This window comes from Myxocyprinus asiaticus, chromosome 30 (genome assembly GCF_019703515.2).
Source record: "Myxocyprinus asiaticus isolate MX2 ecotype Aquarium Trade chromosome 30, UBuf_Myxa_2, whole genome shotgun sequence".
Classification (NCBI taxonomy): domain Eukaryota; kingdom Metazoa; phylum Chordata; class Actinopteri; order Cypriniformes; family Catostomidae; genus Myxocyprinus; species Myxocyprinus asiaticus.
The window spans coordinates 43,228,324-43,370,387 of NC_059373.1; the positions used below are offsets into that span (position 1 = coordinate 43,228,324).

The 142,064-nt window shown below is 38.7% G+C and overlaps 5 protein-coding genes across 6 annotated transcripts in view; 2 read left to right on the plus strand and 3 right to left on the minus strand.

Annotated features, from left to right (window-relative positions):
- Positions 1-37,556: 37,556 nt before the first annotated feature.
- LOC127420743 (E3 ubiquitin-protein ligase RING2-A-like) lies at positions 37,557-46,380 on the plus strand. 2 transcript variants are annotated; one of them, XM_051663262.1, is made up of 7 exons: positions 37,557-37,744; positions 38,155-38,249; positions 38,383-38,543; positions 39,997-40,212; positions 41,136-41,456; positions 43,953-44,154; positions 45,469-46,380. In XM_051663262.1, exons 2-7 carry the CDS (start codon positions 38,169-38,171, stop codon positions 45,595-45,597), a joined length of 1,110 nt encoding a protein of 369 aa, XP_051519222.1. In that variant the 5' UTR covers positions 37,557-37,744; positions 38,155-38,168; the 3' UTR covers positions 45,598-46,380. The 2 variants fall into 2 exon arrangements, with proteins under 2 accessions (XP_051519222.1, XP_051519223.1); XM_051663263.1 differs by having other exon boundaries at positions 38,383-38,434.
- A 22,136-nt stretch (positions 46,381-68,516) lies between these two features.
- rps18 (ribosomal protein S18) lies at positions 68,517-76,146 on the minus strand. Its single transcript, XM_051663320.1, has 6 exons — positions 76,082-76,146; positions 75,374-75,472; positions 75,203-75,289; positions 75,011-75,112; positions 68,958-69,049; positions 68,517-68,618 (listed from the first exon to the last, which is right to left on the minus strand). The coding sequence occupies exons 1-6, from the start codon at positions 76,082-76,084 to the stop codon at positions 68,543-68,545; spliced, it is 459 nt and encodes a 152-aa protein (XP_051519280.1). The 5' UTR covers positions 76,085-76,146; the 3' UTR covers positions 68,517-68,542.
- Positions 76,147-77,032: 886 nt separating this feature from the next.
- vps52 (VPS52 subunit of GARP complex) lies at positions 77,033-106,945 on the plus strand. The gene is made up of 20 exons (XM_051663179.1): positions 77,033-77,130; positions 79,675-79,756; positions 80,239-80,291; positions 80,391-80,466; positions 81,612-81,679; positions 81,836-82,011; positions 82,100-82,250; positions 82,371-82,471; positions 84,388-84,520; positions 93,256-93,311; positions 93,474-93,609; positions 95,076-95,231; positions 99,779-99,897; positions 100,610-100,733; positions 102,871-102,966; positions 103,041-103,148; positions 103,283-103,348; positions 105,763-105,874; positions 106,034-106,152; positions 106,263-106,945. The coding sequence occupies exons 1-20, from the start codon at positions 77,044-77,046 to the stop codon at positions 106,407-106,409; spliced, it is 2,166 nt and encodes a 721-aa protein (XP_051519139.1). The 5' UTR covers positions 77,033-77,043; the 3' UTR covers positions 106,410-106,945.
- Positions 106,946-107,076: 131 nt separating this feature from the next.
- LOC127420753 (CMP-N-acetylneuraminate-beta-galactosamide-alpha-2,3-sialyltransferase 1-like) lies at positions 107,077-116,269 on the minus strand. The gene is made up of 7 exons (XM_051663280.1): positions 116,191-116,269; positions 115,675-115,962; positions 114,521-114,714; positions 113,998-114,177; positions 113,726-113,771; positions 112,943-113,062; positions 107,077-107,617 (listed from the first exon to the last, which is right to left on the minus strand). Exons 2-7 carry the CDS (start codon positions 115,915-115,917, stop codon positions 107,453-107,455), a joined length of 948 nt encoding a protein of 315 aa, XP_051519240.1. The 5' UTR covers positions 115,918-115,962; positions 116,191-116,269; the 3' UTR covers positions 107,077-107,452.
- A 23,005-nt stretch (positions 116,270-139,274) lies between these two features.
- LOC127420754 (CMP-N-acetylneuraminate-beta-galactosamide-alpha-2,3-sialyltransferase 1-like) overlaps positions 139,275-142,064 on the minus strand; it is a 46,473-nt gene continuing 43,683 nt past the window's right edge. Inside the window, exon 7 of the mRNA XM_051663281.1 lies at positions 139,275-140,090. Within this exon, the coding sequence (XP_051519241.1) occupies positions 139,926-140,090 (165 nt within the window). The 3' untranslated portion in view covers positions 139,275-139,925. The remainder of the gene's footprint in view (positions 140,091-142,064) is intronic.

Sequence of the window (142,064 nt, forward strand, 5' to 3'; positions counted from 1 at the left end):
TTATATCTCTGAATTCACCTTATATGTTCACCTGCTTACTATAACAGATCTTCCTTCCTCTTTACAGTACTGTATGGCAGTTTCTGCTTTTACCTAATTCCTTTGCATAAAGCTGATATGCTCTACCCTCGGCTCCCGCAGGAGTATCTTGACTATTCGAATATGCATGCATTGAACCGTTATCTGTTATCATTGCTCATACACGTATAGGGGATTCTGTGGGTATGTTTGCCTTCAGTCTATCCCAAGAATTCCTGCAGATGTCTGGTTCCCCCATCTTCAAATATGTTTGCACATTGCACACATATGCCTTTCCTTGCTTTGTAAGGTGTCACTGGTCTTTCTACTGCTCTACAAAGCATATGTTCAGGGATTTTCCCCACTTTCTTGGAGGGATGCTTGTAGGCTTTCTTATACCTCCATTTACCTCTCCATTTGCAGATGTCCAAGTACATACTGTTTCCTGTACACGTGTGTCTTCAGATGTCCACACAGCTACCTTCACATGTGGCTCATAGCACTGTCTTCACTCCCTTTAGCATAAACAGGAATACAGACTCATTTATCTTTAAAGTATCCTTTAATCCTTCAGTTTTATCTCATCACTTTTGTTCAGGCAACTTTTACCAGCTTCTTATTCCATATAGGAACTTGGACAATGACTGCACAACTGCTTTCCCAAAATGGATATTCAATTATCAAGATTTTTTCAGATCAGAGAACGTTGACAGAAAAGGTCTATCAATTAATTTGACTAATTTCAGACTCTGTTCTGACCCTCATCCACCACAGGCTGAGTCTGGTATGGGAACCGATTTGCAGCAATCCGGAAATAACCATGATTGGGGACAACATGCAGACATGCAAGTTTTAACACTCTCCCATTCTAATGCAGTGTGGACCCCCTGATTTGGAGGCCCTCATTAGAATAGCAATATAAGCCCATGCGAACAAAGGCCATTTTGGCTATATTCAATTCACATACCTGAATTCAATTTACTTGTCTAAAGAATAATGAAGGTTACTCGCAGAACCATGGTTCTACGAACAAAGGGACTATGCTAGTCACAATACTCATAGGAATTCCTTACGCCTCGTGGCAGGATGAACTGAGATTGAATTATCAGAGTAATTATATACAGGTGTGAAGCATTAGCACACTTTTAAATACCTGCGTGCTGCACACCTCTTCCTCCAGTCTTGCTCAGGTGGTAAGGAAACAGAGCTGGACTAGCATAGTGCCTCTGTTCATCAAAATTTGGTTACGCTAGTAACCTTCGTTCTATTTTACTGTCAGCAATTCCCATGCTGCTTTAAGCTGGTTAACGCTGGTTAGTGCTGGTTTGGAGCTGGTCTAGCTGGTGGTCCAGTTGGTTTACCAGCATGGTCTTGTAAAAAAGAAGAAAAGTGGAATCTGGATAATAATTTTCATATCCGTTCCAGAGCGGAACTTCAATAAATTGCCCTTGAAGGTCTCTGCGTTGTTCTGTCTTTTCTGAGCGCTGAAGTAAATCAATTATTGTTAATTCACACATTTAATTCCGTTATTCATTTTATCTGACTCCAATTTTAAGTTGACCTCTAATTTATATTTAAGCTCAAATTAATTTCTGATCATTCTTTTAATTTAACATTTTTAGGTTATTGATTACTCTAAATCCTCTTCTATTCATTGTCCTTTTGATCTTTGGAGACTTACGCCGGCCGTTATTAAATTACGTAAACCTCCCAAAAATGGATAGCCAGTTCCGTTCTTAGTCAGTGGTTGTAGGGTTAACTAATATCGTCTGGTTTGGCTTTTCTCATAACCAGACGATATTGCCGCTTAGTCACGTACATACAACTTGCTAAGACGGGCGGTGAGCAGTGACAGAGTCTTTAAATGGCTTTCTCCTACCCGGTTGTCTTGAGTGGTTTCTCCTATATTAAAGCTCCAGTATGGTCTACCCTGGTCTATTGAAATTCAAATCCTACCCGGCTGTCCTAGGTGGTTGTCCTACCTGGTTGTCCTAGGTGGTTGTCCTACCTGGTTGTCCTGAGTGGTTTAAATTCAAACTGAGAGTCTTTAAATGGCTTCCTCCTATATTAAAGCTCCAGTAATGATTTCAGAGGAATTCAGAATAAATCAAATAATAACAATTTATTTGTCAGGTAGGATATAAAACATTGTTGCAGAAATTCAAATCAAAGCCAATTTCACATGATCAGAATAAACAAGCATTACTAAAAATAAAAGACAAGTCAAAGAAACATACCTGACAAAACTACATGCAGCGGTACAGCATGGGAGATCTGTATACAGATTCCAAGAGCTTCGTGCCAACTTTCCTTAAATATCTAGACAGAATAAACATTGTATACCAAATGGTGTTATCCTTTGAACAATGAGGATTTGGGGGTGAATGGGTTCTTGACTTCCTGGGGTTTAACCTTGTTAACATACAGGAGATAATTTCAATTGTAGGTCAAGGAGGGGGAGCCACCTCCAGAATTATGCAGTATTTGGCAAAGACCTTATAACTTTGTTACCATTAGTTTTATCAACATGGGAAAGAGACCACTATACCAGTCGCACAGAGACCTCTTAAATGATATCAAACACATACAGTTGCATTCTTTGTTGTCATGTTATTTGTTATATTTTTTACATATAAATCTTATGTCTATGTGTTGGTCCAGAGCTGTTGAAGGGGAGAAGGGGAGAGAGAAGGGGGGGCAGCAAGGTGATTTGCACTTAATCACACGTGGTGATATTCAGGTGTAGATTTCAGCTTTTGTGAGAGAGTTCTATGACATTGATTCTCGCAGAGTTCTTTGAATTTTAGATGGAAATGGCGCCTTTTGGTTGTAGACATTCTGGTGCCAGCCTTACAGTCTTTCAGGTGAAGTTGGTTTAGCTAATTAAAAAGCCTTGTAGGGTCACCAACACATCAGCATTTCATGTTGGGGGAACAGCACATAAAACACAACTTAAACTGGTGACCAACACTGCTGTGTTTTTTAGCAGGGATGCAAGTCACAATACTCATGGGACTATACCAGAGTATGTCAGTGCCCGAGACTCAGCAATGTGAGAATAACCACCTGTTATGCATCCAGAGCTAGGGAGAGGCCTGCCCTTTACTTTTACTCCAGATCACACAAAAAGCTGGTCAGTGGACTTAAAAGTTTGAGTCCTCTCTACATAAGTCCTTAAGGCCCTCACTAGGCATAAGGCAATAAAGTGCCCTTCCTCTGCTGAGGAATAGTAGGGAGAAAATGCTGAAATAATCATGTCCTTACAGTTGTGCTCAAAAGTTTTCATACCCTGGCAGAAATTGTGAAATTTTGGCATTGATTTTGAAAATATGATTGATCATGCAAAAAAACCTGTCTTTTATTTAAGGATAGTGATCATATGAAGCCATATATTATCACATAGTTTTTTGGCTCCTTTTTAAATCATAATGATAACAGAAATCACCCAAATGGCCCTGATCAAAAGTTTACATACCCTTGAATGTTTGGCCTTGTTACAGACACACAAGGTGACACACACAGGTTTAAATGGCAATTAAAGGTTAATTTCCCACACCTGTGGCTTTTTTAATTGCAATTAGTGTCTGTGTATAAATAGTCAATGAGTTTGTTAGCTCTCATGTGGATGCACTGAGCAGGCTAGATACTGAGCCATGGGGAGCAGAAAAGAACTGTCAAAAGACCTGCGTAACAAGTTAATGGAACTTTATAAAGATGGAAAAGGATATAAAAAGATATCAAAAGTCTTGAAAATGCCAGTCAGTACTGTTCAATCACTTATTAAGAAGTGGAAAATTCGGGGATCTCTTGATACCAAGCCAAGGTCAGGCAGCCACAACTGCCAGAAGAATTGTTTGGGATATAAAGAAAAACCTTCAGGTAACCTCAGGAGAAATACAGGCTGCTCTGGAAAAAGATGGTGTGGTTGTTTCAAGGAGCACAATACAACGATACTTGAACAAAAATAAGCTGCATGGTTGAGTTGCCAGAAAGAAGCCTTTAATGCGCCAATGCCACAAAAAAGCCCAGTTACAATATGCCCAACAACACCTTGACATGCTTCACAGCTTCTGGCACACTGTAATTTGGAGTGATGAGACCAAAATAGAGCTTTATGGTCACAACCATAAGCGCTATGTTTGGAGAGGGGTCAACAAGGCCTATAATGAAAAGAATACCATCCCCACTGTGAAGCATGGTGGTGGCTCACTGATGTTTTGGGGGTGTGTGAGCTCTAAAGGCACGGGGAATCTTGTGAAAATTGATGGCAAGATGAATGCAGCATGTTATCAGAAAATACTGGCAGACAATTTGCATTCTTCTGCATGAAAGCTGCACATGGGACGCTCTTGGACTTTCCAACACGACAATGACCCTAAGCACAAGGCCAAGTTGACCCTCCAGTGGTTACAGCAGAAAAAGTTGAAGATTCTGGAGTGGCCATCACAGTCTCCTGATCTTAATATCATCAAGCCACTTGCGGTTCATGCAAGACGACCAAAGACTTTGCATGACCTGGAGGCATGGGCAGCTATACCACCTGCAAGAATTTGTGGCCTCATAGACAACAATTACAAAAGACTGCACGCTGTCATTGATGCTAAAGGGGGCAATGCACAGTATTAAGAACTAAGGGTATGCAGACTTTTGAACAGGGGTCATTTCATTTTTTTCTTTTTTGCCATGTTTTGTTTTATGATTGCACCATTCTGTTATAACCTATAGTTGAATATGAATCCCATAAGAAATAAAAGAAATGTGTTTTGCCTGCTCACTCATGTTTTAAAAAAAAAAATGGTACATATACAGTATTACCAATTCTCCAAGGGTATGCAAACATTTGAGCACAACTGTATTGACAAAATCCGGGGGATTCAGCTAATTAAGCTAATTTCTGCAAAAATTATAGATTTGGTCTAAGTCTCACACTCTTTCCATCTGGGCTCAATTCTCCCACTCTCTTGGCAGACACAATTGTCAAGAAAAAGGCTGTTTTAAAGACAAAACCCAGAGGTCTGTTGCCTCTAAAGGCTCAAAGGGAGGCCTTGACAGTGCTGAAAGCACTACATTAAAATCAAATCACTTTTATTGTCACACAACCATATACACAAGTGCAATCGTGTGTGAAATTCTTGGGTGCAGTTCCGAGCAGCATAGCAGTCATGACAGTGATGAGACATATACCAATCTACAATAAACATAAAATTTACACGACACAATTTAAAATCTAATATACACATAATTACACACAACACAATATACAAATAATAACATACAATGTACAATATACAATACACACAATATAGAATACACATTATACAATTAAAAAAATAGTATATATAGTGTATATAAAATGTACAGTAGGTTGTATTGTAATGTATTGACATTCAGGCTGTCGGTTGATAGTCAGTTGCCAGTGTGTTGTTAAGAGAATATAATTTATGACAGTCCAGAGTGAGATAATAAGATTAATAAAGTGCAGTGCTGATGTATATTGATCGTGAGAGATCGAGTTCAAAAGTCTGATTGCTTGGGGGAAGAAGCTGTCATGAAGTCGGCTGGTGCGGGTCCTGATGCTGCGATACCGCCTGCCCGATGGTAGCTGTGAGAGCAGCCCATGGCTCGGGTGGCTGGAGTTTCTGATGATCTTCCAAGCTTTTTTCACACACTGCCTGGTGTATATGTCCTGGAGGGAGGGAAGCTCACCAATGATGTGTCTGGCAGTTCGCACCACCCTTTGCAGGGCTTTGTGGTTTTGTGCACCGTGTGAGGATGTGGCGGTTCATTCCAAACTTCCTCAGCCGTCTCAGGAAGAAGAGGCACTGATGAGCCTTCTTCACAACAGCCTCAGTGTGGATGGACCATGTGAGTTCCTCAGTGATGTGGACACCCAGGAACTTGAAGCTGCTGACTCTTTCCACTGGTGCTCCATTGATGGTGATGGGGCTGTGTTCTCTTTCTCTTCTCCTGAAGTCCACCACAAGCTCCTTTGTCTTACTGACGTTGAGGGAGAGGTTGTGCTCCTGACACCAGCTTGTCAGAGTGTGCACCTCCTCTCTGTAGGCTGTTTCATCATTGTCAGTGATCAGACCTACCACCGTCGTATCATCAGCAAACTTAATGATGGCATTGGAGCTATGTGATGCCACACAGTCATGTGTGTACAGGGAATACAGGAGTGGGCTGAGAACGCAGCCCTGCGGGGCTCCAGTGTTGAGGGTCAGTGATGAGGAGATGTTACTGCTCATGCTAACCACCTGGCGTCTGCTTGACAGGAAGTCCAGGATCCAGTTGCACAGTGAGCTGTTTAAGCCCAGAGCCCGGAGTTTCTCATCAAGCTTGGAGGGCATTATGGTGTTGAATGCTGAACTGTAGTCTACAAACAGCATTCTCACATAAGTGTTCCTTTTTCCCAAGTGGGAGAGAGCGGTGTGAATTGTAGATACAATTGCATCATCAGTGGAGCGGTTGTTGCGGTAAGCAAACTGCAAGGGTCCAGTGATGGAGGCAGCACAGAGCAGATGTAATCTCTGATTAGTCTCTCAAAGCATTTGCTGATGATGGGGGCCAGAGCAACAGGATGGTCATTTAAGTAATTTTGGATTGCTTTGGAACAGGCACAACGGTGGACATTTTAAAGCATGTAGAGACTACAGACAAAGAGAGGGAAAGGTTAAAAATGTCCATAAAAACACCAGCCAGTTGGTTCACGCACACTCTGATGACGCAGCCCAGAATACCGTCTGGACCCGCGGCTTTACGGATATTCGCCGTACGGATATTCACTTTACGGATAGATCGAGTTACATCCGCTACAGAGACGGAGAGTGAACTAACCTCTGTAGGTTCGGCTGCAGGAGCTCTCTCTGTGAGGGCTGTGTTATTTCCCTCGAAACGAGCATAAAAAGTATTTAGCTCATCCGAGAGAGAGGCAGCGGTGTTCACGGCAGAGTTTTTATTCCCTTTAAAGTCCGTGATGATATTAATTCCCTGCCACATGCTTCTAGAGTTGGTGGTGTTAAACTGTCCTTCAATCTTGTCCCTGTACTGGCATTTTTCGGAGGGCATAACTGGCTTGTTTATGCTCCTCCGTGTTTTCGGAATTAAAAGCAGAGGTCCGCACATTAAGTGCCATGCGAACATCGCTATCAATCCAAGGTTTCTGGTTCAGGTAGATCCGTATTGTTTTGGACGGAACAACATCCTCTACGCACTTTCTGAAGAAACACGTTACGCTATCAGCGTAAACCTCGATGTCGCCATCAGAGGCGGACCGGAACATCTCCCAGTCCGCGTGATAAAAACAGTCTTGTAGCATAGAGTCTGATTGGTCCGACCAACACTGGATCGTTCTGAGGGTGGGTGCTTCCTGTTTCAGTTTCTGCCTGTAAGCGGGCAGAAACAGAATGGAAGAGTGGTCCGATTTGCCAAATGGTGGGTGAGGGAGGGATTTGTAGCCATCCCAGAAGGGAGAGTAGCAATGGTCCAAAACCTAGTCCCCTCATGTGTTAAAACTGATGTGTTGGTGGTATTTTGGTGCAATTGATTAAAAATTGGCTTTGTTAAAGTCCTCAGTCACAATGAACGTGGCCTCAGGGTGCATGGTTTCCTGCTTGCTTATAATCCTGTACAGTTCCTTGAGTGCCCGGTCTGTGTCGGCTTGTGGGGGGATGTACACAGCAGTGATAATGACCGCTGTGAATTCCCTCGGTAGCCAGAATGGTCGACACAGAAGCATGAGAAATTCCATATCAGGAGAGCAGAAAGACTTGATAGAATGTACGTTCCTCTGATCACACCAGGATTTGTTGATCATAAAACACACAACACCACCTCTGCTTTTACCTGAGAGGTCTTTCACTCTGTCCGCTCAGTGCATGGAGAACCCCACGGGTTCGATGGCTGAGTCTGGAATCTCCGCAGACATCTAAGTTTCTGTAAGGCAGATAATACAGCAGTCCCTCGTTTCTCGTTGGAAAGAGATCCACGCTCTCAGCTCGCAGAGCTTGTTGTCCAGAGACTGAACATTTGCCAGTAGAATACTGGGTAGCGGGGGTCGATTTGCGCGACATCTTACTCTGATGAGAACACCAGCTCTGTTTCCCATTTTGCTTCTGCGTTTTTGCGGCCGGGCAGCCCAGACAAAGGGCTCCACTGGCATGTTTGTAAACAGCGGGTCGGCATTGAGGAATTTGAAGTCCGGTTTACGGTGTATAATTGCAGAACAAATGTCCAAAAGTCTGTCGTAGACAATAAGGCAGACAACATCCAAGACAAAAAACAGTTGAATTGTAAACAAAACAAACAAAAAACTGCAATGTTGTTTCGGAGCTCGCAACGCAACAGCTATGCTTGGTGCCATCTTCAGTCCCATTGGGGAACTGAAGGTAACATCCTTGGCCGCAACCTGCGGATCCCCTTCAGAAACCTTGTCAAACCCTCGCCGCTCAAGAACAACCATAATGTCAACAACAACAACAAACAATTGTGGTAAGTCATGGCATCCTCTCATGTTATTTCTTTCTGCACTGCATGCCACATGTTTACTATAGCTTATTCCATCAGTAGTGAGGGGTATGCATGTGATAAATGTAAAGAATTAGTCAGGCTGATGGAGAAGGTTAATGAGTTAGAGACACGCATCCGAGCGCTAGTGGAGGTCAGTGTAAAAGAGAAGCCAGTAGATACTGTTTCTTATGTGGGTAGAACAGTGAACAACACACACACTTTGGTTCCGGATGTGGAGCCTCTGCAGCAGGGCATTTGGGTGATGTCTCGGTGGTATACTCGCTCGGCAAAGCGACACCACTCTCCCATTCCTGTTAGGGTTTCAAATCGATTCTCCCCACTCAGTGATGTACCCACTGAGAATCGTGTTGAAAGAGCCTTAAAAATTGGTGATTCTATTGTAAGGATCGTGGAAATAGAGACTCCAGCCACCATTGTTAAATGCCAGAAATGCTCGAGAGTCTGACATCAGATCAAATTTACAAGTGCTGGCTAATGCAAAACTTAGATTTCTAAAATTGTCGGCCCTAACGATGTCCGCTTCGCCAGTCGGAGATCACTAAAGATAATGTTAAAGAGATGTGTGAACTTGCAAAAACGATGTCAGACACTGAAATATGCTCTGGCCCCCTACCTGCTCATCATGGTGATGAGGTTTATAGTAAATTAGTGTCACTGAATGGCTGGATGTCTGAGTGGTGTCAGGAGAATAGTACAGAATTCATAGACAATTGGAAGAGTTTTTGGGGTAGACCATAACTCCCAAATAGAGACGGACTCCATCTATCCAGGGAAGATGCCGCTCTCCTCTCTGGTTCATAGTCTAAATAATGATAGTATTTGACTAACTGGGGCCTAGATCAGGAAGCAGACAAACTTGTTAATCCTAACGTCTGCTATCTGCCTTGAGACGTCACACAGGTCACATAAACTACAACACATAGAGACTGTATCACCTAGATATCATATAGAGACTGTGTCTGTTCCCCAAACTTCCAAACACAAAACTCTCACTAAAACATTTAGAAAAAATTTGATTAAGGTCAAATAAAAACAAATAAAATAATGAAGATAAACATCATATTAAGGTAGGGCTACTAAACATTAGACATTAAACATCAACCAAAGCATTAATCGTAAATGAAATTATTACAGATCATAGTTTGGATGTGCTCCGTTTGACTGAAACCTGGCTTAAACCAGGTGAATATATTAGTTTAAATGAATCTACTCCCCCAGGATATTGTTATAAACATGTTGCTACAATTTACAGTGAAGTTTTTGGTGTTACTCAGAGGACAGAATATAAATTTAAGTCTTTTGAACTGATCATGCTTAAAGTGACACCATGAGACATAAATAAAAAATATCTGTCGTCTTTTGTCCTTGCTACAGTATACAGTATAGATCACCCAGGCCACACTCAGATTTCCTTGGTGAAAGTTGCACATTTTCTATCAGATCTTGTAATTACTGTACATAGAGGTTTAATTGTTGGTGTCTTCAACATTCACACAGATAATGAAAATGACACATTGGGATTAGCATTTATTGATGATCTCAACTCACTTGGAGTCAGACAAAATGTGACAGGACCAACTCATCACCATAATCATAGGTTAGATTCTGTCTGGCTAGATATGGAGTTGATGTTGATACTATAGAAGTTCTACCGCAGAGCGATGACATCTCAGATCATTACCTCATCTCTTGTTTGCTGCGATCAGCTAATGTCACTCAATCTACACCATGCTATCGTTTAGGTAGAACTATTTTTTCGACCAATAAAGATAGCGTCACTAAAAATCTTCGGGAAATTTCTCACATACTCAGTAAGCCAAAAAGTCTAGAGGAACTTGATGTAATAACAGAAAATATAAATAGAGTCTTCTCTAGCACTTTTGATTGTGTCACCCCTTAGATTAAAGAAAATTAAAGAAAATGGTACAATGATCATACTCGAGCTCTCAAGAGAGCAGCTCAAAAAAATGGAGCGCAAGTGGAAGAATACAAAATTAGAGGTATTTCACTGCGCATGGAAGGATAGTGTCTGTAGCTACAGACAGGCACTAAAAGCTGCCAGGTCAGCATATTATAGCTAACTCATAGAAAATAACCACAACAATCCTAGGTGTTTATTCCATACTGTGGCTAAATTGGCTAGGAATAAAGCATGGACTGAACCAGATATTCTGTCGCAGCACAATAGTAATGACTTCATGAATTTCTTTACTGATAAAATAGAAATCATCAGAAATAAAATTGGAATTATGCAATAACTGTCACAGCACCTCAGCAAACAGGGGGCAGTGGTGGCTCAGCAGTTAAGGCTCTGGGTTACTGATCAGAAGGTCAGGGGTTCAAGCCCCAGCACTACCAAGATGCCACTGTTGGGCCCTTGAGCAAGGCCCTTGACCCTATCTGCTCCAGGGGCACCATATCATGGCTGACCCTGCACTCTGACCAGCTTAGCTGGGATATGTGAAAAAAAAAGAATTTCACTGTATATGTGCAAATGTATAATGTGTGATAAATAAATAAAAAATGAAATAAATTAAATTAGTGTCTCATAATTTTCCTCATGAGAAACTTCAATCCTTCGCTATCATAGGTCATGAAGAGCTAACAAAACTTATCAAAAAATCAAAAGCCACAGCATGTATGTTAGATCCAATACCAACTAAGCTCTTAAAAGAGATATTACCTGTAATCTCAGATCCTCTTCTTAATATTATTAACGCCTCGCTATCCTTATGACATGTCCCAAGAAACTTTAAAATGGCAGTTATCAAACTGCTTATTAAGAAAACACAGTTTTATCCTGGAGAATTGGCTAATTACAGACTGATTTCAAATCTACCATTTATGTTGAAAATACTAGAAAAGGTAGTGTCCTCCCAACTATGTTCATTTCTACAGAGAAATGGTATATATGAAGAATTTCAGTCAGGATTTAGGCCCCATCACAGTACAGAGACTGCATTTATCAGAGTTACAAATGACTTGCTCTTAACATCTAATCATGGCTGCATTTCTCTTCTTGTGCTTTTAGATCTTAGTGCCTTCGACACAATAGATCACGACATTATCTTGAATAGGCTGGAGAATTATGTTGACATTATTGGACTTGCATTAGCATGGTTTAGGTCCTATTTATCAGACAACTACCATTTTGTATGTGTAAACGAGGAATTGTCAAATCAAACAAAAGTTAAGTATGGAGTGCCACAGGGATCAGTTCTAGGGCCTCTGCTTTTCTCCTTATATATGCTTCTCTTGGGAGATATTATCAGGAATCTTGGAATAAGTTTCCACTGTTATGCCGATGATACCCTACTTTATATTTCTTCTAAACCCAACGAAAATTCACAATTCTCCAAATTAGCAGTGTATCAATGAAATCAAAGATTGAATGGCCAGAAATATCTGACATAATAGATGTACTAATTATTGGACCAAAAATAAGCTGCTAAAATATAATTTGACTCTCTATGGATATGCTGTTACATGGTCGTTTACAGTGATGAACTTAGGTGTTATGTCTGATACCAATCTGTCCTTTGAAAATCAAATTTCCAATGTTTGTAGAACAGCATTCTTCCACCTCAGCAATATTGCTAAGTTACGACACATGCTCTCTGTTGCTGATGCTGAAAAACGAATTCATGTGCTCATGACCTCAAGACTAGATTATTGTAATGCATTACTGGGAGAATGTCCAGCAAGTTCAGTAAATAAACTTTAATTGGTTCAAAATGCAGCTGCCAGAGTGCTGACTAGAACCAAGAAATATGATCATATTAGCCCAATTTTATCGTCGTTACACTGGCTACCTGTTAAATTTCGTATAAATTTTCTGTTAACTACATACAAAGCTTTGAATGGTCTAGCTCCACAGTACTTAACCCTTGTGCGACCTTTGGGACATTTTTGCCTTTTTAATTTTTTTTCCAATCATTTTGGCTGTGTTAATGCCAATGGCATATATTTTGCCAAAGGTGTGTATTTCTTTGAGGAATTTTGATATTTCAACCTCAGTTCCTATAATATATCTATAATACACTGTGTACACTAAATAAACTCAGCAAAAAAAGAAACGTCCTCTCAATTTCAACTGCTTTTATTTTCAGCAAACTTAACATGTGTAAATATCTGTATGAACATAAAAAGTTTCAACAATTAAGACATAAAAAAATAAAGACATTTTATATTTTCCACCAGATAGCGCCATTTTTCTTATGTTTAGCCTATGGAGAAAAAAAAAAAACAAGCAAAAAAACAAAACAACAACAGTGGCATTATGTAAACAAACTGTCATTTAAAGGGTCAGAATCCTGAAAATCAATGAATATTTGATAGTTATGATCAAGACTGATGTTGGTCAGTGAAACTGGAAAATAATATTAATATATAATATTATTATGGCAGTTTTTTGATGCAGACATTTTTGTCCTCGAAGGACCTCTGAGTAACTTTTTTAAACTGATGCACATAAGTGACCTTCTGACACGCCATATTCCATCACGTTCATTACGATCACAAAATTCTGGCTTGTTAATAGTTCCTAGAATATCAAGTTCCACAAAAGGAGGTACGTCCTTTTCCTATTTGGCTCCTAAACTATGGAATAGTCTCCCTAACACTATATGAGATGCAGACACACTCACTCAGTTTAAGTCTAGACTAAAGACTCATTAATTTAGCCAGGCATACAGCTAATTTATCCATCAACTCACAATTAGTCTGCTTAAGTTAGGTCTGCCAGAACCAGAAACATATATCATGATCTATAACTCTGCATAAAATTGAATGGCATCTATGCTAATATTATTCTAATTGTTTCCTTGTCTCAACCTTGGGATTCAAACTGGCCAGATCCAGCTCTGTTCCTGCTTGGTGTCGGACTCCACTGCTACATGTCACTGAGTGATGACGACAAACTACAGACGGTGCTAGCTTTCATTTAGAGAAGAAAAGAGGAGGAGGTGTGCCGCATTCAGGTATTTAAAGGAGTGCTAATGCTTCACACCTGTATGTAATTACTCTGATAATTCAGATCTCGGTTCATCCTGCCATGAGGCGGAAGGAATTCCCATGAGTATTGTGACTAGCATAGTCCCGTCAGTGAAACAGAACCCAAATTTAATCTCTAAATGATTAAGGTGTGAAGCATTAGCACTCCTTTAAATACCTGAATGCTGCACACCTCCTTCTCTTTTCTTCTCTAAATGACTCCAGCAACTGACAACAGCCAGGCTGTTTAGGTCACCTGATCGTACTTCCATAAAACCTGCAACCTGTTTGGATGCACTGTGGTCTCTCCCGTTCGGATGCAGTGTGAACCTTTGCACATGGTCGCTGGCTCTCCCGTTCGAATCGCAGTGTGAGCGTCATGTTATTTTCATCATGGGCTCCCCCGTTTAAATCACAGTTTGGCCCTACCATCCGATTGCAGTGTGAGCCTTTGCGCATGGTCGCTGACTCTCCCGTCCGAATTGCAGTGTGAGCTGTCAGCGAAGCCACATAAGGGGATTAATCAGTATAACCATGGATAAATGTGTCAATATGTGGTAAAGATAATTACACTGTTTTATTCCTGTCATTTTCTGTTTGCCCTAATATAATGTTTTCTTCCTGTGTTACTTCCTGCGAGACTTCAGTCACGTGCAATCACGTGACGGACTAAGCCCGTATGCGGAAGTATACAAGGATATAAAAGAAGCAAGTGGTGTTTTACATTCACGAGTGTTACTGGATATACATACGTTCTAAAGATTTCTGTTTCGCGCATTCGAGTTGGAGGATAGAGGACTCTATTCATCTCTTTGTGGAGTTTTCTACCATATTGGATTACTTACCAGAGAGGAACATTCAACATCGTGCTGGTTGGATTTCACACTCCCGGGACATTAACTGTCATTACGGTGAGACCGAAACAATCTCACATTGTATATATTGTGCACTGGAACTTTGGAAAGCTTCACACTCACACACACGCACACACTCATACTTTGTGTACGGTATTGTTAATTGTTGTGATCACTGTTTGTTTATTGGTATTTACATGTTTAATACACCTTGGGTTTTTCGTACTGCTTGTGTCTGGTCTTCTTCATTGTACGTTTTAACATTCATTCACAGTAGGAAAGATAAGTCCCTTAATTCTTGTGTAGCTACATTAGTGAAGTGGAATGTTACAAGCTCTCCCGTCTGAATGCAACACAAGTTTTCACGTTTGAATCACATTGTGGGCTCTCCCGTTCCAATTGCAGTGAAAGCTCTCCCGTTCTAACACAACGCAGGCTATCCCTTTCGGATCACAGTGTGGGCTCTCCCGTTCGAATACAGTGTGAGCTCCATGTTCTTTCCACCATGGGCTCTCCTGTTCAAATTGCAGTGTGGGCTCTCCCATCCAATCGCAGTGTGAGCATCTGTTTGAATGCAGCGTGGGCTCTCCCTTTCGGATTTCAGTGTGGGCTCCCCCATTCGAATCGCACTGTGGCCCTCCCATCCGATTCCAGTGTGAGCCTCAGTTTGGATGCACTGTGGACTGTCCCATTTGGATGCAGTGTGAACCTTTGCACATGGTCGCTGGCTCTCCCGTCCAATCGCAGTGTGAGCTTCATGTTATTTTCATCATGGGCTCCCCCATTCAAATCGCAGTGTGGCCCTCCCATCCGATTGCAGTGTAAGCCTTTGCGCATGGTCGCTGACTCTCCCATCCGAACTGCAGTGGGAGCTTCATGTTATTCTCATCATGGGCTCTCCCATTCAAATTGCAGTGTGGCTTTCCCGCCTGATTGCAGTGAGAGCTTCCATTCCATCCCATTTGGATGCAGTGTGGGCTCTCCCATTTGGATGCAGTGTGAGCCTTTGCACATGGCCGCTGCCTCTCTCATCGGAATCGCAGTGTAAGCTTGCAGCGAAGCCACATAAGATGCTTCAGAGCTCTGAGCACCAGAACCATCAGGCACAGGAACAGCTTTTTTCCCACAGGCTATCCATCTCATGAACAGTTAAAACTGCCCCTTTGAGCAATAATTAATGTGCAATACACAGCTTAGTCTTTTTATATTATCCGACACATCCTACCTCTACTGCTATTACATTCCCTTGCACTGTACATAAACGATTTGTATTTAGATTTGCACTACGTATGTGTATGTGTGTGTGTGTGTGTGTATGTATGTATGTATGTATATGTATGTATATATATTCATATATGTGTATATGTGTATGTATATATATATATTAATATATATATATATATATATATATATATGTGTGTGTGTATATATATATGTATGTGTGTATGTATGTATGTGTATATATATATATATATATATATATATATATATATATATATATATATATTTGGATGTGTATATACATATGTATATTTGGATGTGTATGTATGTGTGTGTGTATATATACAGTTGTGCTCAAAAGTTTGCATACCCTGGCAGAAATTGTGAAATTTTGGCATTGATTTTGAAAATATGACTGATCATGCAAAAAAAACTGTCTTTTATTTAAGGATAGTGATCATATGAAGCCATTTATTATCACATAGTTGTTTGGCTCCTTTTTAAATCATAGTGGTAACAGAAATCACCCAAATGGCCCTGATCAAAAGTTTTCATACCCTTGAATGTTTGGCCTTGTTGTAGACATACAAGGTGACACACACAGGTTTAAATGGCAATTAAAGGTTAATTTCCCACACCTGTGGCTTTTTAAATTGCAGTTAGTGTCTGTGTATAAATAGTCAATGAGTTTGTTAGCTCTCACGTGGATGCACTGAGCAGGCTAGATACTGAGCCATGGAGAGCAGAAAAGAACTGTCAAAAGACCTGCGTAACAAGTTAATGGAACTTTATAAAGATGGAAAAGGATATAAAAAGATATCAAAAGTCTTGAAAATGCCAGTCAGTACTGTTCAATCACTTATTAAGAAGTGGAAAATTCGGGGATCTCTTGATACCAAGCCATGAGGAAATCCCATCCAATCAGTACAGGATGAGTTGCAGTGCGCACCACATGAAACACATGTGAGAATATGACATCACCAATATGGACAGGGGCAGTGACTGAGCCTAGTATGTCCAGTAGTTGACCAGTTATGGACGAAGCCAGTACAAAGGATTTGCAGAGGGACTGAGTGGATAGCACTGGTATTGATCTACGACACTCGCCTGTGATTAGTGAAAGGCCTGAACCTGTATCGACCAAAGCATGAAGCTCAACACCAGAAAGCACAATTTGAATAAAAGGAGTGGGTGGGGTAGGTTCAAAGCCTACCTTCTCAGCTTGGACCTTTAGTGGGGAAGAAGCTGGCATTTGGTCCCCAATGTCAGCTTCTAGTCGTTTCCCTGATCTAAAGGGGAGGACCTGGCTCTTTGGTCTGATGGGGAGAAATGCACATGTTGTGTTGGAGATGTGGTGGATCTATGTGAAGATTGTGCATGAGGTGGAGTAGGTGGGGGTGTATAATTAAACCGACTTGAGTGTCTGCCTCGTAATCTAGGTGAGGGTGAGCGGTTGTAGGGCCTGCTATCATGCCGAGAATAAGGTCGGCGTTCATAGGATGGTGAGCGTTCAGGGGTAGGAATATGGTTACGATATTTGTGATGTGAGTAATGGTGAGTGTGTGTAGTGTAAGGAGTGTGTGACTCACATTGTAAGGGAGAGGGAGAGTAGCTGCGACGTCTTTCATAATATGGGGTTTCAGCTCCGTTGCTGTGATCATATGCTGGATGGTTACCATGTGAATGTGGAGGTGAGTAGTCATCAGCAGAAGGTTGATATCACCCTCTAGGTATATGTTGTGATGAATATCAGTCCTTACAAACATGATGACAATCACTAAGCGATATCTCCCAATGACGTGGTTTGCTATCATAGTCAATACTTGCGCAGGTCTTATGTGGTGTGCATAAAAGTAAGGTCACATCATACTGAAGGGTTGAAAACTGCTGCGAAAGCTGGTCCAAATGATCGTCAGTGCATCGTAGGTGTGACTGTCGTAGAGCATGTAGGTCGGTTCGGATGTCGGCTATAGTAGCTGCTGGATCCGCTATGGGGTCTGTGGTTGCGCCAGGCAGTTGTTGGTGTGGACGTACGGATACAGGCATGACAGCGGAGGGAGTGGCAACAGTAATAGCTAACTGAGCACATTCACACTGAGCAGCTACCTTCAAAGCACTTTCCAAAGTCACCGCTCCATGCTCATGAATTATTAATTGAATTGATGGATCAAGTCCAGTGAGAAATCTACGAAAAATTTCACAATTTTGAGCAGATGCATCATATTGAGGGAAAGCTTCATTAACTAAATTGGTGAGCTCAGCAGCGTAGACTTCCAGAGGTTCATGTGGTTTACGAGGATGAGCATTCAGATATGTTTTAAATGTGGCCAAAAATGTTGTTCGACCGAAAACAGTACTCAAGCTGGCTTTCGTTAATGCATAATCTGCCTGCATAGTGGGAGAGAGGGACTGCCAGTATGCAAAAGCAGGGCCTGTGAGCCTCACAGGGAGAAGTTTAGCCTTTTCAAGTGGTGATGCTGCAACATTAAGTGCCACTTCAAATCTTTGTATCCATAAACTAAATGGTTCTGTCCCCTCACCAGAAAAAGGTGCAGGGAGTTCAATTTTAAACGGTAGATGTGAATTTGAAGCACTCACAATTTCTCTGGCTTGTGATGACTCTCCTGCAGCTGCGTTCTCATCGTCCACCATTTCATGCGAGGCAGGGAGAGTGAGTAAAAAAAAAAAAAGAAAGAAAAAAAATGCATGTAATCCAACTTGCACGTGGAGATGCACGTGAGAATTCTTCATGGTTATTTCTCAGCGCTTGCAAGATATGGTGATGGTATGCACAGCATTCAACTGCAAACGAGTGTCCCAGCAATAATATATATAGCTAACCACCGCTGCTACCAGTGTAAAACTGCTATCCTCATACTGCGGTAGTGCGTGAGCTTAGCGTTGATCCACTGACCGTTCTTACTGAGCATGATTTCATGGGTCCTAGGCTATCTGTCGGCTGTGAACCTCAGTCAATGCGGACACAATGCAGCTTCTGAGTGAACGCATGAGTCAGTTTATTTTTATTTATTTATTTTATTTATTTATTTATTTTTTTACAACAAAAAATAAACATTTAATAACATTTTTGAGGTACATCATTTTACAACAGCTGAACACATAAAACAGAAATACAGTCATAAAGCCTCATGGACAAGTATACATATCAGAAAGTCCTCAAGTCATGGTTACTGTATGGCAAATGTGTGAGCTTGCAAACTCTGGCTTTCAATCTAAAGGATAACATTGTTGATATTAACAATTTGTATTGATTCCATTCAACAAATTAAATAAACATTGCAGAAAATGCGGAATCAAATTATGTACAATTAAACCCTTCCCCCCGAACACCCCCACCTGACACAAACACACCCTAGTGGTCATAAATATTTTAAAAAAAAATAAAACACACAAAACATGCACACATAAAAAATAAATAAATAAAAAGCATATTTTCAAAAAACAATCAAATTGCACACACATATTTAAAACTAGAGATCCCTCTCCACTACCCCTCCCTGAAAGCCTTCCAAAAAGGCCAAATATCTGCCTCATTTCCTATCAAATATCCCCAGATTTCCCAGCCTTCTGTACATCCCTTCCTCAAAGATCGCCACCCTCCCCATCTCCGAGCACCACTCATGAAATGAGGGCGCTCCAACTGACCTCCAACCCCTTAAAATAACCTGTCTGGTGATCATGACGCTCATTAGGATCCAACTCTTTATGTGCCGATTCTCAACGTCGATGACCACCCCATCGCCCAAAATACAGAGTCTGAGGCAAAGTGAAAGCCGAATGCCCAATACATCACATATAAGACTCTGAACTTTCAACCAGAACTCCTGGATCTCAACACACCCACAAAAGACATGAGTTATTTCTCCAACCTCTGATTGACATCGCCAGTAGGTGGGTGTTTTCTTTAAGACCAAGCCTATACAATCTGGAGGGGATCCAGTAAAATCTTTAATTGAATAAGGCGAACCCTTGCATCTCTAGATGCAGACGTGACATTTTTTAGGATCCTAACCACACCCCCTCCTCCAATGTCAAGCTTAGATCTTTCTCCCATAATTTTTTAAGAGAATTCAAAGTTCCATCCCCCAGACTCTGAATTAGCAGGGAGTAATAAACTGATGCCTCATGACCCTTCCCAAAAGCAGCAATCACCACTCCCAGAGTATCTGCTGCACTGGGGGGGTGCGTACCACTCCCAAAAACAGTGCAGAATAGGTGGCACAGCTGTAACTACTTATAAAACTGAGATCTGGGAATGCCAAATTGATGAACCAAATTTTCAAAAGGTCTCAATACTCCACTCTCAAGTGTATTAACCCCCCTCACAATCCAATCTGACCAACAGAAAGGAGACTTATTAATACATAGTTTAGGGTTCAGCCATATGCTCGAGGCTACATTTAAATAAATATCAGAATTAAACACTCTGGATACTTTTGTCCATATCGAGTGCAAATGCAAAATAACAGGGTGCGACTTAACCTCTCCGGCTAGTTTAATCAAAAGGCTTTACAGTGGCGAGATAGGGGCAAGAACTTCCTTTTCAATACAAAACCAGGGAGGGGCTCTCTCAGGTGGAAGTGACCAATGAGTCAAATGTCTAAGACCGAATGCATAATAATAAAACAAAATCTTGGGTAGGCCTAACCCACCTTTGTCAATCGGCCTATGTAACTTATTGAAATTTAACCTGGGACGCTTACCATTCCAAATGAAGGACTTTGCTATGTTATCAAATTGCTTGAAATGAGAGAGGGGGACATCTACAGGGAGAGACTGCAGTAAGTAATTGAATTTTGGAATACAATTCATTTTAATAACATTAACCTTCCCAATCATAGATAAATGTAATGAAGCCCAACTGCCCACATCACTCTAAAACAGTTTTATTAAGGGGTCAAAATTAACTCTAACTAAATCACACAAATTTGTTGGAAATAAAATACCCAAATACTTAATGCCCTGTTTGGGCCACTGGAAAGCACCCAGCTGGAAAGCCGTTACTGGACAGTATGCTGTCAGAGCCAAAGCTTCGGATTTAGACCAATTGACTCTATATCCTGAAAACTTAGAAAAGGAGTTAATAATTCTGTGGAGGCAAGGCATAGATCTAATGGGGTCAGAGACAAATAATAAAATATCATCTGCGTAAAGCAGAAGCTTATGCGCCACACCTCCCGCCACCACCCCTGGAAAATCATCATCCTTTCTTATCGCGGCTGCTAATGATTCCAGGGCAAGACAGAACAATAATGGGGAAAGAGGGCAACCCTGCCAGGTGCCCTTATCCAGAGTAAAATAATCTGAAATTAATCCATTTGTTTGTACCGCCGCTACTGGGTGTCTATAAAGTAACTTAATCCATCCAATAAACGTACTCCCGAACCCATATATTTCCAAAAACTTGAATAGATAATCCCATTCCACCATATCAAATGCCTTTTCGGTGTCAAGTGAGATGGCAGCGACCGGAGATTGTTCATTCGCTACTGACCACATGATATTGATGAGACGCCTAATGTTATCAGAAGAGCTACGGCCTCGAATAAACCCCACCTGATCTATATGTATAGGAGATGTCATAATTGATTAGCCAGAAGTTTTGACAAAATATTTACATCTAACTGGATCAGGGAAATTGGACAGTAACTTTTACACTTGCTTGGATCTTTGTCCTTTTTAAGAATCAAACTGATCCAGGCTTGTGTCATGGTTGGCGGAAGCTTTCCATTCTTTAATGATTCAGTATAAACTTCTAGCAAAAGTGGAGCCAGTTCTGTAGCATAAGATTTGAAAAACTCAGCAGCAAAGCTGTCAGGCCCCGGAGTCTTGCCTGTAGGTAAGACCTTAATAACCTCGCTAAGCTCCTCCAAGGTTATCTCAGAATCAAGATAATTTTTTTGGGAGATCTAATGGTTCCACAAAGTTTCTAATATCTTCATCAGTAGACGAAGACGTGGAACTATAGAGATCAAAGTAAAATTCTTTATAAGCATTATTAATATCAATAGCCGAGGTAAATATTTCACCACCAGCAGATTTCACTGAGGGAATGGTAGAAAAAGACACTCTCTGCTTTATATATCTAGCCAAAATTGTCCTGCTTTGTCCCCCGACTCAAAGTATGACTGTCTTGCCCTGAATAACCAAAACTCCACTTTCTGTGACAAAATAGTATTATATCTGTATTTCAATCGAGTCAATTCTCTGAGGCCATCGGATGACAAACGGCGCTTCAGCTCTGCTTCGAAATTTTTTATATTTCCTTCCAACTCCACAAGTTCTCGTGCTTTGGATTTTTTGGTGAATGAGGCATACTGTATGATCCGGCCCCTAAGAACCACCTTAAGTGCCTCCCAAGCCACGCCCACAGTGGATATTGAGGACTAATTGGTCTCCATACAAGCGCTGATTTCAGTCTTTAACATTTGTTGGAATTCAGGATTTTGCAAAAGGGATACATTAAGCCGTATGTGGCACCACCTCTAAACTCACCAGGGCAGGATCTGAGACTAAGATATTTCCAATTGAGCAATCCACAACAGATGAAATGAGGGACTTGGATATAAAAAAAATCTATTCTAGAATAAATCTTATGGACTGATGAAAAAAATGTATAGTCCCTACCAGATGGGTTCAAAAGTCTCCAAATATCTGTAAGACCAAGATATTTACACATCCTCTGAAGCATCAGTATTGCTCTAGGGGGCTTACACACTTTTGCTTCACTATGATCAAGGACTGAATCCATCAATAGATTAAAGTCTTCTCCCAATAATATATCATGAGGGGTGCCAGTGGTTTGCAACATCCCTTCAAGATCTACAAAAAAGCCCTGATCATCAGCGTTAGGTGCATAAATATTAGTCAAAATCAAACTTTGCCCCTGATTTCTGCTAAAACAATAATGACTCTTCCTAATATATCTTTAATCTGTTTGAGACATTTGAATTGTAGATGCTTACTTATCAGTGTAATGACTCCCCTGCTCTTACTTGAGCCAGCACAAAAGAAAACATGTCCACCCCATGTCTTCACATATTTTTCAGCTTCCTGCGAGGAAAGATGCGTTTCTTGAAGAAACACTATATCATATTTCTTACGTTTAAGAAGAGAAATAACATTCCTTCTTTTTATAAGGTGCCTCAACCCATTCACATTCCACATGGAGAGAGACAATCCACTCATATTAACATTTGACATATTAGAAAAAATAGATTGTGTGTCAAAAATAAAATTATAAAGACCACATTCCAACATTGGTGCGACCATCAAAACCCGAACCTCCCTCAGAAAAAAACAAACAGAAAAAAGAAAAGTGACAACTTTGCCGTCGGATTGCTCAAGTCTGGTGTTTCTATAAAGATTTTGTGAGACAGAATTACACAACAGATGATAATCTATAAAACAAACTCCAGTCAATAGGCGGAATAAACACAAAGAACACGTAGATTCATCCACATGACTGTCCCGAAGGTGAGTCACTTCCACAAAACAAACTCCAGCCACTAGTGGAACCAGCACACAAATAAAATCCTGTTCAGTTTCCTCGGACAGTCAAACAAATGTTCAGTGAGCCGGCACATTCAACTGCTACATGAGTGCAATAAATGACCCAGTCACTCCAATGTCCTGCAAGAAATATTCCACAAACCAAACTCCAACCAATAGGAGGCATAAGCACAAAGAACGTGCAGATTCATCCACAACACTGTCCCGAAGGAGTGCTACTACACAAAACAAACTCCAGCCGCTAGGAGGCAACCAGCACAAAAAGAAACACAAAAGTACTCAGCTTCCTTGGACTGTCAAGTGAATGTTCAGTGAGTCTGTTCACTTGCCTGCAACGTGAGTACCACAAACTAACTTACTCAGTCCATTGGCTTTATGAAGGGCATCGCTTGCTGGGGACATGTAAATATCTTACAGCCATCCTTTGCATCTATTCTAAATTTGGCCAGGAACATCAGTGCAAAAGCGAACTTCCATTAATGTAAGAGTTTCTTGCATTCCTTGAATCGATCGCGTTTCTCTCTTGTCGAATTCGCAAAGTCTGGGAACAAGAAAATGCTGTGGTTCTTCCAAGAAAGCCTTCCTTTACTCCTCGTCTCGCATAACACAAGATCTTATTGGATGATCTCAGAAATTTGGCCAGAATTGATCTGGGCCTGTTTCCCTCAGCGGATCGCCGAGCCGGAACCCTGTGAGCTCGCTCGGTTTCCAGCTTATGGCCTGTTATGTTGAGCAGACTCGGAAAGAGCCTGTCCAGGAACTTCACCATATCCCGACCTTCTTCGTCCTCAGGTATTCCAACAATTCGGACGTTATTCCACCGGTTGCGGTTTTCCAAGTCCTCCAACTTCTCCCAGAGGTGCTCCAAATCCACCTTGGTCGCTAGTGGATTAGCAGCTAACTCCTCCGATGACTCCAGATAATCGATCCGTTTCTCGACATCCCCCACTCTTGTAACCACCTCAGTGAATTTCGTCTCCATGGCAGTGATCGATCGACGTATTACAGCAAGATCCTCCAAATCAGCAACGACCTTCATCAGCATTGCCGACAAGTTCAACAATTCTCGCCGAATTTCCCTCACTTCTCCAGCCAAATCAGTTCCCTGGCTTGCAGCCAGCTCGGGGGCATCAGCTTGAGCACGGAAGTGTCTTTTAATGTCTCCAGAGCCCAAGGATTTTGAATTCTTTTACATATTGTTTTCCTAGAACAGTTAAGGATCAGGGTGTATCAAATCTCACTGGTTTAAGACATAAAATGTATTAAAACTAGCAAAGTGCGCAGAGCTCGCTGTTCACACGTCTGAACCTAGCATGGCATCACCTGAACTCCTTAGGAATTATTTTTAACCATTTAAGGAAATACAGTACATATGGATACAACACCTGATTGCACCACCTAGTGGTGATGCCACTGAAAATTGTGCATCAGCACTTTTCCTGCAGTGCCAGGATGCAAGGCTGAAGTTGAATTTCAAACCGAATTTGAGCCATTGAAATTTTAGAAATGAATTTGAAAAGCAATATAAACTGCCTGGCCAAAAAAAAAAAAAAAAAAAATCACCATTGCAGTGTTATGCGGCAATAAAATGAAGTCAACTGACTACATGAATGTACTGAATGACCAGGTTATCCCATCAATGGATTTTTTCTTCCCTGATGGCATGGGCATATTCCAGGATGACAATTCCAAGATTCAACGGGCTCAAATTTTGAAAGAGTGGTTCAGGGAGCATGAGGAATCATTTTCACACATGAATTGTGAAGTCCTGACCTTAACCCCATTGAAAGTCTTCGGGACGTGTTGGAGAAAACCTTACGGAGTGGTTCAACTCTCCCGTCATGAATTCAAGATCTCAGCCAAAAATTAATGCAACTCTGGATGGAAATAAATGTGACGTTGCATAAGGTTGTCGAAACAATCCCACGACAAATGCGCGCCGTAATCAAAGCTAAAGGCGGTCCAACAAAATATTACAGTATGCAACTTTTTTTCTTTGGCCAGGCAATGTATAATGGACCATATTAAACCTGTAGAATAATAAAGATGAAATTAATAATAATAATAATAAAAGCATGCATAGTTTGGAAATTAACTTTGGAAGGTGAATATTTATTATTGAATTGATAATGATGAAATGTTGTGTGAAATGTTTTCAAATGAAATATTCACTGCTGAAATATATGACCATATGCAATTGCATCTCCAAAACATTCAAGCATTGTTAATGCAATGCATTTATTTTAGAATTGGTGCAATTCAGTGTGCTTTTTTGTTTCAAAGACATTGTCATTATAAACTTCCATACCACGTGTCATTGTTCATCAATGTAGTTTGTTTCCCCGGGCACAATATTGGAATCATATGTTTGCTTTACAGCGGCGGACTGGATGTTCGGAGAACCGGGACTTTTCCCAGTGGGCCGGCCGTGAAATGGGGCCGCATGGGCCGCCGCATTATGCAGAACGTGCCACAACACGGCGCCGTGATATGCGGAAGAGGACAGCCACTTGCCTCACCAAAATTAGCAAAAATAAGCAGTTAATTTTTTTCTGATGTGGTGAATTTATCAGCATAGAAATCATAACAAACATAAAGTTAATTAACATTTAAGTATAATTTTAATTACAGATCTGCTTCTGATTCAAAACCCGGCAGCATCGGGGGGCGCATTCGCACAGATCATGGAGTAGTCGCTTTTTTCTGAGCTCCTCTCCGCTGACGCTAGATTTTGAATGTCTTTGTAATTGAAGTACCGTCAATCCACTTTACAGTCGATAATGACTTTTTGAGAGTTACGTTTTGTCAGTTGTTTTGGGTACTTCGTGAAATTTAAGTGTGTTGAGCGCAATTTTCGTCATTTTGCTGACTCATTCTGTGTCTGCAAAATGGCGTATAAGAAATCTTCAAAAACCATTGCAACTATTAAGGAGGACGCCAACCCAAGTTATTCTGTCTCACAGGGAAATGTGAACGCGATATTTGCCGCATTCGGTGCCCAAGGAGATGATTTGAAAAAGCTGATAGAGGACAAAATGACAGCTTTAAGTGCTCGCTTGGTTGCGTTGGACGCCACGCTGGTTAACTTGCAGTCAGAACATGCCGGCGTTAAACAAAAAATGGTGGAGATAGAAGGTGCCATGAACGGTACGGATTTACACCTCGGAGAGGTTGAAAAGGTGTGTGAAGATTTGCATGCGAAAAATAAATCTCTCTGGGCTAAACTGAATGACTTGGAAAGATGTTCTCGTAGGCTGAATCTCAAATTTGTGGGAATAAGTGAAGGAGAGGAGCAGGGGAGGAGCAGGGGAGCCCCTTGGTGTTCATTTCGGACTTGATTACTGAGCTCTTCGGCTGAGACAACTTCCCCAAACCTGTGAAAATTGACCAAGCTAATAGGGCACTGTTACCCAAACCGTCTGAAGGGCAGAGACCTCGCACCATTATCGCATGGATCCACAATGATCGGGATAAAGATTTAATCCTTCATCTGAGCTGGGAAAAGTTTCCTCTGGAATACAAAGGAAAGCGGATTCACATCTTCCTTGACTATACATCGCAGGTGGCTGTACAGCAACATGCCTTTAGCTCAATCACGAAAGCTCTACGGGAGGCTGGGTTGAAATGGTCCCTGCATTTTCCAGCGAAACTGACGCTGCATTATAACGGTCGGGAGCTCTCTTTTGAATCACCAGAAGAGGCTAAGAAGTTTGTGGATAACTTGTCGAATGACTCAGCGTAGCTTCTATGTATGACTTTACTCAGCTTGGCCTGAGTATGGACCTCGACTAACAGAAGTGGACTATTTTCGGAACATTCTGTTAATTTTCATTGTGGTACGTGATTCAGATGACTGGTTATTTGCGCAGCGGAGAGTAGAATTATTATACTTTTTTTTTTTTTTTTTTGTCACTCCTTGTGTGTTTTTCGTTATTTCTGCTCTTCTTTTGGGGCTAAGGTAAGCTAAGTTAGCCTCAATTTGCACTCTTGTTGTCTCCGAGACAATGGGGAATATTTGCTGCTTCGGTTCCTGGGGCAGCTGTGGGGAGTTCATGAGTTCTTTTTATGGTTTTTGTTGCACCAGATAATGTTTATTCTTGCTATGTTTTTGAAGATGTTGTATGAGTGGCACTATTACTAGTAGTAATAACGATGCCGGAGTGAATATTACATTTGTTAGTTGGAATGTAAGAGGAATGGGGCACCTGATTAAGAGGGGGAAAGTGTTTGCACATATAAAGTCATTGTCGGCTGACATTATTTTTCTTCAGGAAACCCATATTAGACCCAGCGAACAGATGCGGCTTAGGGCAAATGGATCTCACTTTCTCCTCTAAAGCTAGAGGTGTGGCTATACATTTTAGGAAATCATTTCTTTTTCGAATGCACTCTGTGGTGTCTGACCCTGCAGGAAGAAATATTATTGTATCCGGATTCACTAATAATTTCCCGATTACATGTATTAACATGTATGGGCCAAAATATATACAAACATTTAGTTCATCTAAAGCTCAGAGTGACCTTAACACTATTCTTAAGTTGAAATACGAATATAACTCTATTTTGAGCGATCAGGTTTCTAATTTATTAATTAAACTTAAACAAAAACAGTTTGAGTTGGGAGATAAGGCAGATAAGCTTCTTGCCAGGCAACTAAGAGGTGCGCAGGCTAGTAGGGCCATTCATCAAATAAAATCTCAGAATGGTACTTTATTAACACATCCTAAAGATATCAATAATAATCGTTTTGCTGAATTTTATAAGCATCTTTATTCTTCCAGCTGTTCTGAGCTGAACGTTACAGGGTGCCAATTTCTTGATGCAGTGGACTTTCCAAAACTGCCAGAGAGGAATTAGAGGAACCGTTCACTCACTGTGAATTTTGGAGGCAATTAACTCCTTCTCTAATGGGAAAGCCACAGGCCCTGATGGGTTCGGTGTGGAATTCTATAAGGCTAATGCAAATGCAATCGTTCCTTTGTTGCTTAGAATGGTAAATCATTCGATTGAGAAGAAAATATTTCCTGACCCTTTGTATGAGGCACATGTATGCCTTTTGAAGAAAAAAGATAGAGATGTTACAGAGCCCTCTAGTTAGAGCCAATAAGTCTCCTCAATTGTGAAATCAAAAAGTGATTGCCAAGATTTTGCTAATTCACCCAGATCAAACTGGCTTTGTCCCAGGAAGATTTAAATTTTTTAATTCACGTCACCTGTTAAATATTTTGTATTGTAATCAGAGTAAGAGTTCTAAGGCAGCTGTTCTTTCTTTAGACAATGAAAAGGCTTTCGACTGAATTGAATGGAGTTATATGTTTTCTGTGCTGGATCGGTTTGGCTTTGGTGAGAATTTTAAACTATTCATAAAAATGCTTTATTCTTCCCCTAAATCTGCAATACTTACTAATTCAAATAGGTCTGTTTTCTTTCCTCTTCAGCGTGGTACACGACAGGGCTGTTGTCTAAGCCCACTGTTATTTGATCTAGCTTTAGAACCCCTGGCCATCCATCTTCGTAATCATTTGGAGATTAGGGGTATATCATGTGGTCATTCTAAGGTTAAGCTGTTTTTATATGCGGACGATCTGCTTTTATATTTGAGTGATCCTTCTTCTGCTTTGCCATTTTTAATGGAATCACTTGAGGTTTTTGGCTCTTTTTCTGGTTATTCTGTTAATCGGGAGAAGAGTGTATTCATGCCCTTGGGTGAAGGGCTGGATGCTCAGTTTCTGAGGTCATTACCTTTTAGAATCACAGAGGATCACTTCACTTATTTAGGGTTAGTCATTCCTAAAAATGTTATACATATTTTCAGTCTAAATTTCACAGAAGCCATAAATAAGTAAAAAATATCTATTGATAAATGGAGGGTTCTTCCGTTATCTTTAATTGGTCGGGTCAATGCTATTGAAATGGTCTCTCTGCCTTGCCTTGCTTTGTTTATCTTTTTCAGAACCTGCCTATATATTTGCCACATTCTTTTTTTAAACAATTAGATTCTGTCATTTTGCCATTTATTTGGGGCTATAAAGTGCATAGAATTTCTAAGGCCCATTTGCAGAAACCGAAAGAGTTGGGTGGTCTAGCACTACCTGTTTTCCATCATTATTATTGGTCTGCTAATGCCAGGGCTATGATATTCTGGCGGATTAGCGATCAAGCTGCCGATAACTTGACGGACACGCATTACCGATAACTTGACGGACACGCATCCCATACTTGGAGGCTTGGTCAGTTGTTGGTAGCTCCCTAGCTGCTATTCTTTTTTCCAACCCTGTATCTTTAAGGACGTCACAATGTAAAAATTTTGTTGTGCTCAATTCCATTAAAATTTGGAATCAATTGAAGACCGCGTTGAATATTACGCGTCCTTCAGTGCTCCTGCCCGGATAAGGTAGTTTCAATGTGGAGAGGCAAAGGACTGACCATGGTTTATGACTTTTATATAGATGGAAAATGTGCCACTTTCAAACACTTGTATAAAACCTTTTGATCTTTCCCAATCACAATTTTTCTGATATCTACAGGTGTGCCACTACATAAAACATTCTTTTACTGAGTTTCAGGATTTGCCTCAGGATGTTTTTGGAGGAGATATCAGTCCAGATCCAGGAAAGGGTGATCTTGATGGAGTGGAAGTCCACTTTACCACCCAGTTTTCATAAATGGCTGGCTGAAATGGTTGCTGCCCTCAAGCTCGAAAGGATTCGTTTTTCTAAGGTCGATGCTTCTAAAATAATTTATAAAATCTGGGGCCCCTTCCTTAGGTATCTTTTTAAGAGATGAAATTTGCTTTGGCATTTATGGATAACTTCACTCTTTTATTCCTTCACTTCATTTTTAACATTTTGTTTAAGTTTGATTAAGTATGGCTTTATTTAAGGTATATATTTTTCACTGTATCTGGTGCGTGTATTTTTCCTTTGTGTGTTTATATTATGTGTAGCATATTTTTTGTATATATTTTGTGAGACTTCTGTTTTATGTTTGTATAAAAACTGTTATAAATAAATATATATAAAAATAATAATAAATAAAACCTGGCAGCATCAAATATGTATTAATGCATCATAAAACAGTAACACAGTGAAGACTTGGAAACAACTGAGAAATGTGCTTTTTACTTCTAATAATGTTTTCCTTGTATCTGGATTAACAGTGCATGTACAGCATATGAAGTAATTATACATAGGTTTTAAAAAGTTTTTCATTCACAGAATGCAACATCCACAAGGTGCAATTAGGCAAAGAAATGTATGATTTATGTATTAAATTTTTTTCAGCAATATGAAGTGGTGTAGTTCCAAATATTTACTATGATAAACTCTTTGGCTTTGGTTTCATTATTAAATTATCGTAACAAAATAAACCGGTTACCAGCATTTAAAACTAACATTTTCACTCTGGCACATTTGTAAATTCCTTTGTTCACGTTTACGTTCTACCAAAAAAATAATAATAATAATAATAATAATTTTCTGTTTTCGTTCCTCGAACCGTTTTTAGTCCCTGCTTAATACAAGAAAACTATTTGCCAATGGGGTTAGAAAAATGAATTAATTTCATAGGGAGAACAAGTTTATTTTTCATAACCAGTTGACAGATTTTTTTTCTTGTTCAAGCATAAAGTTTACAAACTTTTATCAGATTACTCTCACAACAAGATTTAATATCATATGTCATTTTGCTTGTCAAGTAAAGATATCTTATTTTAAGAATTTTTAGATATTTTTTACTGGGAAATAAGATAAGACAAAAATACATTAGCTTATACTGTTTAGCTTCAAAGTGTTTCCGTAGGTGCTTTACTATGGCTAACTTCTGAGCATTTCCCTAGAAGCTTTACTAGGGCTTGCTTTTGAGCACATCCCTAGGTGCTTTTTATGGGTTAGCTGCGAGCTTTGCCCTAGGTGCTTTTCTAGGGCTAACTTCAGAGCGTTTCCCTATGCACTTTCTAGGGCTAACTTCCAACATTTTCCTGGGCATTTTACTAGTAATGTAAAGTACAAAAATTGTTCACCCAAAAATGAAAATTTGCTGATATGTTACTCACCCTCAGGCCATCCAAGATGTATCTGAGTTTCTTTCTTCATCAAAACAGAATTGAAGACTTTTAGGATTTCATTTCAGGCCTCCTCCTTTAAACAATGCAAGTGAATGTACTCCATTTTATGACGGTCCAAAATGCATATTTAAGGTGCATCAAAATAATCCACACGACTCCAGTTGACAAATAAAGTTCTTGTTTAGAAAGAAAGCAATACTTATATACTTTTTAACTACAAATGTTCGCTTCCGTACATCTCTGTGACGCGCGCTCATGAGAGGGATGACGAAAGCTTGTTGGTAATATCACACGTGGAGGAGGAGTCAGAAAGCGCGTCATTTGGGGCTACAGTCACCTCAGCACATTCACATTGTTTAAAGGAGGAGGCCTGAAATGAAATCCAAAAATCTTAAATTCTGTTTTGATGAAGAAAGAAACTCAGATACATCTTGGATGGCCTGAGGTTGAGTAAATTGTCAGCAAATTTTCATTTTTGGGTGAACTATCCCTTTAAATTTCAATAATTAGAACTTTGATTATTTTAATTTGTTGCAATTTATGATTTTACGTTGCTACATTATAATTATTTTTATTTATTTTTTTGCCAAATAAATACTTTTTACTCTGATACAGACCCTACATCTACACCTTACACTGATTAAAAAAAAAATGTTTGTTTCATTATTTGCTAAAAGAGGGTAGAGTAGCATGTAAACAGCACAGTGTTCTTGATTAACAGCAGCACAACCGCATGCGCTCATAGAGTCTACATCTGATATGACCATTTTTTTTTTTTTTTTAAGGACTATAGAGAAGGTCTGGACTCAAACAAGCCTAAACACACTTCCAAATGCACAAAAAAGATGCACTTTACCCTAGCTGTGTACAAACTTGATGGTTTAAATTCATCACTGTATATAAGCCACAGAATACGATCACAGAATCCATTGTGGACTCCTCTAAGATGCAGTGGAATTCATGACAGTATAGGTGTTTTTACAACATGATTTGGCTTCTTTCCTAATTCAGATTATCTATATATTTATGGGTGTCACTAGACCTGGGCTGAGGTGACTGTAGCCCCAAATGTTTTCAGGACAGCCTGAATCTTTTAGAGGCACAAAAGGGAAAGTAAATGAACTATATGTGGTGATACGGGTGTGGTCGTGTGTCTGTTTGCGGGAGAGAGGGAGTGTTGTGGGAGAGGCCTCAAAAGCAGCCAAAACATGCCAGAGAGCTGAGAGAGAGAGAGAGAGAGAGAGAGAGAGAGAGAGAGAGAGAGAGAGAGAGTGAGAGTGAGTGAGTGAGTGAGTGAGAGAGAGAGAGGGGGACATGAGTGTGCAGTGACTGCCGTGTCTTATTTTGAGTGTTCTAATGTTTCTATTATTCTGAAGCTGAGATTTCAAGTAGTTTATGCCTGGGTATTGTGAAGCTGAGGATTTCAAGAAGTTTATGCTGACTGAGAGTTTTGTTACACTGAACTATTTGAAATAAGAAACACACTGTGAAGAACGCACACAGAGAGTGTGGAAGGCAGAAAAATAAAAGCCTACCTGCAGTGTGTCACTGCTCCCTGTCTCCTCCTTTCCCATACCCGAGCTTGACTCGGAGGAGACTTCTTCAGTTTGCCAGACACTACTGGAACTTCAAATGGGGCAGGGTTCTATTGTCAGATGAAACAAAAATAGAGCTTTTTTTCAGCAAACACCAGAGGTGGGTTTGGCGCACCCAGAGAGGTAGCCGTATGGAAAAGTACCTCATGCCCACGGTTAAATATGGTGGTGGATCTTTAATGTTGTGGGACTGTTTTTATGCCAGAGAACTTGGACATCTTGTTCGGATGCATGGCATCATAGACTCTATCAAATACCAACAGATAAAAAATCAAAACCTGGCTGCCTCTACCAGAAAGCTTAAAATGGGCTGGGTTGGATCTTCCAGCAAGACAATGATCAAAAAACAAACACAAAAATGGTTCACTGACCATAAAAACAAGGTTCTGCCATGGCCATCCCAGTCACCTGACCTAAACCTCATAGAAAACCTGTGGGGTGAACTGAAGATGAGAGTCCACCAACATAAACCTCTGAATTTGAAGGATCTGGAGAGATTCTGTATGGAGGAATGGTCTCAGATCCCTTGACATGTGTTCTCCAACCTCATTAGGTATTATTGGAGAAGACTCAGAGCTGATATCTTGGCAAAGGGAGCCAAGTATAAAGGGTGCCACTCAAAGGGAGTATTGAATAAATGGGTGCCAATAATTGTGCCACACATATATTTGACAAAAATATTTGCTTTTTGCTAAAACTTGTTGAGACGAGGAGGAGGGTGTGGCTGGGCCATGATGGAGCGCATCTGGCGCTGAATCAGCTGATCAGTGGGAGAGCGAGATAAGGGGCAGCCAGAGTCACCAGTTCGAGAGAGATGCACGAGGCCACGCTGCATGTTTGTTTATGTTGGTTTTAAGTTCATTTAAATCATTAAACTTTAGCCGGTTCCCGTCTCCTCCTTACCCATCCTTTACCTGTTACAGCGGTGCCAAAACCCAGGAGGGAGGAGGGATGCACTGTCGTGGAGTCTTCGCCGCTGCTATCCGCCAGGGGAGCAGCTATGGCCATCTGCCTGGGGACGGAGGGTTTGCTGCCGGCTGCCAAGAGCCGGAGGAACTGCGGCCATCTTCTGAGAATGGAAGGAGCAGTTCCATCTGTGAGGGGCCGGAGGACTCGCTGCTGTCTGCCAGGGGAAGAGCGAGCTGGCGTCCACCAGAGGGTGGAGGAGCGGTTGAGGACTGGGCGACAGCATGTCCGGGAGCCGGCGAGCAATTTCTTCTCTCTCCTCTCTCTCTGTGTGTGTCTCCGCTCACCCTTTCCCTTTCCCCATGCCTCCCCTTGTCTCTTCCCTAGGTTTAGGAGGTGGGGTGGACCACCAGCTGACAGAACGGCCAGAAGGGCAGCATCTCCCCTCCAGAGATTAACGTCTACATTATATAAACATAACTTAAATTGCACAATTAAATTATACAGTCAATAAATAAGGAAAATGGTAGAATACTTCAAGTAGGTATAGCTGCAGGCTATAGGGGGCGTGATTACTCCAAAAGGGGGTTGCACCAACTCCAAAAGGGGACATCACTTCCACTCACGTTTAAGGTTAGGGAAAGGGTTAGGTAAGGGGCTCCCTATATCTTATATGGCGGTTTGGAGCGACCACCCCTTTTTGAAGCAATGCCTGCAGCTACACACTTCTCGAAGATTGCTGCTTGTGCTATTACACCTAATCCCTAATTTAAAATATAAACCTCCCCTCCTAGTTTTCATTGATGCAAAATCATCAATGACTTGCGGGGGTGGGGTGGCACGATTTGGGGCACATTTCTTCAATTGCGATCGAGCCAGATGTGAGGGCCGTTGTACAAAGGTGCCTCAGTTTGTTCCTGGGAGGAAGCAGATGTCCTAACCCCGCACCCACCCTAATCCTAACCATATGGAGCCTGTAAGGCTGAGTAGCCTGCCAGGAACAACGCATGGCACCTTTCACCCAGCACGGAGGCAGGGCAGCACAATGGACCCTTTTCACAAATACGGGTTTGCAGAACGGAAGTAGAATCATAGCTAGGTAAACTTGAATGGCGGTGAATGAGACCACAGCAAATGTGTTAGACGCCTCATCGCAGCTGTGGTAACTCGAAAGTAAAATGTTATAAATGTACACTAAATATGAAAAAAATTGGAAATATAAAAAAGTTTGCTACATCAACATTGTTAAATAAGGCGGAAACGTGTCAAAACACATCTGTCAAAAGTGTCCATTTGGGGCACCTTTCTCCCATCACGATCTTGTGAGCTCTGTGTGGGGGTGGCCGAGCAGGTACCCTGTCATGCTGCCCCAGAGAGCTTTCCTGCCCTAGGCGGGTGCCTATATCGCCTATGCCAGGATTCACTAATTATCTCTGTTATCTAAACTGTTGGCCTAATGACTTACAGTAAATTGCATGTTACAAATCCCAGGGTAGTGTTACAAGCTGTTATGTGGCATAACAGCTGTAAAAGCGCTCCTTGTCTTCACAGTTAGAATTAACTGTTTTTGACATTTATTTTGTTGGCAGACAAATGGGCATCTCATGTGAAAAAAAAATGCATATTTTTTTCTGGCCAGGTATTTGTGAAGTATAGCCAAAAATAAAGGGAAAACAAGTTTTTTTCTAACCATTTGGTAAATGTTATTGTTGTTGTTGTTGTTGTTGTTTATACATGTTTTAAGCATAAACTCTAACATTAAAATTACTCTAAATTTTGTTAGATTTCTCTGAAAACAAGACTTAATATCTTTTAATGTACCTGAAAACTTTAAACTATTCTGCGTCTGAAGTATTTTTTCTAGTTTTAAGGATGTTTATATATATATATATATATATATATATATATATATATATATATATATATATATATATATATATATATTACCTTAAATAAGACAAAAATAAAAAATGTAATTTAAAATTAAATCTATTTTTTTATTGCGGACAGACAATAATACTGTATACAGTAACAATTTTACACAATATGCACAGCACACATTACAATAAATACAAGACATTACACTGTAAGCATTATAAAGATGAGTAAACTATACAAAACAATTGACAAGTTATGCAGTCTTCTCAGTTTAGTATCTATGGCATACTTTAGCTATGTTTTTACAATGTTTACCTTGTAATATTACTGACTTGAAACACATTTATTAATTTGTGTTTATAAGTAATATGTATTTAAGCCAGTTAAGAGGTGAATACTTCAGTGTATGAGTTTTTTTAAAAAAATTTTTATTATTATTATTTATTTTTTTATTCTTGCATGAACATCAACAGAAAGGCATTCATAACTGAAAGATTTACAAACAAAGACTGAGATTACAGTTCAATTTACACATCACATTCTCCACAACATACCAAACAATAAATTACAGAAAATAAGTAAATAAGTAAACAAAACAAAAATAAAAATAAATTAGGGGAGTAGGAGAATTTTTACATTACAAAACCAAAATCCTTCAACAAAGAATACAAATATTTTGCTTTTGGACTTTTCATCCCACTCAATGTCTCTAAATACATTGAAAATTCCTCTTTAAAAACAAGTAATTGGGGAGGAATTTTGACAAATTTACATTTGTGTATGTAGAATTTCAACAAAAGCAATAAATTATTAATAACATAAGATACATTTTTATCCTTAATAAACCAAATGTAACAATTTCCCATGAAATTATCAGTCTCGCAGGTATTTTTGTTGCATCCAGCTAAATGCATCGTTCCAGAATGAATACACCAAATTACATTGAAAAAACAACTGTTCAGCTGTTTCTATCTCTGACTTGCATATTTGACACAGATTTGAATCCCCAACATTAAATCTTATTCTTAAAAATTCTTTAGTTGGATAAATATGATTCATAATTATAAAGTGCACCTCTTTACATTTAGGAGCAATGGGAAATGAAAAGAAATTGGTTCTAATTTCACTCACTTCTTTCTTCTCCAAATGACAAAAAATGTAAGATCTCCTAACAGGACCTGGAAAACTTTGTTGTAGTAAACAATCTCTCAAAAATATGTTAGAGCATTTTTTATCTGCAAAGTTTACATTTTCTATCATGAGATCATGCAATTTAGGTATTACCACTGAATATTTTAATTGTTCCTTAACTAATTTAATCATCGGCAATGGGATACTTTTAATAATTTTATCATACACTTTAGGGGAGCAACTTATATTGTATTTAACACAAAAATTATTGAGACTTATTATATTCCCAAAGTTATCCATAACATGTGTCACTGACCATATGCCTTTCTGCCACCACTCATCAATAAACAAAGATTTTCTGCTCACTGTTATACACCTGTTATTCCAGACTGACATGTTATGTGGGCTAAAATTATGTTTGAAAATCAATTTCCAATATGATAGTACTTGTTGGTGAAAAGCAGAAAGTTTTACAGGGAGTTTAGAAATTTCAAAGTCACACTGTAACAGAAAACTTATGCCACCACATTTTTTAAATACAGCTGTAGGAATCTCAAACCTGAATGAGGACTCATTATTAAAAAACGATTGTTACCATTTAAGTTTGATAACCCCATTCATAATGTCAAAGTCAATCATCTTAAGACCTCCGTCTTCATAATCTTTAATCATATCACTCTTACGTATATAATGACTTTTCATTTTCCATATAAAATCAAAATTCAATTTATTTATTGCTTTTATCTTTTTAGCAGAGGCTGCTAGTGAGAAACATTCAGTGTATGAGTAAATGCGCGCGGTACTGCCGTGAGCCGCCAGATGGCGCGTAATCGGACAGGAAGTGACGTATGATTCCAAGAGCAACAACATCCGATAACAGGATGCCTGTGGTGTCTACACAAACAACAGCTTTCATCATAGATGAGAACTTCATTTAGACGCATTTATTGTATCGTGTTCTTGGTGTGTAGAAGAGATCTGCGGCGGATATGAGTGTGTGAGCTCATACAGACATATTGAAGGTGAGTTTTAATCAATTTATCATCACTGACTGTACATTCGTAACGCACTGACATACATATTACATTAGAAGATCAAGTAGATTGTCGTTTATTGACCGTTGGGTTTGGAATATTAAAACAAAGTTGAAACTGTAAGCACCGCAATATTTTGTTTTGTGTGTGTGTGTGTGTGTGTGTGTGTGTGTGTGTGTGTGTGTGTGTGTGTGTGTGTGTCTGTGTGTGTTGCAGGAGTGAACGGATAATAGTTGTCAACAAGCTAACTGCGATCCATGAACTTTGGGCATGCATTGTCGTAATTTAATATGATTCTACATATTTTCCATTTAAAAGACTATGTTCAGATTTGCTGAACACCACATTTCGTTGTGCGTGATGCTTGTATTTTGAGTTTGTTTTGTTATTATTTTCAGGTTTAACTGCAGTCATGATGGCGACTCCAGTTAGTGTTCAGACACTGAGTAAAACATGGGAGCTGAGTCTGTACGAACTACACCGGACGCCACAGGTACCATGAGACATTATACACACCCACACACCAGTATTCGATTATTTAGCATGTGTTACTTCTAATGTTTGAATCGTTTATGTAAGTAGGCTTTGGTCATATACATTTATAAACCTGTGTGTAATGTGTTCAGGAGGCGATGATGGACAGCACAGAGATCGCTGTATCTCCCAGAAGTCTTCACAGTGAGCTCATGTGTCCTATCTGTCTGGACATGCTGAAAAACACCATGACAACCAAAGAGTGTCTGCACCGCTTCTGCTCTGAATGCATTGTTACTGCGCTCAGATCAGGGTCAGACAACTGCAAGCACAAAAACTTAGCATTTCACTGACAATCCTCACAATTCTTTTCCAAACTGATTAATAAAATAATTGATTAAAAGCTTCAAAGCTAAGATAAACTGCAGCTTTGCTGATATACGCACAACGGCAGGCCTGCTAGTCTGATATTGCTGTTATACAATAGTTCAACAAAGAAGTACATAAATAAAAATTGGCCTGTTGGTGCGTTTCTTCTCCACCAGCGAATATCGTTCCAACAACATTGTTCCAAGTCATTTTGATATTTTTTGGGGGGGCTTAAAGTCCAAAATGTCATGTGGTGTAACCGTTTGGAGACTCATGAAAAGCTGAAATTGTTATAAAAGGAAATGTTGGTATGAGGAGTGCAGAATAGTCTTTTATTTTTATTTATTTAAAAAAAGCAGCAAAATACGATTCATATTTGAAAACTTCTGTTCACCAAATCAAAGTCATATGGTGTAACTGTATGAAGACCCATTAAAAATATTATTAATATTTGAAAAACGTTTGTCCAACAAAGTCATTTGGTGTAACCAACATGCAGGTAGATATTTTGTTGTTATGTGACAAAAATCATAAAACATAGAGGACCCTTTTAGACCCTCATCACTGTGTGTGAAGTTTGTTTTGTCATATAAATGTCAATTTTATTTTTATTTTTTTGGGAAATTAATGATTTCATTGAGTTTACATGTATTCAAGATTCAAGAAAATAATTTAATATCTTCAACTTGATGGTTACACCACATAACACTTTTAAAGTCATTAAATCAATAATGTTTTTCATGGTCATTGGGCAAAGATTAAATCTGACACGTGATTTAAACTATATTTTTAAAAGATTTCTCATTTTTATCACCTCGGACAAACTTTTTTGTCATTTGTCAATTAACCTTTCAACAAATCAGTTGAGTTATAACATAATAAACCCTCATTTGTCGGCACCTGCCAGCGTAAATATGCAATCTCTAGAAATGGTCACTGAAGAAATCCGTGAATGATATCAAAATGAACAATAAATAAACTTTGGAAAGCCACGAGCATGGACAAGTGGATTGATCCAAATAGGAAAGTGTCCCAGTGATGTTGGACTGAATATCAGCACTCTTGGAACCCTGCTCATTCAATCAGATTTGAGGAACCTGAACTAACTGTTTTATTAAGTGTTTTACTGTATTTGCATATAGTGCAATAATAGTAGGTCTGCTCTATATCCATTTAGCAGAGACACATTTATGTGGCCAAGTGTAAATGAAATGTGCATACCCAATGAGATAGCAATCCAATCAATCAAGACACATGAAATGACTAAGTGTCTATAAGCCCAAAATATTTTGTACAACATTTACACCTGTATTTAGTGCTGTGCACATGTCTAGTCTACCTTGTAATTTGTCCAGGCGTGCGAAAACATATTAAGACGTAAACATTTTCCATTGCAGGAATAAAGAATGTCCGACCTGCAGGAAGAAGCTTGTGTCCAAGCGTTCTCTGCGTGCTGACCCGAATTTCGACGCTCTGATTTCTAAGATCTACCCGAGTCGTGACGAGTATGAAGCCCATCAGGACAGAGTTCTGGAGCAGCTCAGTCGATTGCACAATAAAGAGGCACTGAGCAGCAGCATTGAGCAGGGACTGCGCATGCAGGCCAAACACAGGTCACTACACACATTGACTTCATGTTCATGTATGTTGTCTATAAACACATTAGCATGGCCATTTGATTTTGACTCTCAATGTAAGTTCCTTTGTGAATTGGCAGAGGTATTCCGAATATTCTAACTGGGTGTTTGTCAATGCTAAGAATGTGTTCTCATTCAAATCAGTCTTGCCTAACTACCTTGAAAGAGCAAACTCGGGAGACATGAGGATGTAAAACTCATCTGTACAAGGTTTTTTTATTTTATTTTATCCTCCCAAATACATTCTCCCAATTTGGAATGCCCAGTTCTCACTACTTAGTAGGTCCTCGTGGTGGCGCGGTTATTCACCTCAATCCGGGTGGCGGAGGACAAGTCTCAGTTGCCTCTGCTTCTGAGACAGTCAATCCGCACATCTTATCACGTGGCTTGCTGTGCATGACACCACGGAGACTCACAGCACAGGAGGCTCATGCTACTTTCCACGATCCACACACAACTTACCACACGCCCCATTGAGAGCGAGAACCACTAATCGTGACCACGAGGAGGTTACCTCATGTGACTCTACCCTTCCTAGCAACCGGGCCAATTTGGTTGCTTAGGAGACCTGGCTGGAGTCACTCAGCACACCCTGGATTCGAACTCGCGACTCCAGGGGTGGTAGTCAGTGTCAATACTCGCTGAGCTACCCAGGTCCCCTATCTATACAAGTTTTGAGATGTGCTGCGATATGTCGATTCAACAATCACTTAAATGTTTTCTTTATTTGGAGGTGGGTGATGATGTCAAACAAGTCCACAAAGACACAAGAATGCAAAAGAACGGACACTGAGAAACAGCCCGTTTTCTCCTAAAGATGCAGTTTTGAGGGGAGCTGGTTCATTGTTTCTTGCATAGGGCTCCTGTGTAAAAACAATATCTCTGTTGTGTCTGTTCAGAGCTCAGCGTGTGCGTAAGCTGCATCAAGAGAGCGATAACATGACCTTCAGTGGCGGCGAGGACAACGGTGACACACGATCCCATGTGTCACATGACTCCGCCCCCTCACACCATACCTCCGCCCCTGCGAGCTACACCCCTGAGGCTGGTCCCAGTCGCAGTAAGAGGCCACGAGCGTCTGATGATTCTGGACCTGAGGCGGATGGAGAGAGCCGTACGCCTCCGCGAAGTCTGCCAGGTCATGTGCCGAGTTCTGAAATAGAGCTAATATTCCAGCCGCACCCCCTGCTGGTCAACACACAACACTACAACCAGACCAGGTATCAGTTTATTTCAGAGGAGCTCACTGAACATTAAGTAATGTGAATGTACACTTATAGGAATATTCCGGGTTCAATACTATGGAAATTGAGTTGGCATTTTGTCCTAACCCCCCACAAAAAAACTCATCTATCCTACAGGTGGCAACAAATGTACAAAAAAAACAACCAAAATTAAATAAGTATGCAAAATATGAACTAAGTGACTTAATATACATATAATCATAAGTTGTATTCATATTGAGGATTCCAGTCTTGTAGATTGATACTCAGTTTTACTAAAGGGGCGCTGTTTAAACTCACCAAGGGTGGCTTTCTTCAGTTTAAGTAATATTGCATCAGCTAATTCAACGTTAGTGCTTGAAAAATGGATTTAGGGACCTTGAAAGTGCTGGAAAAGTGCTTAAATTTCACTCTTAAAAATTTGTACGAACACTGAATACAAGTTAAGCTCGATTGACAGCATTTGTGGCATATTGTTGATTACCACTAAAATTCATTTTGACTTGTCCATCCTTTTCTTTAAAAAAGCAAAAATGCAGGTTACAGTGAGACACTTGCAATGAAATTGAATGGGGGTCAATTTTTGGAGGGTTTAAAGGCAGAAATGTGAAGCTTATAATTTTATAAAAGCACTTACATTAATTCTTCTGTTAAAACTCATATATTATTTGAGCTGTAAAGTTGTTTAAATTGTCATTTTTACAGTCGTTTTAGGGTTTGTTGACATTACATTGTCATGACAACAAAGTTGTAAAATTGGCTATAACTGTACACAGAAAAGGTAAGTGATTTTATAACACTAAAATCATGTTTACACGCATATTGATGTCTTGTGTCTATACTTTTGAAACAGTATTTTAATGTTAAAAATTCTCTTCCATTGTAAGTGCTTTACTGTAACCCATAGTTTTTTTTTTTTTTTTTTTTTTTTTTTAAGAAATGGAGGGACGAGTCAAAATTAATTTGTTAATTATTGAACCCAGAATATTCTTTTATGGGGTTTTTTTTTAAACCTCCTGCTGACCCTAATTTAAGTCATAAAATCAAACACAATTCTAGAGATTACAGTAGAGATTCTGCTGTACCATTTATAAAACTGATAGTTCCGATGTTCAAAGCCAACTTAGGCCATATCCACACTAATCAGTTTTCAGATGAAACTTTTTTTTTTTTTCAGTTTCCTAACGTCATCGTTTTCCAAACTATGCTATTATGGAGAGTGTTTTCAAATTCTCAGTTTTCAGTGGAGGAAACTACTTTTCTAGTGTTTTAATTATATTAAATTAGGGTGATATACCTTTACGAAAATTAATCATGGTTTTAATACAGTAACCATAGTTTAACCATGGTATTTTGTAGTAAAACCACAGTGACCACATTAACTATGGTTTCCACCAAAAAATGATAACTGTAGTAAAACAATGGTTAAATTTCATAAGGGTTACAACAAATAGAGTGACGGCATTAAATTAAATAGCAATTTATTAAATATTTTGCTCCCAATGCTTGATGAATAAACCTAGAAACCCACACCTGTGACAGCACATTCTGTGTTAATGTGCCAAGTTGCTATGTTGCTTGGCAACTGCAAACAGCTGACAGTTAAGCGGGTCGCTCACCAGATGAGATGTGTCATGCCGGGCAGGACAGGTATCACAGGTAGGACAAAGCATAGGTATCGCAAATTGACCCCTTTGCTGCGGTGCATAGAGTTGAATTTCATAACTGGACAGACAACGGTTACATACAAAGATGTTTGCAGGTTTGTGTATGAACAAAACAGTGCAACTGCACAAACTGGAAAGGTTAGAAAGGGTAACATTGATTACATAATTTCTGTATATGTAGCCTACACTTTATTCAAACTGTTAAAATGCAAAAAAATGTCTATAGACAATATATCTTCTGGCCTAGGCTAAAGTCAATAGTTTATGTCCCATGATAACGATTTAAGTCAAATTTAATGGAAATATATGAACCCCTAAAGTTGTAGCTGAATGCCGGACTGCAGCAGTGTTCTGAGGACATTCATAGAGAACAATGGTCTCACATTTAGGACAGTTTATGTCTTCCACCTGCCGCGTCTGATGTGCCACCCCTATTTAGACTTATGACCTATACTGCTTGTTGGAAAAATGGTTTATTGTGACAGTGATTCATATAGTAAATTGAACTGTTTATTGAACATTGGTTTATTTTGTCATAGTGCAGTTGCTGGCGATTTATAAAAGCAATAAGCTACTCGAATTCATGCGCACAATGATTCTCACCCGTGGTAAAATAATCGCAATGCATTGCCTCTCATGGCTTTTTGCTTTTTTACCACATGGTTGTGTATAGAATGTATAAACCATTTTTGGGTTGACTATATTAAACAATTTGGGTTGAATACTGTTACTGTGATACCCCTTTTATGAACTGCCACTCATAAAATCATGTGTAATCATGTGAATGGAAATCTTGGGTGTAATATTTTCACCTTTCTGTTGTCAGATTCGTGAAAACAACAGCTAACGCAACAGTGGACCACTTGTCCAAATACCTGGCTCTGCGCATAGCTTTAGAGGAGCGTCAGAGCGACAGGCCGACAGACAGACGGGTGGAAGGAGAGACAGCAGCTGACTGCGGCACTCTTCATGATGTCAGTGAGAAACAGTTCACCATCTACATCAGCACAGCAGCAGGACACTTCACCGTGAGTCTGATACACATTCAGCTTTTCAAGCTCAGATTAAACCTGTGAAGAGCCTTAATTCCCGACCAGGAGAACATTGATCAGTCTGTTACAATGATTAAAACCTGCCTGATCAGGGAAGAAGGATCTGGCTTTTCACATTTGAAATTGTTTGCACACTGTCATTTTTAGAACCTGGGTTAATATACTCTTGGGATATTATACCATGTTTATCACTATTCATACTTTACCAATGGCACTCAATGCATGAATATTTAATGAGGCCAGTACTGTTCACAACCCAGGGTTAAGGGGTAGCATAAGCCTTTACAACATTTAATCATGTAAATTACTATAGATATCTACAATTCAGTTTTAACTAGGTAAAAGGCTAATTCTTGATATCAGCAATGGAAGTTAACAATGGAAATAGTACAAAGAAAAATCAGCTATTGATATCTAAAACTAGTAGAATTTCACAATTATCTTAAATTCACTCCTGTTTAAAACACAATCATAGATATCTATAATTAATGTATTATTAGTTAACATTTAAATACAGATATCAGCTATGTTCTTCCTACTAGTAAAAACAATCATTTTTCTATCAATAATTACTTAAATTCTTATATCAAATAGTAAAAATGCTAATCTTTCAGATCTGTAATTAGGTTTTCACTTGTGACAATGTTAATTTCTGATATTTTATGTGATTGAAACTAGTAAGAAAGCCTTTTATGATATCCTTAAATATTCTTACATTTAGTGACATCAGAAATACCAAATCTAACATGTTGAAATACATTTTCAGATAACAAAAAATGAGCTTTTTCACTAGTAGTAATTCAATTGTTGATATCAGGAATGGGTATTTTTAGTAACAATGTAATTATTGATATGAAAAACTAATTTTTACTAGTAATAAGTACATAGCTGATGTGTGTATTTTGAATTTCAATAGTAAGACATTAATTATAGATATCTGTGAGATAATGACAGGTCATTGTGAAATTCTACTAGTGTAAATTCAGTTACTGATACCAAGAATGTTTTTTTACTAGTTGATTCCATTTTTGATATCACGAATGAGCATTTTATGTAGTGAACATTGAATAACAGAGATATCTATAATTCATATCCTGACCTGCACATGATTAAATGTGGAAAGGGCTTGCGATAAAATGTGCTATATTAAAAGTCACCATAACACAAGGTTAAAAAAGACAAGTGGTTAAGCTTAGTGTGAAAAGCTGTTTTGTAAGTCTAGATAAATCTTCTGCCTCTGCAGTTGAGCTGGTTGTTTCTCTCCCTGTACTAATGGTTTCTGTGTTTCAGACACTAAATGGATCTCTGACTCTGGAGCTGGTCAATGAGAAGTTCTGGAAGGTTCATAAACCTCTGGAGCTGTACTACGCTCCCACACACGAGCAGAAACAGCAGCAGAACCAGAGCCCTCAACCATGAAAACCTGGGGGGTCCCAGAGTGGGATGATGTAGACACAGACACCTTCCATCCCATCATGTTTATAATGACCTGACTGGGTCATCACATATAAGACTTCAATGCACCGGAACTGAAAAGAACTTGCAGATTTAGATGCTTGCAGTTTTAGTATGAAAGTTAAAGGGAAACTTGCCTCTATTTTATGTCACTAACATTTTAATGGTATTTTAATTTACAACCAGTTCATATATTCACCTTTACCTTGAACTGTTTTCTTGTATCTTTTTCATTCTTTAATATTGGTGGGCCCATATTTACAGTGGTTTCTGTGGTCTGTCACTTTGGAGTTGATGAATCTGGTGTGTGGTTATTTATATGCAATGATGATCAGGTTAATTGCTTGAAAGCCATGTTCGCATAAATTGCTTTATTAACATAAAAGATACACACTGAAGAGTTTCACCTGAAGGACTGCATTTCCTAACAGCCAATTAATTACATTGAATTACTGAAGTATAGCTGTTCACTGACATTTTCAAAACACAAGGACATCTATAGGCAGACATCTTACTGCAGAATTTAGCATTCGCTGTCATGACATATCACAATTGTTAGCATGACCATTATAGTAAAATAAACATTCATGTAGATGCAGCTTACAACCAGGGTTACTATCATTTTAAAGTTAGTTATTTTCAAAAGTTCGTTTCACTCTATGACTGTTGTAAAACTAGTTTTTTGTTTTTCAATATATTTAGTTTTATTATTTTAGGGCTGCCTTTTTTTTTTTTTTTTTTTTTTTGTGCACAATCCACAAGATTAAAGTTGAAGCAAATTGTTTGAACAGAACATGAATGCTGGGAAAGTACAAAAAGCACATAAGGGCCTATGCAAAGTACTTTGACACTAGGGTTGGGCAATACCACTTATTTTGTTTCAATCTGATACCAAGTCCTATTAAAGCCAATATTGCTTATACAGATGCGTCTATTAAAGTGATTTTTTTATTTTATTTCTGAAGATAAAATATGTACTTTTAGCCATTTAACATTTAATTTAAAAGCCATAATTTTTATTTATAGGCCTAAACTGCAAATTATCAAACTTCTATTTTTGTTTATCATTTATGAACAATAACAAACTTTTAACCGATTTAAATAAAAAATAAATGTATAGCAAATGACTGTTTGTATCTTTCAGCATTTCCGGGTTAAGAAGAGCAGAAGAAATAGTCACATGCAAAAACGTGCTTATATTGTTTATTTATTCACTTGGAAAAAATCTTCTAAAACACAATAGTTCTCATGGTAAATAAATGATTAAACCACTAATGTAGTAAAAACTTAGAATAATGGGAATAATAATGTTCTGTAAGGAGATTTTGTTTGAAGATAAACATAAACTGGCATACTTGCAGTGATTAACATACATTAAGAATTTTTATTTTTAGAAACAGTGGACAAGAACTTTCATGAAATTGAGAGGTGACAATTCTAACATGTTTCTTCTGAAGATGCAAAGAAGAGAGGTTACTTTTACATGTACTAGCCCAAGTAATATAACCCACATTCAAGGCCAAAAAGGCAAAACAATGAGAAGGAATGAGGGAGAATGAAACTAATCAACTGGCCAAGATCTAAAGATAATAAAGCAAGGAGCAGACAAGATCAAGATCTGTGCTCCACCTTGGAGCATACACTCAGTGGAAGGGTGGAGGCCAAGGTTAACATGTTTGGTGGAATTGTTTATCAAGAATGCATTGGTAGATTTGGTGAAGTGTTATTGAGCAAGAGTGATCCCAGAGAGATGGGTAGGAGAGAGAAGGAAATACTTAAGCTGGTGAAAATGCAGAGGCAGCTCTGCGATGTATGGAGGAGAGCAGAGGAGCATGAGGAGGAGAGCTTAAATGTATTGTGGGATGGCATATGGGCTAGGTTAACATTTTGGGGAGGGCAGAGAGAATTAGACAGCAGAGAAGGAAGGGAAGGAGCATGAGAGTGTGACGCTCATCAAGGATCCTTATAAGTTTGCTAGAAAGCTTTTAGAAGAGGAGAGGAAAGCTGTGATGGCAAAGCAAGAACTAGAAGACCACATGAAACAACAACTTGGTGATCCCCAGAAGTCCCTAGAAAACAGAGGAAAGCGATGGTTGTGACAGAATTATCTAGGAAGGAAGAGGATGGGTATATGATTAGAGCAGTCAGCCAACAGCAGCAAGGGTGCTGGACAGCATGGCAGGGTACATCTGACAGTTTTAGGATTGGCTGACCTGTGGAAGGTACCCCAGGTCAGGCTAAGTTTTCTAACAAGATCCACCTATTATACTCTTCCAAGCCCAGGAAATTTGTCTTTGTGGTATAGTAAAGGGAGATTTCTCCCCTCTGGAAGCCCCCAAAGGCAAATCTGCAGCACATTTTGGCTGTGTGCAAGACTACCCTGGCACAAGGACGGTACAGGCGGTGGCATGATCAGGCCCTGCGAAAGCTGGCAGAGATCCCAGAGGTGTGTAGAGTAAAGGCAAACAAAGGCCATCATGCTCCTCAGAAGAAGTTAATTGAGTTTGTTAAAAAAGGGACAGGCCGCACAAGGCACTGCACGGAGGAAAGTAAGATCAATTCAGGCACCTGGAAGTGATTGGTCAATGATGGTTGACCTTGGCCAGCAGCTGAAATTTCCTTCTGAGGCTGCCATTACCTACTTCAGGCCAAACATGGTGTTATGGTCAGTGTCAGCTAGAAATGTTCCATGGAAAAGGGACTGGAGGCAGCTTATGAGAGGAATTAGATAAAATATGATGATCTGGCCACCGAGTGCAGGGAAAATGGATGGAGGGTTGCAATTTACCCTGTGGAGGTCAGGTGTGGAGGATTTATGGGAAGATCAATGCAGCATCTATTGAAAGACATTGGTATCATTTGGATCAGCTTTGAAGAAGTCTCTGAAGGAAATGGCAGAGGAAGCAGAAAAAGTGAGCTTCTGGCTATAGTAAAGAAGGAAAGACAAAAAGTGGGGTGAACAGAAGTGAGAAAATAGGAATAGGAAACATTTGTGACATGTGGTGAGGTATTATGTGGGAGAGGGAAAGGGGTGGGGAGGAATTATTTCTGCTGACCCACTCGGACATGATCCAGGGGTTTCTTGAGAGGGATTGAGTGGGGGAGCGAAACCATGCAAAGCTAGGTGTTAATCTATTGTGGGATTGGTTTAAGGACAGGCGTTGGAGGGGTAGTAAGCGTAATTGCATAGCTTGTCTTTTCTAACAGAGAACAGACTGTGGAAGTAGAGTAGGCCTGCTCATGGGGGGGGGGGGGGGGGGGTATTGAACCCTGGCTGCATGGTATGACCTGTAAAGAAGGACTGTTTTGATGGGATTCTTGAATGAAAGAACGAGAAGCAGTGGAAAGATTCCAGTGTCCAGCTGCGGGTGGTGGCAGGAGACATCCCTGACCGCTGTCCCACTAACAGGAGATGTTCTGGGACTAATGGGTGAAACATCTGTTATGGTGGCTCCCAGTTGATGACCCCATAGCTGGACGACTGAAGGCACTGGCGGAGGTGTGGCAGGCAATAATGCCCAGCAGATTTAGACATCTACCTGTGAATCTGATCAGTATGAGGGGTATGGCTGTATCACAGAGTAGTACAGAGTAATTACTGTATGAGTAAGTAACAGGTGCTTAGTTCTTATGATTAAACCAATATTGTTAGCCATTTTTTATGAAATCAAAGCAATGACCTTTTCCAACAAAGTTTGTCATCAAAATGAGTACTCCAAGAAATCTGGTGCAATTAACCCGGGTCAAAATGGGTTATTATTGGACAATCACTGTGGCAATATTAACAATTTTATTTTTAAGAACTTTTCTAATGTTGAGGGATAATTTATTGGCTTTAAACCACTGATCAATATTGGAGAGTTCTGTGTTTATAGATGAGATTAACTTGGGTCCATCTTTATAAGTTAAAGAGATATTGGTGTCATCAGCAAAGATCATAAGGAATGCATTTTTTGTACAGATACAGATCACTGACGTTTTAGTGCAAGGTGACCAAAACTGAGCCTTGGGGAACACCACATTCAGTGTACATCAATTCAGAGAGAATTGTTTCCATGATACACTCACACATACAGTTGAAGTCAGAAGTTTACATACACTTAGATTGAAGTCATTAAAACCACTCCACAGATTTAATAGTAGCAAACTATAGTTTTGGCAAGTCGTTTAAGATATCCACTTTGTGCATGACACAAGTAATTTTTCCAATAATTGTTTACAGACAGATTGTTTCACTTTTAATTGACTATATCACAATTCCAGCGGGTCAGAAGTTTACATACACTAAGTTAATAGTGCCTTTAAGCAGCTTGGAAAATTCCAGAAAATGATGTCAAGACTTTAGACAATTAGCCAATTAGCTTCTGATAGGAGGTGTACTGAACTGGAGGTTGTACTGAACCTGTGGATGTATTTTAAGGACTACCTTCAAACTCAGTGCCTCTTTGCTTGATATCATGGGAAAATCAAAAGAAATCAGCCAAGACCTCAGGAAAAATAATTGTGGACCTCCACAAGTCTGGTTCATACTTGGGAGCAAATGCCTGAAGGTACAACGTTCATCTGTACAAACAATAGTACACAAGTATAAACAGCATGGGACCACACAGCCATCACACCGCTCAGGAAGGAGATGCATTCTGTCTCCTACAGATGAATGTAGTTTGGTGCAAATTAATCCCAGAACACCAAAGGACCTTGTGAAGTTGCTGGAGGAAACAGGTAGACAAGTATCTATATCCACAGTAAAACTAGTCCTATATCGACATAACCTGAAAGGCTGCTCAGCAAGGAAGAAGCCATTGCTCCAAAACCGCCATAAAAAAGCCAGACTACAGTTTGCAAGTGCACATGGGGACAAAGATCTTACAAATATCCTCTGCTCTAATGAAACAAAAATTTAACTATTTGGCCATAACGACCATAGTTATGTTTGGAGGAAAAAGGGTGAGGTTTGCAAACTGAAGAACGCCATCCCAACTGTGAAGCATGAGGGTAGTATGGAATATTTTCATTTAATCATTCAGTTAATCTATTTTGATAATTTAATTAATATGTATACAATATACAGTGATCTAAAAATGACAATGTGTAATCAATGTACTATGAATAACTGCATTATGAATGTTATTCAATATGTTAGATATTTAATCATTAATTTACTGATTTAATTATCATTTACTCAGTTTAATAATCAAAGTGCAAATCAATGGAAAAATACAACTTAATTTCTCTATGGAGAATTACAGCCTCTCTCTGTATCTCTTTCTGTGAATAACCCAGAAGGAGATGTGTGTGTCGATACTAAAAGAATGATCTAATGTCTTAATTAGAGCAGAGTCAGGCACTACCTGGTGCCTGAAAGATGCAGATAACAGGTGACATGTGTGTTAATTAGAGCTAGAAATGAGATGAAATGAATGTATGTGTGTAATAATACTGGAGGGATGGGGAGAGATGTGTGTATGTTGAGGATTAAACACCTCCTGTTGCAGCGCACACATTTCTCCATCTTACAGGGATGTTTTGTGTAACCAACGACTGTAATAAAGGAAATCATTTAATATACTAATCAAATTAATGCAGAAAGTAATGATTGTTAGTCAATATAAAATATGTAACCATATGAAGTGATTACAGTGTGTTTTATGCATATAAAATGAAATAGTCATGCTTTTGCCACCATTGAAGCAAGTTGGGTCAGGATGACCAGCTAGAAGGGAGATGGTGGTGACGAAACTAGGGGGGCATAAGATGATTTTATTGGATGAAGAGGCCATCGCCCAAAAAGATAAGGATAACAGAAACTGTATAAAATATGCATGTTCTAAAGTGTCATTTTAGATGCTCCATAGACCACCTCAGCTTTGTTACTCTGTAATAAAAGTCTATTTTTGGAATCAGAACTTTGCGTCTCCGAGAAATCTTTGACTTGACTGCACTTTGATTGCTGTTTTGGGGAATCTGCCACAACATAATTACTTGGTGCCAGAAGTGGGATTGGAACAGGAGCGGAGTGCAGGCTGCCGCATTGGGCCGGCAGGGAGTGAGCTGCACAAACAAATGGCCACTCGAGGTAAGCAATTTTGCTTTTAGTACAACAGTTTGTGTAGTTCGCCACATGTTTGTCTGTAGTAGTAAGAGCATTCTTAAAAAAAAAAACCTTCTCCAAATTAAAGAACAGTCAAATTTCTGATTCCAAAAGAATTTACTTGCATGCAAAATTTGTGTTTTACTGTTAAGAGGGCCTTGATGGATAACAGTGAAAATTTAAGATAAATGAATGTGTAGAAAGTCCTGCGGATACCGCTCTATTGTGTAGCGATAAGAGGTCTGCACGGGTAGGCAGGAAAAGAAAGCCCTGCGGATACCACTCTACTATTTTGCTGCATGGGTAGGTGAAAATCCTACTAATACAGCTTTTCTTCATGTTGAGGAAGTGAATCAGCGAGAAGGGCTGCTTGGTAGGTCACCTAAGAAAGGCGGTAGAATAGAGCTTTGAGTTTATAAAGGCCTTGTTTTTGTAAAAAGTGTGAAAGTTTCTGTTTGTGAGAGTGTTTGTATTTGTGTCTGAAAGTGTGTGTGAACACGAAGTGCGATGGTTTGTAAAAGTGTGAATGAGTTCATGAGCCCAGTAGAGGGACTGGAATGTATGATGATTCATTAAAAATAATAAGGAACACATAGTGTATGTTTCATGAGCCCTATCATAAAGGGACAGATGTGAATGGAATGTTTCATGAGCCCTATCATAAAGGGGCACAATGAATGGAGTAAATGTTGTCTAATAAAGAAAGTTTGTCTTTTATATGTTGAATGAATGTTGGGAATGAAAGCCTGTCTCTTGTGAAAATTTGGAAAGGTATTTTCTTTGTAAACAGAGAAAACTAAAAACTTTCTGAGATATTGGCTTTGTAGGTTGTTTGGTCATTCTTCAAATTGTAGAATTTGTGATCCAGATAGAGAGACTCAGTTTACAGAAAAGAAAATCAATTTAGGCCTTCCATCAATATATGAGGTAGAAGAAATCCAACCATTAGAGGCAGAGAGGGCACTTAAAAGGTATCCTGGTTTTATGATAGTATTAGTACCAATGATAAAGAATCTGGATGGGTAAATGTAATACAGTATAAATTGACAATAGGAAAAAGAATAAAAACAGTAAGACAACACAGCTGTACCCCATAAAAATAAATATGCAGGAAAACAAAAAGTTAACTCTTAGCTGGCTGGACAAAATTTAGCCTTGGGCTGTTCTTTTCATGCCATAAAGGAAGCGTGATAAGAAGTACAAGATTAACCAAACTGAGAAAGAACAGCTGTTGTTATTTTTGGATGTGTGCCAGATCATAACTCCCAAACCAGACTGTAGCATAGAAGTTTATTTGACTTCATACAGGGAATTTATACATTCAAGTTGTATAACCGTGCTTGGAGTTCATATCACAGTGAGAAGTAAGAATATTGTTATTATAAAGAACTTTAAAATGATTGAATTTCATTTGGGAAATCACATTATCTGGACAAACAATAAAGCTTTGAGTCCAGTGTATCACTTTAAACTAAAGTCAACTAAGTAATTGGATTTTAAACAAAGGTTGCATTGAAGATAAGTGTTGTTGTATTACAATAAGGTATAATCTTGGCAAATACTCCAGTGGAAATACTAAAATCTAGAAATCCACTGTGTAGAGAATTGATTGATAAAATCTCAAAGAATTGGGAAAAAAAGAACCAAAAATTTGAATACAAAATGGCCAAAAGAGGGAACATGTGCTGTGATAGTTGAGTTGTTTCCATCTGTGAGGAGATGGAAACACTGATAAAGAACCATAAAGTGAATGGTAAGAGTAAAAAGAGAATGATTAAAGGAGAAAGAGAACAGGAAGTGTTGCCTGTTTAAAAAAGGAGAACACTTTTTGAGAAACATAAAACAGGCAAGAAAAATACTGAAAGATGAAGACAAAAAGACTAGCAGAAGTGTTTGCTAAACCTCCTCCTTATGCACCCTCAGGTGGTCAGTTCCTGATGATGAGAGGAACAATGGAAGTGATTGGAGAGGTCGATGTAGAGATAGATGAAGGTAGAGTAAGCACAGAAAGAACTCCAGAAAGGGAACGAGCTGAAGGAAGACAGAGGGAGTTAGATTTGGATTGTTATAGGACCTGGAGGAGCTGGTCTCTCATCCACCCGACATCCATGAGGGGGCAGGGAAATGGGTTAGGGCATTTGAAGAAGAGACAATGGGTAAGCTCTTGACTGTAGGAGACATCAAGGCACTCTTAGCAAAGATACTGGGTGGAGCAAAGATGGAAGAGATCCTCTTTGAATCCAACCTGGGAAGAGTTGTGGGCAAAACCACCCTGGATGGCACAGCCTTCGATCTGACCCGACCAGACGTATGGAGGGCACTAAGAGCTGAATACCCAACCAGAATTGTTCCAAAAGCACTGAAGGGAGAACAGCTGGGGGAAGCAGAAAACCTATGTCCAGAGGCAACTGAAAATATGGAAGTAAGAAACAGAAGGGGATCCAGAAAGAGACCCTTTGATGACCACACTCTTCAGAAATGCAGTGGTTGATGCCATAACACAAGCAGTCAAGAGCAAGCTGGAAGATGTGGTAGGTCTGAACTCTCAGACACACAAAGAGTTCTGTGACCATGTGTCCCATGCTGTAAATCAATACAGAAAGAATGAATAGAAGCTCATGAATCAAGAAAGAGAGCTGCAAAGAAAACTGACACAGCTACAACTCGAGGAACTGAAAGGTGCCCAGAGAATTCTACAGGGGGAGTCAGCTTCCAATTTTGACAACAGAAGTCACGTCAAAGTTGACAGACACTGGAGCAACTTACACTTGTGTAAGTTCAAATTATGCCTCTCATCTCCCCATGTCAAAGACAGTAGGTTTCTCGGGTAAAACACAGCTAATTCCTATGACAGCTCCAGTCAGTCTAAAAACTGAATATAAAAATGTATCTGTGGCAGCGGGGGCATGGTCAAGCATCTCTCCGAAGAGAGAGAAAGCGGAAAGCGATCATCGACCAGGTGGTACTGGAGCAATTAATACATCAACTGCCAAAAGGGACGGAGGAGTGGGTCCAGTGCCACCACCCGGCGGTATCCGGAAGCAGTGCCTCTTCGCAACATCTCAGCACGCAGTATTGCGGAGGCACTCTTCAAAATAATCTCCCGGGTGGGGATTCCGAAAGAAATCCTCACCGATCAGGGCATAACGTTTATGTCATGGACACTACGCGAACTGTACGAGTTGTTAAATATTAAATCGATTCGCACCAGATTACACCAATTTGTGACACTTCCATTCGGTTTGTTTGGGGCCCCGGCTACGTTTCAGTGTCTCATGGACCGAATCCTCAGACCGCATTCAGCTTACGCTGCTGCCTATTTAGATGACATAATCATTTACAGCAATGATTGGCAGCGGCACATGCAACATCTGAGGGCAGTTCTGAGATCGCTGCGCCATACTCTCGCAGGTGGTGGAGGGGGAGGAGCGCCCGGTGCTGTACATTAGCCGTAAGCTCTCGTTGAGGGAAACTAAGTACAGCACCGTGGAAAAGGAGTGTCTTGCCATCAAGTAGGCGGTCCTCACCCTCTGATACTACCTGTTGGGGCGGGCCTTCACCCTCTGTTCCGATCACGCCCCACTCCAGTGGCTCCACCGCATGAAAGATACTAATGCCCGGATCACCCGTTGGTATCTGGCTCTTCAGCCGTTTAAGTTCAAGGTGGTCCACAGACCGGGAGCGCTGATGGCTGTCACCGATTTCCTTTCCAGGAATGGGGGGGGGAGTGGTAGGCAGGCCGGATGCCGCCCCGGCCTGAGTCGGGCGGTGGGGATATGTGGCAGCGGGGGCGTGGTCAAGCATCTCTCCGAAGAGAGAGAAAGCGGTAAGGGCGCTTACACCTGAGCTAAATTATGTCTAACACCTGTCTCTAATTTCAGTGAGCACGGGGAGAGCGGCATAAATAGAGCCACACTGCAAGTAGAAGAGAGAGAGAGCCTGGGCACCACAGAACCGATTAAGAAGCAAAGAAGTTTTCATAGTATACATGATGAGAGTTTATTTTTATGGAGTGGTGTGAGACTATAGCTTAACTTAGTGAATAAAGTAAAGACTCTTAGACTGCAATTGTACTACAGAGAGAAAATAAACCCTTACCTGAACCAGGAAAGCTGCTTCTCGCCTCCTCTTTACAGTATCTCTACCAGTTCTTGTATCAGATCAAACTCCTGTCAATTTGTTAGAAAGAGATGCATTATGTAAATTGGGACTGCAAATTTGGTGTACTCCAGAAGGAGTCTATGTTGACACAAAAGATTTATCAGCTTATCAGGGCTCAGATCCCTGAGGCAGATTCACCAAAATCAGAATTTCATTGTACAATTATCTATGATCCAACAAGAGACTTTGAGAAAGAAAAGAAATGGCAGGAAGGAACTAAAGGGCAAAAAATCCAGCTGACCTCACAATACATCATAATAGGTAAACAGGGAACGGCTATGAACATAGACAAATGCGAATTTGTGACAGAATGGTTCAATGTGCCAAACTCAGTTCAGCATATTTCATTGTATGTAGAAAAAGACTGGGAATCAAAGATTTGGGACAGATGATGAAAAAAGCTAAACATTGTGTATGGGAACCAACTATTAACCCATTGATTTTTCATTCAGCTGACAAAGCTTACATTCATATTTTGTGTGGAGTGATAATGACAAGTATTCCACAGGAAGTAGTCATAAATCAAAAAACTGAAAAACAAATGTCAACAGTACCAGAATCAGCAGAAAATGTGAACAACGAACTGTTAGACAAAATGGAACGTCAGGTGCCAACCAAATTATGGTCGAAACATGATACAGATGTAAATCAGCTAGTCCAATGAGAATTCAAACCAAGCCAGGTGTTTGTTTTCCAAGAACATTACAATACCCACTGCGACCAGAGGCCGAACAAGGCATTAAAACACCATTGAAGGATTGGTTGAGGCAGGAGTATACAGAAACCTACTGTAATACTCCAATTTTACCTGTTGCAAAAACAGACAAATCTAAATGGTGTCTTGTACATGATTTGAGAGCAGTTAATGACATAGTAGAAGACTGGCCAGCTGATGTTCCTAATCCTCACACACTGCTAATGAATGTTCCTACTGATGCAAAATATTTTACTGTAATTGATCTTTGTTCTGCATTTTTCAGTGTTCCATTGGCCGAGGAGAGCAGACATCTGTTTGCATTTATGTATGTAACAAACAGTATACTTATACCAGAAAGCCACAGGGTTTCAAATATTCGCCACATGTGTTCAACCAGGTACTTAAGGCTGATTTGGAAGATCTTGTGATAGGCAGTATGTTACTACAATATGTGGATGATCTGATGATTTGTTCCACTTCGTTGGAGCAGTTTCACAGAGATTCCATCGCAGTGCTCAGAAAATTGGCTCAAGGAGGCCACAAGGCTTCAAAAACTAAATTGTTTGAATCTTTCAACCACAGTTTGAATACTTAGGATGACTGGTAGCCTATGGAACAAAAGCCATAGCTCCAGCCTAATTGGAAGGCATAAGTAAAATGCCATTGCCTCAAACAGTAGATCAAATGATGACCTTTTTGGGAATGACTGGTTTTAATGCAGACTGGATATGCAGTAAAAACTGCACCATTGCACTAAATCATGAAACGAGCAGGGTTAAAGAATTTAAATATGCATTTAACATGGAGTACTTATGCATTGCTAGCATTTGAGTCGATAAAGAAAGAACTCCAAAAAGCACTTACCTTAGCTACACTAAACCAGTTAATTTGTATGTTGCTAATAGGGTTGATGGATATGCGTCGGCAGTGTTGATGCAAGAAACATATGTAGGGCTTTACTGGTTGTTTAGATCAGTGTTACTAGAAGAAATAATTAATAATTATTTCTTTAGTTATTAATTAATATTTAAATTAATTAATTGAATCTAACTCATTAAAACCTCATATGGGGCTCCAGTAAATGTAGTATGCTACGTTTAGGAGCAAGTTTGGTTATTAGCAATAATTTAATAATTATCAAAGATAATTATTAATTATTAAAATCAATAGAACATTGATGAGAATCAATGTTAGCTTTTTTTAATCCTTTAAATCAACAATTATTAAAGATAATCGTTAATTGTTAACATCGATGAAACATTAATTAAAATTAACACTAGCTTATTGATCATTCAAATTCAACAATCATCAAAGATAATTATCAATTATCAAAAATCAATAGAATATTAATAAGGATTAACATTAACATCCGTCAGCATGACACAGGCGTATGCAAAACAAACCAAAACACTTCTCTTTGTAATATAAACAAAGTTTATTTATGCAGTAATATCAATTAATAATTAGTACAATGCAGTCAATAAACTTCCGACTTACAACTACAAACTAAACAGTGATATGATTAGATATGGAAATAAAAATAATCCTATAACACATAAGGTGTGTGTGTGTAAGGAGGGACGTGCACAAAATGGTGGACGTGACTCTCGTGGAGAGTATGTCACGCGAGACTTCCGGCCAGGGAATATGACCGCGAATGGGGGCGGAGAGAAACCAGTCAATGACGTCTACCAGTTACCGCATGTATCCGCTTGTACGATAGCTTAGGGACAAAGCTGGGCTTTAGCATTTAAGCTATCTACGAGCCAAAATGTGTGCCAGAATGTTTGTGAGGGGTCGCGTGCGTGCGTGTGTGTGTATGTGTGGTTAGTACGAGAGAGAGAGAGAAGTGACAGCCCTAAAGCCGATTTCGCGATCGTGGGAGAGAAAGCAGCTGTTAGTTCATCGCTCAGAGACGCGGTGGACGGCTCGTAAACAGTCCCGTGTACTTTGACTATTTAATGGATGAACTCAGTTTACCTGTCTCACCCACGATGGCGAAATTGCACAACAGTCCAATTTGGTTGGACCACAATACAGCAAAACAAAATCGTGATAATTAATACCCTGAGTATTAATAATTAGCGGACATGGCGGTCCGTAAACTGTACAAGCAAAAACCTTGAAACACAAGAATAACACACTATAATATTCTATCTCTGCCTAGACGTAAACCTCTTACTTGAATCGCATGAGGACACAGGTAGAATGTGTTTTCCTCCGTCCTTTAACTCTGACCTGGTTCCTTGAGGCTCGGGTGATGACGGGAGGCCGTTTCGGTATGGCGGGCGGTACGGCTGTTGATTCTCGGCGGGCTGGCGGAGAACTCAGAAATGTCGACTTGATTGAAGATGGAAGAGAAATCTTTAATCTCTTCACTTCTGTAGGCAAACGGATGAAGATGCGAATTGCTCGGCGGTCTCCTTCGGATCCGTTAGAGTGTTCGGTTGAACACAGAGTAATCTCAACTCGTCCAGCGAGATGGAGATTGTATGACCACAGTTTCAAGTCGGACGTTACTTCCTTGTGCCACGAGGTTGCACCTGAGAGCAGCGATGAAACTGCATCTATACAGGACGAACAAAGTTGCTGGAAGCAAATCCCCGAAGCATTTCAGAGGTATTTCAACTCCTGATGATGTCATGTTTGAGGGACATTCTGTTGTGTGCCTCATCCAATATTAGTTGAGAGTTCGATCCTTTAGTGAGCAAGGCTTCATGGGATTTGTAGTCTGTTTTGGACTCCCTTTGTTTGATTTTGGCGTGATTTTTATCACTATAATTTACGACTTGGAATGTGGGGGCTTGAGTTAGGTTTTTACGACTGTGTTAGGCCTGCCTTTGTCTTCTATCTGAATACATGAGGCCCAACACATACAGTGGAAGGAAACAACAGCCCATAGCTTATTATAGCAGCAAATTGGATAGTGTAGCTCAGGGCTACCCGCCATGTTTCCAACAGGGCCTTGCAGCTGTACATTACGCGTATGAGAAAGCTTCAACAATAACTATGGGATATCCAGTGATTATATATATGCATCACAAAACTGTGGAACTAATTGAACAGGGCAAATTTGTTTTGACTCAAGCTTGCCTTCTAATATACGCATCACTCCTTACATACCCAGTTGTCACCATCGAGCCATGTAATACAGTTAACCCAGCTGAATTGATTCCTTTAGCCCATGAAGGAACACCACATAATTCATTAGCATTCACTAGGTTGAGGCTAGATCTTGAGTCTATACCAAACTCTGAAGCAGATGACCCTTATTTTGTAGATGGTTCTTGTTTCAGGGATCATTTGGGAACTCATGCAGGATATGCAGTTGTGAAACAAGACGGAGATTACTTTATATCTGTAATATCACAACATTGTACTCAACCTTGTTCTGCTCAACTAGCAGAATTGAAAGCTATTACTGCTGCGTGTCAGTTAGCTAAAGGACAAACAGTTAACATTTTCACTGATTCGGCTTATGCTCATGGTGTTTGTCACCTGTTTGGAGCTGTATGGAAACAAAGAGGCTTCAGAAAAAATGATGGAACCCCAATTCATCATGCAGAACAGATTGGACAGTTGATTTCTGTAGTGATGTTACCTAAAAGATCATTAAATGTCAAGCCCACAAAAAGGGCAATTACTTTGTCATCAAGGGAAATAATGCAGCAGATTTAGAAGCCAAAAAGGCTTCTGGCTGTCAAGCAGCAGTATTAACACCAATGGTTCTTATTGAACCACAACCACAATTGGATGATATAATTCAAATTTAACAGGAAGCAGGCTCATAAGAACACACTGCGTGGGAACATAGGGGTGCCAAGAAAGACTCACAAGGTATATGGCATTCACATGAAGGTCAGATTGTTGCATCAACTTTGCTTCTCAATGTTCTTATTTCAGATGTGCATGGTTTTGACCATTGCGCAAGGGGGGAAGTGATAAGGAAAATTAAACAACAGGGATATTGGTCTCCATTATTACAAGCGAAGGTTCATGGGTTAAGTCTGTGCTCAAAACAATGTCAGAAAAGGAATAATAACACCCACAGGTCACATATCATTACCAGAAGGACCATTCAAACATTTGGTTATTGATTACGTGGACATGATAAAAAGAGTGTAAGCAAAGCGCTATATGCTTGTGGTAGTATGAGATTTAGCACATGGCTGGAAGCAGTACCATCAGCATATCAGGGATCAGGAACAGTAATCACATTTATAACAAGAGAGGTAATTCCTAGATTCGGAATACTGTCAGAAATTAGTTCAGACAATGGATCGGTGTTTATACAACAAACTGTAAAGAAGGTATTGTAACAATTAAGAATAAAACAGAGACTAGGATGTATTTATCATCCACAATCACAGGGAATGGTAGAAAGGGTAAATGGTACCCTCAAGGCCAAACTTAACAAAATATGTGTGAGCACTAAGCTCAGTTGGATTGATGCTTTGCCTCTTGCTTTAATGAGCTATCATATGCAAACTAACAGAAATACGCATCTAACCCCGCATGAAATGCTTACGGGTCAACCCATGCCTATGCCAAACTAGAGAGTTCCTTATAAAGGACCCTCGCTTGAGCAATTGCAAATGGAACTGAAAGCGTATATGCAACAACTAACTGCAATACACAAAACTATCTATTTTCAGGAAAAACGGAAGGAGCCTAGTGAAGCAGAAGTACCCTGTTCAATTGTTCCAGGTGATCAGGTGTATCTGAGAGTATTCAGGAGAAAGTGGAACGAGCCCAGGAGAGAGGGACCCTATAAAGTGGTGAGAGCAACGCCAACAGCAGTCCAAATAGAAGGCAGCACCACATGGTACCATCTGAATCATTGCACTAGGGTACCCAGAGTGAGAGAAAGGCCTGAAGAGGAATCGGAAGGAAGCAATAATGAAGATCCAGAAACACCAGGAGAAGGGCCACATGATGCTGAAAGAAATGTACAGGTGAAGAAGGCCAAGAAGAAACAACACGTGGAGAGGGAAGTAGACCGACAGACCATCAGGAGATGGAAGATGAGTCTAATAATGTGCCTGATACTGAGGACAACATACATGGTGCAGCAGACACCGAAGGTCCAAGCCACACCGACCCCCAAGAACAAGGAGAAGAACCATAATTCTCCACAATCAACTTCGCAGACCTTGACTGGTTTCAAGAATGATCTCAAGGTAACATAAACAGAACAGGGGTTGAAAAAAGTTGAAAAATTATCTAGATCTAAAAGAGTCATTAGTCTGAATAATGATGAGGGAGAAATAAATCAAGAAGAAAACACATTGTGGGAACTAGCACAAAACAACCTTTGGTATGAATGGGCAAGGTATTCAGCAAAAGAGGCAGGGAAGGAAAATTGTCTATTGTGTGCACCGTCACCCTCAAGTAAGGTATTAGTAGTCCCTAATCCACATGACTATCGTGAATGTGCTAAATTTAACAGAAACTTTTGTCATCTAAGTAAGGATGTGAGACCCTATTGTCCAGCTGAGTGTCTAGCTTATATAGGCAGTCCGATTTACAATAGTCACTTTTATAGACCAGTTTGGGGAGATTGGTGTAGAAATTGGGACATGACAAAACACATTAAAGTAGCAGAAGAAGAGGTGGAAATCCCAGAATGGTACAAGATAGACTATAGGCAAGAATATGAATGCTATAAAAAGAATGTAGGAAATTTATGATTTGGGAAAATTCAAAGGAAGGTGTGCAGGTGTTTGGTACACAGTTAAAGATACTCCTTAGGATTCAGGTGTACCACTCAGAGCTCCATTTAAGCTAGCTCCAGGAATAAGCAAGGGAATTGAAATAACCCCAGAACAGTGTGAAAATCAAACTATAGCGTTACCTTCATTGGAGTTGTATATAGATCAGACAGTAGTTGTAGCAGATTTGGTCTGTGGAAAAAAGAAACTTATGGCCTCCTTACCGCGAGAATGGAAAGGAATATGTGCTAGATTATGGATTGTTCAGGAGGTTAACACAGTGGAATGGGAATCAGGACTGCCTATTAAGGGAAATGAGAAGAATCATAGAGCTAAAAGATCTTATAAACCAGACCCTAGAGTATATTTAGACTCCATAGGTCAGCCTAGAGGTTTACCTAATGAACATAAGGTTAGAGATTAAATAAAGGCAGGATTTGAGACAATATTTATTTGGATAACACCAAATGAGGACACAGAATGGATCAATTATATTTACTACAATCAACAGAGGTTTATCAATTATACTGATGCTTCTTTATCCGCATTGGGAGAACAGGTAGATGCATCAAGTAGAATCGATGCAGAATCGACAAGCATTAAATTGGATGTTAGCAGATAAGGGGTTGTATGTGTTCTGTTTGGAGATCAATGTTGTAATTTTAATCCTAACAACACAGCACCAGAAGGTGTATTTACTGTAGCCATGACTAAATTGAAAGCATTAAGAAAGGAAGTTGCAGAAAATGAAGATTTATCATTAGGAAAATGGGGTGCATGGTTGGCTTAAATTGGCATAAAGATTGGAACAACAATTCTTGTGGGAGGAATAATATTCTGTTGTGTGTTACCATTGATCAAATCATTCTTGATCCGAGCAGCAGCAAAGCAGATGACATTGATCAATGTGAATCGTCCAATGCAATACAATGACAACTATCCTGGATGGGCAGAAAGACCAAATTGGGAGGAAATTGATTCCTCCAGTGAAGATATATATGAGGAGATGAATGATGAGCCATGACCTGGGATGTAAGTGCTAGCCAAACCTCTCCCCAGTGTGGCCCTCTACGTTACGCAAAGTAACTGGGTCGAAGATCTTTTGTCAACGGGTTCTTTGAAAGAAAATAACTTTTTAGTGTTGGGTTACTTCTACTATTTTTGATGTCTTTGATATATTTACTGATTTTGATCTTTATGCTGTTATATCCAATGTGCCGTTATGCTACTCTAATCAAAATGTTATGATTTTGAATGGTGTTTTCTGTTATATTCTGCATATCTGTGAAATCACGGGCAAGTGCTGAACCATTTACATGCCCATGCTTGTAACACAATATTCTCTCTCTTGGGTTGAGGGAGACAGGATCTTTTACTCCTCTCTTGTTAAGCATGGGGGGAGACATTTGGTCCCGATGCTCCACAAGAGTGTTGTTCCATGAACTGGTCATTGATAAGAGAGACTGTGTGACCTAAAATTGGTCAATAGAAAGTGATGGGTGAAGGGACTGGATTGTGAAGTAGCACTCTTGAATAAGGCTAAGTTAGTGGGACTGTTTATAAGCCCCAAAGGGGGGAATATATGGAATATTTTCATTTAATCATTCAGTTAATTCATTCTGATAATTGAATTAATATGTATGCAACATGCAATGATCTAAAAATGAAAATGTGTAATCAGTGTACTATGAATAACTGCAATATGAGTGTTATTCAATATGTTAGATATTTAATCATTCATTTACTGATTTAATTATCATTTACTCAGTTTAATAATCAAAGTGCAAATCAATGGAAAAATACAACTTAACTTCTCTATGGAGAATTACAGCCTCTCTCTGTATCTCTCTGTATGACCCTTTCTGTGAATAACCCAGAAGGAGATGTGTGTGTCGATACTAAAAGGATGATCTAATGTTTTAATTAGAGCAGAGTCAGGCACTACCTGGTGCCTGAAAGATGCAGATAATATATGTGCATTAATTAGTGCTAGAAACAAGATGAAACTAATGTATGTGTGTAATAATACTGGAGGGAAGGGTTGAGGTGTGTGTGTTGAGGATCAAACACCTCCTGTTGCAGCACACTCATTTCTCCATCTTACAGGGATGTTTTGTGTAACCAACGACTGTAATAAGGGAAATCATTTAATATACTAATAAATCAATGCAGAAAGTAATGATTGTTAGTCAATATAAAATATGTAACCATATGAAGTGATTACAGTGTGTTTTATACATATAAAATGAAATAGTCATACTTTTGCCACCATTGAAGCAAGTTGGGTCAGGATGACCAGCTAGAAGGGAGACGGTGGTGACGAAACTGGGGGGCCTAAGATGATTATATTGGATGAAGAGGCCATCGCCCAAAGAGATAATGAGAACAGAAATTGATAAAATATGCATGTTCTAAAGTGTAATTTTAGATGCTCCATGGACCACCTCGGCTTTGTTACTCTGTAATAAAAGTCTATTTTTGGAATCAGAACTTTGCATCTCTGAGAAATCTTTGACTTGACTGCACTTCGATTGCTGTTTTGGGGAATCTGTCATGACAGTGGCAGCATCATGTTGTGGGGGTGCTTTGCTGCAGGAGGGACTGGTGCACTTCACAAAATAGATGGCATCATGAGGAAGGAAAATTATGTGGATATATTGAAGCAACATCTCAAGACATCAGCCAGGAGGTTAAAGCTTGGTCGCAAATGGGTCTTCCAAATGGACAAAGACCCCAAGCATACCTCCAAAGTTGTGGCAAAATGGCTTAAGGACAACAAAATCAAGGTATTGGAGTGGCCATCACAATGCCCCAATCTCAATCTGATAGCAGATTTGTGGGCAGAACTGAAAAAGCGTGTGCGAGCAAGGAGGCCTACAAACTTGGAATGGGCCAAAATTCCAGCAACTTATTGTGAGAAGTTTGTGGAAGACTACCCAAAATGTTTGACCCAAGTTAAACAATTTAAAGGCATTGCTGCCAAATACTAACAAAAAGTATGTAAACTTCTGACCCACTGGGAATGTGATGAAAGAAATAAAAGCTGAAATAAATAATTCTCTCTGCTATTATTCTGAAATTTGACATTCTTAAAATAAAGTAGCGATCCTAACTGACCTAAGACAGGGAATGTTTTCTATGATTAAATGTCAGGAATTTAGAAAAACTGAGTTTAAATGTATTTGGCTAAGGTGTAAGTAAATTTCTGACTTAAATGTAGGTGAATTTCAATTGGAAGTAATCATCCCTTTCCCCTACTTTCTCTTAAGGACAGAGCTCTTGATGTGGGCACTCTGAAGACTGTATTAGTGTACCCTTCACTAACAGTCTTGTGGATAAAAAAATCTCTTACATCTGTTTGGAACAACCCTTTGAGTGGCAACCCCTTTCCACAGTGCCCAACAAGGGCTTTCTTTTAGAAAGGTAACTTCTGAAACATTCCAAGTCGATGTTTCATATACCATAAGATTGCAATAACTGTAGAGGTTATGATTGACTGTTTTATAAAGATCTCTCTCTCTCTCTCTATATATATATATTTATACACTGATCAGCCACAATATTAAAACCACTGACAGGCGAAGTGAATAACATTGTTTATATAGTTACAGTGGCACCTGTCAAGGGGTGGGATATATTAAGCAGCAAGTGAACAGTCAGTTCTTGAATTTCATGTGTTGGAAGCAGGAAAAATGGGCAAGCTTAAGGATCTGAGTGACTTTGACAAGGGCCAAATTGTGATGGCTAGATGACTGGGTCAGAGCATCTCCAAAACGGCAGGTCTTGTGGGGTGTTCCTGGTATGCAGTGGTTAGTACCTACCAAAAAGGAAGTACAACTGGTGAAACGGCATCAGGGTCATGGGCATCCAAGGCTCATTGATGCTCGTGGGGAGCGAAGGCTAGCCCATCTGGTCCGATCCCACAGAAGAGCTACTGTAGCACAAAATGCTGAAAAACGTAATGCTTGCCATCATAGAAAGGTGTCAGAACACACAGTGCATTGCAGCTTGCTGCATATGGGGCTATGTAGCCACAGACCAGTCAGAGTGCCCATGCTGACCCCTGTCCACCACTGAAAGCGCCTACAATGGGCACATGAGTGTCAGAACTGGACCATGGATCAATGGAAGAAGCTGGCCTGGTCTGATAAATCACATTTTCTTTTAGATCATGTGGACGGCCGGGTGGGTGCGTGCGTCGTTTACCTGGGGAAGAGATGCCAGCAGGATGCACTATGGGAAGAAGGCAGGCAGGCCGGCGGAGGCCGTGTGATGCACTAGGCAACGTTCTGCTGTGAAACCTTGGGTCCTGGCATTCATGTGGATGTCATTTTGACACATAACACCTACCTAAAGATTGCTGCAGACCACCCACACCCCTTCATCCTTTGAGGAACATGACAGAGATCAAGGTGTTGACTTCGCTTACAAATTCCCCAGATCTCAGTCCGATTGACCATCTATGGGATGTGCTGGACCAGCAAGTCCAATCTATGGAGGCCCTACCTTGCAGCTTACAGGACTTAAAAGATCTGCTGCTAACGTCTTGGTGCCAGATTCTACAGTACACCTTCAGAGGTCTTGTGGACTCCATGCCTCGACGGGTCAGAGCTGTTTTGGCAGTGTCATGATAAATTGAGTCCACCCAGTAAATCGAGTCCCCATGGGGGTAACCGTTTGTAATGCCCGAGTAAAAACCTGCCATGTTATTGTAATAGCATTTCATTGAAGTCTAGGCTAACTGAATAACACAAAAAATTACATCTTTAATTTCACAATCTATAACTTCAGTTATATATTATGTGTAACATGATTTAAAAGTTATTTTTATTTGTATATTGGTTTTCACAACACACATTTCAAAGCAGCTTTACAAAAAACATGCTTAAGCAGACAATGAAACTGTAATATCTAAAACGTCTTAGTCATCATTGTGTAATTTGATTAAATGATTATAAATTGTGTATTTAAAAAAAAACATTAAATAATAATTGTATTTAGAACCTATGAGAAATAGGCCTCAGATGGAACAATGTGACCTTTTTATGCTGATGCTTGCTTACCTGCTTTGTATGTTTTCAGCACTGTCTTGAGCAGTACTTGTACTTGATAAGAATGTACTTTTGTAAGCAAGAGGATACAACCCCATATATTAAGGACTGAGACAGTTCGAGGTAAGGGGTGTAACCAGCCTTGTGTGACAAGAACCATATACCATATATATCTTGTGACATTCTGTGTCCGTGCGTTTCTTGCCACCGGTGAATTCATCTCCTGATCAAAGAGCGACTGCGAGTAAGGCAGAATAAAGCATCCGAATCTTATTTTACTAACAGAACCCCAGTGAGCAAGCCGAAGGTGACTGTGGCAAGGAACACATAACTCCATAAAATATTGGTTAATGGAGAAAAATATCCTTGGGAGAAACCAGGCTCCCTGTGGGGGCCAGTTCACCTCTGGCTAACATCATGAATATAATGCCAATATTACTTATGTATAGTGCAAGTCAAAGTTTAAAATGATTAAACTAAGTGTTAAGGGCCAGTGTTTAAAATTGTTTTTTGTATGAACTGTAGATTAATGACTAATGTTTTTGAAATCCATCCTGGATTAACTGCTAAAGTTCACATAGATGCATTGTCCTTCGTTAGTTGACTGATGAAGGCTTTTGTTGGCAATTAATTGATGAAAGACATTAAATGTTGTATTTACATAGTTAACCGCATATACCATAAAGTGAATTTGTAAGAATTTTAATCAGTCACTAAAGTGTACCCATTCCTAGCTCTTTGAGCCAAAGGAATCGCTGTGATGTCGTATAGGGAGTCGATTTACCGGCTGACTCAATTTATCATGACAGCAGCACGAGGGGGACCTACATGATATTAGGCAGGTGGTTTTAATGTTGTGGCCGTACACTGATCATATGCACACACACGCACACACAAAAAACACCAGTAGTCATTTAATTGAAGTCATTTAAACATGTCTAACCTGGTTCAATTTCCCAGTATAGTCTAGTTTCATCTAACTGAATTTTTCATGTTTAATGCAGACAAGTCCATGTAAAACATTTTATAATAGCCTAGTGTTCTAAACTCACTTAAGTTTTTCCAATTACTGCATTTTTATTTCAGTTTTTCCATTTATTTAATGATAACACTGCCTATACATTTGAAGAAAATACACTTAAAGATCACAAAAGACACAGTGACAAAGTGTGTGAACTGTGGACATTTATTTGTAAGTTTACTTCTTCTTGGACACACCCACGGTACGACCACGGCGACCGGTGGTCTTAGTGTGCTGACCACGCACACGCAGACTAGAGAAAGAGAAAACTGTCAGTACAATAATTCAGCCACATATAGCAAACTCATTTTGAAAAAAATAAATAAAAAAAGTTTTTTTTACTTTTACCATGTCTAATTCTAGTATACTTTACTGTATTTTATAATTTGTATACTACAATAAATATTTCTTGTTCTAATTCTTGTTAGTCCTTTAAGTACCTAAAAAAAAAAAAAGCTAAGTAACTGAATATTTCTGCACATTTCTTTCAGTTGCTCAATTCTTACAGACCATAATTTCAGTGCATTGCAGGCAAACATTGCACATTTTATTTCAACGAAACTAAAAGTTAAGGGTTTGTAATGAAACTCACCCCCAGAAGTGACGGAGACCACGGTGAGCCCTGATCTTCTTCAGTCTCTCCAGATCTTCTCTCAGTTTGTTGTCCAAACCGTTAGCGAGAACCTTGAGAAAACCACAAACCATGAACAAGAGGACAGTCACAAAATTCTCTTTTCCTTCTATTTACATCCTCTACCTAGAACTGTCTTGTCTTATTTTGGAAGGATATTACAAAGCACTTCAACTGACGATTAATATTTATTGTTTAACTCAAAACAAATAATTCCGTATCCATCATTTTATTTTTTCCTGAAACTTTACGTAATAGGAGAGAAGTGTCCCAAGTTGTTCAGGCTCGGATTAGGGTGGGGACAGTTAGGGCATCTGCTGCTTGCCAGGAACAAACCCAGCACCTTTATACAATGGGCAAAACTTAAACGTTTTTCCCCACTTTCTGTGGCTAAAAAACATTTTCAAGAGGTACATGTTCAACTTGACTGAACATCCTTGCACAGAAACTAATTGTGTGAAGCAGTGCATGCTTATTCAGTACACCAGATCGGATTTATTGTATGGAGAATTGAGACTTCATCCGCAAGCAGGCAAGTGATACGGTCAAGCTGCTGTATCTCTATGCATCGGCTGTAAATGTGCAACTACTGTCATCTGAGCAGGTTTCAAAAGCGAAACCACCCGAAAGAGACCCAGTGAGTGTGAGAGACTGAAGGACCTGGCTGTTCAAGCTGCAGCCAGGTATACTTGTAGAGACTAAATGGAAGCCAGAGAAAATAATAGTTTTGAGATTTTAAACTTCAGCATTCAATATTATATATCTGTATGTAGTGTCTAATAATGCATTGGCAATGTACACTTATAGGGGTCATGTCAATAGTAGGGATGCACCGATACCACTTTTTCTCTTCCGATATCGGAAATCTCAGTATCGGCCGATACCAATTCGATACCAGTGTTGTTGTTTTTTGGCATAATCAGTTTAGAATATCTTTACATTATTGTGTGGAACTAATTGGGAGTACTCTTTAATATGTAAAGAAACATAAACCTCTAACTACACATTATTTCAATATAAATATATAGCTTATTAAGAAACTGTTAACTAGTATACTGGATAATGTAGCAGCAAAATTAACATTATTCCAGCCTGTCATCAGTAGAAAAGTTTTTTTTTTGCTAATTTTTTTCTCAACTTGTATCTGGCCTTTAAAAGATTCAGATCTCTTTTTGTTCAATTTAATTGGAAGATATCAGCTCACTTTTCATTCAGTTATTTTTTGGAACCCATTCAACTTAAATATTATTATAATTTGTAAACAAATAATACATTTTAGTAATATATCTCAATCGTGCACCTTTTGTCATGGATCCACCGGTTTCTCTCTTTCTTCCTCACTGCCCTCAGCACTCACTCTCCCGAGTTCCGATTACACACACCTGCATATCATTTGTGGCTAATCAAGGACTGCATATATACCCCGCTTTCACACACACTCTTTGTCTGTTCTCACTGATAGTATCTCTGAGTCTCCACACCATTCTACTATGTCAAACATACCTGTGTCTTCATTATTGCTGCAAGTATCATAAGACTGTTGAGAGTTATCTGTTCATCGTGTCTATACCCTGTCTGGATATTACTCACCTGCTGTTTGACACTCTTCTCAGCTGAATTTACTCTATGTTTACATCACTGTTTCAATCATCTGTTCAATAAACCCTGCTACTGAGTTCATATCTCTGCCTCCATAACACCTTTAACTTTTAAACCCTCACGCTTTTATTTTGACATTCTGAACTCTCCAGGAAGTCCTGTATGTGTCTGTTTGTAGGAAAGTTCACAATAGTTTAATTCACTTCTTAATCAAATTCTGGTAAAAATGCATAAGTGAACCAAACTATTGAGCATCTACATCCGAGATGTTGTTCGTGTGTAGTGCTCTAATATTGCACACTGCGTGAAGGCTAAAAAATAGCCGCGAGTGTGTGTAAACAGAGCAGTGCCATTCACTGACGCGCTGGAGCTGCACGTGCATTTTATATATTTACTTATTAAACACAGCCTTTTGTGATTCACAGAGCTATTGCTCGTCTTCAAGTGGCTTTGAATAAAATGCATGAGTCATATGAACTACTTTGTTTTAATGGTTCTTTTGTCATTTTTTGAGCTTGACAGTAACAAACATGACTAACACACAGTATCGGATTTGGATCAGACTCGGACCGATATCCAATCCGTTTAAAAACGTCAGTATCGGATCACTAGTCATAAGGAATCAAATTTTCCTTGATATATTGACAAATAAGAGGTCTACTATAAAAACATACTGTGAATTTCAGAACTCAAAACTTAATCCCCAATGCAATAAAAGCATTTATGAAATCAAGCTACCAAAAAGCCTCTCTCTCTACTTCCGTAATACTATGATGTCACCAAGGGTACTCAATTCATGACTGCCTCTACAGCAACAACAATGCCTACTTTACATCACACTCTTGGCCCCGCCCACCAGGGCTCAGTTCGTACTCTGAGAGCAAGCAGGACAAACAGGCCTAGTGTGGCCAAACTATTCCTGAACACCACCCATCTCTGCTATCTTTAATTGGTGTATGTAAATTAGGAATGTGCGCTACGACTAATTTGACTGTTTAAACGCAAGTTTTGTAACCGACTAGTCTAAAGAGAAACCAACCTTCAGAAAAAAAAAAAAAAAAAAATTGCGCCCCATTTAAAAAACTTAATCTATTCCAAATCCGATGCTAAATTCCACTGAAATGGGGCGTTTAACTGCGACGTGCTCGTCTTGAATTATGATCATTGTACATTAAATACAGAACATGACACGCATTCCCCTTTAGCAAATACAGGTTTATTTATTGAAAACAATTGAATGAATAGTGCAGGATCAAATGGAACAACCCTAAAAGCCTGTTCTAAATGGAAATCACCAAGTAAAAGTTACTTAACATATTAAAACAGTCAGGAAATTGTTGAAAATAATTAACAGGTAGACTAAGCCAAATCTATGAGAAAAAAAAAATGCGCTGAAAAGTTGCGCGTATTTCACAACATGCAGTCGTGCATTAGCCATTGATCTAATATGACAGCTGTTCGGTAAAGAACGTTAACCAATAACAGTTACGATGTAAAAAAAAAATAAATTAAAAAGTAGCTATAGGATAGAAAAAAATAGGCCTGTGATGTAGCCTACAATAAACGTAATGTATTGTAAAAATGACGTGCACAGAGAATCAAAGATAGTTTAACACGTTAAGCAGTCGGCACCTCGTTGAAAATAGCCTTCTTAATCAGCAGATTAAAAAAATGACATACCTAATCTAAAACAGTTATTTTCTAGGCTACTTAAAAGCATAATTTTTTGAGTAAAATTAACACGTCGACATGGTCCGGTGAAAGACGGGACTTGACTCACCTGAGGCTGCTATCCTGCGCTTGAAAAAGCCCACACAGCGGAAAAATAACGTACAAGCATGCACAGATGTAAAGACGACACAAATGTGAAAACATCCTTAGGGACTTTCAAACATTTGGAAAGCCGATTCCCGCACCACCGAAGTGATTTCATAACTACTTTGCTGAGTTTGCTTGTCTAGTGAGAGGACATTTTCCTGCGCATGCCGTGCGAGAGGGGGAAGAAGCACACGCAGACTGAGGTGAAATTAAACTTTTGTATCTGCTTCAGATATCCTCTTTAAAATAATATTTATATTATTAATTCTATTTAAAATATGTAACATTAATATGACAGTAATTTAAGTGCAGCCTCTGTAAAAAATATAAAGTCAAACGTAAATGTGTACAAATTATTATCAGTTTAATGGGGGGAAATATTAACCAACTAGTAATTCCAGTGTCAACTAGCAGCATCAGAACCGTTTAGTCAAAATGTCTCACACATCCCTAACGTAAACACGCACTAGATGGCTGCTTTGACAGTTGATGCGTTTCCAGCGTTGTGCATTTCAGTGCAGGATGATACTGGAAACTAGATGTGTGCATCTATGTGTGTGCGTCATGTGGATGTGTCTTCAGCGTGGATTGTATGTTTTGTCAACTCAGTGTGATTGCTTGTGAATCAGTCATAAAATGATTCAAGCTTTGCTAAGGAATTGTTGATTGGGGAAGTTAAAACACTTGGACCAGATCAAAAAGGAAAGTAAACTGTTCCATTCATTAATATATAAAATGTCATAACTGTTTATGGTGCTGACATATGGTTTACACTGGGTGCGTCGACAAACATTCTAAACCGTTTGTGTTGTTGGCGGTAGTAGTGCCAGCGCAAGCAGCGCAAACTGTAACGGGCATCTGTTTACTGTCGGTGTGATGCGCCGCAACGGACACTTCCATGGTAGACAGCATCATTGATTATAATGGGTTCTATTGCTTTTGACATGACTCTCGCATCCGGTGTTGACAGGGTGCGAGTTGTGCTTGAGATGAACAGTTATATACTTGGATTCAATTTGTTGTATGCGCGTTCTGCAAACCCTGAAATTTTGTTTAAATAATGTTGTGGTCTTGTGGTGTCATTTATTCTCTTTCGATTGAGTTTCAAATATGGCTAAATTTGAGGGGCTGCATGAAATTAGCCAATTAGAACAGTGGGTGTTTACATTGACTTTTAAAGGAGTTGTCAAGGCCAAAATAGAGCGTTTAGACAGAGGGCCAGAGACAGGGTGGAAAATTATCATATTACTAAATTAGTAATATGCTAGCTATATTATATAAAAAATACAGCATTTCATAACCCCTTTAAGTTTCTCTTGCCAATAAAGATTGATGTGGATTAAATCTGCCTATTTGATCCTATTATAAAAAATAAACTGGAAAACTCAATTGAGTAAATTCTAGAGACTGTTGTGTGTGAAAATCCTAAGAGATCAGCAGTTACAGAAATACTCAAACCAACCCATCTGGCACCAACAATCAGTTCTGTGGATGGAAATACCTTGATGAGAGGTCAACAGAAAATGGCCAGACTGGTTGGAACAGACAATGTCTATAATAACTCAGATAATCGTTCTGTACAATTGTGGTGAGAAGAATATCATCTCAGAATGCTATACTTAGATGCGGGTTGGCGCTGTTTTAGCAGCATGAGGGGGACACACACAATTTTAGGCAGGTGGTTTTAATGTTGTGGCTGATTGGTGTAATTAAAATAAATGACTAACTAATTTCTTGAAATTTCTTAGACAGAATAAAATACGATTTCTTTTATTATTGTAATGTATCATGTCATTTAACTGTGATTAATAAAGATTACAGAAAACTGTGCCATTAATTAGTTACATTTTAATCTATTTCACAGCCCTAGTTTATATTTATTCAATACAAGTCAATAGGACCAAACACTTTCAAGCTCCCAAAAATCACAAAGGCAGCATAAAAGCAATCCATACAACTCCAGTGGTTTAATTCATGTCTTCTGGACTTTTGGTTTTAGGTGAAAAACAACCAAAAGTAACTCCTTTTTCAGTATAAATCTTTACATCTGTGCGGTCATTGCACGATCAGGATTTGAAGCTTGATTGCACTTCCTCGCACTTGACGCCCCTACACTCTTCAGAAGATATTGATTAAACCACTCGAGTCTAACAGATCACCTTTATGCTACCTGTGCCTTTTTGGAGCTTGAAAGTTTTGGACCCCATTGACATGCATTGTACATTCTCATCATATCCCCAAAATATTTGTTTGTGCTCTGAAGAAGTCAAACGGGTTTAAGACGTATGGGTGATTAAACAATGAGAGAATGATCATTTTGGGTTAACTATCCCTTTAAAGTCACCTGCATTTGTATGGAAATCAACATTTAAAACGTATGCATTAGTGTTTCATCGGAGGGAACGTCATCTGGGTATGGAACAAAAAGAGGGCAAGTAAACTGATCATTTAAATTGTGTGAACTGTTCTTTTAACCTATGGGGTTGCTAGAGTAAAATAAACAGCTTGAATAATAATAAACTACCCAGTAAATATTTAGCATAATAAGACTGTGACATTAAAATACTTTGCGATACTTAAAACACCTCCATGCATACCTGACTGTATTTGCCATCTTTTATATCCTTTTGTCTGTTGAGGAACCAGTCGGGGATTTTGTACTGGCGAGGGTTCTGCATGATGGTCACCACCCGCTCGACCTGATCAACAATCAATAACACCATCAATAAACACGTCACTTTAGCAGCATAAATAGACTTATAAAACTACAGATGCATCACCAGACGCACCTCATCTTCAGTCAGCTCTCCAGCCCTTTTGCTCAGGTCAATATCAGCTTTCCTCAGGACGACGTGAGCGTATCGCCGTCCCACACCCTACAGGTGTGCAGAGAGGGGTCAGACAACATCACTCACTGCAGACTAGTTTCAGTAGTTTGTCTGATTTCTACTGAGACTCACCTTGATGGCGGTGATGGCAAAGGCGATTTTACGCCGTCCGTCGATGTTCGTGTTGAGAACACGAAGAATGTGCTGGAACTTCTCTGGAATGACGAGCGACTGAGAACATAAAGAACTGTAGTTTAGTTTTAATGAAATTAAGCTTTATGATGCTGACCTGCAACTAATGGACTGGACTATGCTAAAATGCGAGAACTTCATCTCATGAACAAAACCAAATAAAGTGCCAAATCAACATGTAACTATATAGCTAATGTTAGAAAATACATTAAATGCCAGCATTTTATTTACATCACATACTGTGGCCAAACCTTGGTACAGTGACGGTTAAGACTGTAACACCATGGTACTTTGATATATGCCATGGTACAGAACGAACCCAATATTCGTATACCATGATATCTATATAGTATTACAAGTTAATTATTTGAAAACCATGGTACATTTCCAAAAACCTATGGTAAAACCCAGGGACACTTTTGGTTAGTGGATCTGCACTGGCGCGCGACTATGAGCCAGGCTTTCAGTCTCTCATGACTAAGACAGTTAAACAACGTAATCTATACTGCAAGCATAACATACCAACCTATATATAATATATAGGACTTAAATGTATATTATGATACACCTGTACTAACAAACAGCGCAAATCAAATACGATGTTGGCAGATTTCAGCAAGTGTTTCTAGGATTTAATTTCGTCCTCACCATCTTGGACGCTGGTTCCGCGCAAAGAGGAAGTGATCACGATCTCGCGACACTTTTGACACGAAGAGATTCCGTCACAATTTAAATGTCCGGCTGGATGGTTAAAAATATTTTCCTTTCTAAGTACAAATACAATATACAAATTTTAAATAAATAAAAGGAATCAAATAATCTGTAATGTGTTCTACATTTAAATGATATATAGTTTTATTTACGTATTCTCTCATCTGCGACATCTGTAATGTTGTCTAAGATGGCATTTAATGTACCCCTTCTCCAGTTCTTTCCTCTTTATTTTTGTCTTGTCTACTATATTCTTTTTATGTTTTTTTTTTGTTTGTTTTTTTGTTTTTTTTGTCTGTGTAAGTAAATGTACATGGGGATTTCTAATCTTCTGATATGCACGTTTGCCAGTATCTCTGATCTGTTTATAATTGTTATGGGGGGAAAAGTTTAAAAATATTGATATTCTCAGCATTATACCATATGCATTGATTTCTGAATAGAGTTAATGTTATGTCACTGACTGAGTTAAAACGGTACAGTATGCTTGGACTAAAACCTGACATTTAAATTTACAACTCAAATCATAAATACTTATAACTAGTCATTTATTTTATACTTAATGTGAGTCTGTCAATTAAAAAACAAATCTGGAATTCAGCTTTGCTGAATGAATTTGACATAATATTTGCGTGATACCCATATTAATTGTGAATAAAAGTTGTTTGAAAAGAGGGGGTGTGGTTACCGTGATGTTTAGACTTAATTAAACTGATAACTTAAAAATACATAATCGATGTTATGTATTATATATTTTTGTAACATTTACTATTTTAAAGTCAATTTTAGATTTTTCTTGTCCGAAAGAAAGAAAATCTTCCCGGACTTTATGTGGAACTGGAAACTGGAGGGACAGAAATACTGAAGGGACTTGTAGTTTTTAATGAACTTCAGACGCGATGGCGGAACCGTCGATGACCGGAGCTGCTAATTTAAACACAGCCGTTGATTCAGTGACTGGAGCGATGGCTTATTTACAGGATGAGGTGATGATTTTCACTTATATTATAACAGCATCAGTGATGTGTTTACCTGTGCACGTTCCACCCATTTAAATCATTTAACAGTAGTGTTAGCAACCCCTGTAAAGAGATAAAACAGGCTGTTTGAATTTCGAAATTAAACGTTAACGTCATACTTTACTTGGTGGCACCTTGGTTATTAAATCATGTTACCATGGTAATAACGTATCTTTTGGCCATGTTTTGTGTTAATACCAGATTATTCTTTGAAGTACCTTGTAAGACCATCTGAACACTTCGGTATATGAATATAAATATAGCAGAACCGTGTTGTTGTTTTGAGTTTTTTTTTTTTACATGTACCATGGTAATAGACCTTTTTCACAGACTGTGATGACGCGTTTCCGCCTAATTTAGCAGCGTAAATTCGCTTTAAAATAATAATAATAATAAAAAAAATAATAATAATAATACAATTTTTTTAAATATTGAGTGCAAATTTAAAACATTATGCTTTGTGATATATTACCCTGGAATTAGTTTAAAAAAATGAATTACCACAGCTGTGAGGGTTTTTTTTATTACAGCTGCTGAGAGAGTGACAGTAAATTTTACTGTCTCAATCCACTGCTCTCTTTTTTATTGTCTTCTGGAAGGTCATTCAAACGTAATAGTAGATTATTTTCTTTTGCTCTTGGAGCAAATGGGTAAGTGAAAATAATATATGCTGAGATCTCCAATTCACTCCCATTCACCGCTGTCAAAGTTTACCCTGCAAACATTTACTTCCGCATTCCAGAACATGGAGTGTGAAAAAGGTCTATACAGTTGAAGTCAGAAGTTTACATACACTTAGGCTGAAGTCATTAAAACTCATTTTTTAACCACTCCATAGATTTCATATTAGCAAGCTATAGTTTTGGTAAGTCGTTTAGGTCATCTACTTTGTGCTTGACGTGAGTAATTTTTCCAACAATTGTTTACAGACAGATTGTTTCACTTTTAATTGACTATATCACAATTCCAGTGGGTCAGAAGTTTACATACACTAAGTTAACTGTGCCTTTAAGCAGCTTGGAAAACTCCAGAAAATGATGTCAAGCCTTTAGACAATTAGCCAATAAGCTTCTGATAGGAGGTGTACTGAATTGGAGGTGTACATGTTGATGTATTTTAAGGCCTTCAAACTCAGTACCTCTTTGTGTGACATCATGGGAAAATCAAAAGAAATCAGCCAAGACCTCAGAAAAAAAAAAAATGTGGACCTCCACAAGTCTGGTTTATCCTTGGGAGCAATTTTCAAACGCCTGAAGGTACCACGTTCATCTGTTCAAACAATAGTACACAAGTATAAACACCATGGGACCATGCAGCCATCATACCGCTCAGGAAGGAGACGCATTCTGTCTCCTAGAGATGAATGTAGTTTGGTGCTAAAAGTGAAAATCAATCCCAGAACAACAGCAAAGGACCTTGTGAAGATGCTGGAGAAAACAAGTAGACAAGTATCTATATCCACAGTAAAATGAGTCCTATATCGAAATAATTCTGCTCAGTAAGGAAGAAACCATTTTTCCAAAACTGCCATCAAAAAGCCAGACTACAGTTTGCAGGTGCGCATGGGGACAAAGATCTTACTTTCTGGAGAATTGTCCTCTGGTCTAATGAAACAAAAACTGAACTGTTCGACCATAATGACCATCGTTATGTTTGGAGGAAAAAGGGTGAGCCTTGCAAACTGAAGAACACCATCCCAACCGTGAAGCATGGGGGTGGCAGGATCATGTTGTGGGGGTGCTTTGTTGCAGAAGGGACTGGTGCACTTCACAAAATAGATGGCATCATGAGGAAGGAAAATTATGTGGCTATATTGAAGCAACATCTCAAGACATCAGCCAGGAAGTTAAAGTTCGGTCATAAATGGGTCTTCCAAATGGATAATGACCCCAAGAACACCTCCAAAGTTGTGGCAAAATGGCTTAAGGACAACAAAGTCAAGGTATTGGAGTGGCCATCACAAAGCCCTGACCTCAATCCGATAGAAAATTTGTGGGCAGAACTGAAAAAGTGTGTGTGAGCAAGGAGGCCTACAAACCTTTGACCCAAGTTAAACAATTTAAAGGCAATGCTGCCAAATACTAACAAAGTGTATGTAAACTTCTGATCCACTGGGAATAAATAATTCTCTACTATTATTCTGACATTTCACATTCTTAAAATAAAGTAGTGATCCTAACTGACCTAAGACAGTCAATGTTTTCTACAATTAAATGCCAAAAATTGTGATTTTAAATGTATTTGGCTAAGGTGTATGTAAACTTCTGACTTCAACTGTACCATGGACATGTACTATGATTGGATCATCATTCTTCAAAATACCATGTAAATACCGTTCTGTAAGAATATGGTAATCATTCAGCATCAAGTACCATCTGGTAGCATCACTTTACCTCAGTACCACCACAGTACTTCCTTTAGTTTGCTAATGTGCATGTACACCTGCAGATCTCGGTGAAGTGATCAGTGTTTGTGTGTGTGCGTGTGTGTGTGTGTGTGTGTGTTTGGCAGAAGTCAGACTCTGATGTGGTTCCTCTAAATCTGGGTGATCTGGACATCACAACAGATGAGTTCATTCTGGATGAGGTGGACAGTAAGTTCTGTGCTATTGTCTTGCAGTATTGACTTGGGCAGTGTCAGAGAGTTTCAGGCTTGCTGAAGGAACTTGCCCTATCCTGCTGCATTGTCACAACATCTTAAGCTTGTTGCTTCTGTACATGTGTTTTTCTGTCTTGCAAACTTAGACATTTGGCTTTTTATGATAAGTTTAACAGTTGTTGTGAGTTGTGCTAATATAAAACAAAAGTGTGTTTATGAATTTATAATCATAGTCATAATGTTGCATTATGTTTTTTTTTTTTTTTTTGCACTTAACATTGAATTTATTGACATTTAGAAATAGAGATTTTTCATAGTTGTGGTGGGACCAAGGAAAAAGTTGGCAGGCCTTTTAAAATCTGAGCTTCTGGGCTGATCGGGCCCGCAGAAAACATCCTATTGAACCCTTGAATTATAGGCAACATCTTTTGAATTGAGAAGTATGAATCAAGTCCCATGTTATTTGTCTTTTCTCAGTTCACATTCAAGCGAACCTTGAAGATGATCTGGTGAAGGAGGCGCTCAAGACGGTGAGATGATGAATGATGAAAGCTGTATGCGTGTTTATGATCGTCACGATCTGAGATGTGTGTGTGTTTGTGTGTGTGTGTGTGTTTGTCTTGGCTCAGGGTGTGGATCTGCGGCAGTACTCGAAGCAGGTGGAGATGGAGCTGCAGCGCATTGAACAGGCTTCAATCAAAGACTGTATCCAGACTGATGTGCTCTTTGGCCTTATCAATGCAATAACCTGTCATGATAATGTTATGTTTCACTTGTCTTACTGATACACTAATATCAGTGAATGAAAACATTTCACGAAACCTGTCAAGAACATGTCCAAGTCATATTTCACTCTAAAATCAACAGAAAAAAATAGAAAACAAAGACTATTTTTGGATTAGTGTTGAATAAGTTACTGAAAGAAAGTAATCCACTACAAATTACTACTCATTTTTTGACTACTTAACTGACTACTTCATCAAAAAAAAAATTGTATTCATTACTATTATTATTTTCAAGTTGCTTTCTAAAAAATAAAAAATAAATGTTTTTCTGCTGAAATTCTAAAATATTGTCTATATTTCCTCTTTGTTCATTGTCGCATGCAAGTCATTCACTTGTTTCTACCTTACGATGACTAGTTAGGGAGTGCACCCCCCTAGAACACCTGTCATAGAAAAGTGAACCGATGTATATATATGAACGTAATTTATGTTTTAGATGTATTTTTCATAAAGATTATTTTTTAGAAATATGTTTAACCCAAGTAGTGTACTTCTAAGTAATTAGCTTAATTGAAATTAATTGTAATCTGATTGCAAAATTTAAATGGTTATACGTTACACTACTTTTCGACAAAGTAGTTTGATTACTGAAACGGATTACTTTGTTATCAGATTAAACCCGACACTGTTTTGAACCATTAAGATTTTTGACATTATTTTTAATTAAACACCCCTCCCCCCAAATCTTTTCAATGTAATGCAAAAATCGCATTATTCTTTTACTGTAATGCGAAAAAAAGAATGATTATTATTTAAAGTATGTACACATGATGGTAGTATTTATAAAATATAAATTATTCCTTTATGCTTATTTTGATAAAAACAAATGAATTTTTTTATTAGAATCTTAAGAGAATCATTGAGAATAAATAAATATCAGCATTTGGCAGGACATGTGCTTAATTGTCATGAAAAAAATTGTCATTATTTCTTTATTTTAAGTTTGATTTTGTGGTGAAAAGTGTTCTGGACAATTTATAATTTATTAGTTTAACATTCATTAATTAAGACAATGAAATGTTTTCCTGTATATTGAAATGTATTCCTTGACATGTGCTGGTGTAGATATTAAAGAGAGTCAGAATATTGCCTCTTTACATAACCAGATTACAGCCTGTGACTCGATACTGGAGGTGAGTGAATTCTAGACTTGACCTGAGTTTTTTACACTGTTGTCTCTTGATAAAGATTTATCACTGGGAAAGATTCATATAAATTGCAGTAACTTTGCAGTAAATCTGAGATGATCATACTGTCAGAGACGTGCTCAAGTCCGTCTGTGTCTCTAGCGAATGGAGGGCATGTTGAGCAGTTTTCAGAGCGATCTATCATCTATCAGCAGCGAGATACAGACTCTACAGCAGCAGTCTGTCAGTATGAACATGAGGCTGAAGAATCGTCAGGCCGTGCGCAGTCAGCTTAGCCAACTGGTCGATGAACTTGTCATGCCCAGCACCATGATCTCGTGAGACACATATGAGTCTGTTATAACTCTGCATGTTCTTACATATTGTAAAAGAAGAGGTGTGTAACTGATGGTGTGTGTGTTGCAGTGTGATTCTGGACAGTCCTGTCACAGAGCAGGAATTTCTCGAGCAGCTTTATGAGCTCAATAACAAGATCAACTTTGCTAAAGAGTTGAGCTTCAGAGAAACCCTTGCCTGCTCAGACATACAGGACATCGTAGACCGTCTCAAAATTAAAGTAAGGGATAAAATGAAAAGACTGATTGGTTCACACACTTTCACTCATTTGGGTAATTACGTTTAGAAAGTGGATGCAGTTTTCTAGGGTGATTAATAGGAATCTGTTTTGCATTCTCAGGCCGTCTCAAAGATCCGTGAGTTCATCCTACAGAAGATCTACTCGTTCAGAAAGCCCATGACCAACTACCAGATCCCCCAGAACACATTACTCAAATACAGGTATAAAACACTGTACGAACAATACTATTAGACAGTGAATAACAGCTCAGAGGAATAACATTGAATGGAAAACTAATGATTTAGACACTGTTTTGTGTATAAGACATTGGGCTCAGTTTTCATACCCGTGCTACAGCTGTGCACTACGTCTTTCAATTGTTGTGAGAGCACTAAATCTAAGTGCGATTTTCATACCTGGGCAACATGCAACTGGCCGTGGATGGAAACATGCCTTGAGTGCATTAACATAAGTGTATGGGAGGTTCAATGCCCAATTTGCTATTTTATGATAAGTCATTGTGCTTAAGAAGTCTATTCTCAGTGCAAAGTCTAAACTCAGTCCATGCATGTGCAGTTCTGGTATTCCACCAGCAGATGATATCAAAGTGCTATCAATGTCCCTGACAATTACTGTGAATACTAGCCATGATGTTGTCTGTCAGTTGATCAATCTGATTAATTAAACTTATATTCTCTATATTTTAATGTTGCCTACATCCAGTTAGTCCTGATAAGCACCACATTTTCCATGTGTTTGTGAAGAAGAGTGTGTCATAGAGGTATACCTGAGGTATAAAATGGATGCAATACGTTGGTACAGTTGAAGTCAGAAGTTTACATACATCTTAGCCAAATACATTTAAACTCCGTTTTTCACAATTCCTAACATTTAATTGTAAAAAACATTCCCTATCTTAGGTCAGTTAGGATCACTATTTTAAGAATGTGAAATGTCAGAATAATAGTAGAGAGAATGATTTATTTCAGCTTTTATTTCTTTCATCACATTCCCAGTGGATCAGAAGTTTACATACACTTTGTTAGTATTTGGTAGCATTGCCTTTAAATTATTTAACTTGGGTCAAACATTTTGGGTAGCCTTCCACAAGCTTCTCACAATAAGTTGCTGGAATTTTGGCCCATTCCTCCAGACAGAACTGGTGTAACTGTGTCAGGTTTGTAGGCCTGCTTGCTCACACACGCATTGGCTTCATTTGAAGCATAGGACTCATTTTACTGTGGATATAGATACTTGTCTACTTGTTTTCTCCAGCATCTTCACAAGGTGCTTTGCTGTTGTTCTGGGATTGATTTGCACTTTTCGCACCAAACTACGTTCATCTCTAGGAGACAGAATGCGTCTCCTTCCTGAGTGGTATGATGGCTGCGTGGTCCCATGGTGTTTATACTTGCGTACTATTGTTTGTACAGATGAACGTGGTACCTTCAGACATTTGGAAATTGCTCCAAGGATGAACCACACTTGTGGAGGTCCTCAATTTGTTGTGTTTTGGCTGATTTCTTTTGATTTTCCCATGATGTCAAGCAATTTGAAGTTTGAAGGTAGGCCTTAAAATACATCAACAGGTACACCTCCAATTCAGTACACCTCCTATCAGAAGCTAATTGGCTAATTGTCTGAAGGCTTGACATAATTTTCTGGAATTTTCCAAGCTGCTTAAAGGCACAGTTAACTTAGTGTATGTAAACTTCGGACCCACTGGAACTGTGATATAGTCAATTAAATGTGAAACATTCTGTCTGTAAACAATTGTTGGACAAATTACTCGTGTCATGCACAAAGTAGATGTCCTAAACGACTTGCCAAATCTATAGTTAGTTAATATTAAATCTGTGGAGTGATTAAAAAATTTATTTTAATGACTTCAACCTAGGTGTATGTAAACTTCTGACTTAAACTGTATAATATGTTTCTCTATTGTCTTGTACGAAACTACCAAAACTTCTTGGCCATGCCCTCTGCTGCTCGCATAACGCTGCATAGCAGTCTTTAAATAGGGCCCATTATCCCATTTTTTTATTTATTCCAGAAGCACAAGACTGTAAAATATGACTGTTGTTACCATGTGTTGTATTAGGGATTGGAGTATGAATATGTTTCTGCTCATTTGCAGGTTCTTCTATCAGTTCCTGCTGGCCAATGAGAGGACAGTTGCTAAGGAGATCCGTGATGAGTATGTGGACACCATGAGCAAAATCTACTTCAGTTACTTCAAGTCCTACAGTGGCAGACTGCTGAAAGTGCAGGTGAGACAGCGAACAGCTGGATGTTTTTGTTATGTGTGTATAGAGCGCAACAGTGCCAATTCACTTCTCCGCCGTCTTGGTTCCACATGTATTTTTTCCATTCATTATTTCCATAGGGATTTCATAAAATCTTTCCTTAAAGAGTTCTAAGCCGCATGGCTCAAACCAACCAGCTCCAAGGTGAATATAAACTTTGTTTTGAATAGGGGTGTAACAGTGTATCATGGCACAATTCATTGCGGTTAAAAAATGTGACAATGTGATAATTTTCTATTATTATTTTACGTGCGACATCCTATGCATAGGCAAGGGTGTAAAGTGTTACTGTAATTAAGTACTTTTTCCCAGGAATTTTACTTTAAGTAGTTTAAAAATGGTATACTTTTACTTCAGTACATTTTAAGTGCTGTAACTGTACTTTTACTGCACTATTTTCCTCCGTCTGTGTTTGCTACTTCCCTGTCCTGATTTTTATTTTTATCCATCAACGTGATTGGCTAGGGAGAGTCTCATGACTCCCGACAAATCAAATCACACACGTAAAAAACTTGAACGGCAGCTGTAGATTGGGTGTCAACTGTTATGGATGTGGAGAATGCCTCAAGTGCAGTTCAACACCTGAACATTCACGGCCGCACCTGAAAGGGCTTTACGCAGTGAAAAGGCCAATTGCTCATGTGACGTGAATTTAGCTTGCTCAAGCCAAATTTCAGCATTAATTCTGCCTCTAATTTGAAGAAACATTTTGAGGTAAATTTCATATTTCTGCTTACTAGATTCTATGTGTCTATAGCCAGTAATTTAGCTATCTATCACTGAGATTATTGGGTTGCTATGAGGGGTGGCAACACCAAAGCAAGTGTAGATCTTATGGATTAATGTACCAAGCTTCATTGCAACAAGTACTAGTTCATTAATTGGAGTCACTATCAAATTACAAATGTCCATGAATTTGCGATACAACTGCATTTCCACAGGAACCACATAGTAAACATTTTGCTACTGATTTGCCAACATTAAAATATATATATATTTTTTGCATAATAAAAATTAAGTAACACAATTTATATCTCCAGAGCACCAAGACATTGTCTATTAAACATGGCAACAAATTCTAAATGTTCCTTAGCTTGACATTTAGAACTGGCAATCTGGACTAAATGTCACCACCTTTGTTAAGTGAACACATGGATGAAAAATGCATGCATATCCCATGTTATTCTGCTAATAAAGTCCTGAAGGCTAGTCACCTTTGTAACAGCTGGAATAATCCATTTGAAAGTGAAGATTAACACAAAGTTAGTTCTAAATAAAAATAAACTGAACAGAAAATTGCACCATGGGGGGCAGTGCTGCAAAACTCGTGAATATTAATTATTTTATGCACAGTATAAGATTCTTTTTTTGTGATTAATATTTTTTTATTGATTCAGCTATTAAACAATGAAAAACAAAACATATACAAACAGAATCAATATTTAACCCTCACAATTCCCCCCCACGCAATCCCCAACCCCAGCCCGACCCCCAACAACACCCCAGTGGTCACATTATTATAGACACACAAACAAACAAAAAAACAAAAACAATAAAATATATAATAAACCTACACATCCACTACACCTCTCTCTCCACTGTCCCTCCCTGAGAGCCCTCCAAATAAGACCGATACTTGCCCCATTTCTCCACAAACAGGTCTCAACTCCCCAGTCTTCTGGATGCCCCCTCCTCAAAAACTGCCACCTTGCCCATCTCCGAACACCACTCCTGAAATGGGAGCGCTCCAGCCGACTTCCAACCCCTTCAAATTATCTGTCTGGCAATCATAATACTAGTTAGGACCCAGTTTTTTATGTGCTTATTCTCCAAATTAATGACCACCCCATCACCTAAAAAACAGAGTCTGGGGCAAAATAAAATTTGAGAGCCCAATACCTCACACATAAAACTCTGAATCTTCAATCAAAATTCTTGGATCTTAACACATCCCCAAAAGACATGGGCAGTGTAAGATTCTTTTAAGTTACCTGTTTTAATCAACAGTTGTTCTTAATGACTGATTCAAGCACTCGAATAAATATTTCACATAATATGGTTATTTCATCTCTACATCAGCCACTATCAGTCTTGGGATTTTGTTAATCAGTAGATGAATACATAGATCAGCAATTTAATCAAGAACATGACTAATTGGTTACTTTTTGCCTTTAGTTTTTAGAGGTTTTGGATTCTAATTCACCCAAATAAAACTTTTTATTTTAATAAAACAAGATTACATCTGTATATCAGTGGATGGGTGTTTAAAAATAAAATGCAATAAAAGATAAGAAAAACTGTTTAGGCAGTTTGATGTGAATAAACCCCTACACAATGTCAAAATCATCAATAATATCCTTACATTTATATTTGTTACATTTGGGTACTTATGCTGGGGTGGCAGTTGGGGTGGCAATGCTTTTTATTAGGGTGGCATTTGCCACCCCATGTCCACCCCGGTAGATCCACCCCTGATTGCGATCAAAGTAATGAACACCCCTGGTCTAGATGTAGAACATAGGCTAAGTACAGAAAATTACTCAAAAGTATAAATACACTTCATAATTCCGCCAATGCCTGTCTTGGTGAAGCATTCATGTAAATGCAGTAAATTATGTCTAAAGTGAACGTAAACAGTGGGACAAAAAAATTATTTGTTTCAAAATGTCGGACTTGTAGTGTCGGCCTACATGTAACCGAATAGACCACTGTCTAGTATGTCATTAAAAGGCTATTGAAACCACTCACTACTTTTGGCTAAATAACTTGAGTAGCTTTAAAAGTATTAATGTAATATAATAAAACAGTGACATATTTAATAATAATATTTTTTAATAATATTGTTAGTTTTATTAGTTTTTTTTAATAATACTGACCCTTGCTGTAGAGAGTGTGTTAATTTGTATAATAAATTACCAGGAAAGTAGAGATGATAAAATAATTTATAATTATGCTTAGCCTTTATGAAGTTTTTCTAATACCTGGTAAAAAAAAAAAAAAAGGATCTAAATTTGCAGAGCAATACTTCAGGCAGAACATTCCACCAGTCATAAATACACTTCAGAAAATTGTGCATCATACATAGAATGAGAACACAACTGTTTCTGGGCTTAAAAGATACAAGAACTAAATCAGTGTGGAACATTGTATCTCAAATGGAGTACAGTGTGGCCCACCATGTGCTACTTAAAGGAATAGTTCACCCAAAAATGAAAATTCACTCAACATTAACTCACCCTCATGCCATTCCAGATGTGTATGACTTTCTCTCTTCTGCAGAACACAAATTAAGATTTTTAGAAGAATATTTCAGCTCTTTTGGTCTGTACAATGCAAGTGAATGGGTGCCAAAATTTTGATGCTCCAAAAACCACATAAAGGCATTATAAAAGTCCATACAACTCCAGTGGTTAAATCCATGACTTCAGAAGTGATATGATAGGTGTAGGTGAGAAACAGATCAATATTTAAGTACATTTTTGCTAGAAATTCTTCTCCCTGCCCAGTAGGTGGCATTATGCATGAAGAATGTGAATCACCAAAAACACAAGAAGAAGAATATGAAAGTTAAAGTGGAGATTGACTGAGCAGGGAAGAGAATTTATAGTAAAAATGGACTTAAATATTGATCTGTTTCTCACCCACACCTATCATATCGCTTCTGAAGACACGGATTAAACCACTGGAGTCACATGGATCAGGCTACTTTTATGCTGATTTATGTGATTATTGGAGCTTCAAAATTTTGGCACCAATTCACTTGCATTTTATGGACCTACAGAGCTGAAATATTCTTCTAAAAATCTTCATTTGTGTTCTGCAGAAGAAAGAAAGTCATACACATCTGGGATGGCATGAGGGTGTGTAAATGATGAGAGAATTTTCATTTTTGGGTGAATTATTCCTTTAAAGCCTGATATGGCCCCTGTACCAAACAACTTTTTTAAACGACTTTTAAAATCCTTCACGAGCAGCAGTGACAGCTTTGCAGATCCTCGGCATTCTAGCTGTCAGTTTGTCTAGATACTCAGGTGACATTTCACCCCACACTTCCTGTAGCACTTGCCATAGATGTGGCTGTCTTGTCGGGCACTTCTGACGCACCTTACAGTCTAGCTGATCCCACAAAAGCTCAATGGGGTTAAGATCCATAACACTCTTTTCCAATTATCTGTTGTCCAATGTCTGTGTTTCTTTGCCCACTCTAACCTTTTCTTATTGTTTTTCTGTTTCTGGCTTTTTCTTTGCAATTCTTCCCATAATGCCTACACCCCTGGGTCTTCTCTTTACCGTTGTACATGAAACTGGTGTTGAGCGGGTAGAATTCAATGAAGCTGTCAGCTTGTGAGGTGTCTATTTCTCGAACTAGAGACTCGGGTGTACTTATCCTCTTGTTTAGTTGTACATCTGGCCTTCCTCATCTCTTTCTGTCCTTGTTAGAGCCAGTTGTCCTTTGTCTTTGAAGACTGTAGTGTACACCTTTGAATGAAATCTTCAGTTTTTTGGTAATATCAAGCCTTCATTCCTCAAAACAATGATTGACTGATGAGTTTCTAGAGAAAGCTGTTTCTTTTTTGAAGTTTTTGACCTAATATTGACCTTAAGACATGCCAGTCTATTGCATACTGTGGCAACTCAAAAACAAACACAAACACAATGTTAAGCTTCATTTAATGAACCAAATAGATTTCAGCTGTGTTTATAATGGCAAGTGATTTTCTTGAACCAAATGATCAATTTAGCATGATTACTCAAGGATAATTTGTTGGAGTGATGGCTGCTGGAAATGGGGCCTGTCTAGATTTGATCAAAAATGACTTTTTTCAAATAGTGATGGTGCTGTTTATTACATCAGTAATGTCCTGACTATACTGTGTGATCAGTTGAATGCCACTTTGGTGAATTAAAGTACCAATTTCCTTCTGAAACAGCAAAATCTGTACATTATTCCAAACTTTTGGCTGCCAGTGTATATTTTTTATTCTTTCTGACAAACAGCAATAAAGGGAATGTAAATTATGGTATGTGTGCTACATTTTGAAATTGCAGCATACAGTGTTTTTTATAAGGAGTTATCGCATTCGCAACCCAATACTCAATACTCATTACTCATGAGTACTTTTAAATGAGCTACTCTTTTACTCTTATTTGAGTAGTTTTTAGGACAGGTACTTTTACACTACTTACACTACATGTTTTGGGAAGTAACAGTACTTTTACTTGAGTATGATTTTTCAGTACTCTTTCCACCCCTGCGCATACATAATGTGGGCATTCACATGAAAATCGCTTCAATGTACACAAGGAGCTCTAAAATGTGACTACTAGCTGAATCCACGAGAACTGAAAGTGAAACCATGTAAGCCAGTGTTTCCCAACCACTAGTGTGCCGTGAAAGATTGTCAGGTGTGCCATGGAAAATTATTGAATTCCACAAAATGAATAAATGCATGAAGAAAAAAAAAATTCAGGGATCCAAACTCCTCACCTTTTGGAGAAATTCGCCGTTTTGAAACCATAATTGGTCACTTTTGTGATTGTGAAGAGCAATGATTAATGTGCAAAAGTGACTGATATTTCCACGCGTTAAGGGTCTTTCACATGACTCGCGTCAGCGCTGCAGAATACATTGAAGTGTATGACGTGACGTCACTTTACACCAAAGTGTTTTTCACACACACGTTTTTGCTTCACCAATAATGTCTTTGAGAGAAATATTTAAAAACTGTCCAAATGTGTGAAGAGACATTGAATGTCTCATAATTTCTTTTAATTAAATATTACCTTATCGTTTTCGAATATCAGAGACCCCAGTTATTGAACTAATTTAAATTCACCAAGAAAACGCTTAGACCTAAACATAAACGAGTCCTTTTATTACTTTCTGTTATCAAAGCAACTGCAAGCTTTTTTTCTCTCTTCCAAATACATGTTTTCAATGTTTATTGTGCACACCTCCCGCTTTTTTAAGTGGCAAACTCGTAAAATCACCCCTCTGTGACGCTTTCTGCAACTCTTGTCATGTGGAGGGCAATGCGGTGCTTGACGCTGGCGTTGAACAGAGCGTTGACGCCTCAACTCAACTCATGTGAAATGAGCTTTACAATGAAAGAACATTATTGAAACTCAAAATGATTATTATTTGTCTATTATTGTGGTCTTTTCTGATAAAAGCCATGCTCAGCAGTTTAAATAGACTACTGTAGGAAAATGATACCGTAGATCTGCTTTGTGTTTCTAATTCTTATACTGAAGTCAGTAGATTTGTAGCCATGCCAGTTTTAATAAAGGAGAAGGTAAGGACGTTATTGAAACTCACTATTATTTGACTATTATTGTTGTCTTTTTGAATGAAAAATAATGCTCAGTCTGAAGGAAGACTATAGATCTGCTTTGTTCTTTTAATGTTTAAACACTATGAAGTCTCTTGGTAGATTTTGGTCATGAACGACTCAAAATGATTCACTGACTCACTCATAGCCCATAAGACGCTCATTTGTCACCACCTAGTGACATTTCCACTGAACTAATCGCAGAAGCAAGCCTCACCAAAATACTCTTTATTTTGCAGCTAATTCTGCACAATTGTAAACTGGAATAAACATGAATCACTAAAATAGCTGGAATTGGTGCTTTTAGCTTATTCTTTAAAAATGTTCGTGGACCAGTGATTGTCTTAACTTTTTCACCCTCATGAGTGGCATTGCAAGAACAAATCTACAGATTAGAAGAGAAGAAATTTGTTGTTTTTTCATTACCCATTTAGCACTCTTGCCCTCTGTGACCTCACACAGCGTAACCTACCTATGTGAATTGTTTTTTTTTTTTTTGCATAGCCGAATTTCAAACATTACAAGTAAAAACGCTACTAAGATGGACAGAAAACATGGACAAGTTCTTGAAAATGAAAAATATTGACGATGGTTAACCTATGTGGGATAGTAGTGTGCCGTAGAATTTTTTAGTCGAAAAAAGTGTGCCGTGGCAGAAAAAAGGTTGGGAAACACTGATGTAAGCGAATGTAACACAGGGAGTGGAAGTACCTTTTTAGCCGGGAGGGATCTGATGTCCGTCAGATGTGCAAAAGTTATCTGCTCTTACTGCGCGAGAGAACATTAATGTTTGCAGAGGTTTAATGATAGTGCCAAATTAGTCTACTGTATATAATGCTGAATATGTATAATACATGCGTTGTATGTCAAATGTCATGTCTGATTTGAGTTCATCAGTACATTTCAGTTGGGTTTTAATTGGGGACATTATTTAAATGGATAAGGAGGCACTTCCATTAAATATGTATTTTTGAAAAGAATATTTAGATGTAATCAGAGACAATATTAATTAAGAAAAATACAGCTTTAATTTAAAATAATTTAAATGTATGTAATCAGTGACTGTGTGTAAGCAGCATATGTAATAGTCCTGTGTTTTCAGTAAGCAGAATTATGAGCTAATATTTCCATTTTGTGTCACTGTCACCATTGCCCTGTTCTGGTCTGTTTTTTAATCCCAGTACATCTCTGATGGATCATATAGAACTTTTAATAACAGTTAAATGTTATAAAATGTCTTTAAAACAATAATAATAATAACTTTCAATCTTAACTTTTCTTGATTCAGGCTTAAGGCGGTCGCACACCAGACGAGAAGCGCCGTGTCACATCACGGCTAGGACACGGCACAGGTATCAAACACGGGGCATGTCGATGCGGTTCAGGTTGCAGACAGTACACACAAAAGTTACCAAGGTTTTTGCCTTGTTCAAGAATGAAGAACGCTAGGGGGCCTGGGTAGCTCAGTGTGTACTGATGCTGGCTACCACCCCTGGAGTCATGAGTTCGAATCCAGGGCGTGCTCCAGTCAGGTCTCCTAAGCAACCAAATTGGCCCGGTTGCAAGGGAGGGTAGAGTCACATGGGGTAACCTCCTTGTGGTCACTATAATGTAGTCCGCTCTCAGTGGGGCGCGTGGTGAGATGTGCGTGGATGCCATGGAGAAATGCATGAAGCCTCCACGCGCTATGTCTCCGCAGTAACGCACTCAACATGCCACGTGATAAGATGCGTGGATTGACGGTCTTAGACATGGAGGCAACTGAGATTCATCCTCCGCCACCCGGATTGAGGCGAGCCACTATGCCACCATGAGGACTTAGAGCGCAGTTGGAATTGGGCATTCCAAACTGGGGAGAAAAATCAAAAAAAAAGAAAAGAATGAAGAACACTAAAGTAAATATTCGATGCCCTTTTGATAATGATTTGGACTGAATTTAATGGAAAATATGCGAGTTGTGCTCCGTGACGCGGCAGAAATTTGAGCAGCCTCCGGAGTCGTAGCTGGGTGGCAGGCGTACCTTCATTCAAAACAATTGTTTCGAATTTTAGAACATGCCATTTCGTCTGCCAGACACGTCTGTGTGCGACCCCCCCTTTAGTTTAAAGAATCGTAAACCGAACTGAATCGTGAGATGAGTGAACTGTTACACCCCTAGTTTTGAAGCAAATGAATATTTGAAAATCAGACAATAAGACAAAGATACAAGACTGTGTATTTGGAATTTCTGAAGGGGCCACATTTAGACAATACACCGAAATGTGTTCAAAGCACGGCCCCCCGATGGTGCAAGATATCACAACATAATGTATCTTTTTATTTTTATATACATTTGTCAATCTCTCTTTCATTCTCTCTTTGTGTCAGTATGAAGATGTAGCAGATAAAGATGATCTGATGGGGGTGGAAGACACAGCCAAAAAAGATATCCTTCAAAGCCACATAGAATTAGTGTGCCAAATGACTTAATTCAAGATAAATAGGAAATTCAAGACAGTTCATGTGTTTTCTTTTGATTGATGGAAAAATTATTTGTTTTTTCAGTTGTTCTGTGATAATGTGGTTGATTTCTTTAACTACAGTGCAGGTTTTTTCACCAAGCCGTCTCTGAAGAGCAGGAACACTATTTTCACTCTTGGTCAGAGGGGGGCAGTATTGAGTCCTGCTGAGCTGGAGGGGCCCATCCTCATTCCACATGCCGCTCAGAAAGGAGATTGCAGAGTGAGACACACAACAACAGGCAGCCATGGGAAACATGATTTTAGTTAATTAAAGGGATAGTTCACCCAAAAATGAAAATGTTCTCATCATTTACTCATCCTCATGCCACCCCAGATGTGTATGACTTTCTTTCTTCTGCAGAACACAAATGAAGATTTTTAGAAGAATATCTCAGCTCTGTAGGTCCTCACCATGTAAGTGAATGGTGACCAGAATGTTGTAGCTCCAAAAAGCACATAAAGACATCGTAAAAGTAATCTAAAAGACTCCAGTGTCTTCAGGAGCTATATGATAAGTGTGGGTGAGAACAGACCAGAAAGTAATGTCATTTTCATTATAAATCTTGACATCAACAGTCTCCTTGTTGATCGTGATTTCAAGCTTGATTACACTTCCTATCTACACATGCGTCAAGCACTAGGAAGTGTAATCAAGCTTGAAATCATGATTGTGCCTAGAGACTGCAATAGCAAGATGTACGGTGAAAAAAAGTTATATTTTAGTCTGTTCTCATCCAAAACTGATTGGATTGCTTCTTAAGACATTGATTAAATCACTGGAGTCATATAAATTACTTTTATGCTGCTTTTATGTCCTTTTTGTAGCTTCAAAGTTTTGGTCACCATTCACTTCTATTGTATGGACCTACAGAGCTGAAATATTCTTCTAAAAATCTTCATTTGTGTTCTGCAGAAGAAATCTGGGATGGCATGAGGGTGAGTAAATTATTTCATACAGTTGGTGATTTAAAACAAACCCCTCACCATAAGTGTTAAAGTTCAGTACTTATGTTCTGCAGACATGAATGACACCTCAAATCATGCAACTTGTTGATGAGAGGTGTGTTATTAGTTATCTGAGCAATTTTTGCTAGATGGACAATAAAACGTGTGAAAAGACCAGCGTCATAAATTATCCAGGACTCACACAAAAATGCCAAAGATGTCCCAGATATTTAATATGTGTGTTCTTTTATCTTTTGTCATTAAAGAGAATGTATATTAGTTAACATTTGATATTATTGTAGCTATGGTCCTGTAGCTGTCACATATCTGTAGTCATTGTCTCTGATGCAAGTGTTTTTGAATATGAAAATAATATGAAAGTGATTTGTTCCATGAAATAAATGTTAGAAAAAAATATGTTCTTATAAAAGTAAAAATGCGCCTGAAAATAGTGTTAGGGGCAAAAATAAATAGTTCATATCTTACACTGTCAAAGATGGACACTGAAGGAGAGACCCAAGCTATAATTAGAGTCCAGAATATCAGAGAGAAGCAAGCAACCACCCAGAACACCTTAGCAACCACATAGCAATTCCCTAGCAACCACCCACAACACCTAGCATAGAGTTGGTGAGTTGCACACATGCAGGCACCACTCACATTGTCTTTGGGAAATGTAAAACTTAAAATATATAATTATTGTAGTGCCATACTGTTTGACTGTCTCTCTCTCTCTGTCAGTACCCGTATGAAACACTCTTCCGCAGTCAGCACTACGCTCTGCTGGATAACGGCTGTCGTGAATTCCTTTTCCTGTCGGATTTCTTCATGGTGGCTGGAAACTCAGCGTTGGATCTGTTTAACTCCATCATGGGAAAAACCCTCAGCATGTTCCTGGTACAGTCGTGATCTTTTTCTCTGCAGGAAATACAGTACATGACGCTGATTGTTTACATACACTAAATGTTCTTGTAACCACAGTTTTTCATTGTGTACATTAACAAAAAACTGGATATGCAAAATTCTTTATAAAACTACTGGTGTCAAGTTCTTAGAAATGTAGTCTTTAGGTCCAATTTGTTTGCATACAGTTTTAAAAAACCTTTATTATAACATTTTCTACCAAAACAATTGTGTAACCAAAAAATATTAAAATACTTTCCTTAACCTTGAATACATGGGAGTATAAACAACTTAATCATTAATTTCCTAAAATATTATTATTATATATTTTTTTCCAATAATATATATATGGCCACATTCACACAGCCGCAGTATACGGTTGTCAGTCCTGTTTTGAGTGTTTAATACAGTTACGTTCACACACATTATGGTTATTTACGAGAGTGACAGCCGCATTCTATAACTGAACTGACACCCACAAATTTTCAGGTCTCACAACTGCATTCAGTATACAAGGGAACCGTTTCAATGAGATGTAGAGAGAGACGAGAACCCAAAAGCTGATGACAGTAACCGAGTCTTTATTAATCCGTCAGCAGAAGAAAACTGGCAGAAAAGAATGAGGACTCATTGCTATTTTGAAGGGATGAGTGAGGTCACACACACATGGGTAGTGGGGCTGAGAACCACTGGAGGACTTGCAGATGAGAGAGGTACCATCCAGGGAGATGAGTGCCGAGTCACGTACAATCCAACTCGTGTGAGAAGAGGTGCAGGAAGGAGAAGGAGCACGCTGGCCGAACCACGGGGTCTGAGGGAATACAGAGGAGGCACAAACTGGGCTGGCAACACAGGGAGAGAAAACAGTTAGCACTGGAAGGATCCAAGAGCCAGGGCAGTAAAATGCCAACAGAGTAGAAATGCGAGATTGGCGAAACATGCAACAAAAGTAAAAGAAAACATATTTGCAACAGCAAATGTTCAAAAGCCTGGACAGTTATAAACTGCAACAGTTATACTCAAGAGAAAATCCAACAACAGACTGAGCAAACAGAGGGTATAAATAGATAGGGAAAATCAGCTACAGATGAGCACATTCACACTAACAAGCAGAAGATGAGGAGGGTGTTGTAAGTATAAATAAGTAGGAGGAGTAGGGAGTGCACATGGCTAGTATGAACATAGATAATGCCCTGTGCCCTAACACAAAACAAAGACAAACACACAGAGCGCAGCCAGATCAGCTTAGAGTCCATAAGAGCCTGAGATGTACATGTTTGCATTTTTGAGAAAATCAAGATTATGCGTGGTTAGTAATTTTTAAGACACTGAAATAAGGCCATGAAACACACAATAGATTTTGTAGACTCCAGTTTTCACTCACAAAACTTTTGTGGGACACTTTTTGTGTTAGAAAGGCTGTATCAGATCACGCTCTACTTCTGAGGTAAATTCAAAGCATGTCTTCTTCCAAAAACGATAATGAGTTCAAACGGGAAAGACTGTACCTCTTGTTGGTGTCATATGGATTACACAATCAGAGAATATTTGTTTTAGATTTACATCAAGTATACGCTGAGTTTCGGTTCATTTTCATGCCGCGCTTCAGACAGAAGTTCATGGAGACCGAGACGGCAGAAAACGCATCCTGTATGATTTCTTTATTTTACAAAACCACGTTTTGCTGTTATTGTGAGTGAACACAAATAAAAGTATGCCCTTTATAGTTTGAATGATGTCTTACTCTTATCTGTATGACCAAAAATTATTTTGAGTATTGTGTATTTCTTTCTGCTGTTATCAGGGAAAAAGTCAGGTGATCGCACCAGCGCCTCCGGTGACGACAGAGGATTTATTTACTCAAACAGGAGTAAATAAAATATTGAATTTGGGGGTGTTTCTGACCCTGCAAATGCTATTTTGAGTCAAATGTCTGATTAGCTTGCTTGTTGTTAAGCTTAATGGAAGTTCTGCTGGCTCTATGGAGATTTTTTTATAGTGGTTTAATTTCACAGCAGTGGCAATCAATGTTGAAGTTTAGGGCAAACATTACCCTTACCTGGCTGTCACAAATGAAGGCTGGTCAGGTAGACTTAGATGTTGCTCCTCAGGGTAGGTTTGCACCAGCTGTGTGTACGGTTTCACGTAAGTTGGGACATAAAGTTCACACTAAGGGCTTAGTAACTACTAGTTAGTTTGTTACTAAGTCAGTGCTTAATTTGGTTGCACCACCTGTTCTTAAGGCAAGACTTAACTAGTAGGTTGTAAGCTCTTTGTAAAGTAATGCGTAGTCACATAATATGATGTTTCTGTATTGATCCAATAAACAGCCTTCAGATTTGTACACAGAACTGTTAAACAGCCGTCAATTTCAATTTGATCTTGTTATGGTTGATGTTCAAACCTTGTGACCAGTAACTGTCAGCTGTAATAAATTATATCCCCATTAAAATACGATACGTGATAAAAGTAGCTACATTTGATAAATAGGACATTTGCTCTGTGTAAATAACAATATATAGGAACTGTATCTAAAATAAATAAGGGGTGATAAATAAATACTAATACAACAGGCTGGGAAAATAAACATTTATTCATTTTAATGGCCTATATATATTTTGAATGTGTTGAAACTTGACACCGGGTGACGCATCCTGAAAACTGCACCGTTAGATCAGTTTCATGCTAAAGAGCTGCTTAAAGTTTTTTCCTCTCTCATAAATGTAAACGAGTGTAAATGCCAACATCATATATGTCGAAATGATTGATGCCTGTCACGCAAAACATGCTCATTGATGTCATAAAATATCAGTCTGCTTTTTTATTCCATCCGTTACTCCTTGTCGGAGACTTCTGTAAATATTTAGTTTATACGTAGGGTTACGTTCTACCTAAGTTTAATGGTGCGTAAATTGTGACTTAGTGCCCATTTACGCCACAACTAGGCTAAGTTGTAACGTACGTATAGCTGGTGCAACCAGCCCCAGTGCACTCGTTAACTGTGTGGAGGCTGTGACAAAGAATGTCAACGAGGGGGAGGGGCAGGGGCTTGTGTGGTCTCGCAGAATTACAACTTAAATGCAGGTGTCGGGCACACGTTTAATTGAGAATTGATGCCAAGGGCCAACTTTAAATAAAAACTAAAATATAAATTAAAAAATAAGAAATGACTTGCAAAAATGGCACTTATCTAGTGAAAGAGGGCGGGTGCTTGAGCACCACTTGGGGTCTATCTGTGCAGGTGACTGCCAGCCTGAGTTTCTTCAACAGTCGAAGGCGGCCACCTCATAATTCTCTATGGAGGAAAAACCCTAGTCCCTGACAACCATGTCACTCATGTTTATCACATCTGTTTATGTTAGCCAGCTACAGTTTGTCAGTGCAGTCAGTAATGTAGCAGATTGAAAGGTAAACATCAGAGCATCTTTTTGCAGCTCATCAGACAACGGTGCGGTGGTGGATTGTGTCTGTTGAGTGTTGATTTCACGCTATGTTGTTACCTAGTTGGTGAGACGCAATTCTGGTCCATCTTTTACTCTCTGTGACAACGAGCTTATAGCTAACTAGCTAACCATATAGCTACTTTCATTGTTGCCAGCTGAGTGGAAGTTAATGTGTAAACATGTATTCACCAAACTGTTTTGTTCAGAATTCACAGTTTGGTAGCCCCCTTCAACCGAACAATTCCAGTCGTTGCATTTATAAAATGTAATATTTAAAAGTCTGGTTTTCCACTGTTGAAAGTTTCCCCTGAACTTGTACAGCAGAATACGGTGTAACACCGCTGCCGCTGTTTATCTCTTGATTCAGCAGGTATAAATGCTTCTTGTTTTACAACCTGCCCCTAATTGACTGGCAGTATTAAAATAGTCAGCATTTGACTGATACTAAACAATACTACCGATGATTATTTAGCTATTTATTTTATTTTTATTTATTCTTTATTTTAATGGTCAGCATTTGACTGATACTAAACATACAGTACTGATGTTTATTTAGCTATTTATTTTATTTATTCTTTATTTAAATGGTCAGCCATTGACTGATACTAAACATATAGTACTGATTTTTATTTAGCTATAATTTTAATTTATTCTTTATTTAAATGATTTGCAACTGACTGATACTAAACATACAGTACTGATGTTAATTTAGCTATTTATTTTATTTTATTCTTTATTTTCTTAGTGTTCTTTTCTAGAATTTGTTGACAAAGTATAATAATAATGTCAAATATTCTTTGATAAAAATATTTGTTTAAGAAAGCAGCCTTTCTGAGTACATTTGCATAGTCGTATCAGTGTAAAATCGGTGAACAATCCACATAGAAAAGGTCTGTTTTCATTCCAGCTCAAAAATTAACTATATCGGCCACCATATCGGTAATCAGTGAATTTCCCCCTCTAAAATCAGTATCGGTCTCAAAAATCCCATATCGGTCGGGCTCTAATACTGTGACACTAAAATGACCCGTATTTGTGGAAAGTGCCATGTATTAGACATTTTCTCATTTCATTTTTCTGTCTTCTCTCTTTTTGTAGAAGAATCTGTCGACGTATCTGTCGGACTGTTATGACAGTATAGCTGTGTTTCTGTGCATTCACATCATTCTGCGCTTCAGAGCCATCACAGTCAAGAGGAATATACCTGCTCTGGACAAGTCAGTCTCTACACAGTAACTCACACACTGAACTCTAATGATTAAATCAGTTGCACATGGGACATTACGGCTTTGGTGTTTCAGAAAGAGAAGATCCATTGGAGTCTAAACATTTCTTAGAAAGACATGCAGAACATGTTCAGTTACCACTGAAAATACGTAATTTTGTCATGTTTACAGAAATGCATTTGCAAGAGTCGATGCAGGAAACATACAACATTTGCATTTCTGGAAACACATTTTTCTTGTTTGTTTTTGCCGCAACTGGCACAGATGCTGCCGATAGAGCTTCTTCCGCATAATTTCCTTTCAATTAAATACAAAATTAAGATGTGATGAGACTGAAAACAGAAAAGAGTAGTTCATGAGTGTCACTTACACACACATACATCTGATTGTCCGATTAGTCTTAAACAAATAGTGATACACCTGACATGTTTTTCCAGACCTTAACTGATATGTTACACATGTTGCCAAAGACGCAAGACAATGATAGCACAAATGTTTTTTTTGCATAGTGCAGAAGGTGAAGCTGTATGTGTTCCCTGGGAATGGTTTGTGTGTAACATGCATTTTTGCAGGAGAGATTTAAGAATTATGGATGGGTAGAACAGATTATTAATGATTAACATAAGATGCAGTCTGATAGTGTCCATGTAGAAGGGTGTCTGTCATTGATATGTCCTTTATAAGTTATGTGTGTGTGCTGCAGGTACTGGGAGACTGTGCTGGAGTTGTTTTGGCCCAGATTTGAGCTCATTCTGGAGATGAACATCCAGAGCATTCGAAACACTGACCCTCAGAAACTGGGTGTGCTGGACACCAGACCACACTACGTATGAACCCTCAGAAACATAAACAGACACAGTCTGAAATATCAGCCTCATTACAAGCTAGAGATTGATCGATATGGCCAGTGCTGATTTTTAGAGTGCATTTCTACACAAAATTTACACACAAAAAAATAAACAGAAATTGTGCTGGTAGTTTCTGAATCTGACACAGCTAACACTTCATTGGTAACACTGTGAAACACATTTTTTTTGTTGTTGTTGTTGTTGTTGTTGTTGTTGTTCCTGGTTAGTAAGTGTTATTTCCTAATTGCTTATGCCTCAAAAGTATAGAAAATGGATATTATTCTCCACAAACTTTGCTTTTGTGACCAGGACAGTGATATTTTGAAATGTACCTCTTTCCAATGAGAAAATGGGTGAATTTGTGTCTTTTCGTTCACATAAAGTCAGAAAAAAACAACATATGAATCCAAATGAACATGTATTTATACTAAAGTAATATTCAAAGCCGTGCTGGTCCATAATGGTAACAAGTACCCGTCTCTTCCCCTGGCTCACTCGGTGCACCTCAAAGAGCATTACAACAGCATCAAGACCTTGCTGGACGCCTTGAAGTATGATGAGTACAGCTGGGAGATCATAGGAGACTTAAAAATGGTGGCATTCCTGATGGGTCTCCAAGGCGGTTTTTCCAAGTTTCCCTGCTATCTTTACCTTTGGGACAGCAGGGACACCAAGGCGCACTACCACAGGCGGGACTGGCCACAGCGGACCGAGTTCTCTGTGGGGAGGAACATCGTCAAGTGGGAGCCACTGGTGGACCCCCGGAAGGTGCTGATGCCACCACTGCACATCAAATTGGGCCTTATGAAACAATTTGTCAGAGCTCTAGATAAGGAGTCAACAGCCTTCAAGTACCTTCAAGACTTCTTCCCTAAGCTGTCCGAGGCAAAGGTCAAAGCCGGTGTCTTCATCGGACCAAAGATAAAGAAGGATTTTGGATTCATATGTTTTTTTTCTGACTTTATGTGAACAAAAAGATACAAATTCACCCGTTTCCTCATTGGAAAGAGGTACATTTCAAAATATTACTGTCCTGGTCACAAAAGCAAAGTTTGTGGGGAATAATAGCCATTTTCTATACTTTTGAGGCATAAGCAATTAGGAAATAACACTTACTACCCAGGAACAAAAACTGTGTTACATAGTGTAATTAGCCATGCAGGTAGGGTTATCGGCCAATTCTGATATTCTCAAAATTATCAAATATTGAGCGATTAATCAGCTTAGCGGATATCACTATTATAAACCTGCTAACATTTCATATCTACATGACACATCACAGACACAAATTGGCATGACGACAGATGAATCTCATGAAACCTGTCAGAAACATGTACAGGTATAGTAAGCCCTAATCACGTGAAGGATATGATTTACAAATATCTGCAATTAAATTTTCATTAATGAAAATGCTCATTTTTAATAGTAGTAATTAGGTTTGCACAAGTAAAGTGATAATTACAATATCAACAATGATGCAGAAATACCCATTGTTCATATCAAAAATGGAATTTCAACTAGTAAAAGCTGTATTTTTATCTGTAACTGCATTTTCACTAGTAGAATTTTGCAATGATCTGTCATTCACTTGTTTTTAAAACACAATTACAGATATCTATAATTAATCTTACTAGTTGAGATTCCAATTTCACATATTGGTAATTTTATGTACTAATTACTAGTAGTAAAAAAACTATCCTTTTTTATATCAATAATTAGATTACTACTGGTGTAAATGCCTATATCCTGATATTCCAATTAATTACAACTAATACAAATGCAAAATTTTGATATCTGTAAATTTATTTGAACATGTCAGATTTCTGGAAATAGTTTTTAGATATATATATAAAAAAAAAGTGTAATTAAAGGTATCTAAAAAGGCTTTCTTACTAGCATAGTAACAATCACATTACCTACAAATGATTTAATTATACAGTAGTTGTCTAACAATATTAAGCTGGGATAGGAGAAACAGAAAAAGTTCTGCACTTTAGCTTTGTCATAATCAAAGAACTTCACAATGCAGATTATGAAATGGAGATGTTTTTGTAAGATTCAGATTGAAGTGACTCCAGGTGTACCAGCAAACTTTCTCAGATTCTTCTTTGTGTAGATCACACGGCGATACGCTGAATTCTCCTCGGCTATTGTCAGTATAAATCAAACATTTCCGAATGAGAAGACCCACACACTGCTCGGACAGCTGCAGGTGAGACACTCAAACGTGTGTGTGTTTGAAGATTACAGTGATTCAAATTGAAATGTGGTGTGTATGCCCTTCAGATCGAGGTGGAGAATTTTGTTCTAAAGATGGCGGCTGAGTTTCCCTCCAGACGAGATCAGCTCATCTTCCTCATCAACAACTATGACATGATGCTCAATGTTCTTATGGTGACCTGATCACACACACTTTACACCACAGCCCATGCACCACATACCACTCGTGATGCATACTGTAGGTTTAAGATTTCCAATTTTGGTGTTGAATGCATCATGATTGTATGTTGTGTTTGTGTATGCTGTAGGAGAGAGCAGCTGATGACAGTAAAGAGGTTGAGGGCTTTCAGCAGCTCCTATTGGCAAGAACACAGGTACATACTGTACACACTGGAATTCTGGGATATTGAGTCCCAGTTCTAATTTGGCAACTGTTTTGAAGTAGAAAATTGTTTATCATACAGTTATGTAGGGCTTTGCAGATACTATCATATATCGATATATCGCTTTTCCTCAAGATATTGTATCAATACTTGCATCTCAGTATCGATATTTTTATTAAACTGTTTGTGTATTCATATAATGTCCAACAGTTTAATAATGAAGAGGAAGGTCAAATATGCGCGTTTTTCATTGCAGTCAGAGAAGCTTCTATGATGAGCAAGAGACTGAAACCAAGCCCGCAGGATTGACTATTTCTGTCGCGAACATGCTGGGCCTTTCTCACTTGATTGGCACTAGGGCCAGTTACATTTTTTTTTTTTCAATTAATCGCAATCTTTTTTTCTTTTTTTTTCTCACCAATTTAGAATGTCCAATTCCCAATGCACTCTAAGTCCTCTTGGTGGCGTAGTGAATCGCCTCAATCTGGGTGGCAGAGGATGAATCTCAGTTGCCTCCGCGTTTGAGACTTTCAATCCGCGCATCTTATCACGTGGCTTGTTGAGCGCGTTACTGCGGAGACATAGCGCGTGTGGATGCTTCACGCATCCATGCACAACTCACCACGCGCCTCACCGAGATCGAAACACATTATAGCGACCACGAGGAGGTTACCCCATATGACTGTACCCTCCCTAGCAACTGGGCCAATTTGGTTGCTTAGGAGATCTGGCTGGAATCACTCAGCATGCCCTGGGATTCGAACTCACGAACTCCAGGGGTGGTAGTCAGCGTCTTTGCTCGCTGAGTACCCAGGCCCCCCTAATTAGTCGCAATCTTAATTTGAAATCTCTATATGGATTCTTTAAATCCCAAGATCATTCTTTTCCTCCTCACAGAACCATCTACAATGCGAGTAAATACTCCATATGTGACCAAATTTTGTGCTATGCTACTAAAATATCTGTGATGTCTGTGTAAATGTTCAGATTTCACTCAGCAGCGACTGAGTAGTATAGTGGTGAAGAAGATCCTTTCCTTTGTGTTACGAGTAAAAGTTTGGTTTGATTTGTTCCCGGTAATGTGTTCCAAAGACGAGATCCATGCAATCCATTTAACATTGAATAAAGTTTCTTTTAATTCCCTTTTTGATCTGTCAAAAACAACATAAACAGAAACATTTCATTCTAATCACACATAGCATAGATGCTGTAAAGAAGCTGTGCGACTCCACTCACTGCAGTTAAACCTTGTGCACTGTTATAGACTCACACTTGTATTGTTCGCGGTCAAATTTGACCAAAAACATTAAACATTTTTCTTGATATAAAATTAATAAGGCTAACTTCAATTGTGTGTAGAAACACTAAAGTTGTGCATTTTATGCTAATTAAATTGTATCTACCTTTAAATGTATCTATTACACCATTGATTTGCATATGCAAATAAGAAAATGTATGTTAATTTAACTACAGTAAAAGTCTATACTTCTAAAAGTTGGAACATGAAGAAAACATGAGAATGTGTGATGTATGGGGGGCAGATTGAAAACAAAAAACAATTACATGGCTTGAAAATAATGTCATGACAAAAATATGGCTTTAGAGATCCACTAATTCATTCCTGGTTGTAGCACGATGAATTTGTGTGTGTGTGTGTGTGTGTGTGTGTTCTGCATTGTGGATGTGTTATAGTCTCGTCCCTTTATTTCTATGTGTGTGCTCTGCATTGTGATTGAAATATTGGTTTCATTTGACAAATTCCCCCAGAAAATTGCTCTGTTATTGTCTCGCCCATTCATTTTCCTATGTGCGTTCAAATTTGTTCCCTCACAATCCAGTCCAAATGTTTTTTTTGTGTGTGTGTTTTCAGATGGCAAATGTAGGAAAAGTAATCAAGCCTCGAGCCATTCAGATGAAGTATACAAAGTATACCATTTTTATTAAAGAAACAAAATTGATTTGGGTCAAAAATGACCAAACAGTGCATAAGGGTTAATTTGCACTCAACCAAAACGCTTCTTTGAGATGCTCACTGAACTGTTGCCATTCTTAAAGAGACCATATTGTTTTAGCACTTGTTCTACATACATATAAACAATGTAACAATATGGAATTTGTACATTTTTTAAAATGCAAAACATTTGTAAAATTATTATTTTCATAATGAACCAAGTTGGGAAGGTCCCATGTATAATTAACAGTATTATCTGAGAGAGAATTTCTTTTGTATGTAAGCAAAATGGCAAAATTATAACTGAAATATACTCAAATGAACCTGAAACAAATCAAATTGAGAGCTTATGAATCAGAATCGAATCATGATATCATGATGTATTGTGTTGTGAGGTGGCTGGCGATACTTAACCCTGCTGGTTGTGTGCGTCTTATGTGTTTTTGAGCAACAGGAGTTTATCGAGGAGATCCTATCACCTCCGTTTGGTGGTATGATTGCATTTGTGAAGGAGAGCGAGGCACTAATAGAGAAAGGGCAACTTGACAAACTTAAAAATGATGAAGGTAAGTGTAGTCATTAGGGATGGTCAAATTGTTTTTCTAGTTTGCCAGTTTTATGATGTCACCCATATGCTACATCTTGCTAAGAATCACTCTGCAAGCCTGTTCAGTTCTCTTTTGCTGTAATGCATGAAATCATGTTTCTGTCTGTCTGTCTGTCAGCTCGTATCACTCAGTTAGTGCGAGGTTTCTCCAGCACATGGAAGCAGTCTGTGGAGGCCTTGAGTCAGGACGTCATGCGTTCATTCACCAACTTTAAAAACGGAACCAGCATCATTCAGGTACGATCTCACAAGACAACTCTTTTCTTCCCATATGACATTATCGGTGCTATTCACAATCATTTAGTAGGCGTGAAAGATGTGCGTTGCTGTCTGTTTGTGTTCACTAGGGAGCGCTGACGCAGCTCATCCAGTACTATCATGGTTTCCATAAGGTCCTCTCCCAGCCCTCGTTCCGCAGTCTAGCGGTGCGCTCTGAACTCATCAATCTTCACCATCTGATGGTGGAAGTCAAGAAACACAAACCAAACTTCTGAGCCACACTCTGAGGTCACACTCAGTAAATCAGCAGTCATTAATGGAGTTTGACAGAACACATCTGCTGTAGTTAGAGTTGAAGTGATACCACTGAACTCCTCAAAGCTCAGTTCCAGAAGATTTTTATCATATTATCTGCCGTCCAATATAATGAACACGATTCTGAACATTTGGTCCGTCTTTTGTGCTTTAAGTAGACTGACTATGGGCTTAAATTTGATTCATTCTCATTTCTCCAGTTATATAATTTGTAAAGGTGTCTCATATGGATTTGAAGCAATCATTCATATTTGGACTTTCTTCTCTTGTTTGATCTGAAATACAAGGTTGCATTCCTGCTAGATGTTTACTAATGAGCGAGTGAATTTTGAAGTGACAGATTAATTGACTAGACGATTATGAATACTGTGAATCCAACAATGGTAACAGATCCAAGAGTCTTTTCTGATGTCTCAGGAGGTTTTATGTTTGCATTGCCACTGTATATAAGAAATGAAAGCATTCCATGTATTCAAATAAAAGTCTGATGTCTAAAGACTCTAGAAGTGTTTTTGTCAGTTGGGACAATAAAAACTAAGCCGGGTCCATCAGTCAAGAGAAAATGTCGCCTATTTTGATGTGAAAATGTATATTTACAACAACAAACATAACTGAATTTAGTTTTCTCTTTGGCAGCAAGTCTAAATTCTGGCTTTTAATTGACGAAATCTATTAAAATCGTGACCAATCAACCTGATTTTAAGAATGCGCTGTTTATTGAACATTAGTAAGCTGTTTAATATGGCTTCGACAGTTCCCCAAGCTATGAAATTCAAACGGACTGTTAATAATACACAATTCCTCACAAATTGTACAAGTTCATATATTCAGTATATTGACCAACAGCAAGGCAGACCAAAGCACTCAAAATACATAAATATAAGATTTTATACATTTGTTTTAAACAAATGGGCATATGAAATTGTGAATTGTGTGACACATCAGCATCTTGCAGTGTCAAATACTAGAATGTTGTTTGGATGTAGAATTTAATTCTGTTTCATTAAAATCCTGTATACATCATAATTATTTGTTTCTGATGGAGCTCAGTGATCCGTTTCCTCTCAAATTCTCCATCGTGAGGTCCCCCATTAGAGTCAACAACTAAACTATCAAAATAATGATGCCAGGCTCCGTCACGTGTAGGTCCAAACCCAAATACATTCACCTGAGAGAGAGAGAGAGTCAATTGCTGATTCAGTCATGTTAAGGCACCTACTCATAAACAATTATTTTTATATTTGATAAAGCTGTATAGTCATGTTGAATTAAAATAAGTTTCACCTGTGGCAACCAACACAGCTTTTGTTAGGGGCCAAATACCAGCTGCGGTAAAGTTAGTTTTACGTTTGACATTAGTTGGATATTCAGGTTCATACACAATAAACTCCAAGACCGCTTGACTTAAACATGTCAAACCACCTGCAAATTACTCAGAATATTATTCCCTTTATTGCACAAGACATATTTATGGGAGTTTTTCTTTGGTAGTTTTTAGATAGAATATTTAATCCCTGTTTTTCAATAGAATATTTGGTCCCTTTAAATCTATTAAACTCCAAGAGGAGTTTAATGGATATACTGTATATAAAAGCAAACCAAAGTATACTAATAAAAAAAGCTTTGTGCTGTGTAATGGTGCGTTCACATACAACGCGCGAGTTTGACCACTGAATTATAATTTTGTGTTTAAACTTAAGTTCGCGCGAGTAACGCGAACCCACGAGTATTCCCCCTTCTCTTCCGGAAAAGGACAGGAGGAGGGGCTTCTACGACAACTTGCCTTTCCGCCAACAACCATGGCCGATATCACAACGATTGCTGCTCTGTATCTGTTGTGGAAGTCCCAGATACGTATGATATCATCCGGAGGCCCATACAGCTCGGTGAATTTCACCGCCTTCTCCAGGAACTGCGTCTGGATGATTGCCGCTTCGTCCGGTCTCTGTACATGTATGACGTTGTGTCATACAATTCCGGGTGCCCACACACCGTTACAACAATTTTTTCATCCATTTTTCCAGATTTCTTCTGCTACTACGTCAGTGACATCCGGACAATCTCAATGCTGATAGGCTTTAGCGACAACGCGTCATGCGAATTTCTCGAATGAAGCGATTTCGCATGTTCGAGTCGCGTCATTCGCTTCATTCGCGCAGCCCGGCGCGAATTCGCATCTATTCGCGTCTTTGCATTGACTTTGTATGTAACCGCGCCACGCGAAACACTCGCTTCACGTTCTATGTGAACGTACCATTAGGAGAAGTGTTTTGGCCATGGAGATTAAAAGATTAATAAGATTCTATCTATCTAAAAACTACCAAAGAAAAACTCCCAAAAATAAGCCTTGTGCAATAGAGGGAATAATATTCTGAGTAAATTGCAGTTGGTTTGACATCTTTAGGTCAAGTGGTCTTGAAGTTTAATGTGTATGAACCCGAATATCCAACAAATGTCAAATGTAGAACTAACTTTACCGCAGTCAAATACTAAAGGTGTGTAAGCACGTGTTGTTTCTATTCATGTTCTTATTAGTACTCTGCCATTTCTTTCTCAGACTACTAAATAAATGTCTTTAATTGCCATAACATGGCATAATTGTTAGGATCATAAGGCCCAATATAACTATATTTTACACTTATTCCCCAAATTAAAAATATATTTAAATAAATAAACTGATAAACATTGTATATAATCATAAGAATTATTCCTTATATACAACCTCCATTATTAAGAAATAAAATAAAGCAATACACAGAGTAATTAGAATTACAGCTTTAAAAAAAATACAAAGACAAATCAGAGTCCCCACGTATGCAAGGATGGAGTGGAGAGAAATAATATCAAGGAAGAATATAAGGATGGAGTGAAAGGAAATATATTAGATGGAGAGATCAAAAACAAGTAAGATTAAGAACCAAAAATTTGACAGATGAACTGCTAAAAGAAGCAATTATATTATATGATGACAATTCTGTCATCATATCAATTTCTGACTTTTCTGGTTAATTTAAAAAGCAATTATACTGCCCTAAAGGCAAAATGCCAAACTGAGTTATGACTGAAACAGGTCTCCTATGATCTGTCCAGTGACAGACGAGTTTGTCTCATATGAAGAAATTCAGAGAAACCACTGTGTGAAAATACAGTAACTAAAAGAGATTCAAGTAAGATGCGAGGAGACAGACATCAACTCTCTCATCAGCCACACTGAACTAACAACAGGGGAAACAGAAGCATGTGTCTTTATCATTCAGGTCCAGTATTTCACACGCAGTGCAATTTTGGGGAACTGTGGAGGGAGTGGGAGTCAGGGAGATATTTGCAACATGATCACACGTGAAGTCGGCATGATGTTTCTGATAGTTTTGGTACCCTAGGATCGGTGACTGTATGCCGACGCGATGACATGCACTATTCTTATCAGACATGTTTACAGTGGTTTCAGTGTGTATAACTTTCCACCTTGCGGGTATGGGAGCATACTGCATCAGATGTGTGGGAGTCTAGGGTTCAAAGCCAGACAGTAACCACATTTGAATAATCAATGTCAAGCATGATTCAGAGGTTTTACTTTTCCCTCTAACATTACTTTTGTACTCCACTAATGGTTAAGGTAAGGTTTGGGTTGGGGGATAGAATCTATAAATAGCTTGTATGCTTTTCTCTTCATTGTATAATGTCCTGTAAAGCTGGACTGTAAATCTTGCTTCACTACTAGCTTCTGACGACCTCTCCTGGACATAAATGGAGCTCACACGTGCTCATATGCCCTACAACACTTACTGCTTTGGCCACTGGGGGCAGTGTTTCAAAATTTCTGTCAACGTATACCAATTTTGACGAAAGAAAAGTCGGTCTACTCTTTCCGATTTCACTGTGCGATCAGGCTGGATATTTGATAAGAGGGAGCCTGTGGTACATTAACAGCAGCCACATGGTAACTGCAAGAGACACCACCAGGCTTCTTTATGGGCATTAAAAACATATGTATTGCACAAAAATATCCCTTATCACCGTTCTCGCTCATGTGACGTCTCTGACTCTCTGGATTGCAGCAGCCGCTTCTTGAGTGTATCATTGCTTTCGGCCAATGACAAAAATAGAAAAACACTACACATTTCTGGTGCTGTTTTGTGATTGGTTGGGGCGGTCTACAGCCCACCCTCAGTGTTTGTAACACACAGCCTGCCCCATATTGCTTTTAACCAATGTACAAATTGGAAAAAAATCTCATATTTTATTTAAAACTGTATTTCCCAAATGTTTAATTGGGTGAGCAAGACTTAAGTTTGGGTGGGCTCAGCCCACCCCTGCCCATGCCTACATCCGGCCTTGCAGTATAGCAGCATCAGTGCAGCGTGTTTATTGTGTTTATTGGAGTCCCACAGACACCCAGGGCCAAGAAAAATGGTGTTGAGATAATGGCTGTTCTTTTCCTTTTATATATATATATAAACGCATTAAAACATTTTGGATATGTTTTCCTAAAAACTGTATGCTTGAGGAAGCCTTGAGAAATAATTTACAACACTGAATAATGTCATAATTATTTATAAATCATGAGGGCCTTCATCTCAACAACCCCGAACACCAAGCCACGTTTGGAGCTGCACATCTCATGGTAACGCTTTTGGTTTATCATAAGCTGCCGCCGAGCAGTTTAAAATGAACTGTTGTCAGTAACTTTTAACATTACAGTGATAGGCTATACTCTTGCTGCAAAAATTCTTTCAGCTTGTGTGCTGGCTGTGTAGCCTAGACTGGGCTTTTGAACCTAAAATGGGGATATGTTCTAGTATGCTGTGCGTAACAGGACCTGGTAGATACAAGACTGGCATGCATTTGATTGATATTAGTGTGTTTAAAGATTATGTGCATGTTCTGAATGCACTGATAATATACACTCACGAGCACTTTATTAGGTACACCTATACATCTACTTATTCATGCAATTATCTAATCAGCCAATCGTGTGGCAGCAGTACAATGCATAAAATCATGCAGATACAAGTCAGGAGCTTCAGTTAATGTTCACATCAACCATCAGAATGGGGAAAAAATTTGATCTCAGAGATATCGACAGTGGCATGATTGCATTTCTGTAACTGCTGATCTCCTGGGATTTTCACACACAACAGTCTCTTGAATTTACTCAGAATGGTGCCAAAAACAAAAAACATCCAGTGAACGGTAATTCTGCGGATGGAAACACCTTGTTGATGAGAGAGGTCAATGGAGAATGACTGGTTCATGCTGACAGAAAGGCTACGGTAACTCAGATAGCCCCTCTGTACAATTGTAGTAAGCAGAATAGCATCTCAGAATGCACAACACGTCGAACATTGAGGCGGATGGGCTACAACAGCAGAAGACCACATCGGGTTCCACTTCTCTCAGCCAAGAACAAAAAGCTGAGGCAGCAGTGGGTCTACCATCTGTGTACGAGATCGAGATTCATCACACCAGGTGATGTTTTTCCAGTCTTCAACTGCCCAGTTTTGGTGAGCCTGTGCCCACTGCAGCCTCAGCTTTCTGTTCTTGGCTGACAGATCTGGAACCTGACGTGGTCTTCTACTGTTGTAGCCCATCTGCCTCAAAGTTCGATGTGTTGTGCATTCTGAGATGCTATTCTGCTGTTCGTTAGCTTCATATTACCTGTTATACGGCCAACAATAAATCTCAGAAAAGTAGAACGACTGCACTCATTCATTAACAGTAATTGTACCAGTAATATAGTAGCCTATGTTATATAACAAGGTGACAATATGCATGAAATAAAAATAAAAAACTGCTCAAACTCATTAAAAAATCTATTTTGTGAACATCTACTACACACAGTGTATTGAGTAAAGTCTATTTGCATGTGCCAATGCTATGTGCGGCCCATAAAAACTCATGTACATGCAAAAATGCACCTCCCTCTACAGCACCCCCAACCTAAATCATCTTCCCACGGCCCTGCAGACACCCTACACCAACCCCTAACCCTCAGCCCAAAGTATTCTTTGATTTTGACGCAGTTCAGTCGAACGCGAGCCAGTCAAAGTATACTCCATCTGACTGTGTGCATACATAGGCGGTTGGCGCATGGGCACTGCGACTGTACATGACAACAGGGTATTACTTTTCAAGAGTTTAGACCTATAAAGATGTCTTTATAGTCCTTCAGACTCAAGTTATACAAATTCAGGTATCTCCTGGCCTCTTTAATCTCCTGTTGTTTACCAGCAATTACATCTTCTTCTAGCACATCTTCGTGACAGCAACGGCTCAGCTGTGAGTGTTGCCACCTTTTGGGCCCACTAATTAATGCAAATAATTCCAGACGCATTCACATTCAAAAATGAGCGGTTAGAAAAATCAGGCTGCGTGCGTTCAGTGCTCGAGCACTCTGCTGATGACGAGAACTGCGTAATTTGTCCTGTACGTGGACGCTAAGCGTCTGACCGAAGTATACTTTGGGCTCAAGAGTAGTTTAGCAGCAGTTTACCTCATCACAGATGTGCAGAGCAAATATGATGGAGATGAAACCAGTAGATGGATATATACCACGATTCTCCAACCAGCTCTCATACACGTATTTCATAAATGCAGGATGAAGAATCATCACCTTTACAAAAGCAAACAGAACTGTCACTATACAAACCAAACCAATCCAAAGGAGATATGCTGGTTCAAGTCCTCCTGAGAGGTTCATACTTACATGGTTGGAAATTGTGAATTTAGTTGGAAATGATGGACCAGTTTTGCAATATTTATATTTTTTTTCACTTACTGATAAATACAGGAAGCCTTTTAGCACCAATGCAACAAAATATAGAGCAAAGCAGTGCATTAGGCGTGTAAATGATATGTTATCTATTTTATAATTTTCATGTGGCCACATATAATGTAATTTTGTTGCACACGTAACACATTTAGTTGAACACCTGTTGTCTCATAAACCAGCTTAAAGAGTCATATTTTCTAGGAAGCTTTACCGCTATTCTTCATCAACAGTACACACAAACTAAACTGTACAGTCAAAAACCACAACTACAACTGAATTATGACCAATACCAATTTGCTTCCGCCATGATTCTGTAATTGTCACAAGCTCAAAGTTTCCCACTGGTAATTACAACTTTGTGGTAGCATTCATGCATGCTCAACTCATTCTAATCATTCTAACATGACTTGAATGCACCACTATATAGACCACTTTTCCAACCAATGGATTACCAAGGCTGACAAAACTGTTAATTCATGAATTTAATAATTACTCAATGCCTACCTTGTTCATGTCTGCTTTTACTGTGGGTCTCACATACATATATGTCCTGGGAACAAAAGAGATCAAATATAAACAAATGTTTAATTCCATCCATGATGCAAATATAACAGTAAAATGAAACTAACACACTGGGAAAACAGGAGTCCCTTGCTATTTTAAATAATGGAGTTAAATAGAGTCTACAGAGATGACTGTGAAATCTTACAAAGTCCAGGTTAAGTTAGCCATAGCACTTTAAACTCTCAAACTTCTCATTTCAAAACTGTTCTCACGTATCAATGTGTTTGGTGGTGAAGACACTGATGATCCACTGCAGATCCAGAATCTTGAAAGGCAACAGCACAAGGTGTGTAGCATCATCCATGTCCACAGCGCTCTCGGGGTAAATAATCCGGTGAGTGGTTTTAGACCCCACGTCCCGTTCAAAACCCTTTGTTGAACCCTCATTCATCCTAAGATAAGATCTCACAGGTAACTCATAAAGGTTTGGTAAGTAAGTGAAACCAAGTTAGCTGGTTCTACTCTATGCCCTATTTTAAGAGCACAACATCTTAAGTGCTTGCAGTAGTACGTCAAACACGCAAAGTCACTGTCCATGGGCAAGGAGGTGTGGAGCTTTTGTGCAAAAATGCACTAAATCTTGCGTAAGTAGGTTTGCAAAATGCACGCAAAGCAACAGATAATGAGCCATACTTTGCACACAAGCTTATTGCTAATAGATTTACCATACTGTAACTAGGGTATGAAGACTTCTGTATTATTCAAAAAGGAGATGATAGTTTCCTCATTTAATACCTAATAATGAAGTCATTTGAGTCTATGAGAGAACCATAATGTGATCTGATGAGGTTCCCTGAGTTGCCCACTACAGCACAGGTTCTACAGCGGCTGGGACTGGTGTCTGAGTAGTAGTTTTTATCTGGGAAGAGAGAAAACAACACCTCCACCACTTTGGTGTAGTTGGTTACAGTTGATTCACCTTGTAGACCCTATAAAAAAAAAAAAAAAAAAAAAAAAAATATATATATATATATATATATATATATATATATATATATATATATATATATATATATATATACTGATATATATATATATATATATATATATATATATATATATATATATATATATATATATATATATATATATATATGACACAACATTTTCACCTCACTGATTCTGGATCCAAGCCTAGCATTATTTATACATTTTTCTCAGAAACTTACACCCATAGATGAGCTGATGTCCTCAGGGAAAACTACTCCTGTTAAGGGATTTTAGAAGTTTGTGCAAAACAACAAACTTTCACTTATATCGACTAATAAAATTTAAAGCAAAGTGCATGTAAAACATTCTGACTGAATCACGCGGTGCTTTTGGGTTCAGTAAAAAGGTATGTAAATAACCTCTTATGATTGGCTGACCTCTTCACATGAGAAAAAAGATAAAACTTTGTGCAGCAATCAGACAGATTCATAAAACAATCTCAAACTGTTCAGATCAGACTGAAATGATCAGCGATCTTGTTAAAAATAAACACTGGCAGCTCGTTGTTGGGATTCTTCAGAAGCATCTGCAGAGCAGCAGGTGCTACACACAAACAGCACAAGCCATCACAGACCTCATTGTACTCTTATCGTTAGTTCTTCTGATGTTTAGGACTTTTCTGACGTATTTTCTGAAGTTTCTGAACACCTAATTGGTATCACCGACGTGTAAATGTGTGTGGTTATGTACTGATGTTTTAATATGAATGACATCAGAAAGTTGCAGGAAGTTTAGAAGTTTAGATTCGTTTTTGGAGTTTAGTAATATCAATAAATGCTTTGTTAAGTTTCAAAAGTTACAGTATATTTTTATAGCACATCAAACATGTTTATATCAAAAGATCAAGGAAAATTTGATTCCTTGTGACCCTTTAAAGGTGGATAAAATGTTGTACTTACCCTCCACCATGAATAGGTGTTGAAATCCAGAGCGCTATTTTTGCTGTTGAGCAGTACGTGAGTGGTGGGTCTGTATCGCTGATCAAACCACTTATTTCCCTCCGAATCCATTGCGCAGTTACACATGCATGAATCCTCCAGAAAACTTTTGGTAGGTGTTTGGTAGAAGATAAATATACAGAGAATGGTGATGATGCCCACAGATGCAATGAAATATCGAACACTTCTGTTGTTATGCATCATTATGTTTGTAGTTACTTTGGAAGAAATGTGTTAGAGGTGTTCTTTCTGAAACCAGAGAAATAAAAGCACATTACTATATAATAATACTATATAAAACAAAAATCCTAAAAACTATTATTTCAGTTTTAATGTAAATGTACTTGTATTGTCAGGCTGAGTCCACTTTTGTGTTTAACCCACAGATTTTACATTATTTTACTGTTACAGTTCATTCTCATATTAATATGGATAAGATAAACAGGCTGATAAAATTAAAGCTCTGAGTCTCTGTACCTGTGAGCTGAATATTCATCTGTTTTTACAGCTAGCCAGTCTCTATGTTGAAGAGTTGTGTGTGCACGCGCTCTTTAAAATGACTTATGCAGGTGTTGGCTTCACAACAGTGGGTTGGGCATAAAGCGTACATGATCCGTTTTTTTTTTTTTTTTTACACTGTAAACATGCATTTTAAAGGCAGAGAAGTCTGACTGGTTTTATTGGTTTTTAATTCATCACATGCTCTCTTTGAATCCTCTGAGATATCTAGTTCACACCTGTTTCCGCCTGTTGTACCAGAGGTGTGTTTTATGCATGTGACAAGACATTAATGCATTATCAATGTTGAGTACTGTGACAAAACAGTTTACTAAAGTACAACAATAAATTATTGTGTAATGAATGCAGGGCTCGAAATAAGTGTCAGAGAGTTTTGGGCCAGTTGACAGAGTTGTCACCTTGTTGTTACATTTGTTGATTATGTACATGTGTTTTTGTGTCTTTCAAATGTAAGAATTTGGTTGTGTGTGATGTATTTCACATTGTTCTTGTGAATTCTGCTGTTTAAATATGTAACCAAAGTAAAGTTATCTAGCCGACTAACAGATGATGTTTTGTCAAAATGGCTAAAAATGTCTTGTGATTTGAAGCATAAAAAAAAAATCAGTAATGTTTTGCAAAAGTTCTCATTGTGTCATAGTTACATTATAGTATAATTTCCAGCTATAATTGCAAATTATTAATTGAATAAATTGTTTTATTAAATTGTTTTTATATAAAGTAAAAAACAAATTGAAATAAAATCTATCATCTATCTGGATGTTAACACTTTATTAATCTATCTGTCTGTCTGTCTGTCTGTCTGTCTTTCTGTCTCTCTCTCTCTCTCTCTCTCTATATATATATATATATACACACACACACACACACACACACACACACACACTGGCGGCCAAAAGTTTGGAATAATGTACAGATTTTGCTCTTATGGAAAGAAATTGGTACTTTTATTCACCAAAGTGGAATTCAACTGATCACAATGTATAGTCAGGACATTAATAATGTGAAAAATTACTATTACAATAAAAATAAAAAAAATTCAGAACATCTTAAACTACTTCAAAGTGTTCTCATCAAAAAATCCTCCACGTTCAGCAATGACAGCTTTGCAGATTCTCGGCATTCTAGCTGTCAGTTTGTCCAGATACTCAGGTGACATTTCACCCCACACTTCCTGTAGCACTTGCCATAGATGTGGCTGTCTTGTCGGCACTTCTGACGCACCTTACAGTCTAGCTGATCCCACAAAAGCTCAATGGGGTTAAGATCCATAACACTCTTTTCCAATTATCTGTTGTCCAATGTGTGTTTCTTTGCCCACTCTAACCTTTTCTTATTGTTTTTCTGTTTCAAAAGTGGCTTTTTCTTTGCAATTCTTCCCATAAGTCCTGCACCCCTGAGTCTTTTTGACCTAATATTGACCTTAAGACATGCCAGTCTATTGCATACTGTGGCAACTCAAAAACAAACACAAACACAATGTTAAGCTTCATTTAATGAACCAAATAGATTTCAGCTGTGTTTATAATGGCAAGTGATTTTCTTGAACCAAATGATCAATTTAGCATGATTACTCAAGGATAATTTGTTGGAGTGATGGCTGCTGGAAATGGGGCCTGTCTAGATTTGATCATAAATGACTTTTTTCAAATAGTGATGGTGCTGTTTTTTACATCAGTAATGTCCTGACTATACTTTGTGATCAGCTGAATGCCACTATGGTGAATTAAAGTACCAACTTCCTTCTGAAACAGCAAAATTTGTATTTTATTCCAAACTTTTGCCCGCCAGTGTATATATTACACATAAAAATGTATGTGTTTATTAAGTGGTGCAACCATCTACTTCTTCAATTTTTCCTAATAAAAGGCATATCACTCAATATGTCACCACTGTAAAATACACAAATTAATGTGTTCTGTAATATCAAATATCAAACCTAGAATCTTTTTTTTTTCTTTAAAAAAGTGTGTGTGTGTGTCAGGACATATTAATGTTTCTTTTAAGGATAAATGGGTCATTGAAATGACACTCATTTTTCTTTTTTCAGGTAAAAAAAAAAGGCTCATTAAAAGCTAAAATTCTTGAAAAAGAAAAAGAAAAAAGATATGTTGGCCTAAGTAGTTTGGAACAATCTTTTAGTTTTATTTAAAAAAAGTGAAACAATTTTATTTTAAAATATTAATTGAGACTAAGGGGTCTGATGATTGGAAGATTGTATAAATAAAAATATATTTCCTTGATTTTTCATGAAAGCCTAAACAAACTTGTGTGTGACCCTCATCAAGTTTTTCCAACTTTTTACAATTTATGACAGATACATTTTGAAGCACTGACACTGAGATATTTTACATGATATTTTAAATCAGCTAGCTAGGAAACTACTAGAGCAAATGCTTAGGTAGCTAGTACACGGGATTGGGGAGTAACGAAATACATGTAACAGGATTACGTATTTAAAATACAAAATATAAGTAACTGTATTCCACTACAGTTACAATTTAAATCATTGGTAATTAGAATAAAGTTACATTCAAAAAGTATTTAGATTACTGAAGAGATTACTTTGCATTTTATTGTCATTTGTTTCATTTAATATTTAGTCCTTTCAGATGGAAACATTTATACATATAAATGATGTGATCCAAAGTGCATTTGAACAGCAGTGAAACACTTTCTTATGATGTGTTACATTCATACGAGCAGACAGAGAAGTAAGTTTGAAGTAAGTTTTGAGCAGAAGAAATAGAAATAAACCTTGTGTAAATTGTCAGCTTTACACTAAGATAAAATGCTATTTCTAGCCATTTTACATGCACGTTACCAGACATGATCATATTTTTTTATCAAGAAAATTCACATTGGATCATAATTTCTTTTTTTTCTAGTAAGACCTTTGATATTAGGGCAAAAATCATATTCTTGATAATAATTTTTGTATTGTTTTCCTGTAAAAATATCTAAAAATCCTTAAAACAAGATCAGTTTGATTTATCTTTTTTTAGAAACAACATTGCATTAGATATTTTTTCAGAGAATGTATTTTTAACATGTGTATTTTGTCTAACATGTGTATTTTACTGGCAGAGTTTTTATAGTCAAAACAAGTGAAAAAATCTACCAGTGCTTAAGAAGTAATCCAAAGTATTTAGAATACGTTACTGTCCTTGAGTAATCTAATGGAATACATTACAAATTACATTTTACAGCATGTATTCTGTAATCTGTAGTGGAATACATTTCAAAAGTAACCCTCCCAACCCTGCTAGTACATTTTAGCAAGTTGGTAAGTTTTTTTACTTATATATTTATATATATATATATATATATATATATATATATATATATATATATATATATGACAGATTTTGAAGCATAGACATTAAAATATTCTAAATCAGCTAGCAAGCAAACTATAAGCAAGTTAACTATTAGCAAAATATGCTGGCATATACAGCAGAGGCGGCTTTGGACATGTTCAGTGAGACACCCATAATGGCTTTGGAGATACAATCAGAGTACTCGGATGATGATGATCCAGATAACAGACCAGGTTGTGCTGGAGATGACTGTCATTGTGACAAAATATTGTGCAGTTGTTTGGTGTTTTAATCAGAAGCAGATGAAGTTAGAACATTCCAGCGGAGAAAGCGTCTCGGTTACTGTCATAACCTCCATTCCCTGATGGAGGGAACGAGACGTTGTGTCGATGTAGTGACACTAGGGGTCACTCTTGAGAGCCCGATCACCTCAGATCTTTAAGAAAAGGTCAGTGAGAACTGGCGAGTGGAATTTGCATGCCACTCCCCCGGACATACGGGTATAAAAGGGAGCTGGAATGCAGGATTCATTCAGGTTTTGTGCTGAGGAGCCGAGACACGGCCCCGGCCATTTCAGGGGCTAGTACAGCGTTGTGGCAAGAGGGACACAAAGTCTCATTCCCTCCATCAGGGAACGGAGGTTACAACAATAACCAAGATGTTCCCCTTCTGTCACTCACTCGACGTTGTATCGATGTAGTGAAACTAGGGGTCCCTATGGAAAAACGCCACAACAGCTGAACCGTGTTTTGTGAACTGCCGATGCAGGTGCAAGCAAGCTTCTGCGTACGTAATAGCAGGTGCATCAGACTGCACGTAACCTCCCCCACGCCCCAAAAGACGTCATGTAATTCCCCACATCCCTAAGGGGGGAAGCGATGTAACTAGCATGGGAGCATGCCATGCCAGCCGCGGCCTTTCGCTCTATGTTTTCTCTCCACAGAGTATTATATTCAGCTGAGGCCATCTAACGCTATCATACGCATCGGGGAAGGTGTTCTTTTCCTTTCCTATTCTTTCAGGGGGAAAAGACCCCGCGGAGACCACATCCTGCCCAAAAGGGGAGGTCAACATGTGGCAATACGACACATGGGCTCAGCAGCCGCACATGGAAGAGGCACGGTGGTAGGTCCCACCAAGAAAAAGGGGGGGGGGGGGGGGGGACTCTACAAACACAGCGACCGGGGGCAGAGAGAGCTCTGCACAAGGGAGATGTGGGTCTGCTGACAGGGAGACCATACCACGGAATATACATCACAGGGGTTACCGGAGTAATCGGCACCTGTGGAGCACCTATCCCAGTACAGGACATATTAGACCCCATAGTGGGGCTGTCTGCGAACTTCTCCGCCAAGTTCGCAAACCATAGGGCTAGGGAGGAAGGACATCCAGGGTCCACGACTTCGTGAACTCGACTGGATATAAAAGCGCACGTTTTTGCCTCAGGGGAGGGGAAAGGCACTATACGCAAGCGATACACTCGGCCAGCTGTTCCATATTACCAAACTCTACCTGTTTGTGACTGAAAGAACAAGGGATGAAACCGGCTCAACCCGGAGATTGTAAAATCTCACGAAAGTATTGGGTGTTGCCCAGCCCGCTGCTCTGCAGATGTCTGCTAGAGAGGTGCCATTGGCCAGTGCCCATGAGGACACCACACTCCTTGTAGGGTGTGCTCGAACAGCCGCCCCTCCAGCCTCTCCTGCAGAAATAAGAGCACTGACCCGACTGCGCATCTCTGGGGGTCTTCGGCTTGGGAAGAACACAAATTCGCTAATAAGCGCCACTTTAGGGCATAAAGCTGCCTGGCAGAGGGAGCTCTGGCTTCAGAGTTCGTGTCTACGACTGCTGGTGGTAGACCGCTTAGACCCTCCGCGTCCCGTCCAGGGGCCAGACATGGAGATTCCAGAGGTCTGGGCGCGGATGCCAGAGGGTGCCCCATCCCTGAGAAAGAAGGTCCTTCCTCAGGGGAATCTGCCAGGGAGGTGCTGTCACGAGGAGCATGAGGTCAGAGAACCAAGTCTGAGTGGGCCAGTATGGGGCCATGAGGGTGACTTGTTCCTCGTCCTCCCTGACCTCTGTGCAAGAAGGCTCACTGGGGGAATGCGTATTTGTGCAGCCCCCGGGGCCAGCTGTGTGCCAGCGCGTCTGTCCCGAGGGGGGCTCCCATCAGGGAATACCAGAGCGGGCAGTGGGAGGATTCTCAGGAAGCGAACAGGTCTACCTGTGCTTTGCCGGATCGACTCCAAATAAGCTGGACCACCTGGGGGTGGAGTCTCCACTCTCTGCTGAGTGTTGCCTGCCACGACAGTGCGTCCGCTGTGGCGTTGAGGCTGCCCGGGATACGAGTGGCCTGACTCCAGAGGAGGAGATGGTGGGCGAATTGCGACATGCGACGATATATATTGGCAATCTGCGCTGAGGGGGACCACAAAGAACTTACCGTGCTCTGCGTACCCGGCACAGGGCGGGTTAGCGACTGAGGAGGAGGGCCTCTTGGGCCGCTGCAGGGGGACGGCCTCGGCGAGCAGATGAGGTGCGGGATCTTGAGCCGCACTGGGGCAAGATGTGCTGGATGGCCTCCGTCTGCTTCTTCGCCAATGAGAACTGCTGGGCGAAGTCCTCAACGGTGTCACCAAAAAGTCCAATCTGGGAGATGGGCATGTTGAGAAAGCATGCTTTGTCTGCATCCCTTATCTCGACCAGACTCAGCCACAGGTGGCGCTCCTGGACCACCAAGGTGGACATCGCCTGCCCAAGTGCTCACGCCGTGACCTTCGTCGCCCGGAGGGCGAGATCGGTTGCTGAACGCAGCTCCTGCAGCACATCAGGATCAGGACAACCCACATGCAGTTCTTTTAGTGCCTTGGCCTGGTGTACCTGCAGGAGAGCCATGGCATGCAGGGCAGAGGTGGTCTGTCCAGCGGCACTGTAGGCTTTGGCCGCCAGAGACGACATAGTCCTACAGGCTCTGCAGGGGAGCGCCGGACAATCCCACCAGGTGGCGGCATTTTGCGGGCACATGTGCATCGCAACTGTCTGATCCACCTGAAGGACTGCCCCGTATTCGAGGGTAGTGAGAGTGGATGAACCCGGAAGTCTGTTTCGGGCAGCGAAAGATGCCCTCCACGACCTCGTGAGTTCATCATGCACCTCCGGGAAGAAAGGAACCAGGGGGTGGGGGGGGGGGGGCGTGGCCGTGAGCAGCACTCCGAACCCAGGAACCAATCACCAAGCCGCGAGTGCTCAGGGGAGGCTGGAGGGTTCCAGTCCAACCTGATACTCGCGGCGGCCCGGGCAAGCATGGCAGTCAGCTCTGCATCGGCCTCAGACTGGGCGGGCAGACCCGAAGGTGGCAGCCCAGTCGAGTCCTCAGCATCCGACATTGCCAGTGCGCTCTCCGATGCAGCAATTGAAGACTCATCCTGCTCGCGGGCCCCGAAAGAGACGTCAAACCGGCCATGAGGCGGGCTGGTCTCATTTCGGAACTGGACGGGAGCAAATGAGCGTGCTGGGGAACGGGAGGTCCACGGGGAATTACCCAGCGAGACCGCGCCAATTGAACTCCCCAAATTGCCTCCAGCACCAGCCGGGTCGGCCTCACACCCTTGGGTAGAAGGCACAGCGCAGGGGGCGGCTAGAGTGGCTTTCCCTCGGAAGAAGGAAAGCCGCGACCGCAACGTTGCCATGGTCATATCCTCGCAATGAGAACATGAACCATCCACAAACGCTGCCTCAGTGTAATCGCTGCCCAGACACGTGAGGCAGCGCCTGTGACCGTCGGAGGCAGAGAGATAATGACCGCATCCAGGAATCACACAAAGACGGAAAGTCATCTTTAAAAAGACGCATCTTTAAAAAGACGTTCAACGTCAATGTGTGTGCTCTAATAGAGAAAATATACTCTTTAGCAGGAATATACACTCTTTTAGCGCTGTCGAAGCACCTAGGGGCGAAATCTGCACTCGTTGTGCAGAAGGAGAGAAAGTCGCTGGAAATGCACCGTATATCCAACAGCATACACTTTTTAAGAGGTGAATGGAACAGCAGTAGTATTCAGCTTGCCGATAGTACATCTGCTCGGCTCCGAAGAAAAAATCTGAATGAATCCTGTATTCCAGCTCCCTTTTATACCCGTATGTCCGAGGGAGTGGCATGCAAATTCCACTCGCCAATTCTCATTGGCCTTTTCTCAAAGATCTGAGGTGATTGGGGCTCTCAAGAGCGACCCCTAATGTCACTACATCGACACAACGTCGAGTGATGACAGAAGGGGAACTGTCTGCACTATTAGATGTTTTGAATGTGTTTTTTGATGAAGGCTCAGAAAGAGTCGGTTCAGGAAAAGTTGCAATTATAATAATGAATACAGAATTTTATATTTTAAATTTAAAACATTAAAAGTGAACAAATAAACATGAACTAAACATTAAAACCGTTGTGTATGATCTAATTCTTAAATTCTTAAAGATAAAGATCTAAACAGGATATCTTTTCTTAGAAGATATCCATTGTTTTTGTGTCATGCATTCAAGGGTTAAACTTTTGTCCATCAAATCAAAGTCATGTGGTGTAACCAACATGCAAGTAGCCATTTTGTTGTCGTGTGATATAAAAACAAACAAACATAAAAAAGAGAGGATGCCTTTAGGCCCTCATGACTATTGTGAAATTACTGAAAAACATAAGATATTTTAACATTTTTATGAAAAGGCACTTTAATGTATGAAACCAACATGGACACAAATAAGATTACATTTCTATAAACTTGATAAATGTGTTTTAAACAATATTTTTAAAAGACTTCTATAATTTTGGACAACCTTATTTGTCAATGACCCACATATTTACATTTCTGATTTTCTTAAAGTTAATATATAAACTCACCAGCACTTTCTTAGGAACACTTGTACACCTACTTATTCATGTGATTAGCTAATCAGCCAATAGTGTGGCAGCATTGTAATATATAAAGTCATGAAGATATGGGTCAGGAGCTTCAGTTAAAGAGCACCTATTATGGTTTTTCAAATATTACCTTTCATGTTGTGTGTTATATAGCTGTTTGCGAATGTAAAAAAGTCTGCAAAGTTTCAAAAATCAAAATGCACAACAAATGGAGTTATTGACTCCCAAAAGAAAGAACCGATTCTGAACACCTGAAACGAGTCGTTAGTAATTCCAGACTTACTTCCTGTACTAACCTACATAATTTGGTAACAAAAAACCCGCCTCTGGTTTGTTTACGTGTACAGCCAGTACACGATGTTAGTCTGTTAGCTGTTAGCCTCTGCTAACCGGCTAACTCCCGTTATTGTCAAACTACATATAAACTTACCACTGAGAAATGTCCTGTTCTCTTCGTGCTTGCGATGGTGGTTCAGGTTGATCTTCCGATGTATCACTATTGGACTCGGGCCCAAATTTGTAAGGTAAAACAGACATTTTTTCAGATGGAGCTGAAACTCGGATATGGTAGTGGCCGTTTCCTTTCAGACATGCGCTGTAAGCGGTAGACCAATCACAACAGACTGGGACATCTGGCCAATCAGAGCAGAGTATGCTCTCTGAAAGGAGGAGTTTAGAATGAATGCTTTAGAACGGATCATTGAACGAGTTGTTTTTGACACAAAGGTTGTGCCAGAGGCGTGGGAACAAGTTTTGAATTGGGCTGTGCCACAGGCAGGTGGGTTTTGACCACAATAATATTTCACAGGCTCTGCATATGGGTGTGGATACATGAGTAGAGGCACAATTCATATCAGATCTTATTGTTTGCTCAGATATTTACTTTTTAAATTACTTTTTAATATTTACTCCTAGATATGTGAGACTCATTTTTAGGTGGCAGTGCACATTGGTAGTACAGGATGTGAAAAGTTAATGTTACTATTGATTCATAAGTTCGCTTGTCCATATAGTTCTTGAAGTGGAAACGGTAAACATATTGGAAAAGGTAAACAAATTTGGCTTGCTGTCCATAAAGGGGCTTGAGCATGAGGCTCGAGCTCTAAGTCCTGACAGGGACCTTCAGAGCCATTTCTAGGTGTAAGCGGTATAAGAATTCACTTTAAAAATTTTTTTGAGGGAACTGGTGACTAGGTTGTGACTAGCAAAACACAACCATAATCTTGAGTTGCAAGCGCTCTTCTTGTATGTGTGCACATAAGCAAGACAGTGCATGGGTACTACATTAAGTTAAGTATTTGGTGTTGACAATACTCTAGGAAGACAGTATCATTAATTTATATATATTAGGGCTATTAATCGAACATTTTTTGTGATTAATCGCGATTAAATTATGGTACATGATACATTACAACAAACATTAAAAAAATAATCAGACGTATATTTACTTTATACTTTGTCTCGAATAACTTGCAAGAAGTTGGTTAGTCATCATTTATTTTAATCATATAAATATGTACATGATACATGGGGGGGGGGGGGGGGGGGCGGGTGTAGAGTTAATTAGACATGTAGGATATGTATACAGTCCATATAATCAGTGGAAATTTAACTCAGTTACATCCCATTTCTCTGGATCATCTTTGAGATGTTTCTACACTTTGATTGGAAAATTCAATTGATTGGACATGATTTGGAAAGGCACACACCTGTCTATATAAGGTCACACAGCTGAAAATGCATATCAGAGCAAGAACCAAGCCATGAGGTAAAAAAAAAAACATGTTGTTGGTATTTGTTGCGACAATCTCAATTCACGTGCATGCTCTCCGTTTAGAAAAGTCAGCGATACAAGAGCACTGAGAAATAATCTAGCAGGGCGAGAGAGAGAAAGAGAGAGAGAATGGAATGGATACGAACCCCTAATCTATAATAAAGTATAGAGGTAAGTGATATGAACAGATGAGGTGTCACTGTCAAACAGTCATTGTGACACAGTAACACTGGCACAAGTAATACACACTGATGGTTCAGCATCACACAACAGACATGTTAAAAATAAATAAGAGATTTTACATATTATCTCCAAAACAGCCCAATGTGAGGCATTTTAAGACATATAGATCCATGTTTAAAAATAAATAATAATAAAAACATCCCCAACACTACACCACTGCCTACCCATGGTTGCTACTGCTAGGATAATTTTGGACTTTGACATTGTTCAATAATGCAGTTTAATAAAAAATAAATAAATAAATAGAAATCCCCCACTGTCTGAATGTTTGACACGTTCAGTTAGTGATAGCGAAATGATTAGTAGTTAAATACTAATTGTTAAATCGTTAGTTCAGTTTAAAAAAGAACTAAATAAAAATATGGTTCCACACCTTTAAAGAATTGCAGTAGCTCTTTACACCAATTAATTTACATATGTCAGTTTGACATCTTATGTAATAAATGACATCATCATGTGATTTAGCTACTTCTATCGACATTTCAGTGAGCCTTTGCCGCCTTTTCATGAGAAATAGTTGGCAACACTGGTTCAGTCTCTACAAGTATACCTGGCTGAACGGACATACCTTTCTCAGTCTCTATCGCGCACATGCTGGGTCTCTCTCCGTTTCGCTTTTGAAAGTGATGAAAGTCAGCGAGCGTTTTCACACGATGTGAAGAGATACAGCAGCTTACTTGTATCACTCACCCACTTGTGGATGAAGAATCTTCATTCTCCATACATTAAATCCGCTCCTGTGTTTATTGTGCCCGGGACATGCATCGTGTGCAATGAATAAGTGTGCACTGCCCCACACAATCAGTTTCTGTGTGAGGATGTGCAGTTCAGTACCTCCTGAAAAAGTATATATGAGACAGAAAGTGGGGAAAAACATTGGTGAAGTGTTGCATATTGTACAAATGTGCCTGGGTTTGTTCCATAAATTTATTTTTTACATGTTAAACAAAAATATTAATCGCAGAAATTAATGTGTTAAATATATATATATGAAAATGCACATCAGAGCAAAAACCAAGCCATGAGGTCAAATGAACTGCCTGCAGAGCTCAGAGACAGGATTGTGTGAAGTCACAGATCTGGGGAAGGCTTCAAAAAATATTCAGCTGCATTGAAGGTTCCCAAGAGCACACTGGCCTCCATAATTCTTAAATGGAAGAAGTCTGAAACAACCAGGAACCTTCCTAGAGCTAGCTTCAGAGGATCTGCAGAGAAGAATGGCAGAAAATCCCCAAATCCAGGTATGCAAAGCTTGTCACATCATACCCAAAAAGACTTGAGGCTGTAATCGCTGCCAAAGGTGCTTCAACTAAGTACTGAGTTAAAGGTCTGAATACTTATGTCAATGTGATATTTCAGTTTTTTCTTTTTAATACATTTGCAAAGTTATTAAAAATCATAATTTTTTCTTTGTCATTATGGGATATGGAGTGTAGATTGATGTGAATTTTTAAAAAAGCACTTTAGCATAAGGCTGCAACATAACAAAATGTAAAAAAAAATTAAGGGGTCTGAATACTTTCTGAATGCACCATATATACTGTATACAGTATATGCTGTATATTATTTAACATTAAAATATAAATATATTTTAGTATCAACTTGATAGCGAAGCACTAGGGCTTAAGACCCCTTAGCCCTCCCCTAGCGCTTTCCATGATTATTGTATGTTTCGATTTGATCAAAGATAGTATTGACTTGAAAAGTTAAAGAACCACTGTTTCACATGAACATTACACCTTGCTTCTTGTGAGCAATTATTCATTTCACTCAATTCAAGTACACAAAATGTGTTTACTTTGGTGTGTTTCTGATTTCCCAATCTAATTGACGTCTGTGACTTTGACGTTTGTTAGCTTAAGACTTAGCCAAATATAGAAAATACAGCATGACATCATACCTCGAGGATCCATTGTACAGAAGCAGCCCTACAGAGCTCCAGAGGTTTGGAGGCAGACAATTAAAGAGGTGAAATGGATGAGAAAACAAGGGGAATCCCGGAAATCCCTGATTTCCATCCAGAGACTCATGGACACTTTCCTCAGGGAACATACACTTCACCAGTTCACTGGTTCATATAGTCTTGGAGCACATTAGGTAAATGAATTTGGCCTGCAGAAGTGAGAAATTAGGAATAGTGAACAAATGTTATATGTGGTGAGGTAGGAAGTAGAAGAGAAAAAGGGTGGGGAGGAACTATTTCCGCTGACCAACTTAGTTCTTATCAGGGGGTTTCTGGAGAGGAATTGAGTGGGGGAGTGAAACCAGCCAAGCTAGGCTTTGGAGGGGTGGCTGACGCAGACTCGCGGCTCGCCTCTCATGTTTCTCTCCTACTTAATCTGTTGGAGGATTGGTTTAAGAACAGACACTGGTGGTAGGCAGAGTTTGATAGTTTGTGTTTTTTCTAACTGAGAAGAGGCCTTGAACATAGGGTAGGTCTGTTTATGGGGAGGGGTGTATAGAACCCTGGTTGTAATGTATGTCTTGACGGGAAAGGAGAAATGTCTTGATGGGAGAGCAAGAATGAGAGGCAATCGAGAGGATCCGGTGTCCAGCTGCAAGGGGTGGCAGGGACACGTCCCTGACCGCTGCCCCACCACCAGGAGATGTTCTGGGATAATGGGCCAAAACATCTGTGATACAATAGGTGGCTTACAGCTTATAAACCTGTAGCTGGACAACTGAAGGCACTGGCAGAGGTGCGGCAGGCTGTAATGCCAGCAGGTTTAGACATTTACCTGTGCATCTAAGTAGAATCTGTCATGTGTTTTCCTGGTTGCTTCTATGTCATGTGACTAACCTATTTGTCATGTGACCATGTTCTGTCATGTTTTCTGTCACGATGAGTGAAAGGTGCCATGCGTTGTTCCTGGCAGGCTACTCAGGCTTACAGGCTCCATATGGTTAGTATTAGGGCTGGGATGGGGTTAGGACATCTGCTGCCTCCCAGGAGCAAACTGAGGCATCTTTGTACAATGCGCTGGTTCTGTCAGGTTTGGTCTTTTGTTTATTAGTTTTGTCTTGTCACTGGTTCTTGTTTCATTGTCTTCATTAGTCATTAGCGCCTGTTGAAAGATATTTGTATTGCTGGATCATCGTTAAAGAAGTCTCTAAAGGAAATGGCAGAGAAAGCTGAGAAATTGAGCTTATAGCTATGGTTAAGAAGGAAGGACAAAAAGTGGGGTGTGCAGAAGTGAGAAAGGCAGTAAGGATAAAGTAGGGATGGGGACCATTTGTGATGTTTGAGATTGTGTGTGGTACAGTTGTGTCGGGGTAAGGAATATTAGGGCTGGTGTCTGTAGATAGGGTTATTGGAGAGGCTTGTGCATAGTGGTGAGGTAGTATTACATATAGAATCTTAGCCACAGTCTTAGCCATACGGTTGGCACATATGGTTGGATGGGAGGTAATGCCATACTGAACTGGAGGCACGGAGTATGCATTAATGGTGTCAATGGGACTAGTACAGCCTTAGCCACTGGGTTGGGGTGCATGGTCGTATTGGAACTTTTGCTATATGGAACCAGGGCACTGTCCACATTAACAGAGTAAGTGAGGCTAGCACAGCCTTAGTCACTGGGTTGGCACGTATGGTCGTATGATAGGTTACACCACTTACTGTTGCCTGAAAAAATTAGGCCTTTCTCTTTTTAGTAGAACATAAGCATGTGCTTTGATTCTGAAGGACACTGCTAATTTTAAAAACAAAAAACTAAAGTGAAAAAAATTTAACAAAACGAAGACAAAAGTGAAAACGAAAATACCACCATAGAAAACCAGTAATGCAGTTGAGGAAGAGTTGGAGATCAGAAAATCTCTAAACTTCATGTTGGATGAACTGAGCAAAGTGGTGAAACAACAAGCTATGCTATTTGTTTGATTTATGAAGTCAAACAACTGAAGAACCTTGTTAAAGAGAAGGATAAGAAAATTGATGGCCTAGAGCGAAGAATTTATTATTTGGAACAATACATAAGAATGAAGGATTTAATAATAAGCGGACTGGATACTATACACCAAACTTATGCCAGGACTACGGCTGGAGGTAAAGACGGGGAGGAAACACTGGAAAGACAAAAGTCCTTTGATAGTAAGAACGTGCATTCAGAGTAACAATGTCGCAGCTTGCCATGCTCTTCCCCGAAAGGATCGCAAAACAAAGCCTACCATAATAGTTCAGTTTGTGAATAGGAAGCACAAGACTGAACTACTGAGGCAGGCAAAGAAGCTGAAGGGGACAGGGGTGTATCTGAATGAGCATCTTACAAAAAAGATGGCCGACATTGCCAGACATGCACATATTCTAAGGAAACAAAACAAGATACAAGCAACATGGACAAGAAATTGCAAAGTGATGATACGGCTAAATGGAACAGCTGAAGAAGCCAAAGACGTTACGATAAGAGAACTCAAAAGATACCAGGAGACCAATACAGATAAGGAACTATAAACTCTTGCTTACTTGTGCTGAAACCATGGATATTTTACATTTGGAGATGTCGATGGCTGTGGATTTTGTAGTTATTGGTTTGGATTGTGTGGGGAGCATCTGCATGGACTGTTATAAAAACAAATGACAGATTTTGAACAGGACTATTTGTTCCCATTCAGAGACATTGAAGACTAGGAGTTGAGGGACTGACCACACAGACCACAAAATGTATGAAATTGAAAATGATACTGACCCTGAAAACAACTTTTACAATAACATCAACAACAATTGTGAGCACTACATAGATGAACAATTCAAAGGGAATGTGAAAATGGGAGGGCTTTATCAATAATACACTTCAACAGTAGAAGCCTCTATAGAAACTTATAGGGATTATTTGTGTCAATTCAATAAGTTTAATGTAATCACTGTAACTGAGACTTGGCTTGATAATGAGAACATGTATGATGTGGAACTGGAAGGATATGAGTTGTTTACAATAAATAGGATTAACAAAAAAGGAGGAGGAGTTGCTCTGTATGTTGATGCCGCTTTAAGGTGCAGCATGGTTAATTGTATGTCAAACATCATAGAAAATATTTTAGAATGTTTAACTATAGAAATGGATGTAAAAAAACCCCCCTAAAATTATAATTATTAACTGTGTATATAGAACACCAGGAACTTGCATTGATACATTTACGAATAATTTAGCTGGTATGTTTGACAAATTGAATGACAAAAAGGTGCAAATTGTATGTGGTGATTTTAATATCGACTTGTTAAACCCAAATGGACACAAAAAGACAATAGACTTTATTCATACAATGTACAGCAACCAGTGGTGTATAGTAATGAAGTACAAATACTTCGTTACTGTACTTAAGTACAGTTTTTTAATATTTGTACTTTGCTTGAGTATAAATATTTCTTTGGACTTTAGTTTTAGTTTAGGCTTAAACATTATGAAAACTTAACTAATGAGCTCATGTGCGATCAGTCTCCCACCTTTCCAGGAGACCTGTTCATATAAAAGTAAATCACATGCGTTTACATTTTACATTTAAACAAGATATGATGTGTATGAATAATTACCAGCACTCATGAAAATGTCCAACAATATTTATTTTAATATTTTATGAAGATGTGAATGGTCTTTCCTAAGCAAAGCTAGTTTTCTGGTGGTTATATTGGTAAATATATGTGTTATATTTGCTTTGTAGCATATTTATGCTACAGTATGTGCTTACTAGGGTTTTCTGGATAGTTGCTAGGGCATGCTATGCAGTTGTCAAGGTGATCTCTGCTGTGTGTTTTGGTGCATTGCCACATTACATGGTTGTCAGGTTGTTACTAAGCTGCTGCTAAGTTGTTTTCTGTGTTTCAGCACATTGCTATGCAGTTGCCATGGTGTTCTGGGTGGTTGCTTATTGGCCCAAATGAAAAGAGCCCACCCCCACAAGTCTCTGTTCTGGACACTAATATGACTCAACTCCCTCCTTCAATGTTCCAATTTTTATGAATTGTGGTGTTCATTTACGTAGGGTGAACAGACGTCCCCATTTTGGTGGTCTGTCCCCGACTGGAGCTGTCCCCGGAAATGTCCCCGTTTTTACTGTGCGTTCAAAACAGTCCGCTAAGTGAAAATACGTGAAGAATAATTGACTCCGGCCCATTGAAAAATAATGCACACCCGAGGTGGCAATGTGGTCACAACGTGCAGCGGAGTGTGTGTTTTTGAGGGATCGAAAGAGAGACACTAAAAATGCTTTTCACCCATAGATATGTGAGGCTGATTAGGGCGAAATACATTGAAACATTAAAAGTTATTTCAGATAATGGAAACTGTATTGATCAAGTTGCTGGGATGTGGCTCTATTTGTATGTATAGTAAAATATCTGCAAAGAACGACAGTAAATGTAAGTCAGCACATTACAGCATAGATTACATTATGCCTTTCTGGGAAACAAGTGACTGAAAAGAAGCATCATAATGCAAATTTTGAGTTGATCAAAATAAAAGGTATAATTAAGAAAAACAGGTCCATATGAGATAACTGATAGAAACAGTTAGGTGAAATAGTGTAATAATAATAATAATTATTATTATACAATATTGAATATCTTTGTGTCATGACTACAAAGTGGAAAAATCCCCAACAATATGAGGCATCTAAGTGGGGCAATCCCCCCTTCAGAAATGAATTGCAGGCCCTGATATTATACATAGTGTAAGTGTTTCATATGATTTCAGTTGTAATGCTGAGGGAAATGGTAGTCAAGTAAACTAATTTCTTTTGAAAAACCTCTGCCAGTTTGCCAGTAAGCAAATTAGTAGCCTACCGTCTTACTTTTAGGAAAGTGCCAGGTAAAGATGAAGGAAAAGAGGATAAGAGAAGGAATTTTAGAAGAGAGTGAGAAGAGAGATGTAAAGAGTGTGACCAAGGGCAGGTGTCCCTGTGCTGTGGAGTCAACTGCAATAGTTCCTATATTCAATCATTGTTTATATATATGTTTGTTTAGTTCACTTTTATGCCACAGTGTCATCTACTTTATACAGTGTAGAAAAGAATTAACTCGAAACAGAAGACAATTAAAAACTATCAACTTTACCTGCGTTTCAGAATTTCATTGAGACATATTCAACAGAGTATGATATACCATAGTTCACATTACTACATTCACCATGGTCAAAATACATAACATCCGAATTGTCCCCTTTTTTTAAATCATAGATAAGTAGCATGTGATATTAAATTACATATTTACCACTAAACTAGAAATGTCCCCGTTTTTTCATTTCAGAAATCTGGTCACCTTAATTTACACTCATCCCATAAATATGATCATTCTGATGTGACTTGAATGCGCCATTAAAGGAATAGTTTGTTTAAAAATTAAAATTCCCTCATAAGTTTCTCACCCTCATTCAATCCAAGATGTGTATGACTTTAATTTTTTTTTTCTGCAGAACAACAAAAAAAGATTTTCAGAAGAATATTACTGTTATAGGTCAATTCAATGTAAGTGAATGGTGGCCAGACCTTTGCAGCTCCAAAAAGCACATAAATGCAGTATAAGAGTAATCCATAAGACTCCAGTGGTTTCACCAATGTCTTCTGAACGGATCCAATTGGTTTTGGGTGAGAATAGACCAAAATATAACTCCTTTTTTGACTATAAATCATGACATTAGCAGTCTCCTTGGCGATCAGGATTTCAAGCTCAATTACATTTCCTATAGCGCTGTATAGGGCTCTGCGCATGCATCAAACACTAGAAAGTGAAATCAAGCTTGAAATCATGATCGTGCCTAGAGATTGCAATGGCAAGATAAACAGTGAAAATGAGTTACAGTTTGGTTTGTTCTCACTCAAAACCAACTGAATTGCTTCAGAGCACAAGGATTTAACCACTGTAGTAGTATGGATAACTTTATGCTCCCTTAATGTGCATTTTGTAGCTTGAAATGTCTGGCCACCATTCACTTGCATTGAACTGACCTATAGAGCTGAAATATTCTTCTAAAAATCTTTGCATGTGTCCTGCAGATGAAAGAAAGTCATACACATCTGGGATGGCATGAGGGTGAGTAAATGATGAGCACCACCAATCAAATAAGTTGCCATGGGTTTAATGAACTGGGTAGGGTTGCACCAGCTGTGCATAAGGTCTCACTTAAGTTGGGACATAAAGTTCACACTAAGGGCTTAGTAACTACTAGTTAGTTTGTTACTAAGTCAGTGCTTAATTTGGTTGCACCACCTGTTCTTAAGGCAAGACTTACTAGTAGGTTGTAAGCTCTTTGTAAAGTAATGCGTAGTCGCATAATATGATGTTTCTGTATTGATCCAATAAACAGCCTTCACAGAACTGTTAAACAGCCGTCAATTTCAATTTGATCTTGTTATGGTTGATGTTCAAACCTTGTTTGCTCATGTAACTGTCAGCTGTAATAAATTATATCCCCATTAAAATACGATACATAATAAAAGTAGATTTGATAAATAGTATATTTGCCCTGTGTAAATAACAATATATGGGAACTGTATCTAAAATAAATAAGGGGTGATAAATCAATACTAATACAACAGACTGGAAAAATAGACATTTATTCATCTTAACCTCATAACGACGGGGTAGTTCAAAAATGACCCACTTGCGTATTTATTTACATTTAATTTATGTTTAATTCATGTTTAAACTGTGAAATTTTAAACTAATATTGGCATCCAATATATCATATGAAAGATATGGGTCTCGAGATTGTATATTTTAAAGCGATTTTGACGATCGCAAAGTTACAAAAATAAGATTTTATTAAACGTGTCAAGAGTGAAAATCAAAACACGGAAAATGAAACCGGAAGTTCTGACATTTATTGTGTTCTAGCCACAGATGAGCACAATCCTCCAAACTTTGATATGCTTTTCAATGCAAGAGTCCAATAAATAAAATCCATTGGAGATTTTAGTCCAAAAAATGTACAGATATGAAGAAATAGTGATCAATCTGTCTTTGTTCACTCTTTACATATTCAACATGTTATCATTCATGTCCATTCTCTGCGAAATCTTGCACTCATGTATTTCAGTAGCAAAACACCTAAACGTGATATTTGGGAAGGTCTTACGAACAAAATGAGCCCTCCCCCATTTTCTGTGCAGTTGTGATTGGGTAGTCACTCAAAATAGCCAAACAGGACAGTCGACACGAGTGATGTAATGTTTTGCGTCATTCACGTTTGTCTCTAGATAAAGCCGGCCAGTGAAAAGCTAGATCATTTTTGACTGATGGGTCATGTAGCTAATGAAAAGATGAAAACAACGATATGAGGGTTGTATATATCCCTGATGCCGATTTGCGAAGGTTCGGAGTGGAAAACTGTCGACTGTGTTTGTTTGGGTTTGCGCTTTTACGCACAGTGTGCAGTTATAGCATGTTACTGCCGTACTGTTGACAAAGAACTCAGCTTTTGGACCCGCGATCTGATCCAAACTCCTCGGCTTCAATCACCATCACTGAGGGTCTGGAGAACATACGCTCCTGACTGATTTTTTTCATCAAACCCACCGTTCAACGGAACATCCAGGGGTATTGACTTTTCGTTCAATTTGCATTGGGAGCAGGTGTGCTCCAGGCTTCACTGACGGTGATTGAAGCCTGGGAGAGCGAGTCTCCCTGGCTTGAGGCAGTGGCTAAAGACCCTGGGTGAACGGCAGAGCAAAAGCCCTGAAAAATGACCCTCAATTTACATTTGTATGGGGAAAAAAATGAACAGAAGCATCTTTATTGTAAGTAAAAGTTTGTTTCCATTGCAACATTTCAAATTGTAATGTTCTTTTGTTTATAAAGTGCATAAATATATATGGAATGCATTATAATATATTCCCAAATAATAATGAAAAAATGATATCTTCATGTATATTTTGGTTTGTGGGGTATTTTTTTACATTGAAATATAAACAAATTGTGTGTTTTGAACCACTTTCAGCATTTAAATTTTCTACAAGTGGTCTATTGGCGCCTCCAAGTGGCCTTTTTTTTTGGAAGTACACTTACATAAATCATTATGGAACAAAGAGTTTTGGTCATATGGACTTCAAAATTGTGTCAGACCTTCATCAGACATGTGGCTTTGTATCAGATATGTTTTTGGGGCACTGCGCATAGTCTTGCATATTTAAAAATAAAAAAGTATTTTATAAATAATATTTGCAGTCACTATTCAAAATATTTGAATAGCTCTAACTAATTTTATTTATATTAAAATGATATGTTTTTACTCTTGAATAACAAATTTCTAAGTGTCTACTTTCAAACAAGCCCAAGTTTGTGTTTGTAGACCAAATGGTTCAAGAACTGGAAGAATTTTACTTTGGGTATGTCGTTTTCAAGCTCATGGACAAAAGGAGGCTGGATGTTAAGAGGTTTAATATCCTATACATATTTTGAATGTGTTGAAACATGACACAGACGCACCCTGAAAACTGCCCAATTAGAACGGTTTCATGCTGAAGGCTTAAAAGTACGTTTTCTCTCTCTCTCTCTCTCTCTCTTGTAAATGTAAACGAGTGTAAATGTCAACATCATACTGTATGTTGAAAGGATTGAAGTCTGTCACGCAAAACATGAGCTCTTTGATATAAAATATCAGTCTGCTTTTTTATTTCAACCTTTACTCCTGGTCGGAGGCTTCTGTAAATATTTAGTTTATACATAGGGTTACGTTCTACCTAAGTTTAATGGTGCAACGCTCAAATATTTAGTAGTGCGTAAATTGTGACTTAGTGCCCATTTACGCCACAACTAGGCTAAGTTTGAACTTGCATATAGCTGGTGCAACTGGCCCCTGTTCCGTAATTTATGCAATTTACTTGTACTTAAGTAAATTTAATATCAGTTACTTTAATACTTTTACTTAAGTCATTTTCACATGAGCTACTTTAACTTTTCCATGAAGGTGTCTTTACTTTTACTCAAGTATGACAAATGGATACTTTATACAACACTGACAGCAACAGCTTTTTCCCTGTGATTATAAAACCAAGTAGAATATCAACAGACACAGCTACACTGATAGACAACATATTCACAAATAAAATTGAAGGCAGAATAGTATGTGGATTACTTATAAATGACAACCTTCCTGTTTTTGTAATTTTTCTGAATTTCTTTAAGATAAAAATTGAAAATAAGTTAAATATTTGTAAAATAATTTGACATAGAACACCAGAGGCTATCGACGCCCTGAAGGTGGACCTAATGAAACAAAATTGGAATGAGGTTTATGCTAATGATGATCCTAACGATGATATGAGGCTTTTTTGTCCACATTAACTATGCAATATATATATATATATATATATATATATATATATATATATATATATATATATATATATATATATATATATATAAAATAATAAAAGACTGTCCATTAAAAAAACTTGGAAGCAAAATTATTTGGACAAGCCACATACCAAGGAGATAGAGAATGCATGTAAAAAGAAAAATGTATTGAGAATTTTAAAACAGAGAACAAAAAAAATCTGAAATTAAATATACAAAATATGTGTAATATACAAAAAAAAAAAAAAATGAATTAATAAGTATTATGAGATCTAATAAGGAGTATTATCACAAACTATTAGAGCAGGATAGGAGTAATACTCAAGGAACATGGAAAGTGCTTAACAACATAATTAAAAAGGGTACTGGAAAAGCAAACAATCCAATTACTTTGTAAAAGATGACAATATATTTATAAATAAAACAAAAGACATTGCCAGTGAATGGGGGAGGTATGGGGAAGCACATACAAAACTAACACTAATCCAGTTTCAGGCTACAGAAGAGAGCTATAAGGATTGTAAATCGATCTGATTATTATGAACCAACCAATGCACTATTTATTAAATTACATGCTAAAATTTTGTGATCTAGTTGATCTTAAAACTGCACAGATATTGTACAAAGCACACAATAATATACTTCCTATGTGTATTCAGATGTTGTTTGAAATAAGAGAGAGCCAGTATGAATTTAAGGGAATATGTATGTTTAAAAAAACCAGGGTAAGGACAAATATAAAAAATTGTATAACTGTCAAAAGGGTAAACTTGTGGAATAGTTGCGACAAGGAATTAAGAATGTGTAGTTCACTTTACAAAAAAAAAAAAAAAACAAGTTTAAAAATAAGGTGGTAAACAAATAAATAACTGAGGTCTGATAATTATTGTGTATGAAATATTCATTAGGGGCAGTGGTGGCTTGGCGGTTAAGGCTCTGGGTTACTGACTAGATGGTCAGGGGTTCAAGCCCCAACACCGCCACGATGCCACTGTTGGGCCCTTGAGCAAGGCCCTTGACCCCATCTGCTCCAGGGGCGCCGTATCATGGCTGACCCTGCGCTCTGACCCCAGCTTGGTTGGGATATGTGAAAACAGTAGTTAAGGCTCTGGGTTACTGATCAGAAGGTCGGGGGTTCAAGCCCCAGCACTGCCAAGATGCCACTGTTGGGCCCTTGAGCAAGGCCCTTGACCCTATCTGCTCCAGGGGTGCTGTATCATGGCTGACCCTGCACCCCTCAGCTTGGCTGGGATATGTGAAAAAAAAAAAAGAATTTCACTGTATGTGTGCAAATGTATAATGTGTGATAAATAATTATAATTATTATTAATTATAAAATTATAAATTAATTTTAGAACTTTTGTTTTGTTACTGTTTTGTTTTGTATAATCTAAATATAATGGTGGAAGGGATGCCTATTAGAATATGTTATGTAAAAAGGTTAGGCATAAAAATCAAATCACTTTATTGTCAATAAGCTTTAATAAGCTAAAGCTTCAGCCTACACCTTTTCTGTCAATATTCTTTGTTTTCCTTTTAAATGTAATGCTTTATTGCTTTATTTCTATGTGCATACATTTTGGAAAATTGTTAATAAGGACCAAAATAAACAAACAAACAACAAACAAACATGTTGCATGCTGGGTATGGTATAGTATATACAGCAGATATCAGCATTAATGGGGTGGAAAATCTATGATGGGTGGCTCCCGGCTGATGACCCCACAGCTGGACTGAAGGCACTGGTGGACCGGTAGACAAAACACCCAGCAGGTTTTGAGAGCTACCTGTGCACCTGACTGATCCCCACACATTTTAGCCTTCTGAAGCTCACAGTGTGGAAGGTAAAGTCTTCAATGGGAATACAAATGATCACTTCTGAATAGAGTGTAACCACTGACTCACAAGGTGTATCATAAATGTAAATGTGTTGTGGAAAAAAGCATACACAAACATATTGTGCTTTTTATTTTTTAGGAGGGAGTTGTGGGACTGAGATTTACAGAGGCTTAGCTTCATTTATGTACATATTATCTCTGAATGCCTTTAAAGGGGTTATGACATGATGAATCAATTTGTCCTTGACCTTTTGGCATATAAGAGTTTATTGTCCTTATTTATTTTGAAGACATAATAACAATAAAAAAGAAATAATAAAACGTGATCACCATCCTTTATACAACCGAAGTGCCTTTTTCTCATGAAGCTTAACTGTAATACTATATTCAAAACTTCCACCATGATTGCCGGAATTAAGAGGATGCTTATTTTCTTCAAAGTAGTGATGCCAGTATCCATTTACATCTGCTCCAAACCCAAATACATTCACCTGCGAAAGAAAGAATGAGATATCAATAGATGACTTGTGTCTCTATTGTCAACATGAGCTCATTAATAAATATTAATATAAATATTTGTAAATATACAGTGCTGTGCACAAGTTTTAGGCACGTAAGATGCTTCACAAAAACATTTGTCTTAAGATGGTTATTTCTATTTTCAGCATCAGTGTGTCAATAGGAAATATACATTTTAGACTATCAAACATTTATTTTGCAAATAGAGTAGAATAGAAGAACAGGGAGCCCTGCCACAGAGCCCCCCACTGAATATTGAGTCAGTCTGGGATTACAAGAAGAGACACAAGCAATTTAGGCAGCCTAAATAGATAGAAGAACTGTGGCAAATTCTCCAAGAAGCTTGGAACATCCTATCTGCCAACAGCCAAGAAAAACTGTAGCTAGGTGTACCTAGGAGAATTGGTGCTGTTTTGAAGGCAAAGGTGGTCACACCGAATATTGATTCACTTTTATGTTTACTCGACTATGTATGATGTTAATTGCTAAATGAAAACAATTTATGGCATTATTTTTGAAGACATCCTCACTATGCAACATTTTTCACTAGTGCCTAAAACTTTTGTATTAAGTATATGAATACATATTTGTATTTAAAGTGAACAAGTATATACATTAGAATTTTTTTTTTTTAATTTATTAATTTTTTTACTTTTGTATGACAGAATTTTGTGGGTGGGTGAGTATGTGTTCTCGCAAAGGTTCTGGCTATTCCATCTTTATAAATCACACAACAGAATGGAGCACTTTCAATGTTAAATTACCTATGTTAAAGGAATCTAACAGTATTCAATTATATCATTGATATTCAATTAATATTATAACATCTTCAATCATTTTAATTTATTATAAACAATCAAGTAAATCTATAAATTGCACAAATTCATCATTCTATTAACCTAAACAGAGGATTCATAAACATTTTCTATGTCTCTAAAATTGTACAAACATAAAAGGATTTTACACTGACAAAAATGTGCTTCATGTTGAAACAGTTTAAAGTTTTATTCAATTCAAAAATATTATTTAACATCACTGAATCCATTAGGTTACACAGCAAATCAAATTGTAAGAGTTAAGAGAATGTACAGTAGAAATTGCTCCTTAACCCTAAAACAGGCAAGAGTGGAAAATGATTAGCAAAAAATCATTTCATGTCACTTTTTATATCATTTGGACTTAAGTAACAGATATCCAAATGAATTTTTGATATGTTTGACATATTTTGGATTTTATGAGTTGTATCTCCTAGGATATGTTGTCCTGTTAAGGTACAAAAAGTCAGTCATCAATATTTCTGTTTCATTTGATGCAAAAAATGATACGTTTCTGACTTCCCCTCTTATTTTAAAACACATTATACATGTGTGAGTGTGTGTGTGTGTGAGAGAGAGAGAGAGAGAGAGTGTGTGTGTGTGTGTGTGTGTGTGAGAGAGAGAGAGAGAGAGAGAGGGAGAGAGAGAGAGAAACTATAAAATTATTATTGGACAAATTTATAATGAACACATATCCACAAAATAAAGTAGGCATAAATCTGGCAATAAGTGACATTACCAATATATTCCACCAATCAGCATCCATGTGCAATTTGAAAAAATCATCAAAAAGGAAACCAAAAAACACCAACGAAAAGTGGTTTGACAGTGAGTGTAAAAGTATTAGAACAACAGTACGAAATCTTTCAAATCAAAAACACAGAGATCCTGACAATCAAGAACTCCGCCATCAGTATCATGAAGCTCTTAAAATGTACAAACAAACTCTAAGAGCAAAAAAGGAAGAGCATACAGAACAATTATTTCAAGCAATGGAGGAGTCAGTAAATACCAGTAACTTCTGAAACAACTGGAACACTCTATAGACCACAACAGGAAGAATTGGCCATTCAAAATGGGGACATATGGAGGACACACTTTGAAAATCTGTACAAAACAACTGAAACAAAT

Bases quoted from the DNA above. Each gene is read 5' to 3' on its own strand.
- LOC127420743 (XM_051663262.1), top strand. From the start codon at position 38,169: ATGATGGCGACTCCAGTTAGTGTTCAGACACTGAGTAAAACATGGGAG. The intron at 38,544-39,996 runs GTCAGACAACTG...TTTCCATTGCAG, and splicing joins GTTACTGCGCTCAGATCAGG to GAATAAAGAATGTCCGACCT. The intron at 44,155-45,468 runs GTGAGTCTGATA...TCTGTGTTTCAG, and splicing joins CAGCAGCAGGACACTTCACC to ACACTAAATGGATCTCTGAC.
- rps18 (XM_051663320.1), bottom strand. The intron at 69,050-75,010 runs GTATGCATGGAG...GGTTTTCTCAAG, and splicing joins AAGATGGCAAATACAGTCAG to GTTCTCGCTAACGGTTTGGA. The intron at 68,619-68,957 runs GTGAGTTTCATT...CTCTTTCTCTAG, and splicing joins GGTCTCCGTCACTTCTGGGG to TCTGCGTGTGCGTGGTCAGC.
- vps52 (XM_051663179.1), top strand. From the start codon at position 77,044: ATGGCGGAACCGTCGATGACCGGAGCTGCTAATTTAAACACAGCCGTT. The intron at 84,521-93,255 runs GTGAGACAGCGA...TCTTTGTGTCAG, and splicing joins GCAGACTGCTGAAAGTGCAG to TATGAAGATGTAGCAGATAA. The intron at 106,153-106,262 runs GTACGATCTCAC...TGTGTTCACTAG, and splicing joins ACGGAACCAGCATCATTCAG to GGAGCGCTGACGCAGCTCAT.
- LOC127420753 (XM_051663280.1), bottom strand. From the start codon at position 115,917: ATGATGCATAACAACAGAAGTGTTCGATATTTCATTGCATCTGTGGGC. The intron at 114,178-114,520 runs GTATTAAATGAG...ATCTTATCTTAG, and splicing joins TCAAATGACTTCATTATTAG to GATGAATGAGGGTTCAACAA. The intron at 113,772-113,997 runs GTGAGAACAGTT...TTTTGTTCCCAG, and splicing joins ACCACCAAACACATTGATAC to GACATATATGTATGTGAGAC.